The following is a 123,176-nucleotide window of genomic DNA, read 5'->3' as shown; positions in this document are numbered from 1 at the left end:
TTTAAACGTTTTTTCGCCTGCCGTCTGTCTGCAGATATGTCAAAGCATTAATTCATGGTTTTTATTAACCGGTATCAGTATGTAGTTACTTCTGCAACATGTATTACAATTAAATCAAGGTCAAATATGTTCATCTTGTTGTAGTTGTAGCCGCCTTGCCAGCGATTCTCTCTGACCAATCAGCAGTCGAGAGTGTTTACGTCACTAGTTTAGCATATTCAGCCCGGTTGTTGGCCCGGTAAGAACCTCGATTTTGGAGGGCCAGAAAAAAATGTGGAAAAGTAGCCCTGAGCCGGAACTACCCCTGGTGGAAAAGCAAAAGAAAGCGCTGTTAGTTAGTTAGTTTCGTAACGGACGAGATGTAACAGTTGTAGCTTTTCTCAGACGCGGAGGGATACTGACTTGTGAAAAGTAACTACAATTATACCCGTGATATACGCTCATTATATCACGGCTAAGAACCAATCAGATTGCTTGATTTGATTTTAGCATATTTGTATTATTCTCTTTACTACTATGTATTATTTGTTTCTGTTTTGGTTTGAGCATTTATTTATTTACACTATAAAGTGATCTGGAGGATGCGGGCATCGATCCCGCTACTTCTCGCATGCTAAGCGAGCGCTCTACCATTTGAGCTAATCCCCCAAGATGACTTGAAGTCAGTGACGTAACATTAAAAACACACATATTGATCATACTTCCAGTTTAATTGACAGGATAGACCTTATTAGATATGGAAGAAGGAACATGAAATAAGCTGGATAAATACATGTATGAATAAATACAGAAATATATAAAAGAATAAATACATGTGGAAATAAATACAGGAATGATGATCGATCTTTGAGGGATTTATCTGCAGACGGTGAGTTATAGTCCTTTTTCTAACAGTTTAGTGCTGGGTCACAATGTGATACAGTTTAATAAACACACAAGCAATATTCCATTTAACTTGTACTTTTTAGAGTACATGTGTTATATTATAAATCCAAAATCTCAATGTAAACTACTGTATGTTGGCTCCTTATGTGTGTTTTTAAAGTTACGTCACTGACTTCAAGGCATCTTGGGGGATTAGCTCAAATGGTAGAGCGCTCGCTTAGCATGCGAGAAGTAGCGGGATCGATGCCCGCATCCTCCAGATCACTTTTCATTTACAGGATGGACCTTATTAGGTATGGAAGAAGGAACATGACATAAGCTGTTTGAATATCCTAATTCTGACAATTGAAAAGAAAAGAGGTTCAAAGGTCAAAGATGGGTTCAGGTAACAGTAAAACAGGAAACTGTGTTGTCTGGGGATGCAACATGGATGAAAGAGAAGGATGAAAGGAATATCAAAAGGTTAGGAAACTGTCAAAATAACTATCATTTCACGGGGAGACTAGGGGTAGAGGAATGTGAGAATCTGGTTCGGGATATTGTCAAATATCTGGAACAAACTCCCAGAAACCTGCAGGTCCGCTGCAACTCTGACTACTTTTAAATCCAGGCTGAAGACTTTCTTTTTGAAGCTGCTTTGAATTGAACTATTCACATCTCACACTGCACTGTAACTTTTATTCATGAACCTGTGTTATTCATGTTTTATTATCTTTGCTTTCTAATGTTTCTAAAGTGTTTTATGCTCTTAATGTCTCTCATTTTTGTAAAGCACTTTGAATTGCCTTGTGTTGAAAAGTGCTGTATAAATAAATTTGCCTTGCCTAAGCTGGATAAATAAATATATGAATAAATACAGAAATACATGACTAAATACGGGAGTATATAAAAGAATAAATACATGTGGAAATAAATATAGGAACAAATAAATAGAATAATATATAAATAAATGTATGAAATGTATTCATCTGTATTTTATTTGTATTATAGACATTTATTTATGCAGTTAATCAAAGCATATTTGTATTATTTAGTTTCCTCCTATGTTTATTATATTTTACCGTTTCTTTTTAATTTGTTTCTGTTTTGGTTTGAGCATTTATTTATTTACACTATAAAGTGATCTGGAGGATGCGGGCATCGATCCCGCTACTTCTCGCATGCTAAGCGAGCGCTCTACCATTTGAGCTAATCCCCCTGGATGCCTTTAAATAAGTGATGTAACATTAAAAACACACATACGGAGCATACTTCCAGTTTAATTTACAGGATAGACCTTATTAGATATGGAAGAAGGAACATGACATAAGCTGGATAAATACAATTATGAATCTTCAATGCTAAACTCAAAACCAACATCAGCCGTTAGCTGTTAGCCCTCAGAGCTCACAGCTCCTCATATCTGTTCAGAAACTAGACAGAAGTTAAACAAGTACAAACCACAGACTGTCTGTGTCATGGAGAATACAGTCGCTGCTTTATTTATGTCTGTAGGCCGTTGTTGTGAGTGTGGACGGTCGGAGCATATACAACGTTAGCTTAGCTGATCTCCATTCAGAAAACACGCATTTTAAACGGTTTTTCGCCTGCCGTCTGTCTGCAGATATGTCAAAGCATTAATTCATGGTTTTTATTAACCGGTATCAGTATGTAGTTACTTCTGCAACATGTATTACAATTAAATCAAGGTCAAATATGTTCATCTTGTTGTAGTTGTAGCCGCCTTGCCAGCGATTCTCTCTGACCAATCAGCAGTCGAGAGTGTTTACGTCACTAGTTTAGCATATTCAGCCCGGTTGTTGGCCCGGTAAGAACCTCGATTTTGGAGGGCCAGAAAAAAATGTGGAAAAGTAGCCCTGAGCCGGAACTACCCCTGGTGGAAAAGCAAAAGAAAGCGCTGTTAGTTAGTTAGTTTCGTAACGGACGTGATGTAACAGTTGTAGCTTTTCTCAGACGCGGAGGGATACTGACTTGTGAAAAGTAACTACAATTATACCCGTGATATACGCTCATTATATCACGGCTAAGAACCAATCAGATTGCTTGATTTGATTTTAGCATATTTGTATTATTCTCTTACTACTATGTATTATTTGTTTCTGTTTTGGTTTGAGCATTTATTTATTTACACTATAAAGTGATCTGGAGGATGCGGGCATCGATCCCGCTACTTCTCGCATGCTAAGCGAGCGCTCTACCATTTGAGCTAATCCCCCAAGATGACTTGAAGTCAGTGACGTAACATTAAAAACACACATATTGATCATACTTCCAGTTTAATTGACAGGATAGACCTTAATAGATATGGAAGAAGGAACATGAAATAAGCTGGATAAATACATGTATGAATAAATACAGAAATATATAAAAGAATAAATACATGTGGAAATAAATACAGGAATGATGATCGATCTTTGAGGGATTTATCTGCAGACGGTGAGTTATAGTCCTTTTTCTAACAGTTTAGTGCTGGGTCACAATGTGATACAGTTTAATAAACACACAAGCAATATTCCATTTAACTTGTACTTTTTAGAGTACATGTGTTATATTATAAATCCAAAATCTCAATGTAAACTGCTGTATGTTGGCTCCTTATGTGTGTTTTTAAAGTTACGTCACTGACTTCAAGGCATCTTGGGGGATTAGCTCAAATGGTAGAGCGCTCGCTTAGCATGCGAGAAGTAGCGGGATCGATGCCCGCATCCTCCAGATCACTTTTCATTTACAGGATGGACCTTATTAGGTATGGAAGAAGGAACATGACATAAGCTGTTTGAATATCCTAATTCTGACAATTGAAAAGAAAAGAGGTTCAAAGGTCAAAGATGGGTTCAGGTAACAGTAAAACAGGAAACTGTGTTGTCTGGGGATGCAACATGGATGAAAGAGAAGGATGAAAGGAATATCAAAAGGTTAGGAAACTGTCAAAATAACTATCATTTCACGGGGAGACTAGGGGTAGAGGAATGTGAGAATCTGGTTCGGGATATTGTCAAATATCTGGAACAAACTCCCAGAAACCTGCAGGTCCGCTGCAACTCTGACTACTTTTAAATCCAGGCTGAAGACTTTCTTTTTGAAGCTGCTTTTAATTGAACTATTCACATCTCACACTGCACTGTAACTTTTATTCATGAACCTGTGTTATTCATGTTTTATTATCTTTGCTTTCTAATGTTTCTAAAGTGTTTTATGCTCTTAATGTCTCTCATTTTTGTAAAGCACTTTGAATTGCCTTGTGTTGAAAAGTGCTGTATAAATAAATTTGCCTTGCCTAAGCTGGATAAATAAATATATGAATAAATACAGAAATACATGACTAAATACGGGAGTATATAAAAGAATAAATACATGTGGAAATAAATATAGGAACAAATAAATAGAATAATATATAAATAAATGTATGAAATGTATTCATCTGTGTTTTATTTGTATTATAGACATTTATTTATGCAGTTAATCAAAGCATATTTGTATTATTTAGTTTCCTCCTTTGTTTATTTATATTTTACCGTTTCTTTTTAATTTGTTTCTGTTTTGGTTTGAGCATTTATTTATTTACACTATAAAGTGATCTGGAGGATGCGGGCATCGATCCCGCTACTTCTCGCATGCTAAGCGAGCGCTCTACCATTTGAGCTAATCCCCCAAGATGACTTGAAGTCAGTGACGTAACATTAAAAACACACATATTGATCATACTTCCAGTTTAATTGACAGGATAGACCTTATTAGATATGGAAGAAGGAACATGAAATAAGCTGGATAAATACATGTATGAATAAATACAGAAATATATAAAAGAATAAATACATGTGGAAATAAATACAGGAATGATGATCGATCTTTGAGGGATTTATCTGCAGACGGTGAGTTATAGTCCTTTTTCTAACAGTTTAGTGCTGGGTCACAATGTGATACAGTTTAATAAACACACAAGCAATATTCCATTTAACTTGTACTTTTTAGAGTACATGTGTTATATTATAAATCCAAAATCTCAATGTAAACTACTGTATGTTGGCTCCTTATGTGTGTTTTTAAAGTTACGTCACTGACTTCAAGGCATCTTGGGGGATTAGCTCAAATGGTAGAGCGCTCGCTTAGCATGCGAGAAGTAGCGGGATCGATGCCCGCATCCTCCAGATCACTTTTCATTTACAGGATGGACCTTATTAGGTATGGAAGAAGGAACATGACATAAGCTGTTTGAATATCCTAATTCTGACAATTGAAAAGAAAAGAGGTTCAAAGGTCAAAGATGGGTTCAGGTAACAGTAAAACAGGAAACTGTGTTGTCTGGGGATGCAACATGGATGAAAGAGAAGGATGAAAGGAATATCAAAAGGTTAGGAAACTGTCAAAATAACTATCATTTCACGGGGAGACTAGGGGTAGAGGAATGTGAGAATCTGGTTCGGGATATTGTCAAATATCTGGAACAAACTCCCAGAAACCTGCAGGTCCGCTGCAACTCTGACTACTTTTAAATCCAGGCTGAAGACTTTCTGTCTGAAGCTGCTTTGAATTGAACTATTCACATCTCACACTGCACTGTAACTTTTATTCATGAACCTGTGTTATTCATGTTTTATTATCTTTGCTTTCTAATGTTTCTAAAGTGTTTTATGCTCTTAATGTCTCTCATTTTTGTAAAGCACTTTGAATTGCCTTGTGTTGAAAAGTGCTGTATAAATAAATTTGCCTTGCCTAAGCTGGATAAATAAATATATGAATAAATACAGAAATACATGACTAAATACGGGAGTATATAAAAGAATAAATACATGTGGAAATAAATATAGGAACAAATAAATAGAATAATATATAAATAAATGTATGAAATGTATTCATCTGTGTTTTATTTGTATTATAGACATTTATTTATGCAGTTAATGAAAGCATATTTGTATTATTTAGTTTCCTCCTTTGTTTATTTATATTTTACCGTTTCTTTTTAATTTGTTTCTGTTTTGGTTTGAGCATTTATTTATTTACACTATAAAGTGATCTGGAGGATGCGGGCATCGATCCCGCTACTTCTCGCATGCTAAGCGAGCGCTCTACCATTTGAGCTAATCCCCCAAGATGCCTTGAAGTCAGTGACGTAACATTAAAAACACACATATGGAGCATACCTCCAGTTTAATTTACAGGATAGACCTTATTAGATATGGAAGAAGGAACATGACATAAGCTGGATAAATACAATTATGAATCTTCAATGCTAACCACAAAACCAACATCAGCCGTTAGCTGTTAGCCCTCAGAGCTCACAGCTCCTCATATCTGTTCAGAAACTAGACAGAAGTTAAACAAGTACAAACCACAGACTGTCTGTGTCATGGAGAATACAGTCGCTGCTTTATTTATGTCTGTAGGCCGTTGTTGTGAGTGTGGACGGTCGGAGCATATACAACGTTAGCTTAGCCGATCTCCATTCAGAAAACACGCATTTTAAACGGTTTTTCGCCTGCCGTCTGTCTGCAGATATGTCAAAGCATTAATTTGTGGTTTTTACTAACCGGTATCAGTATGTTGTTACTTCTGCAACATGTATTACAATTAAATCACGGTCAAATATGTTCATCTTGTTGTATTTGTAGCCCCCTTGCCAGCGATTCTCTCTGACCAATCAGCAGTCGTGAGTTTTTACGTCACTAGTTTAGCATATTCAGCCCGGTTGTTGGCCCGGTAAGAACCTCGATCTTGGAGGGCCAGAAAAAATGTGGAAAAGTAGCCCTGAGCCGGAACTACCCCTGGTGGAAAAGCAAAAGAAAGCGCTGTTAGTTAGCTAGTTTCGTAACGGACGTAATGTAACAGTTATAACGGTTGTAGTTTTGTCAGACGCGGAGGGATACTGACCTGTGAAAAGTAACTACAATTTTACCCGTGATATACGCTCATTATATCACGGCTAAGAACCAATCACATTGCTTGATTTGACTTGTTCGTTTTACAACCTTTTATTTATGCAGTTAATCAAAGCATATTTGTATTATTCTGTTTACTTCTATGTATATTAATATATTTCGGGTTTTGTCTATTTTTTTCTGTTTTGGCTCGAGCATTTATTTATTAATACCATAAGGCAATCTGGAGGATGCGGGCATCGATCCCGCTACTTCTCGCATGCTAAGCGAGCGCTCTACCATTTGAGCTAATCCCCCAAGATGCCTTTAGAGCAGTGACGTAACATTAAAAACACACATATTGATCATACTTCCAGTTTAATTGACAGGATAGACCTTATTATATATGGAAGAAGGAACATGACATAAGCTGGATAAATACATGTATGAATAAATACAGAAATACATAAAATAATAAATACACGTGGAAATAAATACAGGAATGATGATCGATCTTTGAGGGATTTATCTGCAGACGGTGAGTTATAGTCCTTTTTCTAACAGTTTAGTGCTGGGTCACAATGTGATACAGTTTAATAAACTCACAAGCAATATACCATTTAACTTGTACTTTTTAGAGTACATGTGTTATATTATAAATCCAAAATCTCAATGTAAACTACTGTATGTTGGCTCCTTATGTGTGTTTTTAAAGTTACGTCACTGACTTCAAGGCATCTTGGGGGATTAGCTCAAATGGTAGAGCGCTCGCTTAGCATGCGAGAAGTAGCGGGATCGATGCCCGCATCCTCCAGATCACTTTTCATTTACAGGATGGACCTTATTAGGTATGGAAGAAGGAACATGACATAAGCTGTTTGAATATCCTCATTCTGGGCATTTAAAAGAAAAGAGGTTCAAAGGTCAAAGATGGGTTCAGGTAACAGTAAAACAGGAAACTGTGTTGTCTGGGGATGCAACATGGATGAAAGAGAAGGATGAAAGGAATATCAAAAGGTTAGGAAACTGTGAAAATAACTATAATTTCACGGGAAGACTAGCGGTAGAGGAATGTGAGAATCTGGTTCGGGATATTGCCAAATATCTGGAACAAACTCCCAGAAACCTGCAGGTCCGCTGCAACTCTGACTACTTTTAAATCCAGGCTGAAGACTTTCTTTTTGCCGCTGCTTTGAATTGAACTATTCACATCTCACACTGCACTGTAACTTTTATTCATGAACCTGTGTTATTCATGTTTTATTATCTTTGCTTTCTAATGTTTCTAAAGTGTTTTATGCTCTTAATGTCTCTCATTTTTGTAAAGCACTTTGAATTGCCTTGTGTTGAAAAGTGCTGTATAAATAAATTTGCTGGATAAATAAATATATGAATAAATACAGAAATACATGACTAAATACAGGAGTATTTAAAAGAATAAATTCATGTGGAAATAAATATAGGAACAAATAAATAGAAGAATATATAAATAAATGTATTCATCTGGGTTTTATTTGTATTATAGACATTTATGTATGCAGTTAATCAAAGCATATTTGTATTATTTAGTTTCCTCCTTTGTTTATTAATATTTTACCGTTTCTTTTTAATTTGTTTCCGTATTTGTTCCTGAATTAATTAATTTACACTATAAAGTGATCTGGAGGATGCGGGCATCGATCGCGCTACTTCTCGCATGCTAAGCGAGCGCTCTACCATTTGAGCTAATCCCCCTGGATGCCTTTAGACCAGTGACGTAACATTAAAAACACACATATGGAGCATACTTCCAGTTTAATTGACAGGATAGACCTTATTAGATATGGACAGTGTTGGGACTAACGCGATACAAAGTAACGTGTTACTGTAACGCCGTTATTTTTGGCAGTAACTAGTACTCTAACGCATTACTTTTTAAATTCAGTAACTCAGTTACCGTTACTACATGGTGCGTTACTCCGTTACTGCGTTAGTTTTTTTATATAGTCAACAGCCAGGCGAACAGAGATGAGAACTGTACTTAAGTACTTGAGTAAATGTACTTAGATACTTCCTGTGTCTCATGCGGAGACGGGCTGTGGGCGTGTTTGTGTTGTTTACTAACAAGACTATCATGGCGGCGGCGGAGCTCAAGTCTAGTTTCTCCACCTGGAGATATTCTCACTATTTCACTTTTGTCGAGCACAAAGAAAATAACGTTTTAGTTAAATGTAAGTTGTGTCCTGGCGGGTCAAAAAGCCTATCTACTGCCCAAACCAGTCATTCAAATCTCTTAAAACATCTGCAGAAACAACATGCTGGGACGAAGCTAGTAGCTAAGACCACAGAGACTCAGCCGACGCCACATCCACCTGCACCTGCACCTAAGCAGCAGCGGCTGGATTTTAACCAAGGGACTGCTAGCCAGGGGAAAGTCCATAAAGCCATTGCACGGTATGTTGTAGAACACATGCAGGCTATCGCTACAGTGGAGTCACCCGCTTTCAGGGAGCTAGTTAGCATGATAGCATGTCCGGGCGGCACACGGCATATGGGACGGACAACGTTTTCCAACTACCTGGAGAAAGAATATACAACAATGATATATAAGGGCATTCATATAATGGGAGCCCTTTTTTTAAGTAACTAAAACGTTACTTTTCACAGTAACGCATTACTTTTTGGTGTAAGTAATCAGTAAAGTAACTGAGTTACTTTTGAAATGAAGTAACTAGTAATGGTAACTAGTTACTGGTTTTCAGTAACTAGCACAACACTGGATATGGAAGAAGGAACATGACATAAACTGAATAAATACAAGTATGAATCTTCAATGCGAACCACAAAACCAACATCAGCCGTTAGCTGTTAGCCCTCAGAGCTCACAGCTCCTCATATCTGTTCAGAAACTAGACAAAAGTTAAACAAGTACAAACCACAGACTGCCTGTGTCATGGCGAATACAGTCACTGCTTTATTTATGTCTGTAGGCCGCTGTTGTGAGTGTGGACGGTCGGAGCATATACAACGTTAGCTTAGCCGATCTCCATTCAGAAAACACGCATTTTAAAGGTTTTTCACCTGCCGTCTGTCTGCAGACTTGTCAAAGCATTAATTCGTGGTTTTTACTAACCGGTATCAGTATGTTGTTACTTCTGCATCATTTTGAAACTTGGATTACAATTAAATCACGGTCAAATATGTTCATCTTGTTGTAGTTGTAGCCGCCTTGCCAGCGATTCTCTCTGACCAATCAGCAGTTCAGAGTGTTTACGTCACTAGTTGGGCCTATTCAGCCCGGTTGTTGGCCCGGTAAGAACCTCGATTTTGGAGGGCCAGAAAAAAATGTGGAAAAGTAGCCCTGAGCCGGAACTACCCCTGGTGGAAAAGCAAAAGAAAGAGGGGTGGTGTGCTACGTGCTGCAGTGGGAATGCGTCATTAAGTATGGAAGAAGGAACATGACATAAGCTGGATAAATACATGTATGAATAAATACAGAAATATATAAAAGAATAAATACATGTGGAAATAAATATAGGAATGATGATCGATCTTTGAGGGATTTATCTGCAGACGGTGAGTTATAGTCCTTTTTCTAACAGTTTAGTGCTGGGGTCACAATGTGATACAGTTTAATAAACATACAAGCAATATACCATTTAACTTGTACTTTTTAGAGTACATGTGTTATATCATAAATCCAAAATCTCAATGTAAACTACTGTATGTTGGCTCCTTATGTGTGTTTTTAAAGTTACGTCACTGACTTCAAGGCATCTTGGGGGATTAGCTCAAATGGTAGAGCGCTCGCTTAGCATGCGAGAAGTAGCGGGATCGATGCCCGCATCCTCCAGATCACTTTTCATTTACAGGATGGACCTTATTAGGTATGGAAGAAGGAACATGACATAAGCTGTTTGAATATCCTCATTCTGGGAATTGAAAAGAAAAGAGGTTTAAAGTTCAAAGATGGGTTCAGGTAACAGTAAAACAGGAAACTGTGTTGTCTGGGGATGCAACATGGATGAAAGAGAAGGATGAAAGGAATATCAAAAGGTTAGGAAACTGTCAAAATAACTATCATTTCAAGGGGAGACTAGGGGTAGAGGAATGTGAGAATCTGGTTCGGGATATTGTCAAATATCTGGAAACTCCCAGAAACCTGCAGGTCCACTGCAACTCTGACTACTTTTAAATCCAGGCTGAAGACTTTCTTTTTGAAGCTGCTTTGAATTGAACTATTCACATCTCACACTGCACTGTAACTTTTATTCATGAACCTGTGTTATTCATGTTTTATTATCTTTGCTTTCTAATGTTTCTAAAGTGTTTTATGCTCTTAATGTCTCTCATGTTTATAAAGCACTTTGAATTGCCTTGTGTTGAAAAGTGCTGTATAAATAAACTTGCCTTGCCTAAACTGGATAAATAAATATATGAATAAATACAGAAATACATGACTAAATACAGGAGTATATAAAAGAATAAATACATGTGGAAATAAATATAGGAACAAATAAATAGAAGAATATATAAATAAATGTATGAAATGTATTCATTTGTTTTATTTGTATTATAGACATTTATTTATGCAGTTAATCAAAGCATATTTGTATTATTTAGTTTCCTCCTTTATTTATTAACTATATAACCGTTTATTTTTTAATTTGTTTCTGTTTTTGTTCGAGCATTAATTAATTTACACTATAAAGTGATTTGGAGGATGCGGGCATCGATCCCGCTACTTCTCGCATGCTAAGCGAGCGCTCTACCATTTGAGCTAATCCCCCTGGATGCCTTTAAAGCAGTGACGTAACATTAAAAACACACTATGGAGCATACCTCCAGTTTAATTTACAGGATAGACCTTATTAGATATGGAAGAAGGAACATGACTAAGCTGGATAAATAAAAGTATGAATCTTCAATGCTAACCACAAAACCAACATCAGCCGTTAGCTGTTAGCCCTCAGAGCTCACAGCTCCTCATATCTGTTCAGAAACTAGACAAAAGTTAAACAAGTACAAACCACAGACTGTCTGTGTCATGGAGAATACAGTCGCTGCTTTATTTATGTCTGTAGGCCGTTGTTGTGAGTGTGGACGGTCGGAGCATATACAACGTTAGCCTAGCCGATCTCCATTCAGAAAACACGCATTTTAAACGGTCTTTCGCCTGCGGTCTGTCTGCAGACTTGTCAAAGCATTAATCTGTGGTTTTTACTAACCGGTATCAGTGTGTTGTTACTTCGGCATCATTTTGAAATGTGTATTACAATTAAATCACGGTCAAATATGTTCATCTTGTTGTAGTTGTAGCCCCCTTGCCAGCGATTCTCTCTGACCAATCAGCAGTCGAGAGTGTTTACGTCACTAGTTTAGCATATTCAGCCCGGTTGTTGGCTCGGTAAGAAGCTTGATGTTGGAGGGCTAGAAAAAATGTGAAAAAGTAGCCCTGAGCCGGAACTACCCCTGGTGGAAAAGTAAAAGAAAGGGGGGTGGTGTGCTACGTGCTGCAGTGGGAATGCGCCATTAAATATGGAAGAAGGAACATGACATAAGATTGATAAATAAATGTATGAATAAATACAGAAGTATATAAAAGAATAAATACTAATGCTGTCAAAATTATCGCGCTAACGGCGGTGATTAATTAATTTAATTAATTGCGTTAAAATATTTACATCCCAACAGTGGCAGCGCCAGGGTACGGCTGGGGTAGGCTACACCCATACCAAGAAATGGCTTAGCCCCACCATGAAAAATGATGTTAAAGTAAGCAAAATAAAGTCCGCCAACTCGCGCCGAGAATTGCACAGCCAGCAGTTAGTAAGATTGATTTCAGTCGCCACTTGTCTGGAAATACCATAATATTACAATGTCTTCTGGCCAATCAGAATCAAGATAACAGCGTGGTGTTGTTGCAGGAAGTCCCGACGGAGAATACTTTTGCTGTAGTTCAGGTAACACATAACTGGTACGCAGGTTATGTACGTAATCTGCAATGCGTACCGTCCGTCACTTGTGTCACAAAGCGCATTTGCGTACCGACGTACTTGTGAAGCTTTTCCAGAAGGCGGTTAGATCACCGGACGACAGAGTCAGTCTCCATGTGCACAGACAGGGCTGCTGTTAACGTCGGTCTGTACAACGGACTTGTGCCAAAACTACGCCAACCGGCTGCGGAGGGAGACTCCCCCCTTCACTGGAGAACTGTGCTAAAACAGCTGATCACAACGTTCACACTGACCCCTCCCCCCGTCGACTTTCCTGAAGTACTCCCCCGTTGATAGAAATCAACACGTAATGAATTCAGACCCAACGGTTTGATGATTGATAGGTGCTCTCTTTAATTTTGACACACAGAATAATAAACATGTTAAATGGATATATCCGCCTTCTTTCATTTATCTTTCCATTCCCAACAATATACATAAAGAAATGGCATATTTTGGAAATAGTTCGAATGGTGATTAATCATGATTAATTAATTTTTAAACTGTGATTAATCTGATTAAAAATTGTTTGACAGCCCTATTAAATACATGTGGAAATAAATATAGGAATGATGGTCGATTTTTGAGGGATTTATCTGCAGACGGTGAGTTATAGTCCTTTTTCTAACAGTTTAGTGCTGGGGTCACAATGTGATACAGTTTAATAAACACACAAGCAATATACCATTTAACTTGTACTTTTTAGAGTACATGTGTTACATTATAAATCCAAAATCCCAATGTAAACTACTGTATGTTGGCTCCTTATGTGTGTTTTTAAAGTTACGTCACTGACTTCAAGGCATCTTGGGGGATTAGCTCAAATGGTAGAGCGCTCGCTTAGCATGCGAGAAGTAGCGGGATCGATGCCCGCATCCTCCAGATCATTTTTCATTTACAGGATGGACCTTATTAGGTATGGAAGAAGGAACATGACATAATAGACATAAGCTGGATAAATAAATGTATGAATAAATACAGGAATATATAGAAGAATGTATGAAATGTATTCATGTGTGTTTTATTTGTATTATAATTGTATGTGTAACTTTTATTTATTTAAAACCATTTTAAATAAAGTTAATCAAAGCATATTTGTATTATTCTGTTTACTCCTATGTTTATTAATATATTTCCGGTTTGTTTATTTGTTTCTGTTTTGGTTCAAGCATTTATTTATTTATACTATAAAGTGATCTGGAGGATGCGGGCATCGATCCCGCTACTTCTCGCATGCTAAGCGAGCGCTCTACCATTTGAGCTAATCCCCCAAGATGCCTTGAAGTCAGTGACGTAACATCAAAAACACACATAAGGAGCCAACATACAGTAGTTTACATTGAGCTTTTGGATTTATAATATAACACATGTACTCTAAAAAGTACATGTTAAATGGTATATTGCTTGTGTGTTTCTTAAACTGTATCACATTGTGACCCAGCACTAAACTGTTAGAAAAAGGACTATAACTCACCGTCTGCAGATAAATCCCTCAAAGATCGATCATCATTCCTGTATTTATTCATACATGTATTTATCCAGCTTATGTCATGTTCCTTCTTCCATATATAGTAACGTCTATCCTGTAAATTAGACTAGAAGTATGATCAATATGTGTGTTTTTGATGTTACCTCACTGCTCTAAAGGCATCTTGTGGGATTAGCTCCAATGGTAGAAAGTTGCGAGGCTCGCTGCTGCGAGGAGCGGACAGTGTGAGCTGGATTACTGGTATGGTTTCCTGGTTGCTGCGTGGGCTCGGCGAGACACAGCGAAACCCAGCCCGAAACCAGCCGGAGCACACCCACACCCGCTGCCTGGCTGCATGTGAGTCTGTGTGTGTGCTCACCCTCAATTGGGTATGGTCACGTCACAGTACCCAGGAAGAAAAAGAGAAATGTCCAACGAGGCGTTCTGGGGCAGCATAGACAGGACTTTCTGTGTTAGAGTTTTACTCGCTACAGGGTGTACTTTGATGGTTTGTGACTCTGCAGACCGTTTACATGCAGAAAAAGCTACATAACGGGAAAGCATGACATGGGACCTTTAAAAAGCAAAGATAATAAAACATGAATAGCACAGGTTCATGAATAAAAGTTACAGTGCAGTGTGAGATGTGAATAGTTCAATTCAAAGCAGCTTCAGAAAGAAAGTCTTCAGCCTGGATTTAAAAGTAGTCAGAGTTGCAGCGGACCTGCAGGTTTCTGGGAGTTTGTTCCAGATATTTGACAATATCCCGAACCAGATTCTCACATTCCTCTACTCCTAGTCTTCCCGTGAAATGATAGTTATTTTGACAATTTCCTAACCTTTTGATATTCCTTTCATCCTTCTCTTTCATCCATGTTGCATCCCCAGACAACACAGTTTCCTGTTTTACTGTTACCTGAACCCATCTTTGACCTTTCAACACTTTTCTTTTCAATTCCCAGAATTAGGATATTCAAACAGCTTATGTCATTTTCCTTTTTCCATACCTCATAAGGTCCATCCTGTAAATGAAAAGTGATCTGGAGGATGCGGGCATCGATCCCGCTACTTCTCGCATGCTAAGCGAGCGCTCTACCATTTGAGCTAATCCCCCAAGATGCCTTGAAGTCAGTGACGTAACATCAAAAACACACATAAGGAGCCAACATACTGTAGTTTACATTGAGATTTTGGATTTATAATATAACACATGTACTCTAAAAAGTACAAGTTAAATGGTATATTGCTTGTGTGTTTATTAAACTGTATCACATTGTGACCCCAGCACTAAACTGTTAGAAAAAGGACTATAACTCACCGTCTGCAGATAAATCCCTCAAAGATCGATCATCATGGAGTTTCAGGCTCTGCACTTTCCCTCCTCACCTCATACCTCAAAGACCGCACCTACAGGGTTACTTGGAGAGGGTCGGAGTCTGACCCTTGTCAATTAACTACAGGGGTCCCTCAGGGCTTTGTTCTTGGTCCCCTCCTCTTCTCCTTGTACACAAACTCGCTCGGATCAGTCATTAGCCCGCATGGTTTTTCATACCACTGCTACGCTGACGACACCCAATTAATTCTGTCCTTTCCCCGCTCAGAGACCCAGGTCGTCGCACGCATCTCTGCTTGTTTAGCTGACATCTCTCAGTGGATGTCCGCTCATCATCTCAAGCTCAACCTTGACAAAACTGAACTGCTTTTCCTTCCGGGAAAAGATTGTCCCACTCTTGACCCAACAATCAACATCGGCACCTCTGCTGTCTCCCCGACCCAGACTGCAAGGAATCTGGGTGTGATCCTAGATAACAACCTGTCCTTCACTGAAAACATCGCTGCTACAACCCGCTGCTGCAGATACACGCTTTACAACATCAGGAGGATGCGTCCCCTCCTGACCCAGAAAGCCACGCAGGTTCTGGTCCAGGCTCTCGTCACCTCACGCCTAGACTACTGCAACTCCCTCCTGGCTGGTCTACCTGCATGTGCCATCCGACCTCTGCAGCTCATCCAGAATGCAGCGGCTCGTCTGGTCTTCAACCTTCCTAAATTCTCCCACACCACGCCGCTCCTCCGCTCCCTCCACTGGCTTCCGGTAACTGCTAGAATCCACTTCAAGACACTGGTACTTGCGTACCATGCTGCGAATGGATCTGGCCCTTCCTACATCCAGGACATGGTTAAACCGTACACCCCAGCGCGTGCACTCCGCTCTGCATCAACCAAACGGCTCGCTGCACCCTCGCTGCGAAGGGGACCCAAGTTCCCATCAGCAAAAACATGTGGGTTTGCTATCCTGGCTCCAAGATGGTGGAATGAGCTCCCATTGACATCAGGACAGCAGAAAGCTTACACACCTTCCGGCGCAGACTGAAAACTCATCTCTTTCGACTCCACCTCGAGCGATAGAATGACTAACAAAGAACTGCTAACAGAGCACTTATATACTAATAAAGGACTGGCTTATCTAAAGCCAGTTGAGTAGCACTTGAAATGTTTGACTCTATGAAGCCTGATGTACTTTATGATTCTGTTTTCTTCAAGTTTGTATTTTGTTGGTTGAACGCACTTATTGTAAGTCGCTTTGGATAAAAGCGTCAGCTAAATGTAATGTAATCATTCCTATATTTATTTCCACATGTATTTAGTCTTTTATATATTTCTGTATTTATTCATCCATGTATTTATCGAGCTTCATTCATTCTTCCATATCTAATAAGGTCTATCCTGTAAATTAAACTGGAAGTATGCTCCATATGTGTGGATTTCATGTTACGTCAATGCTCTAAACCAGGGGTGGGGAACATTTTTCCTTTTTTAATTATTTTGAGCTCTAGATTTCTTAAATGTTTTGCGTGTGTTTATAAATGACCTTGAGGGACATATCAAATGGTCTCAGGGGCCGTATACGTTCAGGGGGCAGACCTTCCCCACAACTACTCAAATGGTAGAGCGCTCGCTTAGCATGCGAGAAGTAGCGGGATCGATGCCCGCATCCTCCAGATCAGTTTTTCATTTCCAGGATAGACCTTATTAGGTATGAAAGAAGGAACATGACATAATAGACATAAGCTGGATAAATACAATTATGAATCTTCAATGCGAACCACAAAACTAAAACATCAGCCGTTAGCCGTTAGCACCCAGAGCTCACAGCTCCTCATATCTGTTCAGAAACTAGACAGAAGTTAAACAAGTACACACCACAGACTGCCTGTGTCATGGCGAATACAGTCGCTGCTTTATTTATGTCTGTAGGCCGTTGTTGTGAGTGTGGACGGTCGGAGCATATACAATGTTAGCTTAGCTGATCTCCATTCAGAAAACAAGCATTTTAAAAGGTTTTTCGCCTGCCGTCTGTCTGCAGACTTGTCAAAGCATTAATTCATGGTTTATACTAACCGGTATCAGTATGTTGTTACTTCGGCATCATTTTGAAACGTGTATTACAATTAAATCAAGGTCAAATATGTTCATCTTGTTGTAGTTGTAGCTGCCTTGCCAGCGATTCTCTCAGACCAATCAGCAGTTGAGAGTTTTTACGTCACTAGTTTAGCATATTCAGCCCGGTTGTTGGCCCGGTAAGAACCTCGATTTTGGAGGGCCAGAAAAAATGTGAAAAAGTAGCCCTGAGCCGGAACTACCCCTGGTGGAAAAGCAAAAGAAAGCGCTGTTAGTTAGTTAGTTAGTTTCGTAACGGACGTAATGTAACAGTTGTAACGGTTGTAGCTTTTGTCAGACGCGGAGGGATACTGACTTGTGAAAAGTAACTAGAATTCTACCCGTGATATACGCTCATTATATCACGGCTAAGAACCAATCAGATTGCTTGATTTGATTTTAGCATATTTGTATTATTCTGTTTACTATTATGTTTATTAATATTATATAATAATAAAGAAATAATTGTTTCTGTTTTGGTTCGAGCATTTATTTATTTATACTATAAAGTGATCTGGAGGATGCGGGCATCGATCCCGCTACTTCTCGCATGCTAAGCGAGCGCTCTACCATTTGAGCTAATCCCCCAAGATGCCTTGAAGTCAGTGACGTAACATCAAAAACACACACAAGGAGCCAACATACAGTAGTTTACATTGGGATTTTGGATTTATAATATAACACATGTACTCTAAAAAGTACAAGTTAAATGGTATATTGCTTGTGTGTTTATTAAACTGTATCACATTGTGACCCCAGCACTAAACTGTTAGAAAAAGGACTATAACTCACCGTCTGCAGATAAATCCCTCAAAGATCGATCATCATTCCTATATTTAATTCTTCTTTCATGTATTCCTGTATGTATTCATACATTTATTTATCCAGTTTAGGCAAGGCAAGTTTATTTATACAGCACTTTTCTACACAAGGCAATTCAAAGTGCTTTACAAAAATGAAAGACATTAAGAGCATAAAACACTTTAGAAACATTAAAGGTCCCATGTCATGGCCATTTCTACTGATCATAATTCCATGGTTGAGTTCTTTAGAATAGATTTACATTGTTCAATTCTCCAAACTCACATTGGCTTCTCATACAGCATCTCTGTATAGCATGTGTATTCACTCTCTGTCCTAAACGGCTTGTTGGAGCTCCTGCCCCCCCCCTCCCTGTGAGCCCACTCTGTTCTGATGAACGTTACAGCTGAACATCAGTGATTATGTGTTACAATGGCGTTTGTTAGCAACCAGAAAATGACACCAGTGATGACAAACAGATGAGAATGCTGCGTGGGGTCTGGGTGCCGTGTTGGCGGGACGTTGCGAGGCTCGCTGCTGCGAGGAGCGGACAGTGTGAGTTGGATTACTGGTGTGGTTTCCTGGTTGCTGCGTGGGCTCGGCGAGACACAGCGAAACCCAGCCCGAAACCAGCCCGAGCACACCCACACCCGCTGCCTGGCTGCATGTGAGTCTGTGTGTGTGCTCACCCTCAATTGGGTATGGTCACGTCACAGTACCCAGGAAGAAAAAGAGAAATGTCCAACGAGGCGTTCTGGGGCAGCACAGACAGGTATTCTCTGTGTTAGAGTTTTACTCGCTACAGGGTGTACTTTGATGGTTTGTGACTCTGCAGACCGTTTACATGCAGAAAAAGCTACATAACACACAAGGGGACGGGTGATAACCGGAAAAGCATGACATGGGACCTTTAAAAAGCAAAGATAATAAAACATGAATAACACAGGTTCATGACTAAAAGTTACAGTGCAGTGTGAGATGTGAATAGTTCAATTAAAAGCAGCTTCAAAAAGAAAGTCTTCAGCCTGGATTTAAAAGTAGTCAGAGTTGCAGCGGACCTGCAGGTTTCTGGGAGTTTGTTCCAGATATTTGACAATATCCCGAACCAGATTCTCACATTCCTCTACCCCTAGTCTCCCCGTGAAATGATAGTTATTTTGACAGTTTCCTAACCTTTTCATATTCCTTTCATCCTTCTCTTTCATCCATGTTGCATCCCCAGACAACACAGTTTCCTGTTTTACTGTTACGTGAACCCATCTTTGAACTTTAAACCTCTTTTCTTTTAAATTCCCAGAATTAGGATATTCCAACAGCTTATGTCAATTCCTTCTTCCATACCTAATAAGGTCCATCCTGTAAATGAAAAGTGATCTGGAGGATGCGGGCATCGATCCCGCTACTTCTCGCATGCTAAGCGAGCGCTCTACCATTTGAGCTAATCCCCCAAGATGCCTTGAAGTCAGTGACGTAACTTTAAAAACACACATAAGGAGCCAACATACAGTAGTTTACATTGAGATTTTGGATTTATGATATAACACATGTACTCTAAAAAGTGTGTTTATTAAACTGTATCACATTGTGACCCCAGCACTAAACTGTTAGAAAAAGGACTATAACTCACCGTCTGCAGATAAATCCCTCAAAGATCGATCATCATTCCTATATTTATTTCCACATGTATTTATTATTTTATATATTTCTGTATTTATTCATACATGTATTTATCCAGCTTATGTCATGTTCCTTCTTCCATATTTAATGACGCATTCCCACTGAAGCACGTAGCACACCGCCCCTCTTTCTTTTGCTTTTCCACCAGGGGTAGTTCCGGCTCAGGGCTACTTTTCCACATTTTTTTCTGGCCCTCCAAAATCGAGGTTCTTACCGGGCCAACAACCGGGCTGAATATGCTAAACTAGTGACGTAAACACTCTCGACTGCTGATTGGTCAGAGAGAATCGCTGGCAAGGCGGCTACAACTACAACAAGATGAACATATTTGACCGTGATTTAATTGTAATACATGTTGCAGAAGTAACAACATACTGATACCGGTTAGTAAAAACCACGAATTAATGCTTTGACAAGTCTGCAGACAGACGGCAGGTGAAAAACCTTTAAAATGCGTGTTTTCTGAATGGAGATCGGCTAAGCTAACGTTGTATATGCTCCGACCGTCCACACTCACAACAACGGCCTACAGACATAAATAAAGCAGCGACTGTATTCTCCATGACACAGGCAGTCTGTGGTTTGTACTTGTTTAACTTCTGTCTAGTTTCTGAACAGATATGAGGAGCTGTGAGCTCTGAGGGCTAACAGCTAACGGCTGATGTTGGTTTTGTGTTTAGCATTGAAGATTCATACTTGTATTTATCCAGCTTATGTCATGTTCCTTCTTCCATATCTAATAAGGTCTATCCTGTAAATTAAACTGGAGGTATGCTCCATATGTGTGTTTTTAATGTTACGTCACTGCTCTAAAGGCATCCAGGGGGATTAGCTCAAATGGTAGAGCGCTCGCTTAGCATGCGAGAAGTAGCGGGATCGATGCCCGCATCCTCCAGATCACTTTATAGTGTAGATAAATAAATGCTCGAACCAAAACCCAAATAAATACATAAAACTTGAAACATATTAATAAACATAGTAGTGAACAGAGCAATACAAATATGCTTCGATTAACTGCATAAATAAATGTTTATAATACAAATTAAAAAACAGATGAATACATTTCATACATTTATTTATATATTCTTCTATTTATTTGTTCCTATATTTATTCCCACATGTATTTATTCTTTTACATACTCCTGTTTTAGTCATGTATTTCTGTATTTATTCATACATTTATTTATCCAGTTTAGGCAAGGCAAGTTTATTTATACAGCACTTTTCAACACAAGGCAATTCAACGTGCTTTACAAAAATGAGAGACATTAAGAGCATAAAACACTTTAGAAACATTAGAAAGCAAAGATAATAAAACATGAATAACACAGGTTCATGAATAAAAGTTACAGTGCAGTGTGAGATGTGAATAGTTCAATTCAAAGCAGCTTCAGAAAGAAAGTCTTCAGCCTGGATTTAAAAGTAGTCAGAGTTGCAGTGGACCTGCAGGTTTCTGGGAGTTTGTTCCAGATATTTGACAATATCCCGAACCAGATTCTCACATTCCTCTACCCCTAGTCTCCCCGTGAAATGATAGTTATTTTGACAGTTTCCTAACCTTTTCATATTCCTTTCATCCTTCTCTTTCATCCATGTTGCATCCCCAGACAACACAGTTTCCTGTTTTACTGTTACCTGAACCCATCTTTGACCTTTGAACCTCTTTTCTTTTCAATTCCCAGGCTGCATTCTTGGGCTGAAGTCGAATAGTCCATTTAGCTTAGGAACCTTCCTAAAGGAGTGAAATGACCCGGAAGTCCCTCAGTGGCAGCCATGATAAGTGCCGTTCCAATTCTCTCGAATGATGAGAATGAAAGGAAAGGAGGTTTCAAACTTCCTTTATAACCTCCTTTAGCTTAGGAACCACTGGACCTCCCTAACCGACAGGAGAGGAAAATGCTGCCCCACAATGCATTGCAGCCGCAGCATTTGCCGTCACTCAACAGTCGGCCGTTCACGGAAACAACCGATTATGACGGAGAAATTATATCATGAAAGTTACGGTGCTTATTAAGCTTTTTAAAACATAGGTGGTAAGTTGCAACGTGCTTTGTTTTGAACGTTCATCAGTATTATAATCAAAAAGAGAAATATGAACGTTAGTTTTCACTGAAATTATCAAATAAAGTCAACATTTCAGTCTTTACTGAGCTGTGGGGTTTGTTCAACTTCTAAAAGATGTTTGAATGGTGATATACACAGAGATAGATGTTAAGGACTAACGTTTATAATAAATACATCTGTATTGATTTTAAGATCTTTAGTTCATACAATCATACGTATTGGGATCATTTGTATTAATGTGGACCGGAGGGAGAGGGTGACGAGCAGAAGTTTCACTTTCCTTTTTTATTTCAATTCCAGCTTTGGTCCTGAAGAATATGTTTCTCTGTTGTCCACGTTCATAAAGCAAAGCAGCAGCATCAGAGCACGGTGCAGAGTCTCTAGATGAGTTTACAGCAGTCCCTCGTTCTTATTAAACATCCATGTTGTAGTCCGCTGTATAGAAAACTGTGGTTTCCATGGTTTCCCCACAGCAGCAGACGCACATTCAGGACGTCCGCTGGCGCATCATAACACGTCGGATAGAGAAAGTGCAGTCGATTCTCTAAAGTACCGCAGTCTCTTCTCCTAAGTCCTTTTGAATTCTCCTATCCACTATCCCTTAACCCCTTGACGTTTCACTCAGAGGTCAAGGGATAGACGATAGGGTTAGAACTTAGGAGCTGATTTTTAAACTATCCGACTGCAGCCCAATAGTCCATTTAGCTTAGGAACCTTCCTAACCGAGTGAAATGACCCGGAAGTCCCTCAGTGGCAGCCATGATAAGTGCCGTTCCCAGGCTGCAGTCGGATAGTTTAAAAATCAGCTCCTAAGTTCTAACCCTATCGTCTATCCCTTGACCTCTGAGTGAAAGGTCACGGGGTTAAGGGATAGTGGATAGGAGAATTCAAAAGGACTTAGGAGAAGAGACTGCGGTACTTTAGAGAATCCGAATGCACTTTCACTATCGGACGTGTTTATGATGCGCCAGCGGACGTCCTGAGTGTGCGTCTGCTGCTGTGGGGAAACCATGGAAACCACAGTTTTCTATACAGCGGACTACAACATGGATGTTTAATAAGAACGAGGGACCACTGTAAACTCATCTGGAGACTCTGCACCGGGCTCTGATGCTGCTGCTTTGCTTTATGAACGTGGACAACAGAGAAACATATTCTTCATGACCAAAGTTGGAATTGAAATAAAAAAGGAAAGTGAAACTTCTGCTCGTCACCCTCTCCCTCCGGTCCACATTAATACAAATGATCCCAATACGTATGATTGTATGAACTAAAGATCTTAAAATCAATACAGATGTATTTATTATAAACGTTAGTCCTTAACATCTATCTCTGTGTATATCACCATTCAAACATCTTTTAAAAGTTGAACAAACCACACAGCTCAGTAAAGACTGTGAAATGTTGACTTTATTTGATAATTTCAGTGAAAACTAACGTTCATATTTCTCTTTTTGATTATAATACTGATGAACGTTCAAAACAAAGCACTTTGGCAACTTACCACCTATGTTTTAAAATGCTTAATAAGCACCGTAACTTTCATGATATCATTTCTCCGTCATAATCGGTTGTTTCCGTGAACGGCCGACTGTTGAGTGACGGCAAATGCTGCGGCTGCAATGCATTGTGGGGCAGCATTTTCGCTTCTCCTGTCGGTTAGGGAGGTCCAGTGGTTCCTAAGCTAAAGGAGGTTATAAAGGAAGTTTGAAACCTCCTTTCCTATCATTTTCATCATTCTAGAGAATTCGAACGGCACTTATCATGGCTGCCACTGAGGGACTTCCGGGTCATTTCACTCCTTTAGGAAGGTTCCTAAGCTAAATGGACTATTCGACTTCAGCCCAATTCTCCAAATGAAAGGAAAGGAGGTTTCAAACTTCCTTTATAACCTCCTTTAGCTTAGGAACCACTGGACCTCCCTAACCGACAGGAGAGGAGAAAATGCTGCCCCACAATGCCTTGCAGCCGCAGCATTTGCCGTCACTCAACAGTCGGCCGTTCACGGAAACAACCGATTATGACCGAGAAATGATATCATGAAAGTTACGGTGCTTATTAAGCTTTTTAAAACATAGGTGGTAAGTTGGCAAAGTGCTTTGTTTTGAACGTTCATCAGTATTATAATCAAAAAGAGAAATATGAACGTTAGTTTTTACTGAAATGATCAAATAAAGTCAACATTTCAGTCTTTACTGAGCTGTGTGGGGTTTGTTCAACTTCTAAAAGATGTTTGAATGGTGATATACACAGAGATAGATGTTAAGGACTAACGTTTATAATAAATACATCTGTATTGATTTTAAGATCTTTAGTTCATACAATCATACGTATTGGGATCATTTGTATTAATGTGGACCGGAGGGAGAGGGAGACGAGCATAAGTTTCACTTTCCTTTTTTATTTCAATTCCAACTTTGGTCCTGAAGAATATGTTTCTCTGTTGTCCTCGTTCATAAAGCAAAGCAGCAGCATCAGAGCACGGTGCAGAGTCTCTAGATGAGTTCACAGGAGTCCCTTGTTCTTATTAAACATCCATGTTGTAGTCCGTTGTATAGAAAACTGTGGTTTCCATGGTTTCCCCACAGCAGCAGACGCACACAATGACGTCCGCTGGCGCATCATAACACGTCGGATAGAGAAAGTGCAGTCGATTCTCTAAAGTACCGCAGTCTCTTCTCCTAAGTCCTTTTGAATTCTCCTATCCACTATCCCTTAACCCCGTGACCTTTCACTCAGAGGTCAAGGAATAGACGATAGGGTTAGAATTTAGGAGCTGATTTTTGGATTATCCGAACGCAACCCCAGAATTAGGATATTCAAACAGTTTATGTCATGTTCCTTCTTCCATACCTAATAAGGTCCATCCTGTAAATGAAAAGTGATCTGGAGGATGCGGGCATCGATCCCGCTACTTCTCGCATGCTAAGCGAGCGCTCTACCATTTGAGCTAATCCCCCAAGATGCCTTGAAGTCAGTGACGTAACTTTAAAAACACACATAAGGAGCCAACATACAGTAGTTTACATTGGGATTTTGGATTTATAATATAACACATGTACTCTAAAAAGTACAAGTTAAATGGAATATTGCTTGTGTGTTTATTAAACTGTATCACATTGTGACCCAGCACTAAACTGTTAGAAAAAGGACTATAACTCACCGTCTGCAGATAAATCCCTCAAAGATCGATCATCATTCCTATATTTATTCATACATGTATTTATTATTTTATATACTCCTGTATTTATTCATACATGTATTTATCCAGTTTATGTCATGCTCCTTCTTCCATATATAATAAGGTCTATCCTGTAAATTAAACTGGAAGTATGCTCCATATGTGTGTTTTTGATGTTACGTCACTGACTTCAAGGCATCTTGGGGGATTAGCTCAAATGGTAGAGCGCTCGCTTAGCATGCGAGAAGTAGCGGGATCGATGCCCGCATCCTCCAGATCACTTTATAGTATATATAAATAAATGCTCGAACCAAAACCCAAACAAATACATAAAACTTGAAACATATTAATAAACATAGTAGTGAACAGAGCAATGCTATGCTTTGATTAACTGCATAAATAAATGTTTATAATACAAATAAAATACAGATGAATACATTTCATACATTTATTTATATATTCTTCTATTTATTTGTTCCTATATTTATTTCCACATGTATTTATTCTTTTATATACTCCCGTATTTAGTCATGTATTTCTGTATTTATTCGTACATTTATTTATCCAGTTTAGGCAAGGCAAGTTTATTTATACAGCACTTTTCAACACAAGGCAATTCAAAGTGCTTTACAAAAATGAAAGACATTAAGAGCATAAAACACTTTAGAAACATTAGAAAGCAAAGATGATAAAACATGAATAACACAGGTTCATGAATAAAAGTTACAGTGCAGAGTGAGATGTGAATAGTTCAATTCAAAGCAGCTTCAGAAAGAAAGTCTTCAGCCTGGATTTAAATGTAGTCAGAGTTGCAGCGGACCTGCAGGTTTCTGGGAGTTTGTTCCAGATATTTGACAATATCCCGAACCAGATTCTCACATTCCTCTACCCCTAGTCTCCCCGTGAAATGATAGTTATTTTGACAGTTTCCTAACCTTATGATATTCCTTTCATCCTTCTCTTTCATCCATGTTGTTGCATCCCCAGACAACACAGTTTCCTGTTTTACTGTTACCTGAGCCCATCTTTGACCTTTAAACACTTTTCTTTTAAATTCCCAGAATTAAAATATTTAAACAGATTATTCTTGTTCTTCTTCCATAAAATGTATCCTGTTTGTACTATTGACTGAAGTAAAAGTGATCTGGAGGATGCGGGCATCGATCCCGCTACTTCTCGCATGCTAAGCGAGCGCTCTACCATTTGAGCTAATCCCCCGTGCTGCCCTTAGACCAGTGACGTAACTTTAAAATCACAGATGTTAACATAAAAAACACCCTTAAAGTACAAGTTAAATGGTATATTACTTGTATATTTATTAAACATTATTACCCCAACACTAAAACAGTTATAAATAAGACTAGTTACTCACCGTCTGCAGATAAATCATCATGGCTTTGAACTGAAGAGTCTCCAGAAAACGATGTCAGCTGGGTCATGTGTTTCTGGTTTAAGTTCCGTTTTAATTATCTTTCTATTGACAGTTTTTGCGGCAACCCGTAGTATAAAATGTAGTTAGTCAAGTACATCATTAGAAAAGCTATTTGTAAGTCAGTTGAGAAAAAATGATCTGGAGGATGCGGGCATCGATCCCGCTACTTCTCGCATGCTAAGCGAGCGCTCTACCATTTGAGCTAATCCCCCGTGATGCATTGCTTCAATGATTTCGGTCCATTTTATACTACAGAAATTAATAGAAAAGCAAATGTTATCCTTAAGATTTGTGAAGTAGAATAGTTCATAGAATAGTAAAATAATATACAATACCTCTTCAGTAGCAGAGTCATTCATTAGATGCGGAATATAGGTAGAATATACGATTAAGCTGAAAGGAAAACGTGCTTTGGTTAAAGAGTAAAAAGCATGTTACCTGGCAGGATCGTCAGAATAGTAACTTTAGCTAAACGTGTTTAAAGCACAATTTAAATATAGATGTTATCGTAAATGTAAGCGTCATAAAACACAATAAACGTGGCATCTCTAAAGACACTATTTGTTGTGATTGACACGGGAATCAGGCTAATTTTAAAAGGTGGAGAAGCTAGCTAACAGGTGTTTAGTTAACTTGCTAGCAGTACCGTATTCTGCTTATTTAACTTTCTCGGTGGCGTATTTTTTCAAGTTAACGAAAAATTAAAAAGGTACCTCCTTCGAGCCGGAATTGAACCAGCGACCTAAGGATATCTTGCGATCAACTCTACAGTCCTCCGCTCTACCAACTGAGCTATCGAAGGGGCTGACGTGATGACACCAAAACGACATAATTTTCCTGGTTTCAGAATAAAACTATGGAAGACGGAACAAAACATAAGAATAAATACAGGAATTAATCAATAATACTAAATGTATATCGTCAATGACAAAGTTATTTGATGTAGTTGCTGTCCGCCAGCTTGAACGGATCACTATAGCCTATTTGTGGTGTGTGATGCTAACATTTCCCCCCTGGATTCTCGTTAAATCATTATTTCTTTGCACTCAATATTGCCCATCTTCTTTACTTGATCCTAGCCCAGATTCATGGCCCCTACATGGGAGGGGGGAGGACGGAGTACCAGCCATTGACTTTAGCCAAATAATTCAAAAGTAAAATTAACAAAATGTACTGAAAGACCCGTTTTTATTTTAAGGTGCCTATTCTACTTTTAAATGAAACCTTCATACCATACGTGAGATATTAGGAATACAATATTAATATTGTCAATCTAAAGGAACTCTTAAAAGTTACCCTTTTATTTTCTTATTGTCTGAACGCATTTATTAAACTCATTTTTCCCGTCTCATATTCACAGTGTGGATTAATTGAGACAGCGTGGAGCCCAGAGCTGCAGACTTTACACGCATTCCAGTTTCCTGTGACCTACATCTTGACATTGTGGTGAGAATCTGTAATATGTCAAATGTTTATTATAGTTTTTATTTGAACAAAATGTCATATCTATTCATAATTTTTTTTGTGAGTCAGGGAATGTCCTCTTTTGTTGAAAAGGAACAATAAAAAAAAATGAAATGTAAAGAAATCTTTCTGATTCCTATCATGCTATTTTTAGGCAATAGCATAGGTCTCGGATATATACATTTTTTAAAAATATATAAAAAACATGTCTATGAAGTGTTTTGCTTAAAATACCAAACGGATCACCCATTCCAGCCATAACTCATATCCCTCTATTTCACTTCCTGTTTCAAACGTGCTGATTTTGGGTATAAAGCTTTAAAAGAAAGGAGGGACTCGGCAGCTACCGTCTAAACTAAATGCTGCCGTGATGAAACGCCATATCATGGATTATCAAGGATCTGAAACAGTTTGGAGCTCAAAGGCTTTCTCTTATGCCGGTTATACCACAAGGTGAGTTCCTTTCTACTTCCTGCTTCTTCACACACATGCTCTCTCCAGCACAGGTTAGCTCCGAGTGTTAGCGATGCTAATGTAAACACCGACCATGTTACGTCCAAAACAGTCGGGCATTGTTTCTGATAGCAACGTTTCTGATCGGGCCGTGGGTCCACATTTCAGATATTACATCATATTGGACGCAAATCTGCATCAGCTCCGTTGTAGCCCGTTTTTAGAGATTTAGATACGGAGGAAAAGAGAGGGTTTTATTTTCTGACACTGCGCGAGTTCCCCGCACACATATGTATAAAAGACATCAAAAAGTGCATTTTGCATGATAGGTCCCCTTTAAATAAGAGTATTAGCATTTAAAAGTCACCAAAGGGAAAAATACAGATTATGCAAACTGGTCCATTTTAGAATAATGCTGTATAACATTGAAGGGATACAATCAGAGACTTCGCTTGAGAGAAACCAATAAAACACACAGTGAGGTTGAAGTCTTTATTATAAATCATTTACATTACTAAGTAAGACGTTAGTCATTGCCATATCCATCCAAACATCTTGCTAAGGGTTAGTGAATGAGCTGGTTAGAAATGTTAGGCTTATTCTTAAGTGAGAGCCTGCCGTACGGGGCAGACGTTGGCACGGGTTTTAACATGATCCCGTTATTTAGAACAAGCTTGTTGATCCACACAAACACACACACACATAATATCATCAGCCTTCAAGTATGAGTACACTGCTTTTTGCAGATGGCGAGTGAAACAGCAGAAAGAGGACGAAGCAGCAACGAGAAGATGTGCAGGACAGACAAGACAGCAGGGAGACTTCTTCTTATTCTTCTTGACTTATATGACCTTTACCCAGAACATGTTTTGCGTTACATATTGGACAGACTTTCAGGTTTGTTGAAGGGCTGACTGACCCCAGACTCAGACAATAATATGTGATGAGGCTTGCAGCAGCTTCGAGAAGTCTGGAATATCTTTTTGGGTTCCCTGCTCGTTTCCAAGTTTTTTTACATAATACTTTTTTATATATCTTTAAATAAAAATGGGTTATAAATCATCTACAAACCTACATTTTTTTTCATAAATTACACAATCTGTTTAACCTAAAAGGTTAACGCAACAGCTGAAATTTGCAGTAGAAAACACAGGGAGAGAGAAAGAGACAGAGAAGCAGAGAGAGAGAGATAAGACCTCTGCGTCCAGCAGTGACATAACGATTGGTAGAAAAAAATATTATACAACATCAAACTGATTTAAAAATGTAGTCAAAACAAGATGGAAGAGTCCTTTTGAGTGAGAGTTTGTTTGTCTGACCCCACAGTGTCCAGTCACGGCTTGAGAGGCAGCCTCATTTTGGGTCAGTGTGTGTACATAACTTCATGTGTGTATTTTGTGTCTGGGAAGTCATCACGCTCGCGTCAGCAGCTCATGAGCCCACGCCTTGATGGCCGAGGTGGTGTGTTGCAGCAGCTGCCACGTGGAGTTGGTGAAGGACAGAGCGTGGCCCTGCAGACATGAGACGGAAACCTCGCCGCTGCAGGAGAGAAGAGAACAGGAAGGAATGCTTGAGGGTTAGTCCTTCAACTAACCGACGTGCACTGACAGGGTGTAGCAGGAATCCTGAAGTCAAATGTAATTCCTTTTAAGACCCCTTCCGTACATTTTAAGACCTCATCGCCACTTTCATCTCTTCAATTAAAGAAGTATTGCTCACTTAGACCGCCATTTTAAAGTATTTTCAAAAACATACAGTGGGTGAAGTAAGGCTTGGATTTGGAGATGAAGCTGCCATTTTAATTAAATGTGAAAAGAAGCTCTTAAGTTACTGACTTGCAGGACTCTTGTAGCTTTGTCCACGCTCGCTGTAGCAGTTCAGAAATGAAAGCCAGCGCGGGCAGAATGCACTTCTGATGGAGCGAGAGGAGCAGCTCCTTCAGATACGCCAACGCCGTGAACACGCTGTCGGGAGTGTTGGTGATCACCTGAGGAGCACACAAGTTCAATAAATACGATACAACCGTTTACAACTCTTCGGATTCAAAGAGGTAAATATGGAGGGACAGTTTTCCAGCCTTACCCAATCGATGGCCTGTGGCGTCTTTTCTTTGACCCAGAGAATAAACTGTGTTGTGTTTTCAGAGATAAAGATGGCTGCTGTTTTTGTCTTTTCCATGCCTTGGTCCATCAGCGGCCCCAACACCCGAGCACACTCGGAGTAATAATGAGGAGTGTTGGTCTCCAACCAGCTACAGAACACCAAGTAAAAACATCAAGTCAAATGACGACAATTAGTTTGTGGGAGGGAAGAGTTACAGACATGTTGGTCTAATGCTTGCTTTACTCACACACGTTATGACATAAGCATGTAAGAGCGTGAGGTCGTACCTGAAGCCCTGTGATGAGTACACTTTTATTTTGCTCAAGGCCTGCTGAGATACGGCTGTGACCCCTGAGTTGCGCAGATGCAAGGCTGTGGTGGATTCTGAAACACACAACACGCATCGTAAGACCTCAAAAACAGGAAGGAAATATTAACACTTTACAACATCAGGAGGATGCGTCCCAGCTGAGCCAGAGAGCCACGCAGGTTCTGGTCCAGGCTCTCGTCACCTCACGCCTAGACTACTGCAGCTCCCTCCTGGCTGGTCTACCTGCATGTTGAGTAGCACTTGAAATGTTTGGCTCTATGAAACCTGATGTACTTTATGATTCTGTTTTCTTCTAGTTTGTGTCTTCTTGGTCGAATGCACTTATTGTAAGTCGCTTTGGATAAAAGCGTCAGCTAAATGCAATGTAATGACCTAAAGCATAAATAAAAGCATCAGGTTAGGGTTGATGGGTCCAGTATTTTAGATTAGCTACAAACGGACAGATTCAGGGCCGATGAAAAGACAATGGTTCCATTTGTGCACGCTCCGATATATAAAAATAACCATAAACTCAAGAAGACTGACCTGCGAAGGAGCCATGGGATCTGATGTCGTGTGCGATGAAGCCGGCGGCAAACACGAGCAGAACCATGAACATTTTGGACCAGGGGAACCCACGCCCGCGCATCTTCACCTGCAGGTTCTGGAGACACGAGGAAACAAATATAATCCTCCATTAGTTAGCTACCTTGTATTGTTGTAGCTTAATTCAGGTTACACGGGTCAGTCTGTCTCACCTGGCACAGGTTATTGCAGTCCTGAAGCTCCTGGCATTCAACGGTGTCCTTCATCTCCTCATTGGTCACTCTGAAGGACTGGATCGTTTCTTCAAGGTTGTTCCGGAGCTAAGGATAGTGACGAAAGCACAAAGATATCATAAAGGAGAGTTTTCCAGAAGATGCTTTCTTCATTTCGAGCCGGACTGATAATGTTCTCAAAATGGAAACATGCCATAACGCTCCAATTAAACTATCTCCATGGAGATGTGTGGCAGGAGGAGTCGTACCTTTGGTGGCAGGATTTTCCAGGACTTCCCTAGATGGTTCAACAGAAGACTGGAGAAAAAAGAAAGAAGAACAAACAGTCAGCCTTATCTATCAGTATTTTAAAAGGCTGAAATTCACAAATGTCAATTTCAAAAGGTCTTTTTTATTTGGTACTTTAAAAATCGTATAGGTTAATATGCTTTCGCCACAGAGCGTCTTCATTTTGTGTTTTCTTTCTATTTCTCATTAGGGCTGCAACAAATGACTAATTTGATAATCCATTAATGAAACGGTTAATCGACTATTCGGACTATTACTGTACGCCTTGCACAATTTCTCAAACGCTCTGATTTAGCCATCAACTTGTAGACTTAGCTTGAGGTTGTTTTAGGCATGTGGAAACTAACAATAAAGATGAATACTTGATTCAAAAATACATATATTATTAAATTAACTAAACAAATTGTGAACAAAATTAACATTGATTTTTATTTAAATTAAATAAATATTATTTCACATCAAAAGAAACAACAGTGTTTTATTAAATAATCTGATGACAGAACTGTAAACAGAATAGCTGAAACTTTAACAAACTAAATATCTCAGTTACCTCTAATCATAAACCCATGTTTGTATAATGGAGTTAACTGCGTGTGTTGCTGCTGGCATACATAACGCCTGACGTGGAAACGTTACTCATGGACGGGGCTACAGAGCTACTAGAAAGACATTCCTCCGCCTGGATGTGGAGCACTTTTAATAAATGTTTAGACAAACTGCTCGTGTTACCGCCCTGACATGCTGAACTCTTATTGCGCTTTAGGCAACGAGCATTGGCCACATCGAGACGGGTAAAGTTTAACCACACCTCGGAGCGCTTAGTTCTCTCCGCCATCTACTGTGTGTGTGTTGCATGCATGTTGCAGAGCGTGTGTGTAAACTGCCCCGCCCCTTCGCACACAGACAGGGAGAGAGAGATTAATACATCATAGACGCATTTTGTAGTTTTATTGCGTATTAGAAACAAGTTGGCGACACTAAGACTGCGATATAATGTTTATGTAGCAATAATACATATGACATATTTTAAATGTCTCCTGTACCGATAAAAAGACCGATAACGTTGGAACTTAACGGCATGTAAAACACACGCGATGACGTCACCAACGAATCGACGACTGGATTAGTTGGCAACTAATTTGGTCATCGATTTTAATCGATTAGTTGTTGCACCCCTATTTCTCATGTTCAATGACTCACCTGGACTGGGGTAAGTGTTTGGTGTAGAGCTGCCTCCACACTCCCAGACTCTGGACATCCACACACAAACACTCGGTCATACTGCCGAGCAGCTGCAGAGAAACACAACAGAGACAGAAAGAGAACTTTAACTCTGGAGGATGTGATATTCAACTTCCAGAAAACAGCTCAAGATCACACCCTACTCTAAAATATGTTTTAAGAATCGATATTAGTTTAGACTGATTTTATTCATTGATTTTTTAAACAGAGAGATCAGAGAAACAGAAATCCAAAGAACATTTTAAAAGTGGCTTGGAGTTGCTGACGTGTGGTTACTACTGTCCCGAATACCTTTTTTCGGGCTCCGGATATTCGGTATTAAATCAGCAGCGAATATTCGGATATTTGGCGCGAGCTTCAACACGTGTATTTCGGTTTATTCAAGGCATTCATTTTGTTATTCTACAGTATTGTTGTTTTATAGTTATTTGTTAATGTAAATAACCCAATTTGTGTTCTTTGAAATTGAAAAGAATATTGTGTTTGTTACTTTCGTTGCAGTTATGTCTTAAGTGTAATTTGGCTTGGCTTCCTATTTTGTATGGACATGCTTTTATTTTGAAGGAGAGTTAGCGCTGTTGACAGGAAGTTGTTGTTGCTATGGAAACAACGTGATGGACAAAAGGACCGGAGATTAACGGAGAAAAGTCATATCTAGGCCTACATATAAAGACGGAGAAAGTAAAGGATAACGTTTATGGTTAAGTGTTAGCACCCCCCGAAGAGGCACAAGCTCTTACGTTGATATTGGAGATGCGGCTGCCAAAAAAAAAGAATATCCGAATAACGAAATTGAAAAACGAATAGTGGGCCAACGACCGAATATTCGGATACAGTCCGAGTGGTTACACACATTTTCATTTTTAAAATAATTTTTTCAGAGTAATTACAAGCTGAGCCATTTGCAGATGTTATCTTGACTTTTTTTGACACATGTCACCATAATTATACTATTATACTAACAACATGGATTTATGCTACAGCACTGAACTAAAGCACCCTCAGACTACTGTAGCAGAAGATCTGTGTGTGTGTGTGTGTGTGTGTGTGTGTGTGTGTGAGTGAGTGAGTGAGTGAGTGAGTGAGTGAGTGAGTGAGTGAGTGAGTGAGTGAGTGAGTGAGTGAGTGAGTGAGTGAGTGAGTGAGTGAGTGTGTTACCTCTCTCTTCATATCATCTGGGCAGTGTGGTGTGGCTCTGGACAGAAATGACGGCAGGTATGTGTGTAATGTGCTCTCGGGTTTGGCTCCGAATGCGAGGGCCTTGAGTCGAGGGTACAGACGCCTCAGCTGATCCTGCAGACTGAACACAAACAAAACATGTTACTTTATCACTTTTTAAATCGAAAACAGTCACTGTCAGAAAAACAACAACCAAGCTATTGATGACACATTCAAATGTACCCGTCATTTGAGATGGATGTCACCCGTGTAATGGAGATATGAATGGTAACTATTCAGGTGGAAACTGATGGGATAATGGCCTAATGGGATAAGTAACGAGAGCAATGGCATTTTCTCCAAAGATAGCATTGTGGTTGTTTGATTAAGTATTTGAGGCTAGGCATCAAGGATAATTCACAACCATCTGTAAATGTGAAAATGATGTGACTGGGTTTCATTGCTTGCATTGCGTTACATTTACCCTGATGACAGGGCGTTCTTGGGCATGAAGGCGAAATCCAGTAAAGGAAAGAACTCTTTGGGCCCCATGATGCCAAATCCCTTTGTCAGGTTGGCATGAAGTCTGGGGAGAAAGAGAACAATTAGCACACATTTAGATGTAATGGCATGGATTAATTTAGTCACACATTAAAAGCAAGTATACCTAAACTGTTAAAAGCCTAAAGAATCCGTAGTAAATGCAAAGGGCATTGAAAGTAAAGTCAAACAGTAATTTACATTTTACCCAAGAAAGAATATATTTGGTTGTCGCACTTAACATTTTAATTGTAGCTTAGTGTAATAAAAATAAAAGGTGTTTGTTGTATTTGACATGACCTAGGGGAAAATCTAATAAATTAGCAATATATGTGTGAGGAAGACTTACAGGAGAAGTCTCTCCAGATATGCGATGGCATATGAAGACAAGGACTTCACTCCGAGCACAGGAAGCATGATGCCCAGCCACACTGAAACACACAATAACGAAGTTCATTAATCACAGGGCCTTTAAGTTCCTGCCTTAAACGTGTCAACAGCCTGCCTTTTCGGACTTCGATTTTAAAAAGCCAGGAGCAGGAGAAAAACATGGCACTTTTATCTTATGAAAGGAAAATATATCATCAAGTCACACGTCTGTAACTTTAAATACACTCCGCTGTAATCGATATCTCGTGACATTTACTGTCGCTATTATAAGAGCTAATGTTGCCTACTTTATTGCATATCCCACTGGAAATATTTCAATATCAGGTCCAGAGGTTGCGCTAGACTTTTTCGCTGCCCGTCATTTTGACGGACAGGATCGTAAAAATCCATTATTACCCGTTGGTCTGTACACTGACGGGGGCGGAAGAGCACGCTCGTGAACTGTCAACGGGGGGGGGGGGGGGGGGGGATTTGCGCCGGTTTTATGCTGTGTTGTGCATGCCCACTGCACCTCGCGGGAGTCCAATGATTTGTACGGCATAGTTAGGTCTGGAGCCTCGCTGCGGGGACACTTTGGCGCTGTTCTGAGTTTGTTCTAATCCGTCAAAATGACGGACTGCTTTCAGATTTTTCCATCATTGTCAAAAGAATTCCGTCATAGACGGAATATATTCGGTTAACGCGACCTCTGATCAGTTCAGTGTGGGGCAGAGGTTGCGCTAGACTTTTTCGCTGCCCGTCACTGGCAGGATCGTAAAACTTCCGTCAAAATCCAGAATTACCCGTCGGCCTTCACACAACTCTGACGGGGGGGAAGCATGCTCGTGAACTGTCAACGGGGGGTGGGAAGGACAGTTCACATGCGTCGTGTTATGCATGGCTGCTGCACCTCGCGGGAGCGTGCACAGCGTAAAGCCAAAACTCAGACATTTCAATGATCTGTAGGCTACGGCACAGTTAGGTTTGGAAACGGTATAATTTCCTTTTTGGAGGGCATGCATAACACGGCATAACACCGGAGCCTCGCTGCGGGGAAACTTTGGCGCTGTTCCGAGTTTGTTCTAATCTGTCAAAATGACGGACTGCTTTCAGATTTGTCCGTCATTGTTAAAAAAAATCTGTCATAGACGGAATATATTCGGTTAACGCGACCTCTGGTGTGGGGCTCAGACAGGAACATCTTGGGTTGCTTAAACAAGATTAAAGTGTTGCCGAATATAGTCATCCATCACATTTTAGCCAGGCTATTCAATTAGTTATATAAGATCAAGATAACACGAGGGACATTTTGTACTTGAACCCAAGTAAACTTGAGTCGACAGCGCTTGTCTTTTCTTGCCTCGGGTAAATCGAAATGTACTCAGTCATTTTATTTTGCAGAAGGAGGTTGTTATATAATCTTTAAAGAATATTTGCCCTCCCACTCTCTGCCACCCACATCTTGGAGTCAGTAAAGACCGGGCCCAGAGTTTGAGCTCACAGAGGTCCGTCAGTGGACGTGTTGCTGCTCTAAATGTGCACGGTTGCTTCATTTGGATAAAAGCGTCCAACAAGTGACATGTCATTGGAACACAGAATTGATGTCAGCACATTTAGTTGGGAAAGTGGGAGAAAGGGGAGACACAGGCTGGGACTAATGGAGTGGACATGATGTGGAAACACTATCTAGAATCTAGATATTTAAAGGAGTGTGAATGTGTGTGAGAGAGAGGGAGAGAGAGAGAGGGAGAGTGTGTAAATGTGTGTGAGTTGTGGGTTACCTCTTAGTCCCTGACTGAGGTCGTAAAATCCAGCTTGGCCAAGAGCCCACATGATGGTCAAACACTTCACTGGACGATTCTGAACGGATCGCAGTAACTCCAAATACTAGACAGGGCCGACAAGAACAAGAGAAAGTTCAACATTATATCGCAAAGAAATCCCCAGTACAATCGACGAGTTTCAGAAGGGAAAGCAATTGTTTTATTTGTACTTTTACTTCATTAAAGTTGTTTTAGAGCAATGGACTGAAGGACACACACTCACCTCTGGCAGGTTTTGTGTCGCCATCCTGGGTTTGTCCTGCAGGATCACCTGGATGCAAACTCTGTAGCCATGAAGAGGTTCTCCTGCAGACAAAGAGACAAAGGCGTTTCTTGTCAGTTCTGTAACGGTGACCCTGGTGCTGTATATGTATATATATATATATATATATATATATATATATATATATATATATATATATATATATATATATACACACAAGCATAAACTATGAATCGACCATGTTATTGGCCTTTTTCAACAGTTCTTATTGAATGAAACTACCATAAAGTTTTAACACAGGACTGAGACTAAATATAGAAAAATGTAACCCAATTGATCAAATCAGGATGAAAAACGTAATCAAATTGTGATTATTTAAAGGTCACCAATCATGCTATTTTCAGGCAACAGCATAGGCCTCAGATATATAAAAATATATAAAAAACATGTCTATGAAGTGTTTTGCTCAAAATACCAAGCAGATCACCCGTTCTAGCCATGCCTCATATCCCTCTATTTCACTTCCTGTTTCTAAATTGCTGATTTGGGGAATAAAGCTTTAAAAAAAATTAAAAATTGATAAAAAATTAAAAAGGAAGGGTCTGAGCTCACGAGGGACCCGCCAGCTACTGGTGAGTTCCTTTTTATTTCCTGCTTCTCCACACACATGCTCTCCAGTACAGGCTAGCTCTGAGTGTCAGCTATGCTAATGTTAACATGCACCGACCATATTACGTCCAAAACAGTCGGGCACATTTTTATATATATTTAAATTTCAGCCAAGGTCCGTGTTACTGTTACATATTATACATTTGATCTGCTGTGGTGTCATGTTGCAATTATGTGAGTGAACTAAATAACTATACATGACATCACCGTCCCGTTGTCAGCAGTGACGGCAGAGAGGAGAGACATGTATGTATTTTAAACTGTTATAACGTATGTTTTGATCCACAGCACGAACCACTTCTCTTTGACCCACCTGACTGTCTGTCCATATCCCTGAGCATCGTATAAACGCAGTGGTCCAAGAAATCTGGCAGAATGTCACTGCAGCGCCCGATGAGGGCTTTAATCACAGCCTTCAGCTCTTTTCCTGCAAGGCAGTATGGGTAGTCTGGGGACAGAAACAAAATAAGTTGGACTCATACAAGTATTTCGAATTGTCCTGCAGAAACTGTTTAGTACGAATAAACTCAAGTCAAAATAAGTCCTAAAGGGATATATTGAGTGTGCGGTGTATTTGATCTTTACTACCGTGAGCGTAGCTGCTGAGCGTGGGCTCGCTCTCTGGAGCAGTCAGATTGAGGTTGAGGTATCCTGCCAGGTCTTTGACCCACACTGAAGGGTTTTCTGGGAACAGAGTTTGACTGCGAGCCAACTGCTGCTTGAGGTCCGCAACATCCAACTACAAAGACAACAAGGAAGAGAAACATGTAAGGCTGTACACCTAAATGTTCCCACACCACTCCGCTCCTCCGCTCCCTTCACTGGCTTCCGGTAACTGCTAGAATTCACTTCAAGACACTGGTACTTGCGTACCATGCCGCGAATGGATCTGGCCCTTCCTACATCCAGGACATGGTTAAACCGTACACCCCAGCACGTGCACTCCGCTCTGCATCAACCAAACGGCTCGCTGCACCCTCGCTGCGAGGGGGATCCAAGTTCCCATCAGCAAAAACATGTGGGTTTGCTATCCTGGCTCCAAGATGGTGGAATGAGCTCCCATTGACATCAGGACAGCAGAAAGCTCACACACCTTCCGGCGCAGACTGAAAACTCATCTCTTTCGACTCCACCTCGAGAGATAGGATTACTAACAAAGCACTTATATACTAATAAAAGGGCTGGCTTATCTATCGCCAGTTGAGTAGCACTTGAAATGCTTGGCTCTATGAAACCTGATGTACTTTATGATTCCGTTTACTTCAAGGTTGTGTCTTCCTGGTCGAATGCACTTATTAGAAACAACCGGTCCATTATGCAAAGTGGGTTTCAGCATGTGATGTTCAACTTGGAAGATGCTACAATGCAGCATTGATTGTGCGTGTATGGATGGAGTTATTTATAGCTTTTGCAAAGTCAATAACATCATTTATTCTGTCCAGTCACGAAAAGCTAAATTGTGGCGATGATAAATAATCAGGTTTTTCTAAAAACTCATAGTTTTAAGGCAAAAAGCACACAGAGGGGATTTACAGCTTTTGTAGCCACTAAAATTGTACAAATAAGACCAAAAAACACAAGTGTCTAAGCACCTTCAAAGGATGAAATGCTTTCTATGCAAAAGAGCATTATTGCAAAAACAGTTGCATATACAAAGATGTGTGCTAGAAGCCACAAGCAGTTACAGTGAAATAGTTAGCGTAGTATCATTTATAAGAGGGGACACGATAGCAGTGAATTACGGCATCGTCATGCTTCCCTCTTTTTTGATGGAGGTGGAAAGACAGTTGGTTCATGGAAACACGTGACTAAAGCTCCCGTACATGGCATTTTTAAATAACAGAAACTAATGGTACTTTCCCTGTCCCTACTCCAACACAGCACTCATCTTAGGGCTGCTCGATTAAGGCAAAAATCAGAATCTCGATTATTTGGGTCTATAATTGATATCACGATTATTAAACACGATTATCCATTTACTTTGAAAACATCCATTTATTGGAGAAAAAATGTTTGAACAGTATTTTTTTAACAGTTGATTACCCTGAACTTTAAATATAATTCAACTGAAATTATTTCGGTTACGTTGTTTTCGTAATCGTTGCAAGCCATAATTGCGATTAATTGAGCAGCCCTAACTCATCTGCAAAACTCTACGGGCGGCTATCCGCTGTAACATCGTTAGCACATTATCATTAGAGAGTTGGACCTTTGAGGGTACCAGGTGTTAATGAGGCGTTAATGAGGCACCGTTCACCAGGGAATATTTAGCAGAATCTTTAAAAATAGTTTAATAATTGCTTCCATTTAACTGCAAGAAATACACATTTTCAGCTTTTAAGTTTTTATACAAGCTACACTTCAATGTCTCAAAGGCTGTCAGGATGAGATAGTAAAGAAGTGTGTGTGCATTACTCACGGCTTTGAATGATTCCTCGAGGGTCTTGCGCGTTGCGTGGCTGACTGGGCTGCTGGGCTGGGGTTTCCTGGGTGGCTTACTCGAGGAGGGTTTCTTATTTTCCGTCTCGGCTGGTGGAGGAACCTGCTCCTTGTTCTGTTTCTTTGCCATCTTCTCAAAACTGTCATAAATGGTCTCGGACATCTTCAGGGGAGCTGAAAAGAAACAAGGGAAACTAAGACGCGTGCAGATATGTGCTTCTTTACTTCGATTTGTTTTTTTTAAATGCAGTAAAAGCATTTTTTATGGTCTCCAACAGTTTCTTTATATACGACCGTTGTCCTGATAATGAAGTTAATCCATGAAACCATGGCCATCCCCTGCCTGTGGCTCCCTCCCCTCACATTCAGTGCGTCCTCCCTCCCTCTATGACTTGCATAATACGCTGTTATTATCCAGGACGAAATTCATGCAACACTTATTACAATCCACGAAGGAATAGAGTTAAGCGCCAGCAGCACTTCAAGTATTCCCCTGTGTGTTACTTAGGACCCGATTTGTAAACAACTTCCACTTGAAGTGAGCACATTATGAGAGATTGACCAACACCAATATACCCGTCTAATAAATTGGCAAAGACTAAATATTTTAAGCCTATATTAGACTACTAAGCAAACACAATCCTGGGTATACAAATCGTCTGCAGAACCTTCAGATGAAGCTCCATAACAATGCTACAGTAACTCACGCAGCACAGACATGTACAGTATTTACGGCCACGCGGCTGCACACGGGAGTCCCCGTCAGACCTACCCACACACTCCGGTCGGTGTTGGCAGAGCTCACCAGTTGTTCGCGGATCATTCAGCTGTACAGGCTGCTGACAAACCTAAATCTATATCTGGTCGGTACAACACAGGGCTGTGACGCAGCGTTTCATCACACCCTGGATTCAGTTCCCTATTCAAATGTTGAGGCAGGATCACCTTTCACTTCCCTGAACACTGCAGCCAGTTGTTCGGTCTGGATTGCTTAGTATGCACTACCAGAGTTTAACAGTGAGGGAAGTACTGAAAGACTGAGTAATGAGGTAAGCCGACCAAGGTGTTCACGTCTATTAATACTAAAAACTAATATCCTAGGGATGCAAGATATTGGTTTTTTGAAACCGATACCGATAACTTCCTGCTTCTCAAGACCGATAATAATATAATATATATATTAAATGTACCTGTAGTTTTTGCACACCTGGTGGTAACAAAAAGACTAGTAGTGAGCAAAGGACATGAGCATTACTACTATGAACAAAACTAACCCTGGGGTCGTCTCTGGCAAATTTCTTGCCTTTTTCAAAAGCCTCGTCGATAGGGAAAAGCCCCGGTGCCTTTGCAGCTGGCTTTGGATTCACCGCTAGTTTAGCAGCGCAGGCGTCTTCGTACGCTTTTAACACACCATCGTAGCGATGGCGATGTTTCAGGTGACCAATCAGGTTGGAAGTATTATAGCTCGTTGCCTTCTTCCCTCCTCGTGGAACTTCTGCATTACATTTGTTAATACAAATAGCAAGCGAACTATCTAACTCTGAAACTTTGAAATAGTCCCATACTACCGACGACATGTTTGTTTACTGTCCTGGCTTCACGCCATTTACGTCACAGCCAGGCATGAGTTAGGGAGCGCTGGACCACTAATACCACAGTACTGGCAAAACGGGAGGAGCCGAGTGAAAAACAAGCGCCCCTCATCCCAATCCACCCACACCGCAGTATTTTTTTTCTTTTTTTTACCCAAAAAATATATTGTATATTATCGGGGCTATTAATACTGTTATCGGGTTTATCGGGATGACGTCATAATTCCTAATATCGGACCGATAATTATCGGGCCGATAATTATCGTGCACCACTAATCCATACGCGTGTCAGGAAGTCAATCCTTTCCAGCAGCAGCAGCAGCAGCTCCTGACATGAGGACCTGCTGCATACAGTAACCAAGGGAACACATGAGGCCACTCTACTGAAGACAGGGAAATGGTAAAATATGTAAATGACAGCTTTAGACATGTGTGCTCGGACCCAAGTTAAATTACAAGTCAATTGCAGGGCCAGGACTATAATGATCTCCTTTCAAATGATTCCTTTAGTAGTAACTTTGAGATTCTGCCCTATAAAAGATACTTGAGGCCGCTCTACTGTGAGTACAATCATCTTAATTGGAAGGACACAGTCAACTTGCCTTGCTAATGAACGTCTTTTAGCCAACGGACTGATTTCCCTCAATTGGAAGCCGTACTTGATGAGATGTACACTATGTGATATTATGTATTTAAAAAAGGAAAAAATATATAATGTTCGTTCAAAAATGATAATTTTAGCAGTGTGTTGAAACTGTGAGATTGGTTGTTTGCTATAGAATTTCTTACTCAAAACCAGTCACATGCAAAACCACACACACACACACTCTATAATGTTATTTTTTGCTGACAACTTACTATCGTTCTTTACTTGATTTCCTGTACTTAAAAAAAATGTAAAAACGACCAATCAAAGTTGGGAAAGAAATAAGTGGTTTTGAGATCCTTTGAAAGTACTCAACGGCTTTGTTCTATATGAATGGTTTTGAGCCAGACTAAATAAGAACAGCGTTTAACAACGTTTTGGTGTTGACAATATATTCATCAAATCAATGACCATTTCCATGAAAGCCTCTATGAGCCATAAATCAGAGAAGGTTTCCATTTCTTCAAGCGTCATGTCTACATTGAGTCATCATCAAAGACGGACAGACACATTCACCCCCCCCCCCTCAAGCAACCTTTAAAAAAACGATTAGGATATTTGATATTTGCGCTTGAGTGAACCGAGTGAACGAGGGGCGGATTTTGGTGGCAGCTTTGGTGTCTGTAAGCAGACGGTCTTCGTGGTCTGCTGGGGTGTAATCTGAGTAGATGCACCCAACATGGCCCTCTCACAGGGTGGGTGGACTGGGAATGGATTTTCACACCAGCAGAAGAATAGCTGACAGGATTCTTCACATATAGACACCGAGCAAACCCCTTTCAGATATTTCTCAACAGCAAGGCTTGTGTCGTTTGTTTTTACTTGCAGATTGCATGTTTAATTAGGTGTTCAAAGTCAACTTTATTGTCAATCTTTCAGTTTGTGTGTACAGACGGAGAGATCGAAATACCCTTTCCCACAATCCCGATTACAGAAATATTTATAAAAATATGTATATTCTATATATATATATATATACACACAAACACATTTAGACATAAATAAAAGCAAAAACAATCGATATACCAAATAACAGTCACTTCAATATCTTGGGGATATGTTGGTGAGACTTTCATGCCAACAAATGCTTCTATGTAACGGTTATGCATAACATGAATTGAACTAAACATAACATTTAATAAACCAATAATAACGGTTTGAATGACGTCTGTTTTTGTCATCTTCTCAAGTTAGGGTCCCCTCAAAGTATGTGGCTTGTAAACCTACGTGTTGGACTGCACTTAATCTCTTCGGTTGAAACTAGAGCTGTGGTCAGACATCCTAGAACTTGTCTGGACATGATGTGACAAGCTCAATCTAAGTTTCAAATCACCTGTCGTAAATATGACCTTCTCAAGGGGAAGTTTGATGCATTGCAATAAATCCGGTAGATTTAGAGAGATAAAGAATATTAAGAGGGAAGATGGAGTAAATAATCAAGGTTCCTAGACTGCCTTATCTGAGTGATGTTCCTAGTCTTGGTTACGTCATCTCACTTTTATTTTATATTTGTTAACCGTTGCAATATTTAGGTATTTGGTCTGTGAATATTTTACTTTCTCTATATTACCCATGCCTCATGTAAGTGTTGTAGGCATTTAAGTTAATGAATCTTAATAACTAATATTTAGCTATTTCTTTCTGGTAAAGCTCGTGGTTAGTTTCTGAGAAAAGTATTAGCTTGATTACACTAAGTCAATACTAGACATTATAGGATAGTTCACGATAAGAACTATAGTCGTTGAAGAATTTAAAAGCCAAAAAGAGAAATGTATTTGTTTGAAATAAAACCGTGAAATCACCTTTAAACTGACCCGGTCACGGTCACTGTGATCAGACCGACTTTGGACCGGCTGATTCTCTGATAAAACTGGTGCGTAAACAAATAGCGGTGGAAAAAAAGATTAAAATGTGCTGCAAAGAGAGGGTGTGGTAAATACAGACAGTTTGCCAGGTTTACTGAATGTAATGAATAAAAAACTATCAATCCATCAAAGGTTTTTCATTTGAATTAGGCCATACTGAATCATCACACGGTAAAGTGTCTCAGTGAAGGCTTTGATTGTCATTCGTACATAGCTACAGTGTAGTTATAGAGAGGCGAAGTCCCGCCCATCTACTTCCGACCCATGGGACCTTATTTTGGAAAAAGTATGTATTGAAGTCAATGGGAGAGAAAACATATATTTCGAACCCGTTTGAATTGTGCCACAAATTACACATGATGTTTTTCAATCTTAAAAAATAATTTCCATGTCAAAAAAGTCACAGTTTGTCGTAAAACTGTTGAAATATAAGACGATGAAAAATATGCAACTAGAAAGACTAGAAATCCCAGAATCCCAGTCCCGCATGCTGGCTCTTAGGAACCGACTAACTCCCCTTGTGTGTATGTACAGCTCTCAACGTGCCCAGACTTGGAGTGATTTTCACCTCTTTTAATACTTTCCGCCTCATTCTGAGAGAAAGAAGTGAAATGTTTCAACGTGACGGCCGTCTTGGTGTGTGGTGCGAGACGGGAGATGTAGTTCATTGAGTGCTTTCACACAAAACAAAGTGTTACGACACATTTTTTTTTTTGACTTGCAAAATTATCTTTTAAATTGACAAACATCATATGTGTAATTCGTGGCACAATTCAAACGGGATCGAAAGATAATCTTTCTCTCCGTCTCCATTGACTTCAATACATACTTTTTCCGAAATAAGGTCCCATGGAGGTCCCCCGGAAAGGGAGGGACTTCGGCGCTCTATAAGTGTAGAAATAAGTTGATTAGCTCTTTTCAACCACCCCATTCCTTCCCACTCTCTGAACATGTGTGTCCTGGCTCCAGGTCTACTGTGTGCTCATTTATAATACACATTCATTTACAGATTTGCAATGTTTTAAGCACAAAATGGATTCGATTATATCAAGACAGGGCTTCAGGTAATCACCCATGACTCCTCTTTCAACTGATCATCATGCCGACCATCAGCTGATGTTGTGCTTTGTTTGTGGTGGTCTCAAACTGATTTACATACGTAAGGCTGGGCTTTTGGGGCCCCTGGATCTCTGGGACTGAGGGTCAGTTCCCCAATTTACCAAATTGTTAATCCAGTCTTGATCCCTGCTCTAGACCTGTGGCAAGTGTTTTAGTTTCATTTTGATTAACAGGTAAACTTGTAATGATAAATAAGAAATGGATTATATCAGGCTGTGTTTACACAAGTTACATATTATCATGATTAATCAAATATTTTCTTTGTTAAAAAAAAACTGAATATTGCCATCCAAATCCTTTAAAAAAGGGGGATACAAGGGATTTGATGCTTTAGCTAAGTGTATTCAAGCCTATAATTCAGAAATTATGTAATAATAAAGTAAAAAACCCTCTGATTTCTCTTATCAGGCTGTCATGTATATCTTTATTACAACACCACACCTTATTAATCACAGATTATTATGATATGTTTGTTGTTTGTCTTAAAAACCAAATAAACTGTCAATCATGTAGTTATTTTTGAGTGAACCCCAAGGAAAAGCAGCTGTAGTTCTGCATCAGCTAATGGGTATCCTGAAAAATCCTAAAATACATTGATGATTCAGCACTGACAGCTGTTCCTTAAGGCTAAGTGGAAAAAAGGGGATGCCCAAGTCATTAGCCTGACATTACACTGTTGAATTACGACGCAACAACAGCACCTTTTACAAAAATGTAACAGCAGCAAAAAGACCAAAAGGTCCCACATATGCTACCACAAGCAGCTCCTCAGTGATGACGTTGCTCCTGTTGACACACTGCTAGCAAGCTAACTGCAACACTTTTGATCCCTTCTGGTTCTATGTGAAAGAACGACATTGCCCAGAAAGGCCAGTAAGCTTTTATTTTTAAAATGATTATGTCAGCAGAGAAGTTATAAATACAGCCACTCACATTAAATGGTAGAATTACACAACACACAATTGTGCACGCAGGAAGTAGCTTTACTGCGTGATGCTAATGCTAAAGCTAGCAGGTCAAATCAGTTGACAGCTATGAAAATCCCTTTAATTCTCCCCCGCTTCCATGACTATCATAACCGTTAAGACACCGTTTATATGACTATCATATCCGATAAGAGACTGTTTCTACTAATATCATAACCGTTAAGACGTCGTTTCCATGACTATCGTAACCGTTAAGAGACCGTTTCAATGAATATCATAACCGTTAAGACCCCGTTTCCATGACTATCATAACCTTTAAGGCACGGATATGAAAGAGATTATTGAGTTCCATTAGTATCACATTTTGTGTCTTATTTGAAATACTTCTGTGGGGTAAATGGGTCAGCTATTGAGGCCACTTACGTCTGGATGCCAGGATGTTAGATTCTCCCAGGGCTTTCCGTCCACCGGCTACGGGTTTCTTGTCGCTCGGGTTCTTGCCTCCTCCTCCGGTTGCGCTTGTATTTTTCTTCCCTTTCTTCACCACCTCCCATTTACCAGCTGAGCCATTGTTCGAAGCCATGTTTTTAGTCCTAATACTGAGTCGTTTTTCTGAAGTTATGCGACTCCTTCCTCCTGCTGAATGAAACAGGACGACTCAAACAGCTCGGACAATTTAACCTTCCGCCTGCCACGTCTCTTTGGTCGGCGTGACGTCAGAGTGATGCGTTCAAAAACCGGTTTAAACCGTTGCATTCACATTCAAACACGTCTGCGTTTATATCGGAAAAAAAAAAATCGACATTTCATTAAAGGGTTCTCATCTCACAACATTTTACCTCCCCACAAAACTAATACACACATAACCACAACGAATAAACGATTCATTGTATTTTAAGATTACCCTATGTTGGCATCCTGAGTCCTACATTTTAAGACCTTTTATTGTATTGTTTCTATTGTGTTTTTTTTGTATTTTAGATATTTTACTCTCTGTCTGTCTTGTAATTGTATTAATGTTTTAGCACTTTCATTCCTGTTAATCTATGAAGCCCACTGAGATAAACGTGTTTTGTGATATTGGGCTATATACATAAACTTTGATTTATTTACTGTTCTCATCAAGGTGTGGGATCCGAACAGAGTCCTAACAAACCCTTATATTGACACATCATGCAAGCAAACCTTTTTTATACTGTGAACCCTGCACAATCCTCTATTTTGCACATTTCTGCTCAACACTACCTCTTTTAAAAGCTGCATAGCTCTCCACTTGTGTCTGCGCATATTGTGAATTATATTCAAGTGTAGCCTATAAGTTCTTTAAGTCAAGCAAGATACAAACAATAGCAATTGTGTTTATACAAATCATATGCTACAGAAGAGCTGTAGCCAGCCCGACCTTTAGCTGAAGTTATTGATGATTTGCCGATTGATTACCAATTTTCTTTAATGAATAACTAGAAATGTATTCATGTCGTCCTTGTGTGCTCTCTGTTGTTGGCTCCATCTAGTGCCACGTCCATTGAAACCATAAAGGATGGCTGGGATCTGGGGAGCAGACGGTGATTTTGGCTGCAGTTTCTCAGTGTTTGGCGCGGACATCATGGATCTCTTTCAAAACCTCCTCTATGAGTTGAAGCTTAACCAATGACCACAATGGACATCTCACTGTGTCAATATGTATCTTATGTACTTTTGTTTACTTGACAATACACCTCTCTCTTGGTCCCAAAACAGGTTTCAAGTACAAATCATTTCTCTCTAGACTCAACATCCTGTTGTTGCACTACAAGGGTTGGACAATATATACATTTTATATATTTTGGGATATGAGACAAGATATTTTCTTCGATTCTGAATATCGGAATATCAAGATATAGCATAATTGTTGTCTTTTCCAAGTTTTTAAATTGTGTATTATGTGTCTTTACCCACTTAGTCATTATATTCACATTACTGATGATTATTATAATTGTTTTATCTCATTGTGTAAGTATGTTTGGAAATTAGAAACCCTACAATATTATAGCAATATCCAAGTATTTGATCAACAAATTCATATTTGTATGATATATAAGTGTGTGTTTGTGATGTTATTGGCACGGTGATACAAAACTGCTCCTGATTAAGGAGAAATACAGCAGTAACATGTCAGAAAGCAAACACAACAATAAGATGTGTTTCTTTTGTTGAACACAAGAGTTTTATTTTATTGCAGCAGTGACTGCAAACGATGCAAGTTTATCACAAGCTGCCATGAGATACACTTTTAAGTATTTTCTCTCAGACAGGTTTAACCACTGTCGATCACAATAAACCACACCAATAGTTCCTTGGCTGCCCCTGTGGTCGCGGTTGAACGCTTTGCAAAATAACTCAATTAAATACGGCAACAGAAAGATGATAGCAGCTAAAATGATTAACTCATTCAACACAGCCAAACATTAGTACTTATTAGTGTCTGTCTGTACATGTTATGCTCTCAAAGAATTGAAAGCCTGGCATTTGTCTTGTCATTTACTCTGACGCCTTTAACTTGGCCATTTCACATTTCAATGCAAATCGAAAAAAACAAACCTCTTTAAAATAAATCTACAAAATATATAAAATTGCATCTTTCTGTATATTCACTGCATGTTGGCATTTTAGTCAATTTGTTTTGCTACATTTAGTGCAATATCTTCAATATCCCCAAATCCAGAAACTGTAGCAAAGAAAAACCATAAATAAATAATTAATACAACATACTGTCTCATAAACAAATCGTCAATACAATCATAAGCAAACCGTATGAATGAATTCGGGAGTGATGACTTCTTTATGCATTATGAGCAGTTCAAAGTCGGTGATATGTCCGGGGGGGGAGAAAGGGGGTTAATGTATGTTCACGTGTCATCATAAGAAAAATCTTAAAAATATATGTGCATGCCTCTTTCTTAAAGTGTCTTAAATCGATTAATAATGTCTCCTAGTGAAGTTTATAGCCCAAATATGTTTAAACTGGTCACATTGTGTGGAAATCGCTGTGGTTTCATATGTAAACTCTACAGAGGACCCTGATGCTTGTGTGTGGCCACCGATGAAAGTGCATGGTGAGAGAAAGTGACCTGTGAGTGCTGGATTCCTGTAATCTCATTGCTATTAACCTTTTCTCTTGCAGGCTATCTCAGCCCTGCAGTGCAGCTGTCTCCTCTGTGAGAAAAACGTCATGTTGAGTCCAGCTACTTTAAAGCAAAAGTCAACATGGATATGGACAGCCGCGGAAAAGATGGGGGGAGGAAGGGGAAGTTGTAAAAAGGAAATAATAAAAGGGGTAAAAACAGGAGGACGATAATAGGATGGAGGATGATGAAGAGATCAGAACTCTTCCTCGTCTCCTTGTGCCCCGTCGTCGATGTCTTCATCCTCTGGTGGTGCAAAGCCCTCCTGTGGAAGCAGGCTGAGGTCAGTGTACGTCAGGATGAGAAACAAAACATGGTTCACCAGAGCCGGGGGAGGGTGGATTATAATCAGAGAAAAAAAAAGAATGACCTTGTGAATTTACTAGAAAATTGAATAGTGAATAGTCACAGAGAATGTACCAAATTCTTTTGTAAATTTACAACAATACTCAAATGTTTTTTTCTTACATTATACCCCCTCCCCCCGGCTCCGAAGGTTATTTATTTTTTAATCTACAATGTCCCTAATATGCCGAGGTGTAAATCTCTACTGGTTGGTGTTACTGCAGATCAGATCCTTGTGACTACCTTTGTTTTTCACCTTGACATGAAACTTTAATTTGGTTTCCATCAGACCTCTGAGTCAGCTTAAAGATACTGCAGTTGGCTTTCTGCAGCACCCTGATATTTTTAAAACTCATGTAAATGGTAAAACAGGTTTCAAAGAAAGCAGATTCAGAGGTTTACTCGCTACTTGCTAAACTATTAATGCATAATTCTGTACACCTTAACTAACTCATGACTATCCAGGAACTTTTATAAGTCTTCCTAAGACATTCTCACAAGAAACTCTAAGGTAATTTGTCTCCTGTATTGTTGCACCTTCTAAACCAGTGATTCTCAAATGGGGGTACGCGGACCCCTAGAGGTATGTCGGGGGTACTGCAGGGGGTACATGAGGTTAAAAATAAAATAAAAAGGTTAATTAAAAAAAATCCCATGCATGATTACAAAAATAATCTTAGTACAATAAGTTAAATAGAAAACAAAATTGTATATAAAATATTCCTAGAACCACTCCTATAAACATATTACATTTGTGTATTGTATTTCTAGTTTTTCATAATATATTATTTTGTTCACTGGTTTGTTAAACATATATTACTTCAATTGAAAAACTGTTTTAATTTGTTTTCGATGGAACATCACTATATTGTAATTATTTATATAGGCTTTTTCTGTCAAAAATGTCCGGGGTCGGTCAGGGGGTACTTGGCTGAGAAAACGTTTCAAAGGGGGTACATTACTGAAAAAAGTTTGAGAAGCACTACACTAAACAATATTAATAGAAAACTGAGAACCATCTCTCTTCCATCATTCAGCTTAAAAAGTATTATTAATTTGGCATGTAAGCAAATATTATTAACGTGTTAAATCTTGTGTCCTGTGATTTGAATGTGTTTACCTCTGTACTGTAAAGCACATCCATGATTTTGTTGAAGATTGGGTTTTCACTTTCGCTGTCCTGGCAGAGGACCTCAATGTCTCTCAGCTTTCCGAAGTAGAAGTCTCTCTCCTTCTCCAGTCCGTCTATAGTCAGCTTCAGGTCCGACAGCTGTGTGCAGAGAGAGGAGGGGTTTGGGTGCTCTCAATGTGAAACAGGGCTTTCAGAGAAACTTCATAAACATAATTAGGTACCATCAATCATGCAATTTAATTATAAACCTGCACTGTTGGGTAACTACTACTTCTATGTATAGAAGACTGTTACGTGCCAGGCAGGCTGTACTTGTGTGGTTTCCTTCCCTCCTGTGTATCTCTCTTCTCCCTGGCCCTTTCTCATTTCTCTAACTCCCCTCCTCGACTCCTATCCTCGATACTTAGTCCCGCACACAGGAGATGCGAGCGGAGGAGCCGAGGAGGGGAACCGAGGAGAGAGGAGGGGAAGCAGCAGGCGGTTAGAGAAATGAGAACTCCTCTCCTCTGAGCGGTCATTTTAAAGAGACGTCCAGTAATGATGACAGGAGGCACAGCAGCACTCTGTCTGATGGACAGATGTGTTCATGATGACTTATATATTTACTTTGATTCATTCACAGTGCTGTATAATGAGACAATAACAGGCTACAGATGCGGACACACACACACACACACACACACACACACACACACACACACACACACACACACACACACACACACACACACACACACACACACACACACACACACACACACACACACACACACACACACACACACACATATATTTATATAAATATATACAATTTCAGAATCAAACAGAGCACTCTCATAATAACGTAACACTATCGGAGACTGGATATATCCCCCCCCCCCTCTCTCTGGTCGCTACAATGAGGAAAATAAATTACGGGCCAAACGTTTTATTTACAAGTATTAAAAGTAAGCAGAGGACACCAAACCAACTGAGACCTGTCTGTCCGCTGCATCCACGCACTGTACAACACACACACCGACACACTGTACCACACACACACACCTACACGCTGTACCACACACACCTACACACTGACTGTACCACACACACCTACACACTGTACCACACACACACCACACACACACACGCACATACAGTTTCTAAAACAGGCTACAGCCGTTGTGTATTTTATTGTGTGAAGCACTAAATGGTTTTAGAATTTTTTTAAATATCGACTCTTTGTAGATATCTACTAAACTAAAGCAAAAAGAGTAGGCCTGTTCTACTGAGTGATATATATTATACACACGGCTCTGCTTTCTGCACGGACCTCACAGCTGTTCTCTCTGTAACATCGCGTCGCGATGAAAGCAGTTAATAAAATAATATCCAGGGGATGCATGCAGAGCTGTCATTGGCTGAGATAAGTTCGGCCGTGCGTCACGCCTCTGTTCCCGGAAATGCATCCACGAAGGAGCCGTGGAGGACCCATCAGTGTATCCTCGGTTATAGCTCCTCCGATCCTCGGTCCTCGAAGTGCATTTAGAGAAATGAGATGTCCTTCAACATGGCGCGCTGAAATTCATTTCCGGGTCACTACCAGAGGACAGAGGAATCGAGGAGTCGAGGAGGGGGATTTGATGAAATGAGAAAGGGCCCCAGTCTTCTGCACAGCTTAGCAGCAGCTGATCGGTATCTGCCTGTGCACCTGAGTCTGATGGCTGATTGGATCCTCTCACCCTCAGCTGGCCTATCAGCAGCCAGGGCCGACCATAAAGGAGGCACCCAGGAAGTCTTCTCTCTCTCACTCTGGGCCTGTTGCTGATTGAGGAGCCTGCAGTGTTTAGCAACTCATTCTCTTTGTATTGTCTGACCTTTTAGAAAGTGTGTGTGTTGAGAGGTGGAGGAGTTAGGTAAGTCTGGGGTACCCTGTACATTTCTCACCACGTAGCTAACTAATGTTTAGACACACTAGGTTAGCGGATTGTTGCCACCCCTGTATTTTGTTTTGTCAACTTCTTCGTAGTTTAGTTAGCGAGGGTCTTTTTGTTTTGGTTTCGAAGGGTAGATGTAGAGATAGGCCTGGTTTTGTTATGCTTGTTTCTTTTGTTTGGCACAATCCTTTGACTCCTCCTCCTCCTCCTCACCAACAGAGTGTTTCTATTATATGTCCGTTCGGTTCGGGGTTTACACAAAATAAACCTTTTGTCAACTGTTATGCTGACTCCCTCATTTTTATTGGTTGTCTGTCATTGTCTCCAGGTCCCCTAGGCCTTAGTGGGGACGTAACAAAGACATTTCTGAACAAAATGGATGAATATCACTATCAAACACTGATAACAAAATAATAATAATGCTGCTTATAATAATAATAATAACTATCTCTAAATATAGAAACAAGTTATTCTTTCATACAAATTTTTTGTATTATTGTTTCACATTCTTTACTTTATCTGATTGTATTAACATTTCAATCTGCGAGGTCTCCCTGAATGTTCGATGAGGGGGGAGGGGAGTGTTATTTCCCCATGTGTTAATGTATGTGTGACTGTATGTTCTTTCTATGTGAATAAAACCCGATAAAAATCATGTTAAAAAATTAAATAAATGTCTGAACAGGTGCATCTGTCGGTACCTGCTGGTGGAGCTCCACGAGTTCAGAGTCCCCCCCGTTACGGGACGTGTTATTGGGTTTGCGGGGCGCTGCTACAATGATCTGCTTCTGTGGCGGGGGGGCAGGTTTTGGTACTGTAGGGGAAGTCCTCACCGGGCCTGGAAGACAGACACATACACACACATGTTTATATATCTGCACTGTGTTGTTTTTAGTCTGCTGTCAGATTCACTTCATTTTACCCAATGCAGCTGCAACCAGTCAATTGTATGAGAATACATGTGACCCACAATTATTTGTATGTTTTAAGTGTCTCACGGTTCAATAAGGTCAGACTGAAGCACTCGATGTGCATCAGTCAATCCTCACGGTAAACACAGAGGAATCCCAGATCAAATGCACGCTCAAGGGTCATGAAAATACTGATTGTGCTGTAATGTTCGTTATTTGTGTTTCATGTACTGTGTCTGGATATGTGTTGGTGTTGGTGTTGGACATGGAGCTGCTGTGATGCAAGTCAAATGTCAGACTTGATCTGACCAATAAAGTATTATCGTAAGTCATTCTTACTCTCTGTACTAAAGGGTTGTGTTGGGAGAAAAACAATGAAAAGTGGCGAAGAAGGAACATGTTTGCAGAGATTTGAATATCTTTTTTCAGCCTATTCATATATTAATGAAACCTTTAAAACTTCTGACTGTTGAAAATACATTTAATGAGATATCAAGAGTTTAAACTCTGGGTTCAACCTTTTTTTCTACAACTTAGAACAAAGCAAATAAGATATCATACTCATCGCATACAAAAACAACTCAACACTTACCCTAACCTAAACCGACTTCCTACCTTACAACGTTAAAGCCAAGTCATTCCTGTCAACAAGTCCCTTCAAGAGATAAGGAGAGGCCTGTAACTGTTTCTAACGAGATAAAAGTACAAAAGGAAACCCACACACATGCACGAACACTCACAGATTATTGATAAATGTCTTTGCGATTTGCTTTGATGTTACCTTGAAAAACAATTCCCGTGTCACTACTGGAATACTTCACCGCTAACATTGTTTGATCTGACGCACACGTACTTGTTCTCTAATATACCGTAACTTTGGTTGGACGTCTTCTTCCTGCCTTGCTCTTCTTCCTGCCTTGCTCTTTTTCCTGCCTTGGAACTTATTTACATGCAGCACATTAAAATATTGATTGGCAGACAGACCAACAACTTGTGAGTCATAGCAGGGAATCTTGTGAAGGCTGCTTTTGTAGAGACAATGTCCAAAAGACTTGTGAGACTGTATGAAACAATTAAAATGTACCTTAAATCAATAAACAGTTTGAACGAAGAAAAAGTCACTACACACACACACACACACACACACACACACACACACACACACACACACACACACACACACACACACACACACACACACACACACACACACACACACACACACACACACACACACACACACACACACACTGCAGAAGATGTTACCTGAGCGAGAGGGGGGTCTTTTAGGTTTGCTGGGACTGTGTGCACCTGGGTTAGAGGTGGGGATGTTTTTCCATGAAGACGTGAAACCAATGAAATGAAGCCTTTGAGTTCGCTCGCACACGCACGCACGCGTGCACACACACACACACACAGATAGATAGTGAAGTGTGTGTTGTACCTGGGTTTGGTGGAGGCGGCGTTCCCTCCTGGCCCTGCCGTGACATTAGAGGGTCGTATTCTTTGCCGTCGAAGTTGGCATCGAAAAACTTCTTAAACCACTGAAGGAACTCAAAGTTGTCCTGAAACTTTCCTTTAACCAGACGCTCCACTGGGATGATCTGAGGGGAAAACAGAGAGAGAGAGAGGGATGAGTTTTCTTTAAGGTTTGGCTATGAAATTTCACAAAATAGTGATAAACTTTTGTCCTAGTTTTTCAAATTCCGAGGCTAAGTCTTTATATGTCTCGTTTTGTCAGACCAAAACCAGAAGCTAAATCTTAATTTAGCAAATTTCTGCATGAAAAGTAGTTGGTTGTAGTAATATATTTTCTGTCTATCAACTAACCTATTAGTCGAAAAATTGCTCCAGCTCTAATGGTCTATAACATATGTTCTAAACAGCAGATAAGACAACCCCTGGATACAGATATAAAGAAAATGCTACAGCAATGAAAACAGTTTGCGATCAAGGGACACTACTATATGAAATTACAATAACAACAACATTACAATATCCAAATACAAAATCTGGGGATAACATGATACTTGGCCACACACAGAAGGCTATATTTAAAGGAGACCTATCATGCAAAAGGCACTTTTCTATGTCTTTTAAACATAAATATGTGTCCCACGGGGCTACAACGGAGCTGATCCAGATTTGCGTCCGATATGACGTAATATCTGAAATGTGGACCCACGGGCCAATCAGAAACGTTGCTATCAGAAACAATGCCGACTGTTTTGGACGTAACATGGTCTTTGTTTACATTAGCATCGCTAACACTCAGAGCTAACCTGTACTGGAGAGCATGTGTGTGAAGAAGCAGGAAGTAGAAAGGAACTCACCTTGTGGTATAACCGGCAAGAGAGAAAGCCTTTGAGCTCCATACTGTTTCAGAGAGAATCCTTGATAATCCATGATATGGCGTTTCATCACGGCAGCATTTAGTTTAGACGGTAGCTGCCGGGTCCCGCATGAGCTCAGACCCCTCCTTTTTTTTAATCAATTTTTTTTTTTTTTAAAGCTTTATACCCAAATCAGCAGTTTTGAAACCGGAAGTGAAAGAGAGTGACATGAGGCATGGCTAGAATGGGTGATCTGTTTGGTATTTTGAGCAAAACACTAAATACACATGTTTTTTACATATTTGTATATATCTGAGACCGATGCTATTGCCTACAAATAGCATGATAGGTGACCTTTACGATACGATACCTTTACGATACTGATTCACAACGTTTCCTGTTTAATTGATCATGTTTGCACATCACCCCTTCTATCACTCCTCTTATTTCTGTCGAACTAGAGTCAGAAATACCTTTACCCTTCTTTTTTTAACTGTAACTCAATAATGATCCTTTCTTGTGTGTGTGTGTGTGTGTGTGTGTGTGTGTGTGTGTGTGTGTGTGTGTGTGTGTGTGTGTGTGTGTGTGTGTGTGTGTGTGTGTGTGTGTGTGTGTTCGTTCTCACCTTGTCCACATTCATTCTCTTGAATGAACCTTGTAAGACTTTGAAATTGTGGATGTATTCATGTTCCAGTTTAGCGTTAAACTTCACTTTCTTCATTAATATGCACCCAGGAAACAGCATGTCCATCAACTGACAGTAAGCAGCACCTTGAGGGACAAACACACATTTAGTTTAAGAGCTTCATGTACATTTGGAATTTAATTTCAAGACCTTTATTTATTATACTGGTTTTTTTTATAGCGCATGGTGGAAAGGAGCAGGGAGAAGAAATTCTTATTTTACCGGCCCCTTCTTACAAAACAAAAAAATTAAATAACCATTAAAAAGTAAAATAAAAGCAATATTCTTTCAGTCATTTACAAATACTGAAACATAAAACCCGAACACAATCAAAAGTCACCTTCATACTGTCTAATTACACTTTCTTTATACATTTTCTTAAACATAAAAATGTTCTTACAGCCCTTTAAATCAGTCTCCAAAGAATTCCACTTCTTTACGCCGACGAGAGACACACATCTGCTTTAAAGTAGTGCGTGCAAACTGATGCTTAAAATGTAATTTAAACCTTTAACCCCAAGAAGTGGTTGTGTGTGTGCTCACCTGAACAGAGATGCTCGATCTTCGTGAGAGTGAGCTGCAGAGAGTCGTTGACCCACGCTAACATGTCATGACGACTCAGGTTCTCTATAGTCATAGAGGTGGAGACGACATTCACCGCCATCCTCCTGAGGCACACACACACACACACACACACACACACACACACACACACACACACACACACACACACACACACACACACACACACACACACACACAAAAAGACATAGCATTGTACAATACAAATTAAAAGACTGGAAATACACATTCCAAAATGTAAACTTCTCAATAGAAATAACATTTCCGTTTACAGTAATGAAATATAAAGCAGGATTTGATATATACATAAGTATGTGAGGAATATGAAATATTAGATTGCATATAAATGTAAAATGTACAGTGTGATTTAAAGTCCAGTTGTCCAAGAAGCTATGGAGCAACTGTGTTTGTATATAACATATAGAGGGCTGTATGGAAATACATTTGTTGTATTCAAAGCTTCTATTAATGGTGTTACCGAGTGAAAAGAGCTGTCTCTTACAGACAGAACGACTGCAATAAAAAAAAAGACTACCATAAATAAAGAGTTTCCAACTGTGCTGGATCATTATAGTACAGCAGATATGTGAATGAATCGTGCTTTTGATGATAAAAACATGACATTTGACACACTGTTAGAGGAAGGAAGATGTTTGGCTATAGGGCCATCGCATATTTGTCCAATGGCGCCAAATGGCTGCCATTGCTAGAATGTAGCTAACTACATGTATCTGGTATTCAGGGAACAAAATACACAGTCAAACCATTAACATATGTATTATGGTGAAGTAATACATGTTACCAGGGATGCTCCGATCGGGAATCTTGGGGCCAATCGCCGGAATAAGTATCGGCCGATACCAATCGCCGATCCGATCATAGGGTGGGTGGGGCTATGGGGATCTTCCATTCAAAGGGATGTTTAAAACTCGGGGCTCATTTTTATATTGCTTCAGTTAATAATCGTAACGTCTCGAAAAGTGAATTTTTCAATAAATGATGCGCTTCCACAAACAACAACCAACATAATTATTACATTCAAATTAAGTACATTATTCAAGTTTACATTAACTTTGGATAATTAATCAAACGAGCGGAAGCGCTCTCTCTCCCTCTCCCCCTCTCCCTCTCCCTCTCTGCCTCTCCCTCTCCTGACAGCCTGTCAGTATCTCATGCAGCTCACTGATCCAGTAATGAGTGACCCGACAGTTAGGGCTGCATGATTTTGGGAAAAAATCTAATTGCGATTCGATTTGTGAGAAGGCACTCAAAGCCATTTGGATCAATCTGTCTATCGCCTTCTATCATGGGCCACTTCTGGTTGGTTAACAATGGCTGGTACATGTGGAGCACAGCACTTCTGATTGGTGTGGATGACTGACACACAAGAAGAACAAAAAAGAAAATTGAATAAAAAAAAAATTAAAAAAAGGTTTTAAAAAATGTGCGATTTTTTTAATTGCATCATTTAAAATCGCGATTTCGATTTAAAATCGATGAATTGTTCAGCCCTACCGATAGTGAAAAATAAAAATATTTATAACTAGTTTAGCTAGTTCCAGAGGTAGATAAAATAGCTAAGTGCCGATCGATCGGAGCATCCCTACATGTTACGTAATATATATGTAATACTACAGGTTTTCAACTAAATGCAGACTTAGTTCTGAAAACACAGTCCACCACAGTGGCAAAGGGCAATGCACTGAATTGCTGCCTTGACACATTTGCATTGTCCACTGACTCCACTGCACCCCCAACTCATCCATAGTGGATGAGTTGGGGGTGGGAGTTCAGGAGCTGCAAACATCATCTGTCCCCAGCAGGCTCCATCCAGTTGTGTACGGAGTCTGGGGTGGCAGCCAGGCTCTGGTGACATCATCAAACGTCATCCATGTATCCCACGCCGTCTTCTTGCCCCTGCCACCAAAAGATGACACAGTGTCACATCCAGTTAATGCATGGAACATTGGTAAGGCTATGCATCGATCTGGACCTAGTGACCTCGCCATCTCATGAGCTGCTAAATGCCGAAAACTCGTCCCAGCTCCAAAGGTGACCCACAGCTCAGTGATGTTGAGGGATTGGGCTGCTGTGACTGCCAGTACGACCACATCCGTGTCAACTGTGCGTATTGACACCTTGCTATACCCTTCCTTCGCAGCATCTCCTAGGTGCAGTAGGATGCGGGTATCAGCCTCCTCATGTGTGCATGGTGGAGCAGCACCGTCTCTCGATCGCAGAGCTGCAGGGTTCTCTGTCGGGCCCACAGCACCGCCATCACCTTTCACAGAGGCATTGTTCTGCTCGTGGGCCTGGTCAATGACAATAGCAGAGAAGCTGCGTGTCGGCTTCTTCACAGCAAAGTTTCCTTTCAGAAACTGTCCATGGACATCAGGAGGATGGTTATCTTTTAGCACAATCATGTCACGCAAGTGGACTGGTGTCCATCCAGCATGGTGGGTGTGTCCCAGAGAAAGGAACCAAGGCACAATCTTGGTCAGGGCATTTATGAAGAGTAGGAAGTCGGCCTCTCTTATTGATCGCACAGAGAGCATCAACTCTATTTCCAGCTGCAGGATGATAGACCCGAAGTGGAACTGGGGACATGACACTGCTCTTGTCCACCCGCTACCAGAATCTCCAATGCCTGCCTTGCCACATCCATGGAATGACGAATCATGGCCACAGATTTGGCCTGATCGTAGAAGAGGGAAAGTAGAGAAGTGAGTGTGACACTGCTCTCTGGTATTGTATGACCGCACTAGCATCCAGGAGTCAGTCAATCAGGCACGCAGCTCTTCACCCAGAAAGGTAGAACAATGGAAGGACTCCCCCCAACACAAGCACCATTGATTCAGCACACAAAGAGAGCTGCCTTCCAAGCTGGTCACTGCTGGGGACAGATGATGTTTGCAGCCGCTGAAGAGGAAGGCCACAGGTGGAAAAGGAAGGCCACAGGTGGATGGGAAGTTTACTGGACCACATTACCAGTCGTGAACTCCTCCACTGTGGATGCAAAAAGACACACACGCACACACACACACACACACACACACACACACACACACACACACACACACACACACTCTCTCTCTCTCTCTTTACTCACCTACGCTGGCTGTGTGTTTGGTGTGAACTCTTTAAATGGGGTTGTGGTAGACCACCTCACAGAAAGACCTGGAGACAGAAACCAGTATCATGTTATACATCTGTGGTAACACAAATGAAACTGCAATATAAAAGATAATAATACTTCTAATTAGTTTTACTGCCAACTCCTAAAACCTATCATTATTTAAAAATGATGCATCACAAGATACATTTTTGGATTTTAAATGTTTCAAAAATGTTGGCTGTGTTAATGCACATGACATACGCACTGGCAAGGGAGTTGAGTCTGTCTGTTATTTACGTCTTTAAATAAAATAAACTGTGTAGCCAAAATGCATACATCTAGACGAAAGGAAGGACGAAAAAAAGTCCCCATTTCAACCCATTGAAAACACACAATTCTTGACCTTTTACAGCAACACATAATGCACTCTATTATTCCAGCCCCTCCATCTAGACCCCTGGCGTCTTAGTTGTATTTTTAACGTTTGTTTTTTAAGCCATCTCCTCATGTTTGCCCATGAGGCAAAAACAAGCTATTGTCCTAGTTTCCTGCACAACTGTATCACACTCAATGTTGTTGGTTATTATTGACTGTGATATTATAGTCTGTGAATATAAAACGAATTATAAATAACATGCAGGAAATTATTAACTAAGTTTGTGTTTTCTAATTAAAAAATATGGTTAGATTTCTGAAAATGAAGGGATTTTTCGAGGTAGGTATGATCAGGACATAGTGCCTTTGAAGTCATTCTGTCCTGTACATCAAAGCGACCTGTTATTAAAGTGGAACACAACTTCCTGTCCGCTTGTGAGTCGACTGAATGGTCAGTACAGTTTAGTGTCCTGTTCAGGAGCTCCCATCAGGTTAACAAGGAGAAACAGCAGATAAACTAGCAGTCATTCACTGGTCACTAATCTCCGCCTCAGTTTAATCCCTTTAGCCCGGGCTGAGCGTGTTGAAACCGGTCATGTTGCACAGAGGCAGCTGTGATCACCAGATATAAAATCTAGCAGGCATTAAACAAACACAGCTACCATTTATCACACTGACTGCTCGGATAAGGAAACATCCAACAATAGCAAAGCATTTCCTGTGAACGGACTGCATGAAAATAACCCTGGTCCACTACGGCCATTCTTAGCATGATGATGTTTGGACCAGGACACCTCTGCAACATAAGTATAAATAAATGGTTCACACGTGAAAAATGTCATATATCAGATATCTAAAATCCACCGAGTTGAGACACATTCAATTACATTTTGTAACGAGGTTGGCAGTAACATTAAACAGTGTGCTGTTTAACACAATGCCAAAACACATAAACAAGTTAAGTTTAGGATCATTATTTGCTCCTATGAGCTGAAAAAAAATATATATACAAAACTAAATCTTAAAGGTCCCATGTCATGCTTTTCCGGTTATCACTCGTCCCCTTGTGCTATGAAGGTTTTTCTGCATGTAAACGGTCTGCAGTCACAAACCCTCAAAGTACACCCTGTAGCGAGTACAACTCTAACACAGAAAATACCTGTCTGTGCTGCCCCAGAACGCCTCGTTGGACATTTCTCTTTTTCTTCCTGAATACAGTGACGTGCCCATACCCAAATGGACCCATTGGTCCAAATGAACCAATCCGTGGAGCCGTTACGCTACGTCCGTGGAGCTGTTACATCCGTGGAGCTGTTACGTCAGTGGAGCTGTTACGTTAAGACTTCCTCACACACACACACACAATCTTTTCTCAGCTGCAGCTCCACCAATTTCTCCTCCCTGAGACGGCGAGACGCTGCGAGGCTGTGAGTCGGTGTGTGAGCACACACACAAACTCCCAGCCAGGCTGCGGGTGTGTGTGTGTGTGTGTGTGTGTGTGTGTGTGTGTGTGTGTGTGTGTGTGTGTGTGTGTGTGTGTGTGTGTGTGTGTGTGTGTGTGTGTGTGTGTGTGTGTGTGTGTGTGTGTGTGTGTGTGTGTGTGTGTGTGTGTGTGTGTGTGTTCGGGATGGCTGGGTTTCGCTGTGTCTCGCTGTCTCGCAGACGGACACTGGGCTCACAGGGAGGGGGGGGGGGGCAGGAGCTCCAGCAAGCCGTGTAGGACAGAGAGTGAATACACATACTACACAGAGATGCTGTATGAGAAACCAATGTGAGTTTGGAAAATTGCACAATGTAAATCTATTTTAGTAGACCTCAACAATGGAATTAAGATCAGTAGAAATGGCCATGACATGGGACCTTTAAGTACAGGTTAAGGGTTATAAATAATATTGCAAATACTATCGACATTATTGCACATACATTTGAGAACATTGTAAGGATGTATTCCAAGATGACACATGGTAACAATTGTTCAGCATTAGGAACCATGCTCACTTGATCTGAGATACCTGAGGGAAACGTATTATAACTCCATAATAACTGATGAAAGTCATGCAATATTTTGAGATGATTCTTATTTGATTTATCTTACCAAATATGTTTTTATTATTAAAATAGTGACATTTGACCACAAGAAAACAGCCTCAGGTGGACAGTTATTACACGTTGTGATGTTTATTCTCATATTCAGCAGATATAATAACCGTTAGAGTAGGTTATAACGACAGACGTTATAGTTATAAGTGATACTATTTTAATGTATCTTGCCAAACATGTTTATATTATCCAATAAACGACATTTGACCACAAGTAAACAGCTTCAGGTGGACAGTTGTATTGTAGGCTACTTGGTGATGTTTATTCTCAGGAGATGTAATAAGGTCTGGCAGTTAAAGTAGGTTACAGACTATGTAGTAATTACACATGTAAACTATCCTGTGTGTTTGTAAATAACTCCTCATCCCGGTGACGTACCGTTAACGAGTGTAGTGACAGTTGACGTTACAACCGCTGTGTGACTGTCAAGCTGCTAGCTGTTAGCTAACACTGCTAACCTGTTCTGCGACTGACTGTTTATTTTTGAATGTACACACTTTCAATGAAATGTAATTTCACCATAATGACAGTAGAGAACTCAAAGTATTTCCAACTATAACTGACTTGTGTGTGTTTCCATCCGGACGTTACGCCCCTCTGAAGGCCCCTTTTCTGCCCCATAACACACGCACATTATCAATGACGGTATACTGTCAGCCAACAAGACGAGACATGTATGTGACATGTAAATGAAACAAGCCTTTAAATAAACTGATGTTGAACGTAAGGAAGCAGATTTTAAGTAAAGTTGAGTTAATGTTACTCACTGAAGTGCGACAGCGTCTCTCGGCTCACAGCAGTCCTGTTGTGTCTAATGACGATGGGCTTTTCTGTTGCTATAACACCGCTGACTGCTGCGCACCCACCTAAGCCGCTTGGGCAGTGCGCATGCGCAGGGCAGTTGCAGCATTTTGTCGTTTTAAAGGGAGAAACTGGTGTCCCCGTGAGCAGCCATGATGGAGATATTGCATCCCATGTTCGGTGCCATTGTGGTGGGAGAAGTATATTTTTGGGTATACAAACATCGGTATAAACATACTAGCACCAGAAAGTCCCGCATTCAAAATGTTTCTTTAGTAAAGTAGTAATTATTAAGTAAGTCAGCAGTTTTGTATAAACAGTTGGGTTAATGTACCTATCATATTTATAAGCTTTTTGTAAGCAAAATTGTTAATCAGTCAAATAAATGTAGGCTACTGTAGTAAAATGTAGAATATTAATCTCTTAGACTTAGTTGTATTGGAGTAGAAGTGTGATTAAAAGACAATACTAAAGTAGGCTTAAATGCCCAGTCCAATTTATACATATTTATCTATACTTTTCTAGCTTTCTTATTTATTTAATTTATTATATATATATATATTTTGGTATGCATATTATAGCATGCATGCATAGGCCCAGGGGTCTCCAACACGTCGATCGCGAGCTACCGGTAGCTCGCGGGCAGCTTTTCAGTAGCTCGCCGCTCGATTATCGATTATAGCGTTGGAACCCCCCCCCCCCCCCCCCAAATGCAGACACTCACTATGATTCGCAGGTGCATGGTTGTGGCATGACCACAAAAACAAAGATATTGACACAAGATGTGCGCAACTGTATTTAGTTTCCTATCCATTTGAACATGATTTAAGTGGCAGGGGGGGGGGGGGGGGCTCCTCTAGGGGGGTCCGGGGGCATGCAAATAAAAAACATATATATATTTTTTTTTTCTAATTTTTTTTTTTTTTCAATTTTCGGCGCCCCCTATGGGTTGATGCGCCCTTAGCATTCGCCTATATTGCCTATGCCGAGGGCCGGCCCTGGACACCACACACGGAGCAGTCTGCTTCTCCAGCAACACCAGTCAGAACCAACGGCAGAATGACCCGCTCTGAATCAGTCCGTGTCGCTGCGGCTCAGAGACACACAGGGAGGGATTTGTGTTTTTGAAAAACACTCGTTATCGTCATGTCAGGTTTTTGGTGGATTCAATCAAGTCTTGGATTGCAGAGTATGAAAGTCCTCTTGCTATGTTCAGTTGTTAAATACGTGTGTAAAGTTTGTGAAGGCAGTAGGAAAGCTTCCGCGATCACCGTCTCCTCTCCGTTCCTCCAAACCCCGCCCCCTCCCCTAATGGCTGACAGTGACCCGATAGAAACTTTATTATTCACTTATTGATTGAGATATGATGAAGCTAACTTAGTCTCATACATTCATGGGATGAATGCAACAGTAAGACAGAGAATGCACCCACATGCACTATTTTTGTTTTTATAATGCTGTTGTAAATACTCCTGTTGTCTGCTGTGTTCAGACTTAAGTCATGTGTGTGATGCCACATTCAGGACATTCAGTGTCCTTTTTTTAACAGAAGACCGTTGCTAGAAGCTGCAGCTAGACTGCAGAAGTATTAAGTCTCAGCAAAACTCACAACATTTCTGGAGGCTTGTAGACCCAGAAAACTCTAAGAACATTCACCAAGCAGCACTGAACATGTCTGCTTTATTTGGTTCTGTTCTACAGACCTTTGTGAAGCAGCTTTTTCTGACATGAATGAAATCTAAATACAGAACAAGACTGACTGATGAACATGTAAATGACTCTATTAGAGTGAACCTGAGTGGGTACACTCCAGCATACACCTCTATGGTAGACTCCATGCAGCGCCATTCATCTCACTGACTGTAACAAAGAGTGAATGCACTTATTTTACACATGTGCCATAAGATGCTTGTAAGGTGGCGATTAAGGTGAAGTACTTACTATGAGGGCCATATTAATATGTGAGAAATTGTCATTTTCTTGGACCTTGATGTGAAGTTAAGATGTTTGATAAGCTTTAGGTATTGCAATTTCACACATGTACAAAAGTAGCTTAATTAAACTGATGAGTGCTATGTGAATAAATGTAAGCGATGTAGCTCTTGGCCACTTTCATTTTTTCAAAGTAGCTCTCAGGTGGAGAAAGGTTGGAGACCCCTCATGTATGTCACTATGCAGTGTATCTCAGACACATGTCCACTTTTGTATGAAATATATATATATTAATATATTTTACAAAAAAAAAAGTTGACACAAAGGAATCAAGATGTTATTTTTTTTCTCTTTATTCGTGTGGTAAGAAACAAGCAGCCACTTACAGATTCAACAGTTTCACTGTCCGACACGACAACAACCTACAAACACACACAGCCACCAACCAGTCACAGTGCCTTCAAAGCAACAAATCCATCCAACAGTAAAATAATGTAGTTGTATACAGCAGTAGGTTATAGTAAAAAAAAAACAGCACCAGTTGTTGTGAGCCTGCAAGAGATGTACTGCTCCGTCTCCGCGTGGTGCTCTTCATGCATGGGTGTGGGTGTCGCACGAGTGATTCACATTGGCACATGTATTCTTTCAACTAAAAAATAAAACAAACAAACATCCTAAGTATATAGTTCACAGACAAGAGGTGATCATGTATAAATATAACACTGGTAGGCAGGAATGAGAAGAGGATGTTTCTTCAGGCTGTGCAGCTCAATCTTCCTGCTCTGTGAACAAGAAACCCCTTTTTTATTTACCTAAAAACAGGAAGTTTACTCTCAAAATCCTCTAGATACTACTGAAATTCAACAACATAACATCCCTTCTTGTTGTTCCTTTCGGGGCCCTCTACGTGCGACCTCGAGGGTATCATCATCCTCATTTATTAGCTGTGCAATCAGATTAGTGTGTTCATAAACGGTGCAAACGGTAATTACTAACCGACTCAGATTGAAGGAAACTTTCCAACTAAATCTTTAATTTTCTTCCCTTTTTTCCATTCCTGTTCATGCTCCTTTTCATTTACTATATTCTTCCTTATTATTTCCTTAACTGGCAATAACACAGACGTTTACACTTGCACATTTTGATGGCCCCTGGTGTTTGTAGCAGCTCCTACTTTCCCTCAGACAGTAATCTCTCTGGTGAATGAGATTCTAATTTATTTAAATCATTTCAAGCCCTAATGTTATGTTCTGTACTATCAGCAGAAAAATAACAGAGCACTGTCCTTCTTGTTTACCCCTTTAAATCACTTCCTTCTCCCCAGTCTTTCCAAAGTCCATACATACAGAAAAGACTACACTACTTCTGTAACTCAGTCTATAAAGTCCCGCTAGGTTGCAGGTGAGGCAGGATGTTTCTGGGATACGTGAGTGTTGTCTCAGTCAGAGGTAATGGAAATAAACGGATGGATATTATTAGATAGTGTAGCTGTAAAATCAGTGTTTTTGAAGCAGTTGGATTTCATCACCACACAGCACAGATCACCCGTTGGAAATAAAAACAGTGTTAGAGGAGCCCGCGGTGCAGCAGGAAGCCGAGCACAGTGGGTGTTCAATCACAAACAGAATCCATACACGTCTTCATGTGAGTCGAAAGCTATGGTGCCTACAGTGTATGTGGGTGATAGATATTTCACTGAATCCAGTTAATACTTTTAAATAATTCAGTCGACATCACTTCCAACCTTCAAAAACTGTACTGGTTTTGGTCTCTCACAGTTTGTTTAGTTTGCGTTTCTCCGCGGGATACGAGCAGGGTGATAATGAGCTCACTTTAACGTTAGTACGATCAGCTTGAATTTGGCAACACATTTTAAATTCATATATAGCCCTTCACTCTCGTGTAAATAATCAGGTCAGTCACTCCAATTAAGACACAAATTAGATTTGTAAAAGTCACTTTGGCGCACCGTCAGTTAGTTCGTCACCAATCACAGACGTGTGCTTTATTTGTTTGCCCCTCTTAACTTTGATCCTGTGATTGAAAATCAGTGCAGTTTTCCTAGTTGCGCAGAATAATACAAAACAAGGAGACTCGGACGGGTGAAGCTCCGGCTGCAGTGATTACCAGATACCACTGGAGCGCCCGCCGGGGGGGGCCAGGATCCGAGCCGAGGACCTCTTCGGGACGTGGTCGTCAACCTGAGACCCTGAGAGAAAACATGACAACACACAAATCAACAAAAACTACAGACATGAAGGTTTTTAGGTTCTTAAGTATAGGTTAGCCAAAAAAAATAAGAAGGGTAAATTGTTCTTATTGTTTTGCTTTATATTCTAGAGGTTAAAAAATAGATACCAAATTACTTAAATCAATCAATTTATTATCAATATGCCTGGCGTTCAATTTGGTCCATTGACTTAAAGAGGACCTATCATGCAAAAGGCGCTTTTTTATGTCTTTTATACATAAAAATGTGTCCCCGGTGTGTCGGGGAACTCACGCAGCGTCAGAAAATAAAACCCTCTCTCTTTTCCTCCGTACCCAAATCTCTAAAAACGGGGAACAACGGAGCTGATCCAGATTTGCGTCCGATATGACGTAATATCTGAAATGTGGACCCACGGCCCAATCAGAAACGTTGCTATCAGAAACAATGCCTGACTGTTTTGGACGTAATATGGTCGGTGTTTACATTAGCATCGCTAACACTCAGAGCTAACCTGTACTGGAGAGAGCATGTGTGAAGAAGCTGGAAGTAAAAAGGAACTCACCTTGTGGTATAACCGGCAAGAGAGAAAGCCTTTGAGCTCCATACTGTTTCAGAGATAATCCTTGATAATCCATGATATGGCGTTTCATCACGGCAGCATTTAGTTTAGACAGTAGCTGCCGGGTCCCACATGAGCTCAGACCCCTCCTTTTTGATTTTTTATCAATTCTTTTTTTTTTTTTAAAGCTTTATACCAAAATCAGCACTTTAGAAACAGGAAGTGAAATAGAGGGATATGAGGCATGGCTAGAATGGGTGATCTGTTTGGTATTTTGAGCAAAACACTTCATAGACATGTTTTTTATATATTTGTATATATCTGAGACCTATGCTATTGCTTAAAAATATCATTTCACTTTCCTTAAATTTTTTTTTAAAAAAAAGTCCCTGAGTGCAATATCACAGTCTTTGATGTGTGTTGTATCGCACAAGTGGTCTTCCTGTTGACAGTTACTGAAAAATATAGCCCCCTCAAATGTTATTATGTTTCTTCCAGCTACCTGAGAGGCTGAAGGAGGACTCGTGGAGGTCTCGGACCCCCTGGTGGGCGCGGGGCACGCCTTTGGGGTCTCCATCCATGGGACCCAGACCGAGCTCCTTCTTCATGGTGTTTGTCAACTTGGCTACATCACCAGAGTAAGGGTCCCTGTCCACCCCTTTAATCGCCTGAGTCTGAAACGCAAACACACATATATACAAGTTTGTGATTTTATACCCTTTTTTCTGCTAGTCATCATCAAATAAATTAGTACATTTTAACTGTTCTCTTTATGAAGAAATGTAAACACAAACTTTGTCATATGGTGAGGCGTTCCTGGATATAATATAATAGTAATAGCAATAATAGAAGCTCTGTTAAAGGTGGGGTAGGTAATTTTGGAGAAACCAGCTCGAGTGCGCTAGAATTTGAAAATACACAGCCGGAAAAAATCTGCCACTTCCTCACAGAGCCCCTCCCCCAACACACACGAACGCAAACATGACCAATGAGGGCACGAGATAAGTTTGTGCCCAGATGGAAGGCTGACAGGCAGATAGGCCATCCAGTTACTTTAGCCACGGCTAAAATGATTGGTCGTGCTTTTTACAGCGCCACGGCTTCCACAGATGAAATGTTTTTATGGATTTTTTGTCAAAGCACTTCAGATATTCATTGCTATCGGGATGTTAAGAGCATTACATGGAATATAACAAAAAGTGTATCTCGAGCCGGTTTCTCAAACTTACCTACCCCATCTTTAATAGACTCATCATGCAAATAAAAACATGTTTAAATGACCTGGCACTTAACGTTTCAATCAAAATGAGCATTCACGAAAAAATGACTAAACCTAATCGTTTTTGCTTTTATAGTTACAGTAGATAAACTAGAGTATAGATACACTTTTAAGGAGCAGAGCAGTTAAGATATATGACACAGATTATCTGTCCTCATGCTCCCGCATCTTTAATTCTGGGATTTATAGCCACTTGATACAAATGAATATTGAAAGCATTGCACAGTAAATCCCATGGGTTAGCAGCATAATCTATTCGTGTAAATTAAACAGAACAGCATCCTTGCAGAGGCTGGCTGTAATAGGGGTTGGCAGACGGCAGAAAAACCTGTGTCAGCGAACAGAGGAGCATTAAATCCTTTTTATCGACTGCCAACCCAGTGCAGGATGGGTGTGTCTGCAGCAATGCCGAACGTATTTTCTTCACAAAGTCATCAGATTCATTTAAAGTAAACACACCTTTTCCCTCTGCACCATCTTTTTGTAGAGGTAGTCAGGGAAGGTGCGCTGAGGGTAGAACTTTCCGGATCCCTCGGCACACATGAACACACCGTTCTCACACACCAGGCGTCCTCGGCTGATTGTGACCAGGGGGACGCCGTGGCAGCGCAGACCCTCGTACACGTTGAAGTCTCCGCCCTGCACCTGAGTGCTCACAGAGATCGTCCTGCACACACACAGTAGACATTAAAGGTCACCTATTATGCAAAATCCTCTTCTTCATGTCTCTTCTACATCAACATGTGTCCCCTCTTCTTCATGTCTCTTCTACATCAACATGTGTCCCCTCTTCTCCATGTCTCTTCTACATCAACATGTGTCCCCTCTTCTTCATGTCTCTTCTACATCAACATGTGTCCCCTCTTCTTCATGTCTCTTCTACATCAACATGTGTCCCCTCTTCTTCATGTCTCTTCTACATCAACATGTGTCCCCTCTTCTCCATGTCTCTTCTACATCAACATGTGTCCCCTCTTCTTCATGTCTCTTCTACATCAACATATGTCCCCTCTTCTCCATGTCTCTTCTCCATCAACATGTGTCCCCTCTTCTTCATGTCTCTTCTACATCAACATGTGTCCCCTCTTCTTCATGTCTCTTCTCAACATGTGTCCCCTCTGTGGAAAGAGACTCTGAAAGTTTCAGGAACAAAGATTCTCTCTTTTTTTGATCCATTTCTATAAAAACCTGTCTGAAAATGAGCTGATCAGATTTTCGCCACTTTATGATGTCATAAGGATGTTTTGTCTTGTGTAACCATTAGCCAATCAGCAACCAAGGTAACCCCCCCCCCCCCTTATCACCTGAATCTCCTCTAGAGCACCATTGAGTTCTTTGTAACCAAATCTCTCTCAGAGGGGCGTGGGGAGGGGCTCCTTATTTTCATCTAAAGTAACAGACAGAGAATCAGCACTTTGGAAACAGGGCTGAAACAGAGGGGATTATGGGTAATGCTGCTAATCTGTTGGTGTTTGGAGCCAAACACTTCAGAGACAGGTTTTGTATATATCTGAGAGCTATAATATATTGATGAAAAACAGTATAATAGGGGACCTTTAATATCAATACAAGTTTAACTAAATTAAGCATTAGCAGCCAGTATTTTGTTTCTTCCTGTTTGAATATAACTGTGTACCTCGCTGCATCTGGGTCCCAGACCACCAGATCAGCGTCAGCTCCGGGGATGATACGACCCTTGCGTGGGTACAGGTTGTAGATCTTTGCAGCGTTAGAGCTCGTCACTGCCACGAAACGATTCTCATCCATCTTTCCTGTAACCTGCAGGTAATAATGCATTTCAAACATGTAAGAAAAATGCAACCAGGACATTTAGTTAATAATCTGTGAATTGTTGTTATTGTCAGAGGATTCTACGGCATATTATTTAGTTTGCGTTGGTTTTGCGGCACAGTTAGTTAAGGCGATGCTGATGTGGGCACTTTGATACTTGAGGTAATTATGAGAGTAAAGAATTGAATGTAATCAAAATAGACGTTAATATACAGTTTTTCTTTGGCTGAGAAAAACCCAGAAATGTATTCTAACTAAAAATGAAGTTGACAAAACACGACACAAACTAACAAAGGAAATTTGACACAAACAAAACACAAGTTTGTGTGTGTGTGTGATGTGATTGTGTGTATCATACGTACCACTCCCCTCTCCCACATGACACTCATCCTGTCCTGGACTCCAGCCAACCCATGAGGGATCTTTGTGAAGTCCTCCTTACCCAGAGCTCTCTGCTTGGTGCTGAATGGACGGTGCTCCGATGCCACCACACTCAGAGAGTCACTGGAAACAGGTTATGCAGTTTAACAATCTGAATCGTCTAAAATCATTTACCAGTATGACAACAAAAATATTGTTGGGAGCACATACTTGGCCAGCAGGCCCATGAGGTAGCTGGGTGTGTTGGGGTCGATGCGCAGAGGAGGGACGGTGACGTGGGCGGCAGCATGAATCCAGTCCTGGTGGTAGTAGTGCATCCCGTTCAGAACAGCATGAGCTACTGTGGTCTCTGCGTGGACCACTTTACCTGCAGACAGAAAAGCACAGAGGTTAGTTCAAAGAATCTTTTTGATCATCTTCTTTATCAACACCACTGTCTCTCACCTTGCATCTTAGCAACAGCAATCATGTCTCCGGCAGACACACTGGACACATTCACCAGGTAGATCGGGCAGTGCGCCTGCAAGCACAAGAGCAGTCATTCATTTATCAAAGACAGACAGACACATACACGCAGACACGATAATATTTGTTTCATCTGTTTACCCTGTTGGCGATGGTGATAGCCCTGTGAGTAGCCTCAGACTCAAGCTGTAGAAAATAAGACAGAGGAGTTCAAACAAGTACTCCATATCAATGATGAGCAGAAAACCAACTTCTTTTTATTCACATAAATGTAGAAGCACAACATCTAAAGAAATAAAAACTGGGTTGATAGGAAATGACCTCAGATGTGAATTTACCTCCTCTGGTCGACTGATCTCAATCCCCTCCGGTCCATTGATGCCCAGCTCCAGAGCCTCTTTGGCACCCTAATAACACGCATATAACATAACTTGAATCAAAACACAATCATTGTTGTTGACTTTTCATAAAAACATTCACTATTATATATAAATAACTGCCGTCTTGATTTGTATTTTTACATTATCATAGCACCAGATGCAATAGAGTGCCGAAGTCCCTCCCTTTCCGGGGGACCTCCATGGGACCTTATTTTGGAAAAAGTATTGAAGTCAATGGAGAGAGAAAGATTATCTTTCGATCCCGTTTGAATTGTGCCACGAATTACACACATGATGTTTGTCAATTTAAAAGATAATTTTGCAAGTCAATTTTTTTTAAATGTGTCGTGAAACTGTGAAGTAACACTTTGTTTTGTGTGAAACCGCTCAATGAACTACAACTCCCATCTCGCACCACACACCAAGACGGCCGTCACGTTGAAACATTTCACTTCTTTCTCTCAGAATGAGGCGGAAAGTATTAAAAGAGGTGAAAATCACTGCAAGTCTGGGCATGTTGAGAGCTGTGCATACACACAAGGGGAGTTAGTCGGTTCCGTAAGAGCCAGCATGCGGGACCGGGATTCTGGGATTTGTAGTCTTTCTAGTTGCGTATTTTTCATAGTCTTATATTTCAACATCATATGTGTAATTCGTGGCACGATTCAAACGGGATCGAAATATAATCTTTCTCTCCCATTGACTTCAATACATACTTTTTCCAAAATAAGGTCCCATGGGGCGGAAGTAGATGGGCGGGACTTCGCCTCTCTATAGAGGGACTTATTGCAGGAGTCTGTCTGTGTTCTAAACTGCACAAGGTTACAGGACTTTCTTGTTGTCAGAACATTGTTTGTACCTCCACGGCTTATTTTGGGCTTGCAGGTGTTATAAACCGTAAGCATTATGTGTTTTTTACTCACACTTAAGATCTTCTACTCCAAAGACATAATGTGCATGTTTTGTCTGTGCTGATCTGTGCGTTCATTTTTCAAAATCCATCATGTGGATTGGTGGATTTTCACGGTGCTGACCATCTCTCATTAGAAGGAGAACATGGAGGGATATGTGTGGGATTGGATGACGTTCACCTCTGCCACCAGCTCTCCGTTCTCGGCGTGGACGCGAGCGATGGCCCCGATGTCCTTACAGGTCTGCAGCGACTGGTACAGCTCCGAGTCCCTCAGCATCATCGTGTCTTTGTAGGCCATGTACATCTGGAAGGAGTTCACTCCATGCTCCCTCACCAAGGTCTCCATCTCATTGTGCACCTGAGCACAGGACAAAGGTCAGAGGTCAAGAACAAAGTCTGCAGCAGGGGAGAGCATATGTCAGTGTATGTGAATGAGGGCATAGAGCTGTGTGTGTGTGTGTGTGTGTGTGTGTGTGTGTGTGTGTGTGTGTGTGTGTGTGTGTGTGTGTGTGTGTGTGTGTGTGTGTGTGTGTGTGTGTGTGTGTGTGTGTGTGTGTGTGTGTGTGTGTGTTATATGGGGCATGAAATGAGCTTGGAAAGCAGCCAGAGAAAGATCACATTGCTGCATGTCAGGAATCCAACACAGACATTCACTGCAAGAACATTTTTAATTCACTCAAAATGCAATAAAAGTAAACTATATAGTGTTTAGAGATAAATACTAATAAAACATCGATACTGCATTAAAAGGGGGTCATCACAATTCAAATAAGTGAGAAAATGTCATCAATGAAAGGGTATGAAAGAAGTACTGCATACAGTATTTAGGATCTTCCTTAATTTAAAAAGCTAAGATGTCATACGGCACAACAAGATAAACTTTAATCGACATATTTGAGCACATGTGGCAGCCCTTTAGTGACCACACTGAACCTAAAATGTAAATGTAATTGCAGACTTACAGTAATTGTTATACTGAGGGTGCATTATACACACACATCATCAAATCCGTATAAACTGAATATCTGTTGGTTTCAGTTGAAGTAAAACATATAATGTTGGGCTCTGGGAATTCAAAGACGGCATTTTAAAATATTTTTAATACACCAAAAATGTATCAGTAAATAAGAATAACTTCGTTTTTGAAAATGCTTAGTATACATTTAGCCAAGTATGCGGTTGAACATTGCACTATATGTAATAGTATGTGGCGCATGCCGAAGGCTCGGTGAGGCACGTTGACTCATACAATCTGCCTAACGTGCCCAGTGGGCATGTGTGTTAACCTACATCGTGTGGGGTTTAATCTAGGTCATTACACACTTCACCCACATGTGAAAAGGCTTTGTCTGCTTTATTATTCATTTAGCAAAGATAAAAGCACGAGGAAGACAACTGCAAAGACTCAAATGTGTTTATTGAAGACAAAGAAGAGTTTCCATGCTCTGTTTTTGGGTCTTACCTTCGGCCCCCACCAGGTGACCCCGACGTGCAGGGCGTAGTCGCAGCAGGCCTTGGCGTCGGCCAGAGCTCGGCAGTTCTCGTAGGCGTCCACCAGAGAGCAATGCTGTTCAGGCAGGGCCAGAGCCATCACCATGGTGGTACCACCCATCAGAGCCGCCTGGGGGGGGGGGGGGGGGAGGGAGAGGAAGGGACGAGTGGAGGGAGAGGAAGAGAAACAAGAAAGATTGATTAGAAGTGAGAACGATGACTCCACTATAAAGCACAGACACTGTTTGTGCTGGTGACAATGAGCCATAGTCTTTCCTTATGAACTGCTGTCTCATCATCATAAAGTGTACTTGTTACTAGTTGTTACTAGTTGTGTTTCAAAATCAAAACAAATGGATAACGTGAAAAGGTTTGGTTTCTTGGAACAATCTTAGAAATTGGTTTCCATATACGATTCAAAAGAAGAGATCAGGAGAAAAAAAGAGCCCCCGAGAAGAGCCTTGGTAAGAATTTCCAAACTTTACTGCTTCTAACAAAATCTTTTCTGAACCTGGTGCCTGTTTTTCACACACAGTAAGCTGAAGCAGACAAATATGAGACATGAAAAGGAGAAGAAGAGGATGTGAATGTGCCAATGAAGAAAGTCAGGGAGGTAGAATAAACGATGAGATGAAAGATGGCGGAGTGATGGAGAGAAGGGAGCGGTCTGCAGTGACTCGTTTCGCTCGGCTGATTGGTAAATGCACTTTGCTGTAGCCATGACAACAGATAGTGCTCAGTCATGCCTGGAGCATGTCCCCACCCTCCTCTTCCTCCTCATCTCCCTGCTTTCTCCTCATACTCCTTTCTCCATTCAAAATGTGCACTGGCCATACAGAGTCTAACAGGGATAGTGCACTTAGGAGTCATGGGCAGTAATCATTTATGAAATAGGAAATGAACGTGTGCTGCCTATCCCTGCAGACTTTCTTTCATTTATTTTCACCTCATAAAAAGAAAAAGCATCCAGAATTCAAGCATCACCTCTCTATCATTCCTACAACCAGCCTGAATGAAATGCTACTTGATTTAAACACAACGCTGGTTAATGTCTCAGCGTTGAGTCACTCCAGACATGTGGCAGACAGGGGCGGGGCATCGGGTTTCGAGTGACATTTCCACCAGCCAACGAACTATCAAGTTTCCCATTACCATAGTAACCAGTCCGAATCATCTGCAGCGTCAGCATCGAAGGTCTCTGGATATATGTGTGTGTGTTAAGAGTGATCACTGTCAGTGCGTATGTGTGTGTGTGTGCGTGTGCGTGTGTGTGTGACGGAGAGAGATCAGAGGACATGGACACAGCTGGGGAATGTGGGATGTGTGTCGGCCTTAATTAAGATTTACTGCCAGTGCATTTCACGGAAGAAGAAGGATAGTGGAATAAAAAGGAACAATAGCGAGAGAGAAGAGAGAAAATATGTCGGAAAGCTACGTGTATTTATATTATGAGCGTTTCAGAAGCCAGAACCAAAGACAATTCCAACAGAAAGGAAAAAAAGAAACTGTCTGCAGGAAAATATGTCTTTCTTCCTGCTGACAGTTTCCTCTTTTTAAGCTGCATCCAAAATTAGATGTCCTACATTCAACACCTGCTGACGATTTAAAATAAATTGCAGCAAATGATCAGTCAGTGTTGTGTTCTGATGAAACGGGTTGTAACTGGTGTTGCTGAGCAGAACAAAGCTGACGGACACGGCGTACAAACCAGCCTCGAAGACACATGCTGTTTTTTATAGCCATTTCCATAGTAACAACCTCATTTATTATTGTCATACAATTCATTATAAAAGGTTTGTGATTACGAGCAGACAAAGCCTTTTCCTTCCCACTGAATTTATTTTGATACTAGTCAAGATTTACAAATTGACAAAAAACACCAAATGACTGCCAGATTAATTATTTGAGCTAGTACTCATTCCATTTGGATTGTTCTTGTTTTGTTATCCTGTAGTACGACATGAGCATACATGGTTTGAATCTAATAGCTCCCTTGCAAAGCCACAGTAAACCTGACCAAATGTATTCCCCCTTAAACATATTACTGATCATTGCCAGCACAGCTTAAGTGAATGGTTACACATAAACCCCAACCAAACAGTGTTCTATCATGAATCCCCTGCTCTATTACAGACCCCTGACACCTACTGTGAAGACAATCCCCTGAGAAGAAAGTGAAGCAGAATGGGGGGGGGAGAGAGGGGGAGACATGTCTGATCTGAGAGGATGAGACGATTTTTGTATGTTGAACTCTGGGAAAGGCTATCAGTGTGTCGGACAGATTACACTGCAGCTCTGTGATCAGCCCTCTCAGTGCCGAGTAGAATATTCATTCTTTGTTAACATAACAGATTAGACCCATGGCGCATGCTATACTACACCTGCGCTCTATTCCCCAACTCTCTTTCCCTACATTTCGTGTCTTTCCCCGCTTTGTCTGTGGTAGGCAGATCATTTTTTGGTTTTCAAAACTATATAACATATATATTTGTTAGTTTTTTATCCGAGATCAATTCATTTAAAGTGTACATACAGTATAGCTAAATATCTGGTCACACAACTTTAACGCTAGATGCATAAACGCTGCGCTGACAGGTTTCTACATTGCATGTTCTCTGCCCTCCTGCTGGGGGGGACACGGGACACGGGGGGGGAGATGCAGAGGAAACAGTAGGGGGGAGGGAAGAGGGGAGGAAGGAAGGAAAGCGTGAGAGGGGGAGAGCACTGTAACAAAACGACGGGAGGGAGGGAGGGAGGATGCTGAGAGAAATAGTTTTGGGGTCCATTCACAATTTGCACATGAGCCGTTGCCACAGTAACGCAGTCGCCATAGAGATCAGACAATTCTGCCATGTTCCTGCGTGCACACATTTGTAGCCTAAGAGTGGGTTAGTTGCTATGCAGCAGGGTCAGTTAAGGGGGAGTAAAAGCTGGCATACGGATGATTCAATCCCCCCCAAATTCCTCTCACCCCATTTCAGCTGGCATTCCATCAGACTCTGACCTCATTTCACTGCAACGCCCTGCAGGTAATAACGTTTCAAACCTGCTCTCGAAGATGTTAACCACACAACAGTCTGAACAATTTGACCTCATGTAGGAACTGTCATGTAGGAACTGTCTTAAGAAGGATTGTTGGTCCTTAATGTGAAATAGCCAATAATTGACTTTTTGAGACAAGGCTGCAAAATGGATTTCTTTTGGACCTTTGTTCCTAGCTTACATTATGTAGCCTCTGCCACACCATGATACACTGAGTTTACGCCTTTGACTTCAATCAACCAGGGAAAAGAAACCCCAACAAAAAAACAGCCCACAAAAACCTCCAGAATGCACTGCTGCAGGCAACAACTACACTCCCTCTTTTGAATGTTTAAGTCTCCTAATTATGAAATCCTCCTCTGTTCTGAGCCTCAGTGGAAAACACGCCGAGCATCCATTCGAAAATAAACGAATTAACCCTGTGTGCATTAAAAGATTGAACAGCTGTGACGGAAGTCTTTGCATCCACACCCAAAAACGTGTGACAGCTGTTTGTGTTTGCATCACATGTGGTCATTAGTGTTGACGATCGAATGAAGCAGGGTGGAGATCTGCATGTAGACACGGCAGAGAGAGAGAGAAAGTATGTCTGTGTGTGACAGCTGTCTCTGGTTTCTAAATGTGTTCAATTACAGGCATGCTGGAGAGCTTTGTCAGTGTGTGTGTGTGTGTGTGTGTGTGTGTGTGTGTGTGTGTGTGTGTGTGTGTGTGTGTGTGTGTGTGTGTGTGTGTGTGTGTGTGTGTGTGTGTGTGTGTGTGTGTGTGTGTTTATACCTTGGTCCCGCTGTAGAAGTCATCCTGAATGCTGGCGTTCATGAAGGTCTGCTGCAGATGCACGCTGGTGTCTATTCCGCCCGGCAACACCAGCTTTCCAGAGGCGTCAATCACCTTCGCCCCGCCCGGTATCATCAGCTCCTTTCCAACCTGCCACAGAGAGCACGAGCACCACATTTAACATTAACTTTATCCATGAGTGTTTCTTTTTCATACAGTATAATGTGAACCACAGACTAGAACCAGGAGGACCTATACAGGACAATTGGTGTTTGAGTCTCTGTGCTTTTAATCTAGTCCATTAAACTGTGAATAGAGTGGTCATAGTAAAGAGGGCCAATCAAAGACAGGAGTTAATACTGAATGGTTCATTCTATAACATATAGGTGTGAGCAAGCTCTCTGATTGGTCAATAGGCGTGTTTGATTCCACGATCAAACAACGGTCAAATAGAACGTGCCTAATCACAACATATCCAGTGGCCTACACACGCCACTAGCCTACCGAAACTACTTCCATGAGCCTACATCGTGTGGTTTCCATAGCGACGTTTAGCGACACACAGCCGTTACACTGTTATACATTGTCTCTCGTCCAGTACAGGCGTACGGACCTCGGCGCAAGCGCCTCGGTCCTGCCGCAGTACTGTCGTACCAATAATGACGTTCAAGAACAGCCTCTCGTGTATGATTGCTTAATTACACCACAGCCACAGTAAGTGCTTGATTGGGATTAAATGTTCACTAATCATGTGGAACATCTCAACATTTACTGGATGTATTTCGAGGAGTTTCATAAAGACATTAATGATTCCCAGAGCATCATTCCTAATGTTTTTATCTAGCGCTGAGAATAAACTGTCTTTTCATACTGAAATATTAAGAGATATTATAATTAGGAATTTTTAGTACAATGTCATAACAATTACTGATTGAACTGCGATAAAATGTAGTACACATATTGACACCTCCTTCAGATTCATTGTAAAAACTGTGGTGATCAATTATATTGAATCTATCGCGAACATGAGGTCAACATTTAGATTTGTCAGATACCTAAATGACATTGAGCCATGACATTCGTACTAACATGCTAAACCAAGATGGTTACATGATAAACATTATAGCTGCAAACATAGGCAAATTAGTGAGCATGTTGTTGCGTTTAGCTGAAAAGTGCTTATAGGTGATAGCATGATAGCATCAAGGATATACAGAAACATCTTAAAACTATTCTTATAACCTTTTAAAAGTGACTTATCGATCTAAAGTACTATTATCATTTGTGTAACCCTTAACGTGTTTCATAAAGTACAATCGAGTTTCCAGGTCTGAATCATCCTCTTCACATGAACCGATTCTTATTGCCATGACAACATTCTGCGAGCTAATTATAGTGTTTACTATCATCATGTACAGCCACAGGGTTCATTCTCCTCATACTGTATTATTGTGAAGTGAGTCACACTAACAGCTGGGGATTCACTGGGCAGAGAGTGTGTGGGTCAAAGAGGGTGTGTGTGTGTGTGTGTGTGTGTGTGTGTGTGTGTGTGTGTGTGTGTGTGTGTGTGTGTGTGTGTGTGTGTGTGTGTGTGTGTGTGTGTGTGTGTGTGTGTGTGTGTGTGTGTGTGTGTGTGTGTGTGTGTGTGTGTGTGCTTAAAGAAATAAGGGTGTAGTATATTTGAAAGTGTGGTCTTGAGTAAGAATGCATGTGAACGTGGTGTACCTGCTGAATGATGCCGTTCTCAATGTAGACGTCTGCTTCCTGGGTGAAGTCATCGTTGACCACCTTCCCTCCCTTGATGAGAATACGCATCGAACCCATGTTGGCCATCCTACTGGAGGAAAAAAAGGAATGCATTTAAATCAATATTAGTGAGACATAAATCACGATCACAATTCCTGTATTTCATTCAACTAACTGATTTGATCTGTTTTATTGTGTTGCACTGTTGGAGGAGCCTGGGACTTTGCGCGCTATCAAGCAGTGAGCGTGCGCTGTCCTGTTCAGATGACGTCAAATCCAACGGGATACCATAAATAAACTCCACAGAATCACACTACACACCTACGCAATGATTACATTCAGGCAAACTGTAGAATACAACCTCTTTGGACAATTTATATACTTATTGAAAACAAGCTACAAAATGTGATACCTTGGAAAATGCTGTTTAATAATTTTGAATATCCTTAACTTTTGCTAAATTGTTTTGATCAACTTTTAAGACTTTTTAAGACCCCGCGGACACCCTGTTAATAAACCTGGCGTTGCGCCCCTCTTGGCAGGAACCGACTTGCTAAAGATCTTTTCATAGTCCTGCCTCAACCAATCCAAAGCCTCTGCTAACAAGAGTGAATGCAAAGGCTTCTGTGTGGTGAGGAGAACAGGAAAGCACAAAGTGTCATAGTGACAAAGAGTGGGAATGTGCTTCACAGCTTCTGTTGCAGTTATCTGAATGTAAGAAAAAGCTTTCAATCAAAAACCTGCACAAGGGGACAACTATCCATTGTTGCACACATCTTGTATTATGAGCTAGAGTTTCTAATATATTCCTTTTGTCTTGTAAGAAATAAAACTTCCTTTAGCTTTCTCTATGAAATATTAAGGCAAGCAGAGGATATATAATTTACAAATCTATTACAGCATCTGCGGGAATATAACAGAGTTTCTACTGGAGGTAGACCGCTGGTTATGTGAACCATATTCAAACCATTTTAAAATGTCCATACTAAGGATTGATGACAAGAAATCAATAAATAAAAATTCTTGAGAAAGCAGTCTCAAAACAGTTGTGTGATTACTTAAAAAACAATGATTCATTTGAAGATTTTCAGTCTGGCTTTAGAACACATCATAGCACAGAGACAGCTCTGGTTAAAGTCACAAATGATCTTCTAATAGCCTCAGACAAAGGACTTGTCTCTATTCTTGTTTTGCTCGATCTCAGTGCTGCATTTGATACTATCGACCATGATATCCTATTGCACTTAGTTGGCATACAGGGAACTGCTTTAGGCTGGTTTAGGTCCTATCTATCTGAACGCTCTCAGTTTGTACGTGTTAACGATGAATCTTCCACGCAAACCAAAGTTAGCCATGGAGTGCCACAGGGCTCAGTGCTCGGACCTATTTTGTTCACATTATATATGCTTCCGTTAGGCAATATTATAAGGAATCATTCTGTAAACTTTCATTGTTATGCGGATGATACTCAACTATATTTATCAATCAAGCCTGATGAAATTAATCATCTAAATAAAATTCAAGACTGCCTCAAGGACTTAAAAACGTGGATGACCTTAAAGTTATTGTACTTGGCCGAAAACTGACCTTAAAGTTATTGTACTTGGCCGAAGAACCTACGAAACAAATTATCTAAAGATATACTAACTATGGATGGCATTAATTTGGCCTCCAGTGAGACTGTAAGGAATCTTGGTGTTATATTTGATCAGGATTTATCCTTTAACGCCCACATAAAATAAATTTCAAGGACCGCCGACTTCCATCTACGTAACATTACAAAAATCAGGCATATCTTGCCTCAAAATGATGCAGAGAAACTAGTCCATGTATTTGTTACTTCAAGGCTGGATTATTGTAACTCTTTATTATCAGGGAGTACCAAGAAGTCAGTTAAGTCGCTTCAGCTGATTCAAAATGCTGCGGCTCGTGTACTAACCAGAGTTAGGAAAAGGGACCACATTACTCCTGTTCTGGCTGCCTTACACTGGCTCCCTATAGAACACAGGATATCATTTAAAATTCTTCTTCTCGCCTACAAAGCCCTTAATGGGCAGGCGCCATCGTACCTTAAAGAACTCATTATACCCTACTGTCCTACTAGGGCATTGCGTTCCAAGAATGCAGGGTTGTTGGTTGTTCCTAGAGTCTCTAAAAGTACAATGGGAGCCAGAGCCTTTTCTTATCAAGCTCCACATTTGTGGAATCAGCTTCCAGTTTCTGTTAGGGCGGCAGACACCCTATCTGTTTTTAAGAGTGCGCTTAAGACCTTCCTTTTTGATAAAGCTTATAGTTAGGGCTGATTAGATTCAGCCCCTAGTTTTGCTGATATAGGCTTAGTTTGTCGGGGGACATCTTACTTCTTCCTTCTCTCTGTCTATACCTGTGTACTCTCATGATCCGATTAACCCAGCTTCCCCAAATTTCTTTCTTTTTGGTGTCTATATACGCCGGGATCCGGAGTCGTGGATGATCCTGTTGCTGTGGTCCTGGATCATAAGTCCTGGATGGATATCCTCGTGGATTCATCTTCCTATTATACACACATGCATTTCCAAACATTTGGACTACCTATGTTGCAAATGTATTATCTTTTCAATTTACACACGGCATCTATTGCACGAGGGATCCCTCCTCTGTTGCTCTCCCTGAAGTTTCTCCCATTTTTCCCTGTGGGTTTTCTTCGGAAGTTTTTCCTTGTACAATGTGAGGGTCTAAGGACAGAGGGTGTTGTATTGTCATACTGATATTCTGTACAAACTGTGAAGTCCACTGAGAAAAATGTAACATTGGTGATATTGGGCTATATAAATAAACATTGATTGATTGATTGATCAATATAACTTTAGTTTTTAGTGGGCAGGTTACGCTAGGAAGGATGAAACGATTCGCTTCCTCAAAGTAATAATCAGCAGATGGAATGATAGTAAGTAAAAATATTGAAAGCAAGTATAGTGTTGAAGGTCCTACAGGGCTTTTGCCTCATTAACCTAATTTCAGCCAGATCTGTATTTTGCAGAATTAGCACTTTTCAAAAGTAATTGGTGTGTGTCTCGGCCCCATCCTTTACAAAAATAATAACTCCTGGCGATGGTAATTTTAGGTTGTTATGTTGCACTGGTTAGGACATTTACATACACTCCTTTTCTTGTTCTTTTATTATTTAAAAGGTTACATATTTTATAAATCAAGTCGTGAAGCTGAGTGTTGTTATTCAAAATATTGTCTGCTTATACTGAGTCTCTACATGGGATTTAATTCATTTTAACACCAATGATGTGTCTGGCTAAATGCTAGACTTTTAAATTCTACACACAATCAAATCAATTGTCAATGACTTGTATGATTTGTTCCCCTCTTTTTTGTATTTCTATTGGTATCTACATATTTCAAAGTACAATGTACATGAAAAAGTGTTTATATTTGCCTTATCATTTGGTCCCTATGTGATACTTCCAGATAATAATTGAAAAAAGCAGCATGAGGAAGTCTAATGGGATCAACAAACATCCCTCTGTGTGCATGTGTGTATTCTGCATGGATGGCTGTATGCAATGTGTTTGATGACAGGACACAATGGCCTCCCAGTCACACAGAATCACACTCAAAGAGATGGAGGAGAATAGAGAGAGGAAGGAGAGGAGGGGAGGAGAGAGAACAGTGAACAGAATAATGAGAGAGAGAGAAAATTGTACCCCCAAACAGAGGACAGAATAGAGGTGTAGGAATGTTGGTCAGAGATCTCTAAAATAGGGAAATATGCATTGAACAACATCAATTCTACTGCCTCAGCATTACATAGAAGTATTTGGCACCTGGGTCGAACTTCTGTTGATCTCAGATCTGATTTAGAGGCAAAGAAGGACTGCCAAAGAGATGGAGAACTTAACAAGAGAGAGGCAGAGGAAAGAGATGAGTCCACTGATAGAGGAAGAGTAGACGGGGGTTGATGATTGGGGATGAAGTGATGGTAGTAAACATGGTGGTGGTGATGGGGGGCGTGCGGTATGGGAAACAGTGCCCTAAAGGCCTGGCATGCGGAATTAAAGATTGGTTTCCCGGGAGATGAGAACTGAAGAGCTTTCAGTAGAAAAGCCTAAGGACACACACACACACACACACACACACACACACACACACACACACACACACACACACACACACACACACACACACACACACACACACACACACACACACACACACACACACACACACACACACACACACACACACACACACACACACACACACACACACACACACACACACACACACACACACACACACACACACACACACGGTGAAGCATACTAAAACACTGATTTGCAAGTTGAAGCTCTTGTCGGGAAAACACCAACACAAATTAGATGGACATTTTAAAACAGTTTTCTTTCCCCAATTTGGATCATTTCAGATAAAATGGCAATCTTGTTCGACCTTTTGACCTTTCATTGTAGTGCCCCCATCAGCCCATCAGAATCTAAAACAGCTGTGAAGAATTCTTCTCAGTTGAATCAAGATGTATTAATGTCATTGGTCTTTCAAAAGCTGCAGAAAATGGAAAGTAGTTGTTTTTTCACCAAGCAGTTTTGGAACAATGACCCACATATGATCTGTTTGGATGAAGGGAATACTGATGCAGATAGACCTCGGTCCCAAGTACAGAAAGTGAATCACCACTGTCTAATACAACTCACAAAAAATCCAATAGGATCCGACACTAGTGGAAACATATTGGGAACACATTGGAAACACCACAGGGTTACAGTTCCAACAGGCTTGATGCTAAACTAAGGGAATGCCAAATGTCTGGTATATTATACTGACATCTAATCCTGCACATATATGTTTTACAAACGGTCTCTTTTATTCAATACCTGAAGCTCGCTGGTTTGGTTTCATTCATTTCTTTTTCTGCCATTAAATCCCGATAAAAAAAAAACCACATAACAGAATCAAACCAGTGGTTCCCAACCTTTTTCAGTCAGGCCCCCCTTGTGTAATTGGAAAGCCCCCCCTAATCCGGTTCCTATAGAGATTGGTAGAATTAATTGCATATACTGTAGTTGTACAAACATTCAATTTTCTCTGTTAATAATAACAAGACAAAAAGATCCAACTATAATTTTATATTTTATTATGGATTGGACATGAACAAAATAGCTTGTATTGTGCCACTGTGAAATAATGAGGTCTAATTGAAACAATTACAAATACTGCTTATCGATCTGGTTCTTTAACAGTATTTTTATTTTGTATAGGTTATTTTTGTTGTTTTTTAGGGAAAAAACTAAACAAATTAGAAACAAAATTCATATTGATTAATTGTATGTATAGTGTGGATTATGGGCTGCTAGCACATAAAATACCTGCAGTGGTGGTAGTAAGTAGATTTACTCAAGTACTGTACTTATTTTGAGGTACTTAAGTATTTCCACTTGTGCTACTTTGTACTTCACTTCAATTCAGAGGTGAATGGTGTACTTTTACTCCACTACATGTATTTAATACCTTTAGTTACTTTACAGATCTGGAGTAAATTCACAAGCTACCCTGCAGTATACTACTTTTACTTAAGTACTTGATCTGAGTACTTCTCCCACCAAGTTACATGAATATGATGACAGATTGCTCGTGTTTCCGCTAGTGGATCGCCGGAGCTGTTAGATTAACAATAACATGCTTATTGTAGTTGTAAGTGCACTGCCTTGCGGCCTGAAGCACCATCCTTGATGGAGCATATGTGGGCTGGACCTGTATTTTACAGGAGAGGAGTGAGCAGAGGGTGGAGTTGTCCATTCTTGTTCTGTTTTCAGTGACTATCTTCCGTACGTCCACACAGCAGCTTTACAGCCCGTCCACACAGCGGCGTGCGTTGAAGCTTCCAACGCTTCTGCCCATTCACTTTGAATGGGGTGACGTCACTTTTAGCCGAACTGCATCGTGGGAAGCGACGTGGAGCGTAGCTGGCGTGGCTCGCTGCAAAAGTTGAGCAATGTTCAACTTTTGACGCCTCGGCAGAAGCGTCAGCCAATCGAATCATATGCCAGTACAAGCTCTAGCCAATCAAACCGCTGCTTGTGTGTCAGGGGCGGGAGATTCATGTGATTGGTTGTTGGTCGAGTGTCAGACACGCCCGCCAGCAAGCGTCAACGCACGCCGCTGTGTGGACGGGCCGTTAGACCAATCTTCCACCGCTTCCAACGCTTCTCTGCCCATTGACTTTGAATGGGGATGACGTCACTTTTCGCCGAACTGCATTGTGGGGGAGCGAAGCGAAGATTTCTAGGATGTCGAGGATCTCCAGGATTCAAAAGTTGAGCAATGTTCAACTTTTGAAGCTGAGCTGGAAGCGCCAGCCAATCAAACACGTTTATGCAAATCTGACAGTAGAAGCGCTAGCCAATCAAACCGCGTGTAAGCAGGGAGAACCAGACCGCAGTTCATTTCCTCATATTCCAAACGAGAAATTACGGTAGCAAATCACCCGGTTCTTTACGACCAGAACTATTAACGGGATACAAACCGGAGGAACCAGGCATGGAGGGAGGTGGCTGAGACAGTGGGTGGAACTGGTAGGTTTTCGCCTGTTTGGGGAGTTTATATATATATATATATTGCTCGCATAAAATCCCCGGGGTTTTTTGCTTTGTATGTCGGGGGCGGGAGATTCATGCGATTGGTTGTTGGTCGCATTGCTCGCAAGAAATCCCCAAGCTGTCAGACACGCCCAGCTCCAAGATTTTCAAGATTTTTGAAAAGCTGCTGTGTGGACGTACCGTGCGCGCGCTACTAAAGAGACGCGCTACCATGGAAACCAAACAATGGTGTAGCTGTATTAAAGTCCGAGTGGAAACAGTCGTGAGTCTCAATCTGATTTTGTCAGAAATCGGGAGAAATGCGGGAGAAATATGATCCCGGGTGGAAACCGGGAGAGGGCTATGAAATCGGCAGTCTCCCCCGAAAATCGGGAGGGTTGGCACGTATGTTTCCGAGCAAACTATGTTTGTTTACAACTTCTTCCCAAGCTTCACGCCCCCCCCCCCCCCCCCCCCTGCAATATCGCGCCCCCCGGGTTGGGAACCACTGTGTTATACAGTGTTAATGTCCAGTCATGCTAAAAGAGTAAAGTCGTGTGCAACGGATTTCATATTGTGCTCAATTAATTCAACAAGGGTAATTGAGTAACAGTTAAATAGGGGTTTTGACAGGGAGAAAATGTCTCCCTGTAATTCTTTATAACTGATATTTAAAGGCCGGAGCATTTGCCGTCACTTGTTTCAGGTCAGGTGTGTCTGAACCCAGACAGCTGACTGTGTGAGTGGGACACGGAGAGCTTTGTGTGTCTGTGAGGAGGACTGTAAGCCAAAGAAATTACAGTCAACTTATATAATTGACACTCTTGACAGCGACACCTTTAATGCTCGCAAACACACAGTAAGCCCTGAAGGGGATCGAAGGAAAGGAGGTTAACGATCAGGTGCACATAGGGGCAGCTGTAACTGTCATTTTGGTGTGTGTGTGTGTGTGTGTGTGTGTGTGTGTGTGTGTGTGTGTGTGTGTGTGTGTGTGTGTGTGTGTGTGTGTGTGTGTGTGTGTGTGTGTGTGTGTGTGTTTGCTTTCTGCTGTGTCACAGAAGGTATGACAGACTAACACACAGACAGTGACATACCAGTCTGCATTTCACACTCACAGTGACCTTCAACACACACACACCCACCCCCACACACACACCCACACACACACACACACACACACACACACACACGCGCGCGCCGAGACACACCCTGACTTCTCTCCATGCAGGCAGTTTTTTTAATGGTGGCGTTAATTAATAATGAATGGGGAGCAGCAGAGGCAGAAAGTCCTCGCCAAAATGTCACACATGTTTTTATAACCACACAGACGGTCATACCAGAAGCTTCTTATGATGGTATGAGCTTTTTGTGCATCATGAACAATACTGAATTACTTAAAATAAAATAAATTCAAATGAGCTTCCTTTAAAGCAACTTCGCTGTGTTTTGTATTCGGTGTTGCTTCACATGAATTGGCCAGGTTGTACTTTAAGGCTTAACTTTTGTATAAGATGCATTTAAACTCACATTTTGAGGTTCAATTTCAATGTTTTCTTAGAAATCCTTAACACGCCTTTGCTCATAGAAATCTAGTAATAGGTCTTTCACTATAAATAATATGTCCATCTTATTGGCTGAGGCTAAGCTGCAGTAAGAGACTAAACAAAAGGCTGGATGAAAAAGACTCCGTGTTTAGAATCAGTGTAAATGTGATATAGTGACTGCTGACATCCTCAGCAGTTTCCGAGCAAGTGCAGGCTGCGTGTGTGGCACAAATGTGTGTGTGTTGGGTGGGGCGGGGTGTGTGTGTGTGTGTGTGTGTGTGTGTGTGTGTGTGTGTGTGTGTGTGTGTGTGTGTGTGTGTGTGTGTGTGTGTGTGTGTTGATGCATGTTGTAAGTGAGAAGAAAGGAGTAGACAGCTGCTGACTCCTTCTTGATCTGCACAGGGAGGGACTGTGTACAGTGTGTGTGCAAGAGTTAATATGTGTGTGTGTGTGTGTGTGTGTGTGTGTGTGTGTGTGTTTCATTACCTTGACGTGTGAGCTTGTGTATTGTAGGTGTGCGTGTGTGTGTGTGTGTGTGTGTGTGTGTGTGTGTGTGTGTGTGTGTGTGTGTGTGTGTGTGTGTGTGTGTGTGTGTGTGTGTGTGTGTGTTTTAATAGTAGAGCTATTTAAAAATCCAGGACAAATGAGAATCAGACAACTTCTCAACACACTGCAGGTAAGAATAGACATCAGACACACAGGAGGATGAGGTTTGCAGAGGTGTGTGTGCTTCTGGGGGGTCATGGATGAATAAGCCATTAGTGAATCACACACACACACACACACACACACACACACACACACACACACACACACACACACACACACACACACACACACACACACACACACACACACACAGATAAACAGAAAATAACAACAGCGGTCGCGTAACTAAGTAGGCCAAAGCTCCGAGGATTAGGGCCGTCTCTCTCACACACACTCTCCTTCTCTGTGTAGTCTACATGCTCTCTTTTGTCACATTGTAATTTAATAGTTTTGGGAAAGACAGGCATCATCTTTTATTCATCTATCTTGGTCTCAGTTCACTCCCCGTCTGACACAATGAAAGAGTTGTGAAAGAGCTTCTGTCTGACCTTCCAAACTGTGCCACAGATAAATATCAACGTCAGAATAAACTAATATTATTATTTTATTACTATCTACTAAAAGGTGCAATGTGTAATGCTCCAAAGAAATAGGGGCAGCATTTCACCTCTTACTATCAGGATTATATAATCTAAATGGATATTCTGGCCATTTTTCCAAAAAATGCACATTCATGCTCCTCAGAAGATGACACCTTTAGATTTGACATCAGCCCAGATGTTTCCTCTAGCAACAAAAACACCTTTTCAGTCAGAGGTGGCATTACAAACAGTTTTGAGTGGGTTTGTAAGCATTTGTCTTGTGTTGTGCTTAATAATGCTGCACATTCCTGAGGAACATTTACACAATAAATGCAACCCTAATGTAATACAGTATGGTTACGTCATCTGATTCAGATGGTGTCTAATATATTCAATTCATTGTGCTGCACTGTGGACCCCTGGAGCCAACTAAAGCACCCTCGAGGATCCTTAAACCAAATGATTTTAAAAGCTCAAATCCACCAACCAAATCAGGTCTGCAGAAAAACCTGCATGCAGAAAAAAAACTGACACAAAAAGTGGTGAAACAGTCAATCAAATCACATTATGTTCACACACACACACACACACACACACACACACACACACACACACACACACACACACACACACACACACACACACACACACACACACACACACACACACACACACACACACACACACACACACACACACACGTTTGTATGGATGACGATTCTCATCATCGATCGCTACCCTGACTGAATATCTGGTAGTCCAGGGAAAAGCCTAAAAACGAATATCACTTACATAACGACTAACACACACACACATATACTGCACTGATGGCACGCCACACACACACACACACACACACACACACACACACACACACACACACACACACACACACACACACACACACACACACACACACACACACACACACACACACACACACACACACACACACACACACACACACACACACACACACATATGTCGTCGCCCAAAGGTAAATGATGCTTACGACATACGACCAATCTTCGTAAATGTTTCTCCTGATTTAGCATCACTTGACTTGACACACACACAATGTCATTTTAAATATCATTCAATAAAGACTTGGCTTGGATTAATTAATGTCCATTCACATGCAGAGGGAGGGATGAATCATAAAATGACTGAAAAGGTAAATTAAGACCAAAATATTTGAAAACACTTGATATTAACATGAATGTACCACGTACAAAATAAACGGTTATTAACGTTAGTACCATGCCGTTATTACCGTTAGAAGAGACATTATCAACCATTTTAAGATTCTACATTGTAATATCGATGATACATCATGTTGTATTCTTGTCAAACACTACTGTATTTACAGAAATAGTCCATGACAGGTTCATTTTTACATATTCTTTGGCTTCTTACCCTATTTCTTCAGATTCTCAGATCCTCCTGACTTAGCTTCTCACGGTTGCCCAGCACCAGCCGAGTGAGCGAGGACAGCTGGCACAGCGCGAGCCGCAGATGCTTCAGTGCCAGCAGCCAATCAGGAGCCTCTTCTACCTGAGTAACGGAAAAACCGACCAATAGGAAGCGAGAATTTTCTACCGAAGGGGTCTCCTCTGCTTAGAAGACAGGGGCGTGTCCCTGCCTCCTGAGACTCATGCTGCCTTCAAATGCTGTCGGACATACTGCGTTTAGTGTGATAGCGAATCATGTATATTCTCAATGACTAAAGGTATTAACTACAATTAAAAGGTAAAAGCAACACGAACAGAGGATTGTTACAGGTGTCAACTGATTTATAATTGACTACCAATGTACCAGATGAAAAATATAACAGGTTCACACACAGTATTTTGATTACTTATTTTAAATTATTTAATTGTAAACCTAGTAAGATAAATAATCAACCTTACATTTTGAAAAACAGACAGGTGTACCAGCACGTGAACAGCAATATACATCTTTGGAAGGGGTGCAGCTGCAAAACATATTATAGTCACCTAAAGAAATTAACATCAGTTTATTTGTATGCTATAGAACAGGGATGGGCAACTTTGATGGTGGTGGGGGCCACATAATTCATGTACTGGCCACCAGGGGGCCGCAGATTCACTTGGAACACACACACAAAAATTCCATGTGTTGTATGTAATTATTAACAAATATACTAAGTCTGACATCTTCATTGACATTTTACAATCAAAGGGAACATCCCCAAAAAATGGGAACATCCTCTAATAAGCTCACTAAACAAATATCAGTTCACAGAAATGTTATTTCATTTGTACAAGTGGCATGTTTGTATTGAACAGGTTATTAAACAGTGGAATAAAGTTATTTTAAACTATTGGAAAGCACGGAAATTGTGTGTGTATTGAGATTAACCATTAAGATGACATAAACATGAAGTCATGAACCCTAACCCAGACATTAGTTGTCTAACTTGAACCTAAAACACTTGTAGCCAGTCTCTGCATTCTCCTTATTCCACACTAAGGGGAATGTCAACACGCCCACACTTTGCTGTTCCTCAGCGCCACTCCCCCTCCCTCCCGCTGAAATTATGAATGAAAAGCGTAGTAATAATCATAGATAACACGGCAGGGTCCATGACCGTTTGTTTTCATCTGATTTCAAATAAACAAAGTCTTTTTAAGAATATTAATCAGAAACCCGTTTCTGATTCTGATGGAAAGATAAAACGATGAAAATATTCCAAATATAGCTACACTTGGACTGATATTGAAAACAATAGCAAAATCAAATGGAAATCTAACCCTTAATTGACAGAAAGGTAGAAAACACGTTATCACAAGAAACAGTCCTTTTTTTATTCACGGTTCATTTCTTACATTGTTCAAGTACAAAGTTAAAATGCCTTTTTAATTAGTTCATATTCATACAAGAGTAAAATAATAATAGTGCCTTTTCATTACTACGACAAACTTAAATACAGTTATTGTAAAGACAAACTTGATTTATACTCCTAACAATATATTTTTCTTATTTTCAGATAAAATTTTAGCACCTTTGAAACACCACCATGTCCTCCTTTTTCCTAAAAGCTCATCTTTCCTTAAGTCCATGAGATGAGTGTCTGCATGCGCCACAGCCTTGTATGTGTGTCCATGTTGTGCGTGTATCTCTGCGTTTGTGTTTGTTAATAACAGTGTTTTGTGAGTTTTGTGTCTGTAAGTGTATCAGTGTTGAAAACGGCGCATCACTCAACACCATCACCGAGTCACCCATCGCTTGAAAATATCGCCTCCATTCCTCTTGCTTTAATCCATCTGCACTCTCAAACAGATGTGTTGAAATCACACAAAATGAGCTGAAGTCTGCTTGTCAAAATGTGTATATGTTTATATTATTATTTCAGGAAACTCAACTTATTACAATGATATTTATGTTTTCCAAATAAAAACGTTATGTTTCTATCCTGTTGGCAAACTTTGTATTTACTTAAATGCTGAGTATTTTTCTATATTTTGTCTTCCACACAACTCCATTCTGTGTCATTTCAACCCGCTGTTGTTTGAGAGTTTGCTTCGACAACGTCTTTCGGCATCCTTGGGTACAATAGAACAAGTCACTATACTAACTGTAATATATGCTTTCTCGAGCCTCTCCTTCCCCTCTAGGCTGAGACTGAACTGAGCACCAAGCTGGAACAGTACACACACGATAACAGATTATTATTATTGTAATTATTATTATTACTCCCTAATCTAACATGGATTCAGAGATTACACTGACTGACTGACATGCAGCACCTGGGGGGGGGGGGGGGGAGTCTGGAGCACCAAGCCTGATGGCAACAGGCGGCCGGCAAAAACAGTGTGTATGCATGTGTGTGTGTTTTGATGTTTTGTAGTGGAAGGAGAAAGCTTTAAGACGGCACTGTGTTTCCAGCACGTGTGTGTGTGTGTGTGTGTGTGTGTGTGTGTGTGTGTGTGTGTGTGTGTGTATGTGTGTACCCTGCAAGAACGATGTTAAAAAAGAGTTTACAGAGTTTTAAAAAGCACCTGAAGGTTGGTTGTATAAACGCAGAGTAAACATGATGGAAAAAAGGTTGAACCTGCTGGTTTATTGTTAGTTATTGTAAATGTCTGTGTGTGTGTGTGTGTGTGTGTGTGTGTGTGTGTGTGTGTGTGTGTGTGTGTGTGTGTGTGTGTGTGTGTGTGTGTGTGTGTGTGTGTGTGTGTGTGTGTGTGTGTGTGTGTGTGTGTGTGTTAGTTTTAGCATTGACTGCATGTGTGTAGTTGTCAGCTGGTATCTGAGGAAGTTGTCGCCTGAGGACTAGAAGCACCAGACTGAAGAGATGGTTTCTCTAAAAGACAGCCCTGTGTAAATAAAATGTTGGTGTTTTGGGAGTCGTTTAACGTTAAATTACTGGGACACTCTTTCAATATTCACTACATTCAGGAACAATTCCATTTTGCGCCCAATCACACACGCTGGAATAAAAGTGTCTGGATGTTCATGCACACGGTGGAAGACGTCTTCCATTATTTTCAGGAACATAGTAGGTGAGAATTTTAACATTAATTCACACATGACCCCATGTAGGAAATGTTCCTGAGCATTATAGGGATAGCCTGCATGTGTACAAGAGTCTCTTGAAGTTATCTTTACTTGTTTTCTATTGTACCAAGTCCCAGATTGTATCCTAACATTTGGGGAAAAGGAAGAAGAAACCCCCCAAAAGAGGTGGGGCATTCAAATCTGTGTCCGTTATTTCATGACACAGGGCTGTCTGTTTCAGTCGTAGGAAGTAGAAATCCAGCATAGTGTCTACAGAGTGAAGGTCTGCCTCTGGTTTTAGTGAACGTCGCTGCGATAACAGGAGGACGGTTTGGATCCCTATGAAGCAAAGTAGGAGCGTAACTGCTAGAGAAGCTGATTAGTAACCAGAAGGGTTCAGGTTTGACTTACTTCCTTTTCATTGAAATGCTTCTGTGAGCACAAGACTGAGCTATTTAAAAAGTATTTTCTTTTGTCTAATATTTCTCAGAGGCAATTGGATTCTGGAGGCAGAAACAATCTCATCTGGATTCATTCATTTAAGATGTTCGGGTCAGAAAATGTTGTAGTACAAGGGAATAAACACATTCTTAAAATACGACTAGTGTAAAGAATATGATCGTATATTACCCAAAGCATTTTCTAATCTTATTTACAATCACTGCCTAAAGTATTGCAAAACCAAATTTAGTATAAGGTCTAAAATCTGACTTTATTCTTCCTCTATTTTTTTATTTGTTTGACAGCTAACACATAAGGTATTTTTTTTTATCAGATTCATGAAACGTTTTTTCTGCCCACTGGAAGGCACTGCAAACACTAAAGAGGCAGACAGTTAGGGTTAGTAGTCAAGTATTTACTTGAGGAAACATGCAAATTCACCAATTTGTATTTCAAATTGCAGACATTTTTAATGATCTGTTCCAGTGCAGCTTTCCAAAACTAATATTTAAGAATTTAGAATTTAAAACTAATTCAATTCTAATTTAGTAGAAGTTACGTAAAAAAAAAAGGCTTCTTACAAATCCTCCTGTCCATAATTGAATTTTTCTTTCGGACTCTTTTTTGCCACATACATATATCTTAAAATGTCAGCACTCTTGCTTAGTGTTGCTCCCACCTGCTTGCAATAGATAGTTCATCTAAGTTAGGGAAGAAAAACTGCAGCGACTGAAACAACCAGAGAGCATTCGGTCACCTCCAGCACCAACATCTTGTATTTAAAAGTGTATGAAAGCGGCACCATTGGAACTCTAACACTGCCTGACCAGCACCATGATGGTTAACTGATGTGTGTGTTTTCGTATATTTGTCAGCAGCACTATCACTACGCATGGAAACAGTTACAGTTTGATTCTCTGGTGTGTAGATGTATTCAGAGAGAAGTCAGAAACAGAAAGTCAGGCGTCTTTGTCAGCGTTCAACTCCCCGGAGGTTTGACCTCACACAGCAAAGCCAGAAGAAGACACCAGTTTGAAGGTCGGAAGGGAAGAGTGTGTGTTAAGAAGACAGGACATTAAACCCTGCACCAGTTGTGTGTGTGTGTGTGTGTGTGTGTGTGTGGAATCAGAAAGGTAGCACCAGGGGACTAAGGTCAGCCAGTGGTCTACATGGGATCCAGTCCTTTATTGTGTGTGTGTATGTATGTATGTATGTATGTATGTATGTATGTATGTATGTATGTATGTATGTATGTATGTATGTATGTATGTATGTGTGTGTGTGTGTGTGTGTGTGTGTGTGTGTGTGTGTGTGTGTGTGTGTGTGTGTGTGTGTGTGTAGTAGGCCTGTCACAATAATACATTATTGACTATCGTATGATTTATGAACATGACCTCCAAAAATGTTTTGATGACGGCCATAGAGGCTGTGTTTCTATACGCGTTTATTAATTGCATAAATAAATAATGTCAACAACATTTCAGCGTACATGATGCCAGAATAACAGCAGGGTTTTGTGGTGTGAATTCATTAATCTTATATTAGAAGTCAACTTATTCCTTGAAATATTGTTTATAATAAAAATGGTTACCTCTTTGGAACGGCGTAGTTGCATGGTTATTATTCATTTATATTATCAGTATATCTGTGGCTTGAAATAGTCCTAAAATAACATTAATATGGTTTATAGCCATTATTTCTGGGACATTATATTATGTAGTTATTGTGACAGGCCTGCATGTGAGTATGTCCGGTCATCTGTGTCATCCTGCGTCAGCCAACCCTCATGTACTAGCTGTATGCTGTGTGCTGTATGTTATATGTGTGTGTGTGTGTGTGTGTGTGTGTGTGTGTGTGTGTGTGTGTGTGTGTGTGTGTGTGTGTGTGTGTGTGTGTGTGTGTGTGTGTGTGAGAGTTGGTGCGTGACTAGTTGCAGGCGAAGTACTCTTTGAGCGGGGCGAAGAGGTGCCGGATGACGGGGACGCTCCAGGACCGTCCCAGCAGCCTCTGACGCGCCAGACGACTCATGTTGGACACGTCGGTGTAGTGGACGGGGAAACCAAACACCCTGCAGACACACACACACACACACACACACAGGATTTTAAATTAAAATGGGGCTCGTTTCTAAACAATACTTCGCCTTCTAAAACGGCATAGCTCTCTCATTCTCATATTTTCCCCTTTTCTTTTCAATTTGTATTTATCCTTGTTTTCATGTATGCACCAAAACACAACATTTAATTCCTTGCATGTGAAAAGCTACTTGGAATAAAAACAAATTCTGATTCTGATTGAATTGGATTTTAAACATATTTCGTTGTTGTAGATTGGATTATTTTGAAGACATCTTTTTGGGGAATAGGATAATGAGAAGGCCACTTTGTTCTGATATTTCAGAGAGCACTTTAGTCAAAATCTAATCTGGTTGTCGATACAAACAAATATGCTTTGGTCAAAATCAGCAATCCATTTAGCGTGTAATATATGTTTTTTTACTCAGAAACTCTAAATGTTGCACAAAAGTAATAGTTCACTACATTGAAATCCAAACAATGCAGATCAGAAACACATTTAGACATTTAACAAACACACACACACACTGTACCTTTCCATCTCGGTGCACCACAGGATGTCCTCCTTGCTTTCCATGAAGACGGGGAAATGCTCGTCTTTCCCCTGCTTCACAGAGTTGGAGCGTGTCGTTATCGTACGCAACTTCTCAAACTGGAATTAGCATTCAGAACCAAACACACGCAAACAACACAAACAGACACACACACAGCCTTTTTAATCCTACAGCTATCGGTGATTTGTAAAGCAGAGTTATTTGATGCGTTGCGATGTATAAATAAATATAAAGTCAACATCTTGTTAGCGAGAAACCTGACTGACAATTCCTCATGCTGGAAGAGCAAGAAACGTTGAGACAGAATCCTTTAGAATGGACATCAATGGATTTCCTATTTCACAATTTCCATATAACCAAGACATAAACTCTTGAATACTGCAGGCATACAAGTTCATTGTTTGACAACACTGTGTAGAGGCCCATTTCCACCCATGTGATGAATTAAAGATCTGTATGTAAAGATACAGATGGATTTACTTTTCTTAATAAACTTGTTATTTTTAGATAGTATGTACTTAAAGGTGGGGTAGGTAAGAATGGAGAAACCAGCTCGAGTGCGCTAGAATTTGAAAATACACTACAAAATACAAATTGCTTCAGACTTCCTCACAGAGCCCCTCCTCCAACACACACGAACGCGCACATGACCAATGAGGGCACGAGATAAGTTTGTGCCCCGATGGAAGGCTGACAGGCAGGTAGGCCATCCAGTTACTTTAGCCGGCTCAGATGATTGGTCGTGCTTTTTACAGCGCCACGGCTTCCACAGATGACATGTTTTTATGGATTTATTGTCAAAGCATTTAATGTATTCATTGCTATCGGGATGTTAAGAGCATCCCGTGGAATATAACAAAGTGTTTCTGAAGTGAATTACCGACCCCACCTTTAACGTTGCAATACTGAGTTATTCTTTTGTGATAGTAAGTCATCATAAGTTGTTATTATGATATACTGGATCTTTTTATTTTTCATTACAAGGCTTAGTTTTCATATTGTTTTTTTCTTTAAGTGGTGGAAATGTGCTTCCAACCACCAGCATGGGTGGTGGGCAAAAAGGTTCAAACCTCAAACAGTTTTTCTGCCGATCAAAAAGAAAGTAACATTCAATACCCAAACCGGTTAGGTACCATTCAATAAAAAGCACAGACACACTTACACACACACACGTACACACACACACTTACACACACACACACACACACACACACACACACACACACACACACACACACACACACACACACACACACACTGACACACACACACTTACACACACACACACACACACACACACACACACACACACACACACACACACACACTTACACACACACACACACACACACACACACACACACACACACACACACACACACACACACACACACACACACACACACACACACACACACACACACACACACACACACACACACACACACACACACACACACACACACACACACACACACACACACACACACACACACACACACACACACACACACACACACACACACACACACACACACACACACACACACACACATTCGCAGAGGAGGCTAACCTTGGCTGTGCGTCCGTGCTCGAGGCACTCCTGTAGGTCCAACCTGTCATTCGACATGGCTGACAGAGGTCTGTACGGTGGGGAAACAAAGGAGAACAAATTAAACTAAATTCTTTATTGGGGATAAACATTTAGTTTTTGAAGGGTGTTTCTCAATGACAGTAATAAGCACAATTAGACTACATAATAAACCAAAAAAAAAGCTTTTTAGACGATATCAAAAAACAAATAAACCAAAAGAACAAACAAATATAAAATGACAATACACACAAAACCAGGAGCTCACACTCAAAGCACAGCATGCAAAATGTAATCATTAATAGATTATAGGATTTTTTTATCGACAGTTATAGCATTAAGTAATAACGTTCAAATTCAGCTTTTTAATATTCAAGAAAATGTAAAGTGTGTGTGTGTGTGTGTTTTCACCTGGACATGCCGGGCAGGTTTCCCCAGAAGTAGCGAGCGCGGTGGGCGGCAGAGACCTCCTTGGCATCGATCATCACCGGGTTACACTGGAGAGGAGAGGCAGGGTTACTTCCTGTTTCATTACATCTGTACTTATATGCATTTACTTTACAGGTCCCCTATTATACTGGAACACAGGAAGACACAAAATACTGGCTGCTTTATTGAGTTAAACATGTATTGGTATTAAAGGTCCCCTATTATACTGTTTTTCATCAATATATTATAGCTCTCAGATATATACAGAGCCTGTCTCTGATTGGCTGAAACACCAAACAGATCGTTGCAGCATTACCCATAATCCCCTCTGTTTCAGCCCTGTTTCCAAAGTGCTGATTCTCTGTCTGTTACTTTAGATGAAAACAAGGAGCCCCTCCCCACGCCCCTCTGAGAGAGATTTGGTTACAAAGAACTCAATGGTGCTCTAGGAGGAGATGCAGGTGATAAGGGGGGGGGGGGGGGGGTTACCTTGGTTGCTGATTGGCTAATGGTTACACAAGCCAAAATAATCGTTATGACATCATAAAGTGGCCAAAATCTGATCAGCTCATTTTCAGACAGGTTTTTATAGAAATGGATCAGGACAAAAAGAGAGAGAATCTTTCTTCCTGAGTCTCTTTACACAGAGGGGACACATGTGTATGTATAAAAGACATTAACAAGTGGATTTTTCATAATAGGTGACCTTTAAATCTGATTGTAGTCGCTGTGTTCATGCCACTGTACCTCTAAGAAGCGGGAGATGTCCCGTTTGTCGCTGACTCCCATGGCGACTACATTCTCAAACAGCCAGTAGAAAGGACGGACGTCGCCTGTTTTTGGTCGAGCCTCGTGCAGCAGGCGGTAAAACTCAAAAAACAACCGACCTGTCCCCTCTGCAGGGAGGAGAGAGAAAGTTCAGCCCCAAATTGAATTTGACACAAAGAGCTTTAGGGACCCTGAGCATGTGTAAATGCACAATCATTGTAAACTGTAATGTAATGAACTGTAATGAATTATGACTTCTTGCAGTGGGACATATTTCGAGACATGACACTGGAGTTCAAATCTAATCCGGTTGTTTAGAAAGCTAGTAACATTTCTTACTGTTGGGAAAATACTGAATGTCCTCTTCCAATACCAGAGTCACATGATATCAAAGGTATCCCAACTGTAGCTGTGAACATGACAGGATGTGTGATTACCTAGAAGAGCATCAGGACTGTTTGAGGCATATGATAGCTATGTGATTAACATGATGATTCAGCCTCTATGGAGAGAGACATCAAGCATGCTCATTTCTGACGTGGAGCTAATCTGAAGTAAACATTGAATACTGCTTTCTATCCCTCCATCTTGTGACTGTGTGACTCCCTCTCTTGGATATCAGCATGTGAAGGACACTGCTCAGGAACTAGTTGATGCTCTGTATGTGATGACTACTTCCATTCTGGAGAGGATCAGAAGTACATGGATCCTGATAGTGAAGATCAAGCCGGTGACGAGTGATTATTGACATTTTTAAGTATTTAGAAAAAGATTTTTTGGAAAAAGTCAGAATTTTACGATTTTGAGAAAAACTAATTTTTTTTATAGAAAAAGTCAGAATTTTTAGAAAAAGTCAGAAATTGTGAGATTTTCAGAAAAAATACAACATTTCCCGGAAAAACTCAGTATTGTGTACATGACAGGATGTATGATTACCTACAATAACTTGTATTCCTCCATCTTGTGACTGTAACTCCCTCTCTTGGATATCAGCATGTGAAGGACACTGCTCAGGAACTAGTTGATATGTGAAGACTACTTCCATTCTGGAGAGGATCAGAAGTACATGGATCCTGATAGTGAAGCTCAAGCCGGTGACCAGTGATATTTTCCTAACACTTACCAAAAAGGCCTTTCCTTGCAGGGTTGACTATCGAGAGGTCGTTGCAGGGGCTTCCTCCGATCACCAGGTCAAATGGTCCCCACTCCTCGATCTATAAGCATAGGTTGACATCAGCCATAAAGAAAGGGTAACAATAAACAAACATGTAAGAAGAAATAAGTGTTTCCCTCTCATGCTGCATCTACCACTAAATGCATGTGTGTGGTCTGATATGTCCTCACAAGGTTGAACAGTTATTGACTCACATGTCTGCGTGTTACGTTGCGGACGTCTCCCACGTACATGATGCGGCCATGGTGTCGGACCATGCCCACAGTAATGGAGTCCTCACACACCTCGGACGCAACATATTTGTCCACCTGCATCCCCAGATCCCTCAGCACCAGCAGACCTGAAATTGCACACACACATAAAAATACAGATTCTTGAGAAAGTCTTTACTCGAAAAACAAGCCCTATTTTCGTAAATAAATACATATTTCTGCAGTATGAAGAGGGATAATTCATTTCTGTTACAGCCTCACACACATCTATGGTATCATGCGTACATGCTCATAATGACAATGATGACATGCTGATATTTAGTAGATATAATTTACCATGTTTACCATCGTGGTATAGCTTGCTAACTTTGGCCAATAAGCACTGAACAGCACTGGTGCTTTGGAAAGTACACCAGAGGAAGTTGGGAATTTGGTCATAAAGCAAAGTATTGGACGAAATAAGGTGATGATTAAGTAAGTAAATTAAAAGTCAATACAATAATTGTTGATGAATTAGAGTCTGGGAAATGGTGGAGCAGCTGAAATCTTCTATTATTAAATAGATTCAACAACAATCAATATAATCGTTAGTTTCTGCTCGTGTACCTGTGGCAATGCCGTCAAAGAGGGAGAGAACTCTGATTGGTTTCCTCTTCTCTGCCGAAACTGGAGGATACAACTTGGCTGGCTCCTAACAGACAACATTAAAAGGAAGAAAATACATTTATTTGAACAGGATTATATTAATATTAACAATTCAGCTTCATTCAAGATGACTATCTGATCTTATGGCAAACAGTCTGGCTGCAGATCATCAATAATTGATTGTGAACACGTCGGTCTGTTTGGATGTTTTAGCCTTCGTGGATAATTTATGGCTGACGAGCGCTGGAGCAGAAGCTTCTCTGATCCCAAAATATTAATATTTCCACTTCAACTGAGAAGTGTTTCATCTGATTAGGATAGCGGATATATTAACTTTACAACACCAAAGTGACTTATGGGTGTAATATTGTAGAAAACTAGAGATAATAAAAAATAAGTCTGAAGTGACAGACGAGTAACTATTTCTTGTTACTAGTTAATTTGCAGATTTATGTTTCACATTAATGCATCAATAAATAAAATCCCTTCAATGTTATACAGCATTATTCTAAAATGGACCAGTTTGCATAATCTGTATTTTTTCCTTTGGTGACTTTTAAATGTTAATACTCTTATTTAAAGGGGACCTATCATGCAAAAGGCACTTTGTGATGTCTTTTATACATAAATATGTGTCCCCGGTGCGTCAGGGAACTCACGCAGCGTCAGAAAATAAAACCCTCTCTCTTTTCCTCCGTACCCAAATCTCTAAAAACGGGGCTACAACGGAGCTGATCCAGATTTGCGTCCGATATGACGTAATATCAGAAATGTGGACCCACGGCCCAATCAGAAAGTTGCTATCAGAAACAATGCACGACTATTTTGGACGTAATCTGGTCGGTGTTCACATTAGCATCGCTATCACTCAGAGCTAACCTGTACTGGAGAGCATGTGTGTGAAGAAGCAGGAAGTAGAAAGGAACTCACCTTGTGGTATAACCGGCAAGAGAGAAAGCCTTTGAGCTCCAGACTGTTTCAGAGAGAATCCTTGATAATCCATGATATGGCGTTTCATCACGGCAGCATTTAGTTTAGACAGTAGCTGCCGGGTCCCGCGTGAGCTCAGACCCCTCTTTTTTTTTTAATCAACAAGTTTTAAGTGAGATATTGTACGCAATATATTGCTAAAACATCTAAATAGATTGTCACAACTCATCTTTACCCCTCTCTCTATGACAAAGATGATATGTATACATTATTATAATCGAAGTTGTTGTAAACTGGGCGACTCACAAAGTCCTGTTCGTGGTTGTTGGCGAAGAAGATCTGCAGTCTGGAGGGCCAGTCGTCCCGTCGCCGTAGCAACCCGTAGGCGCCTTTCGATCCGCACATATAGCAGTTCCAGGGATCTTCTTTAATGGCGACCGCCGCAGAGCCCGTCCCCACCAACAGATCCACACACTCCACGCAGAAACACCTGCACACACACACAACATGAGACTGGGTTTTCATGCATGAATTGTACCTTTAGCAACAAAAAAAAGCTTTTGAAAAGTAGCTAGTTCGGTCACATGTGTTAGCCTGGCACATGGACATCTTGGACATGTTGTCATGGGAACACAAAATCACATGACCTGGCCCATGACCCAGCAGACTGTTCACGTTGTGTCACTGAGGGACTCCATGAGATCAAATTAAGGCTAAAGCTGTATAAGGAACTTTCCAGAACATTTAAATGTCATGTGACACCCGTGTGATGGTGGGTCCTTATGGTCACTGTGGCTACCAAATTATGGTTTGATAATGTTTTCAAAGTAGTTGAACTATTTTATGCATTAAACGTATGCATAAAAAGTACGTTTATAGTCCAAGATTGCACGCTACTTGTACTTTACTTGAGTATTTCCAATGTAGGCTACTTTATACAGGTTATTACATTAATATGAAGTATTTATCTACCCGGCAGTATATGAAGTAGTTTAAATCACACCAACCTTTACCAGCTGTAAAAATGGTGACGCTTACAGATTATTACATCACTAATTATCCTACGATGACATTTATACATTTATAGATATATGTTATGATGTAATTGGCCATTCTGCATAATGTTTACTTTTACTTTTGGTACTTCAAGTGTATTTTCTTCCACCACAGCATGGCTAAATATCTGCTGTGTCGAGCTGATGAGGTCACAGCCTGGATGCCAAAATACACTTTATATTCCCGAAAATAAATCTGCTCCACATGTGTTGTCTGATTTAATTACAGATTAAACAAGGGGCCATTTATCATCTTTGACATTTATGGGTAAATTGTTTCCGTCGATGTGAAATAAACACCTGAACTTTTGAAAGAACATCCATAACATTAATCTGTTTGCAACTTATATATATCAATATTCCAATTACTTGTATATAGACTATTCTGCACTATTTCTATTATATTCTATTTCTATTCGAATCTGGGTGTGACCCTACATAACAACCTGTCCTTCACTGCAAACATCGCTGCTACAACCCGCTGCTGCAGATACACGCTTTACAACATCAGGAGGATGCGTCCCCAGCTGACCCAGAAAGCGACGCAGGTTCTGGTCCAGGCTCTCGTCACCTCACGCCTAGACTACTGCAACTCCCTCCTGGCTGGTCTACCTGCATGAGCCATCCGACCTCTGCAGCTCATCCAGAATGCAGCGGCTCGCCTGGTCTTCAGCCTTCCTAAATGTTCCCACACCACGCCGCTCCTCCGCTCCCTCCACTGGCTTCCGGTAACTGCTAGAATCCACTTCAAGACACTGGTACTTGCGTACCATGCTGCGAATGGATCTGGCCCTTCCTACATCCAGGACATGGTTAAACCGTACACCCCAGCGCGTGCTCTACGCTCTGCATCGGCCAAACGACTTGCTGCACCCTCGCTGCGAGGGGGACCCAAGTTCCCATCAGCAGAAACACGTGGATTTGCTATCCTGGCTCCTAAATGGTGGAATGAGCTCCCATTGAAATCAGACACCTTCCGGCGCAGACTGAAAACTCATCTCTTTCGACTCCACCTCGAGCGATAGAACTATTAACAAAGCACTTATATACTAACAAAGGCTTATCTAAAGCCAGTTGAGTAGCACTTGAAATGTTTGGCTCTATGAAACCTGATGTACTTAGAGTATATGATTCTGTTTTCTTCTAGTTTGTATCTTCCTGGTCGAATGCACTTATTGTAAGTCGCTTTGGATAAAAGCGTCAGCTAAATGCAATGTAATGTAATGTAATTTAATTTACTTGCACTATTATCTGTTTTATTGTGTTGCACTGTTTTCATTGTCATAACAACACTGGAGCTAGCTATGCACACATCATGACAATAAAAGCCTTGAACCTTGAATGTTCTCCTGGATGTATGAATACACACACAGTGTGTACTGACCTGCAGCAGTTGTTGTTTCCACACATGAGCACCTCTCTTCCTGCGCAGCAGATGGTGCAGTAGGACTGATAGCCGTCGTCGTCGTACTGGTACGCGCACTCCAGGAACGAGTTCTGCCCGGCAACAACACAGGGTCAGGAGAGAGGGAGAGAAAGGGAGAGAAAGGGAGTCAGCCATTATGACGTCTTGGATTTCCACTGTTTCCATGTGTCTGTGTAACATCTCAACACATTCACTCACACAAAGTCTAAATGTCCCAATTGAAACAAATCACAATTATTGATTTCCCGGCCATTACAGCATTACATCACACATTATGTTACATCAGACTTTAAATCAAGAAATCTCCCTTGATCATTTCAGTTTTATAACTTTTTCCACACGATTAACCCCTTCTCTTTGCCCTATGGGACTTATAAATACTATATTTCGGGTTTTCTGCACAATTCTTATAAAGCATCTAAATCAGGGATGGGCAAATGGCGGCTGTCCACTAGACTCCTGTTGACATTCCCCTTATTGTGCCTCAGCAGAGACGGGCTACAAGTGTTCAAGTTAGACAACTAATGTCTGGGTTAGTGTTCATGACTTCATCTTTATGTCATCTTAATGGTTAATCTCAATACACACACATTTTCCGTGCTTTTCCAATAGTTTAAAATAGTTGTTATTCCACTGTTTAATAACCTGTTCAATACAAACATGCCACTATATATGTATTTGTTTAGTGAGCTTATTAGAGGATGTTCCCTGAAAGGTTGTAAAATGTCAATGAAGATGTCAGACTTAGTATATTTGTTAATAATTACATACAATACATGGAATGTGTGTGTGTGTGTGTGTGTGTGTGTGTGTGTGTGTGTGTGTGTGTGTGTGTGTGTGTGTGTGTGTGTGTGTGTGTGTGTGTGTGTGTGTGTGTGTGTGTGTGTGTGTGTGTGTGTGTGTTCCAAGTGAATCTGCAGCCCCCTGGTGGCCAGTACATCAATTATGTGGCCCCCACCACCATCCAAGTTGCCCATCCCTGATCTAAATTAATCTTGTTTCTAAGAATGAATATGTCGTAGTTGGGGTGGAGACGGATGTTGGTTGAATACATTTAACTAAAGAAAAGTACAATGAAATAATATATCTTTTTTTCTTACTTTGCAGCCCTGACACATGGCTCCTCCGAACAGAGGATGCTCGATGCTGACGTTGAGGCTTCCACAGGAGATGCACATATCTGAACACAGACAACATCACATTGTTATACTCAACTTTTTGTTTTGCCTTTTGGTCACATTAATGTAAGTATGTAACAAGTATGAGAACAATCTGAAACCTTACCGTCTATGTTCCTGGTTTTCTGTTTGACCTCACATATGAGTCTCTCTGGAACAACATAAGAAAACATCCATTTTGAATAAGAAAACATGCAGACAGTTCATAAATAAGGCATTCATTTCTATACAGAATATCATATATTAATAAAAACATAATTACATTTTGAGTTCAATTATGTATTTTTGTCAAAACAGAACAATTCTGATATATTATTCAGGATGTTTTTCTGTAGGAAAACTATGAAAAAAAAAAAATGTATAACCACCGGCATTTCTTAAAGATGTTCTCTGAGTTAACTCTAAAATAACCACACAGAGAGGTTGTGAATTCATTTAAGCTTACCTCTGGTCCCTTCGTCGATCACCTCTCTGATCTTTAGTTTTTCCGCAGCGTTTTTGCGAGGTTTCTTGGTGGGCGGAGGCGTGTACGCGGCCTCCGGCTCCGTCCACATCTCTGGGAAGACGGGGACTTCCTTACATGGATTCTGTTCCTCTGCGGGGGATTCAGGAACACAATGAACATCGCATTAAAGGTCACCTATTGTGCAAAATCCACTTCTGCATGTCTCTTCTACATCACCATGTGTCCCCTCTTCTCCATGTCTCTTCTACATCACCATGTGTCCCCTCTTCTCCATGTCTCTTCTACATCAACATGTGTCCCCTCTTCTCCATGTCTCTTCTACATCACCATGTGTCCCCTCTTCTCCATGTCTCTTCTACATCAACATGTGTCCCCTCTTCTTCATGTCTCTTCTACATCAACATTTGTCCCCTCTTCTCCATGTCTCTTCGACATCAACATGTGTCCCCTCTTCTTCATGTCTCTTCTACATCAACATGTGTCCCCTCTTCTTCATGTCTCTTCTACATCAACATGTGTCCCCTCTTCTCCATGTCTCTTCTACATCAACATGTGTCCCCTCTTCTTCATGTCTCTTCTACATCAACATGTGTCCCCTCTTCTCCATGTCTCTTCTACATCACCATGTGTCCCCTCTTCTCCATGTCTCTTCTACATCAACATGTGTCCCCTCTTCTTCATGTCTCTTCTACATCAACATTTGTCCCCTCTTCTCCATGTCTCTTCGACATCAACATGTGTCCCCTCTTCTTCATGTCTCTTCTACATCAACATGTGTCCCCTCTTCTTCATGTCTCTTCTACATCAACATGTGTCCCCTCTTCTTCATGTCTCTTCTACATCAACATGTGTCCCCTCTTCTTCATGTCTCTTCTACATCAACATGTGTCCCCTCTTCTCCATGTCTCTTCTACATCAACATGTGTCCCCTCTTCTTCATGTCTCTTCTACATCAACATGTGTCCCCTCTTCTCCATGTCTCTTCTACATCAACATGTGTCCCCTCTTCTCCATGTCTCTTCTACATCAACACGTGTCCCCTCTTCTCCATGTCTCTTCTACATCAACATGTGTCCCCTCTTCTCCATGTCTCTTCTACATCAACATGTGTCCCCTCTTCTTCATGTCTCTTCTACATCAACATGTGTCCCCTCTGTGTAAAGAGACTCTGAAAGTTTCAGGAACAAAGATTCTCTCTCTTTTTGATCCATTTCTATAAAAACCTGTCTGAAAATGAGCTGATCAGATTTTGGCCACTTTATGATGTCATAACGATGTTTTGGCTTGGTAACCATTAGCCAATCAGCAACCAAGGTAACCCCCCCCACCTTATCACCTGAATCTCCTCCTAGAGCACCATTGTGTTCTTTTTAACTAAATCTCTCAGCATCAACCTTTGTCTCCCCCCTCTGGCAGCGAGAGTGATAACACAATGGGAGAGACGATGGTGACGTAACAGCAGCTCAGGGTATGGAGGAAACTACCTAAAATAACATTTTAGCAATCATAGGAACACTTTAAGCTAAAAGACTTGCACGGGAAGATTTGAAATGAGGCATCTATCCTTGATGTTGTATTAGTGGCTGTGTGTTATTGCGTAAAAAACGTATATTTGTATATAGCACTTTACAAGACCAATCCTATGTGAGGGTTTAATATTTAAATTAAAAATAATTCAGTGTATATTTTGGAAAAGATAACATATGGAATTAGAAACCAAAGACACATAGCTGATAATAGAAGGAGAAAATTGATTGATTATCGCAAAAACAAAACCTAAAATACAATCATCAATGCTACCTTTTTACTCGGGCCAAAACACTTCACTTTACTGCATACCTGCTGACTATACGTCAAGTATGTATGTTTATGTATATGAGTATGTGTCTATCTATATAAGAACATGAGAATAGGTATATATTTTTTAAATCATTCCCCTGTTTCCGACCCTTAACGAATTATGAATTGAAGCAAGGGGAAGTGCCTGGAAACACTTATAAGGACATTTCCTTTGCCTAAAACACATGAAAGACCACTGTGTCAAAAAATGATCCGTATGAATGATATATCAAAGGAGAAGTGTGTGTTTACCCTCTGGAGGCTCCAGTGATGACGGGCCGTTGGGCAGGAAGCCGGTCATGGCCCACTCTATCATCTGTCGGGTCTGAGTCTCCAACCCCTCCGCATCTTCGCTCGTATCACAGGAGGGAACGGGCCGCCCCGCACGCACACTTCCCACCTACACACACAATACACACAGAGAGGGAAAGACATGGGATAAGAAGAAGGACAAATATGGAAATGATGAATGAACTTGAAGTATCAAAGGCAAGGCAAGTTTATTTATATAGCACCTTTCAACACAAGGCAATTCAAAGTGCTTTTACAGAAATGAAAGACATTGAAAACATGAATAACAAAGGTACATGAATTAAAGTGAGATACACACATCTGAAATGTTGAGGTCTGACTCTCAATCGTTGCTAACTTTTTAGCACAAAAGCGTTCTTTCTACTTTATTTTTTCTTACTCAAAGTACAAAATCTTTCACCGCTTGTTTATAATGTTAAAAAGGTTTGAGTGAATAACGACTCCGTACGACTCCGTAGAGAGGACAATGACCATGTGTTCTGAATCCATCCATCCATCCATCTTCTCCCGCTTATCCGTGGTCGGGTCTCGGGGGTAGCAGTTCCAGCAGAGAGCCCCAAACTTCCTTTCCCCTCATCAACCAGCTCTGACTGGGGGGTCCCAAGGCGCTCCCAGGCCAGCGAAGAGATATAATCCCTCCACCTGGTCCTAGGTCTACCTCTCGGTCTCTTCCCAGCTGGACGTGCCTGGAACACCTCCCTAGGGAGGCGCCCAGGTGGCATCCTAACTAGGTGCCCGAACCTTTCGACGCGAAGGAGGAGCGGCTCAACTCCGAGTCCCTCCCTGATGACCGAACTTCTCACCTTATCCCTAAGGGAGACGCCAGCCACCCGGCGGAGAAAACCCATCTCGGCCGCTTGTGTTCTGAATGACTTAGAAAAACAAAACTAAGCACTGCTGGATCGAAGTGTATCCCACAGAAATATGAGATGTACATGTACACACATGTTCCCACTTAAAAACATCGGGCAGAGCTACAAGAAAACAACACCTCCAAAAATGCAGAGCTTGTTACATAAAAAGGAAGTAGGAGCAGTCAAATGTGAACTTTCACCCTGCACATTTCTATTTTGGTCTTTGAGATGTTCATTTGATCTATGAAGGAAACACATAAGTATAGCTACATGATTTATCTCAAACCTGACCCTGACATGCACTAAAAATGTCGTGTTTTTTACCTGCAGAGCCTCGAAAATGGCTTTCCGGTACATGGACTGTTTGTTGTAGGAGGGTTGGTGGAAGGCAGATGAGAAGGAGCTCAGAAGCATGAGCTTCTCCACACACACCTGCAAAACAAACACATCATGAGGCCCTGCAAATCCTTCACTAAGGTCATTTTGTTTGCATCGGTAACAATATGTATTTTAAGGAAAGATGTCTCATCAAGGCACGGGACTTTAGGTAAGTAAGAGGAATTAAAATAAGATTTAAAATAGGAGAAAATATGGAACTAGTATAAACTATTACTAAATAAAAAGCAGATAAATGTTAACCAGTATCATAACAAATTATTTAGGAGTATCTGACTTATGGTTTCTAATTAAGCAATAGTTCACGACAGGCCGTGGTATATGGTCATTATATCACAGTTAAGGGGCGTGATTCGGCCCGACGCGAAGCGGAGAAGTAACGGGGAAGAAACCCCGTTACTTCTCCGCTGTTTTCTTGTCCCAGTTTGCTTTTCAGCCCAACTGTATACGGTTAAATCGACCGGACTTCTTTCTGCAGATGTGAGCGTCCTTTAACAACGTTCAATAAGTCCTTGCTGCACATTATCCCTTACATGTTTCCATCTTAAGCTTTGTTAGTTAGTTAGTTTCGTAACGGACGTAATGTAACAGTTGTAACGTTGTAGCTTTTATATGACGCAGAGGGATACTGACTTGTTGTGAAAAGTAACTACAATTCTACATGGTATATGCTCATTATATCATGGCTAAGAACCAATCAGATTGCTTGATTTGACTTGTCGTTTTATAAAATCACATTATAAATAAATAAATTAGATATTAGAATAAATCACACGAAAGCTTTGACTGAAAGTGTTTTCTGGTGTCTATAAAAGCATTAAATTAGAAAAGTGGAGCTCAGGGTGTTGAAGACATTAAGCTTTGGCATTTGGCATTTTAGCTATGACAAACATATTCTCTTTTTCTCTCCATGGAAGAACTTGAACCGTGATTCTACTGGGGATTAAACCCCAATATGTAATCAAATCATTGTATTCCAAGGGTTTCCTCACCACAGAGAACTTTCCGTCTCCGAACCACATGACCCAGCGAGTGCCGTCTGCAGCTCTGCTCCGGCCGCTCATCCACCAGGACACGATCCTGCCGGGCCACCAGGAGAAACCCCGCAGCTTCCCGAACACCAAGACACCGATTCCAAAACCCCGGCCGTCCTGTCAGCGCAGAACACAAGACCAGTTAAAACCAGAACTCATGATATAAGATATTATAGCTAGCATTCTCTAGTATACATAATTATAGACTCAAATCTAAAGTATGGTTTCAAAAGTAAGCCAGTGGAGACAGTGTCAACACTGCTACATACGAAAACTCTTTATCTCAATATCAATCTTTATTTAAAACAACCTCAGTTGACCAAAGTGCTGTACAGGGAATAAATACAATATCAAATAACACAATGGGAGTAAAATAATAAAACAATAATTAAAATCTTATTAAAAAGCACAATAACTAACGTATAAAAACACATACAAATGTAAAGATGTTATGTTCAACTAGTATTAAAATGTACACTGAATGTTAGAGTCTGTTTAATAAAATAAAGGAAAGGTTTATTTCAAAGCTTGTTTGGAAAATGCATTATAAAAGCCTGACATGTTATTAAAGAACCCAGACTAAAAGGTTTTGCCATTTTCGACATTGTTAAAAATATTTATTTAGTATTTGTTTCAGAACAAACACAAAGTGGATATTTATTTATTTATTTATAGAAGGACCATGCATACAAAAACATTCATCTCAGCAAAGAGAAGAGATGCAATATGCCAGATTATAGCTAATAGCTCATTTCCATCTGTGGTCCTCATTAACCCATAAGAACCCGGACCCATTTCAACATTTGGGAAAATTAAGGGGAACATAACTTAGACTAAATAGACCACCTAGAACACATTTCAGACAAGAACCCCCCCTCGTGTCAAATATCTGAAATGTGACTTATATGTCAAATTGGGCTTTAATGGTAAAATAACTCTTATTTATAACTTAATTAATGAGGATGATTTTTTGGTTTAAATTTGTTTGAACATTCTTTGAATTGAAGAATAAAGAATATATGAACTCAATATAATTGAATGATAAATTAACTGAGCAGATCACAATCATATTTCTGATTGTGCATGTGTCACTGTGAAAGTTTAGGGTTAAAGTCCCGATGTGACACAGCGATATTTATCTCATTTGTTTCATATCAATTTGATCAAGAAATGTTTCCACAAGAGGTTAAATGTAATAAAGGACATGTTATGTAAGCATTTTAATTCTTAAATGGCTTGAATTGTACCTTTAGCAACAAAAGAAAGCTTTTGAAAAGTAGCAAGTTCGGTCACATATGTTAGCCTGGCACATCTTGGACATGTTGTCATGGGAACACAAAATCACATGACCTGGCCCAGGACCCAGCAGACTGTTCAGGTTGTGTCACTGAGAGACTTCATGAGATAAAATAAAGGCAAAAGCTGTATAAGGAACTTTCCAGAACATTTAAATGTCACGCGACACCCGTGTCACGGTGGGTCCTTATGGGTTAAGCACGATCTCATACAAAGTGTTGAATCTACCATTTCTCAGTCTTGAACGTTTTCAATGTCTTCACAGTTGATTTGAGCACACCTTAAAAGCAATGTTATAAAAAGGGTTTTATGTGAATCACTCTTATTTTAATCTTTGTTTATCGTGTGTTAAGTTGCACATGTTTTCCTTCTGATGACCTCGTGTATTGTTGCTGCCTCTGGGTTTTATTGTGTTTAAACCACTTTGTTAATATTGTTTTAAAGAAGTGATATACAATTTCAAGATGTATAATTATGCTGTTATCAATTAAAGTCAAGCAGTGAAAAAAATGTATTTCTATGAAACGATTTATTTTTCTTCTTGTGTGCACATGATAACAACTTGACGGCACTAATTCATACATTTTATTTTAAATTAAATATTGTGGGACACGAAGGTTTAGACATTTTTATTTTGTATCCAGCTAACTCTTATGAATTTATATTATTGTAACATGTTCATATGCATCTTATATTATTGTAACATGTTCATATGCATCTTATATTATTGTAACATGTTCATATGCATCTTATATTGTTGTAATAGGTTCATATGTTCCATGTCCTAATTGGGGACGTACAGTATTTAGTTTAAAAAGTCCTGTATGAATATTTCTCAATATTAATCTCTCACCTGGTACTCCATCTCTCGAGGTGTGGCCCGCTCCACCCTGTTGCCGGGCTCTGGCGTCACGGCAACTGTTGGCGAGGCGGGGGCGGTGTGTTGTTGTGAAGGGGGCGGGCCGGGATTGATGGCCCCTCCTCTTTCTGAAAGATGGCTTCTGATTGGGCGTCCATTATGTTCATCTCTGCCTCTATGTATGCCCGACGCTCCGCCTGTAACGGAAGATCAGACACATCTTATTTCATTTTTGAATTTTACAAAGTGTATATTTATCGTAGTCACATATACACTCATTTAGATTGCAAAATATATATATATAAATTAAGGATCTGTTATGGCCACATTTACTAACAAATATTAACATAAGCTTAAAATGTGTGAAGATTTGGAAATCAATCAATTCATTGATTTCCAAAGACACATTTGGTAAAAGTTAACTGCTCTACCAAAAAAACGATATGCTATGTTTATTGTTGTAACTTTTAGTCTTGCATAATGTTATTTATTACTTTATCTTGAAGCACTTTGGGAATGCATGTTTGAATGCAATGTGCTATTTGAATAAATAAACATTTGGTATGTTTTTATATACGGGGTATATGCAGGAATCCTGAAGTCAAATGTAATACCTTTCCATACATTTTAAGACCTCATCGCCACTTGGAGTTTTAAACCGGTTACCTTGGCGACACACTTTAACCTCACATTGACTATACACAGTATTGATTGTCCTTCCTCTTATCTTCCAACCATTTGGACGCAACTTGCATTTCCCCATAACGATGTTGTTTAACAACCGGCGTAAACGGGCCTTCACGCTATCAAGCAGTGAGCGTGCGATGTCCTGTTCAGATGACGTCAAACCCAACGGGATGCCATCATAAACTCCACAGAATCACACTACACCCTACGCCATGATTACATTCAGGCAGACTGTAGAACACAACCTCTTTGGACAATTTATATACTTATTGAAAACAAGCTACTAAATGTAATACCTTGGAAAATGCCGTTTTCCAATAGCCTTAATTTTCTCTAAATTGATTTATCAACTTTTAATACTTTTTAAGACCCCGCGGACACCCTGTATAAGAGGCAATTTAGCAAAACGTTATCATCCAATATATATGTGTTAAAGATAAGTTACATGCAAAGTTTCAACACTCAACACTTCAAGGTTCAAGGCTTGTACTGGTCATACGAACATAGCTACAGATGATGAAAATCTTAGGTCACAGGCTCCTCCAACACACAATAAAACCAGAAAAAACTGTTGTTTGTTAAACCTATATACCAGCTTCAATGTGTCATAAAGGCATTGTCTCCTCATGTGTGTTTCCTTAAAGTCTCTCATCTCTCATAAGCGTTTTGCTTTATTCATGTTGGTATGCATGCCACAGACACAGTTTTTTGAGGTCCTGTATAATTGTAGTTTTCTGTGGCTGCTTCCAGCTGATGGTAGCTGCTCTACATCAAGGCCTCGTTGCCACCGGCTGCAGGAACAATCCTCTAAGTGTTCTTCTAAACAGGAAGTGAGTGGGGAGAAAGGGTGCGGCGGGAGGCAGTTCAACAAGTTCAGGAGAGGCAGAAAAGAGAGAGGGAGGGATTATATTATAAAACTGAGGAATAAAATACAGAGGGAATTAAAAGTGGAGCGTGTTTACAGAGAGAGAGCCAGAAACAATAGTGCCACGCTACAAAAGCTGAGTATGTAAAAAGAGAGAGAAGTATTTTACTCAAGAAGAAGCAAAGTTACTCTATAAAAATACTCCATTACAAGCAAAAGTCCTGCTTTAAGTACAAAAGTATTAAAAAAACGGAATGTAATGTGGGGAATAGTTTGGAATAAATAAACTACACAGAATCACACTACACACCTACGCAATGATTACATTCAGGCAGACTGTAGAATACAACCTCTTTGGACAATTTATACACTTATTGAAAACAAGTTACAAATGTAAAACCTTGGAAAATGCCGTTTAATACTTTTAATATCCTTAAAGGCGGGGTAGGTAAGTTTCAGAAACCGGCTCGAGATACCACTTTTTGTTATATTCAATGGAATGCTCTTAACATCCCGATAGCAATGAATATCTGAAGTGCTTTGACAAAAAATCCATAAAAAAATGTCATCTGTAGAAGCTGTGATACTGTAAAAAGTACAACCTGGCCTACCTGCCTGTCAGCCTTCCATCGGGGCACAAACTTATCTCGTGCCCTCATTGGTCATGTGCGCGTTCAGTGTGTGTTGGAGGAGGGGCTCTGTGAGGAAGTGGCAGATTTTCTCCGGTTGTGTATTTTCAAATTCTAGCGATCTCGAGCCGGTTTCTCAAACCTACCTACCCCACCTTTAATTTCGGCTAAATTGATTGATCAACTTGTAATACTGTTTAAGACCCCCTGTATAGCCACCAGGAAATCAAAGCTGAAAGTCACTTAACTATTATTATTTGTTTGATTGATAAGAAATATCTGGAGAGTCTATGAAGAAAGAAAACGCAGCTGTGTTCGCTCGTTTCAGATGAGACAACTTTTTAAAAAAAAATCACACACCTCATTCCTTAGAAAAGCAAGAATCTCATGTGGCCCAGGTTTAAAAAAATTCCCACGACTCCTGCACAGCATTTCCATGACCTAAACACATTCTTCTCCTTTTAACTGCAGGAAACAACTTGGTTTCCACTCCACAAAACCCAAATATAATCTACACCAATGTGTGAAACAATTCCCAAACATCACAGAAAGGAGGAGGAGGAGGGAGGAGGAGGAGGAGGAGGAGGAGGAGGACATCACATTCAAGTGGAAGTGAGACAGTAAACGTGAGAGTGACAGTTTCTCCTCTGTTTGACACCGAGGTCACAAGTTCACTCTTCCTCCCGCTCCTGTTGACCTCTAACCTCATAAACCCTAATCAGCCTGTTACACGGATCGTAGACCAGACCTTACACTCAAACACACTGACCTACACACACACTCAAACACACTGACCTACACACACACACACACACACACACAACACCACACACACACACACACTGACCTACACACACACACACACACACACACCACACACACACACACACAACACACCAACACACACACACACTCAAAACACACTGACCCACCACACAACACACACACCCACACCCACACCCACACACACACCACAACACAACACACACACACACACACCACACACCACACACACACACACACACACACACACACACACACACACACACACACTGTAAGGGAAAACTCCACATGTCGTCACTAGTTCTAAAACATCTGGGATGCCTGATGAGAAGTCCAGGACTTTTTTCCCACAACTTAAATAGTATATATGAACTCAATACTTCACACAATGAGCATGTTGTGAGTATGCAGTGTATTCACAACATGACAATATGAAGTATTCTTGACATAATGCATAGTGAATATTAAAATACACATGTACACAGCCTTGTCTGACACAATGCAGGCGGAGCTGCAGCTTGAGAAATATCTGGCAAAACAAAAGATGAATTCAATCAAGAATTTGTTGTTTTCTTCGTTTAAAACTCTTTTGTTTCGATGGTTTGAACTATATTTAGTTTATCATTTAGATCCCCCATCTAGAATCCCAGCTCCAATACTTTTCAGTTTTGTTTAAATAGTTATTGTTATTGAATAATATATTGACCATTTCAAATATGGATTTAAATCAAATACCCTTTGAATTATTAGCTGTGGTTCTTTCTAATTTGTGTTTTTGTTGACCTTGACGCTGCTGAATGCAAGGCCTTCGCAGGGCTTATTTAAAGGTCACCAACATGCTTATTTTTAAGCAATAGCATGGGTCTCAGATATATACAAATATATAAAAAACATGTCTATGAAGTGTTTTGCTCAAAATACCAACAGATCACACCCATTCTAGCCATGCCTCATATCCCTCCATTTCACTTCCTGTTTCTAAAGTGCTGATTTGGGGAATAAAGCTTTAAAAAAAACGTTTTTGATAAAAAATAAAAAGGGAGCGGTCTGAGCTCATGAGGGACCCGGCAGCTACCGTCTAAACTAAATGCTGCCGTGATGAAACGCCATATCATGGATTATCAAGGATTATGTCTGAAACAGTTTGGAGCTCAAAGGCTTTCTCTCTTGCCGGTTATACCACAAGGTGAGTTCCTTTTTACTTCCTGCTTCTTCACACACATGCTCTCCAGTACAGGTTAGCTCTGAGTGTTAGCGATGCTAATGTAAACACCGACCATATTACGTCCAAAACAGTCGGGCATTGTTTTTGATAGCAACTTTCTGATTGGGCCGGGGGTCCACATTTCAGATATGACGGCATATCGGACTCAAATCTGGATCAGCTCCGTTGTTCCCCGTTTTTAGAGATTTAGATACGGAGGAAAAGAGAGAGGGTTTTATTTTCTGACGCTGCGCGAGTTCGCCGACACACCGGGACACATATTTATGTATAAAAGACATCAAAAAGTGCATTCTGCATGATAGGTCCCCTTTAAGTTGTATCACGTTATTGCATTGATTACTATATTGCTGTAACTATTCCTTATTGCAACCATAAGTAGTTCAATATTTTCCTGCAGAAATCATTTAAGCTTTACTTTATCTCACCCACACTTTTGTTCTTTGTGAAGGAAATGGGATAATTTCTGCCAGCATCTGGACCGGATCATGTCATTAAGACTTGGACTTGTGTTGCAACCAGATATCTGCCACAAAGCCCTGCCAACAGGATGAAACTGTGTTTGTTGCCTGGCAACATCAGCTGATTGAAACACACCAGGAAGCTTTGCTGCATTCAGGGCTGCAGATGATTCACCGATGACAGACAAATCTGTATTTATACGCTCAGGTTTCTGTGAAAGCAACTCTCTGTGTCCCCTCTTCTCCATGTCTCTTCTACATCAACATGTGTCCCTCTTCTTCATGTCTCTTCTACATCAACATGTGTCCCCTCTTCTCCATGTCTCTTCTACATCAACATGTGTCCCCTCTTCTCCATGTCTCTTCTACATCAACACGTGTCCCCTCTTCTCCATGTCTCTTCTACATCAACATGTGTCCCCTCTTCTCCATGTCTCTTCTACATCAACATGTGTCCCCTCTTCTTCATGTCTCTTCTACATCAACATGTGTCCCCTCTGTGTAAAGAGACTCTGAAAGTTTCAGGAACAAAGATTCTCTCTCTTTTTGATCCATTTCTATAAAAACCTGTCTGAAAATGAGCTGATCAGATTTTGGCCACTTTATGATGTCATAACGATGTTTTGGCTTGGTAACCATTAGCCAATCAGCAACCAAGGTAACCCCCCCCACCTTATCACCTGAATCTCCTCCTAGAGCACCATTGTGTTCTTTTTAACTAAATCTCTCAGCATCAACCTTTGTCTCCCCCCTCTGGCAGCGAGAGTGATAACACAATGGGAGAGACGATGGTGACGTAACAGCAGCTCAGGGTATGGAGGAAACTACCTAAAATAACATTTTAGCAATCATAGGAACACTTTAAGCTAAAAGACTTGCACGGGAAGATTTGAAATGAGGCATCTATCCTTGATGTTGTATTAGTGGCTGTGTGTTATTGCGTAAAAAACGTATATTTGTATATAGCACTTTACAAGACCAATCCTATGTGAGGGTTTAATATTTAAATTAAAAATAATTCATTCATATTTTGGAAAATAACATATGGAATTAGAAACCAAAGACACATAGCTGATAATAGAAGGAGAAAATTGATTGATTATCGCAAAAACAAAACCTAAAATACAATCATCAATGCTACCTTTTACTCGGGCCAAAACACTTCACTTTACTGCATACCTGCTGACTATACGTCAAGTATGTATGTTTATGTATATGAGTATGTGTCTATCTATATAAGAACATGAGAATAGGTATATTTTTTTAAATCATTCCCCTGTTTCCGACCCTTAACGAATTATGAATTGAAGCAAGGGGAAGTGCCTGGAAACACTTATAAGGACATTTCCTTTGCCTAAAACACATGAAAGACCACTGTGTCAAAAAATGATCCGTATGAATGATATATCAAAGGAGAAGTGTGTGTTTACCCTCTGGAGGCTCCAGTGATGACGGGCCGTTGGGCAGGAAGCCGGTCATGGCCCACTCTATCATCTGTCGGGTCTGAGTCTCCAACCCCTCCGCATCTTCGCTCGTATCACAGGAGGGAACGGGCCGCCCCGCACGCACACTTCCCACCTACACACACAATACACACAGAGAGGGAAAGACATGGGATAAGAAGAAGGACAAATATGGAAATGATGAATGAACTTGAAGTATCAAAGGCAAGGCAAGTTTATTTATATAGCACCTTTCAACACAAGGCAATTCAAAGTGCTTTACAGAATGAAAGACATTGAAAACATGAATAACAAAGGTACATGAATTAAAGTGAGATACACACATCTGAAATGTTGAGGTCTGACTCTCAATCGTTGCTAACTTTTTAGCACAAAAGCGTTCTTTCTACTTTATTTTTTCTTACTCAAAGTACAAAATCTTTCACCGCTTGTTTATAATGTTAAAAAGGTTTGAGTGAATAACGACTCCGTACGACTCCGTAGAGAGGACAATGACCATGTGTTCTGAATCCATCCATCCATCCATCTTCTCCCGCTTATCCGTGGTCGGGTCTCGGGGGTAGCAGTTCCAGCAGAGAGCCCAAACTTCCTTTCCCCTCATCAACCAGCTCTGACTGGGGGGTCCCAAGGCGCTCCCAGGCCAGCGAAAGAGATATAATCCCTCCACCTGGTCCTAGGTCTACCTCTCGGTCTCTTCCCAGCTGGACGTGCCTGGAACACCTCCCTAGGGAGGCGCCCAGGTGGCATCCTAACTAGGTGCCCGAACCTTTCGACGCGAAGGAGGAGCGGCTCAACTCCGAGTCCCTCCCTGATGACCGAACTTCTCACCTTATCCCTAAGGGAGACGCCAGCCACCCGGCGGAGAAAACCCATCTCGGCCGCTTGTGTTCTGAATGACTTAGAAAAACAAAACTAAGCACTGCTGGATCGAGTGTATCCCACAGAAATATGAGATGTACATGTACACACATGTTCCCACTTAAAAACATCGGGCAGAGCTACAAGAAAACAACACCTCCAAAAATGCAGAGCTTGTTACATAAAAAGGAAGTAGGAGCAGTCAAATGTGAACTTTCACCCTGCACATTTCTATTTTGGTCTTTGAGATGTTCATTTGATCTATGAAGGAAACACATAAGTATAGCTACATGATTTATCTCAAACCTGACCCTGACATGCACTAAAAATGTCGTGTTTTTTACCTGCAGAGCCTCGAAAATGGCTTTCCGGTACATGGACTGTTTGTTGTAGGAGGGTTGGTGGAAGGCAGATGAGAAGGAGCTCAGAAGCATGAGCTTCTCCACACACACCTGCAAAACAAACACATCATGAGGCCCTGCAAATCCTTCACTAAGGTCATTTTGTTTGCATCGGTAACAATATGTATTTTAAGGAAAGATGTCTCATCAAGGCACGGGACTTTAGGTAAGTAAGAGGAATTAAAATAAGATTTAAAATAGGAGAAAATATGGAACTAGTATAAACTATTACTAAATAAAAAGCAGATAAATGTTAACCAGTATCATAACAAATTATTTAGGAGTATCTGACTTATGGTTTCTAATTAAGCAATAGTTCACGACAGGCCGTGGTATATGGTCATTATATCACAGTTAAGGGGCGTGATTCGGCCCGACGCGAAGCGGAGAAGTAACGGGGAAGAAACCCCGTTACTTCTCCGCTGTTTTCTTGTCCCAGTTTGCTTTTCAGCCCAACTGTATACGGTTAAATCGACCGGACTTCTTTCTGCAGATGTGAGCGTCCTTAACAACGTTCAATACGTCCTTGCTGCACATTATCCCTTACATGTTTCCATCTTAAGCTTTGTTAGTTAGTTAGTTTCGTAACGGACGTAATGTAACAGTTGTAACGGTTGTAGCTTTTCTCAGACGCGGAGGGATACTGACTTGTTGTGAAAAGTAACTACAATTCTACCCGTGATATACGCTCATTATATCACGGCTAAGAACCAATCAGATTGCTTGATTTGACTTGTCGTTTTATAAAATCACATTATAAATAAATAAATTAGATATTAGAATAAATCACACGAAAGCTTTGACTGAAAGTGTTTTCTGGTGTCTATAAAAGCATTAAATTAGAAAAGTGGAGCTCAGGGTGTTGAAGACATTAAGCTTTGGCATTTGGCATTTTAGCTATGACAAACATATTCTCTTTTTCTCTCCATGGAAGAACTTGAACCGTGATTCTACTGGGGATTAAACCCCAATATGTAATCAAATCATTGTATTCCAAGGGTTTCCTCACCACAGAGAACTTTCCGTCTCCGAACCACATGACCCAGCGAGTGCCGTCTGCAGCTCTGCTCCGGCCGCTCATCCACCAGGACACGATCCTGCCGGGCCACCAGGAGAAACCCCGCAGCTTCCCGAACACCAAGACACCGATTCCAAAACCCCGGCCGTCCTGTCAGCGCAGAACACAAGACCAGTTAAAACCAGAACTCATGATATAAGATATTATAGCTAGCATTCTCTAGTATACATAATTATAGACTCAAATCTAAAGTATGGTTTCAAAAGTA

At 40.6% G+C, this 123,176-nt stretch overlaps 5 protein-coding genes and 1 non-coding gene across 9 annotated transcripts in view; all 6 read right to left on the bottom strand.

The window, feature by feature from the left end:
- Positions 1 to 27,493: 27,493 nt before the first annotated feature.
- Positions 27,494 to 27,581, bottom strand: trnay-gua (transfer RNA tyrosine (anticodon GUA)). Its single transcript is given in 2 exon segments — positions 27,494 to 27,529; positions 27,545 to 27,581. It is a non-coding gene; the product is annotated as a tRNA-Tyr (tRNA).
- A 1,593-nt stretch (positions 27,582 to 29,174) lies between these two features.
- Positions 29,175 to 47,516, bottom strand: tmem214 (transmembrane protein 214). Its single transcript, XM_034075454.2, has 17 exons — positions 47,211 to 47,516; positions 40,620 to 40,813; positions 38,789 to 38,939; positions 38,514 to 38,648; positions 37,532 to 37,614; positions 37,267 to 37,372; positions 35,466 to 35,547; positions 35,061 to 35,162; positions 34,577 to 34,718; positions 33,377 to 33,468; positions 32,137 to 32,185; positions 31,868 to 31,975; positions 31,656 to 31,773; positions 31,087 to 31,183; positions 30,779 to 30,947; positions 30,532 to 30,683; positions 29,175 to 30,235 (listed from the first exon to the last, which is right to left on the bottom strand). The coding sequence occupies exons 1-17, from the start codon at positions 47,368 to 47,370 to the stop codon at positions 30,109 to 30,111; spliced, it is 2,067 nt and encodes a 688-aa protein (XP_033931345.1). The 5' UTR covers positions 47,371 to 47,516; the 3' UTR covers positions 29,175 to 30,108.
- A 1,452-nt stretch (positions 47,517 to 48,968) lies between these two features.
- LOC117439532 (microtubule-associated protein RP/EB family member 3-like) lies at positions 48,969 to 64,304 on the bottom strand. Of its 3 annotated transcripts, none has more exons than XM_034075456.2 (9): positions 64,213 to 64,304; positions 60,965 to 61,032; positions 57,817 to 57,941; positions 57,214 to 57,359; positions 55,700 to 55,859; positions 55,522 to 55,566; positions 54,046 to 54,182; positions 51,417 to 51,566; positions 48,969 to 50,229 (listed from the first exon to the last, which is right to left on the bottom strand). In XM_034075456.2, the coding sequence occupies exons 3-9, from the start codon at positions 57,935 to 57,937 to the stop codon at positions 50,191 to 50,193; spliced, it is 798 nt and encodes a 265-aa protein (XP_033931347.1). In that variant the 5' UTR covers positions 57,938 to 57,941; positions 60,965 to 61,032; positions 64,213 to 64,304; the 3' UTR covers positions 48,969 to 50,190. The 3 variants fall into 3 exon arrangements, with proteins under 3 accessions (XP_033931347.1, XP_033931346.1, XP_033931348.1); XM_034075455.2 differs by having other exon boundaries at positions 48,969 to 50,216; XM_034075457.2 differs by lacking the exon at positions 55,522 to 55,566 and having other exon boundaries at positions 48,969 to 50,216.
- A 2,211-nt stretch (positions 64,305 to 66,515) lies between these two features.
- On the bottom strand, positions 66,516 to 91,955 carry LOC117440299 (dihydropyrimidinase-related protein 5-like). 2 transcript variants are annotated; one of them, XM_034076603.1, is made up of 15 exons: positions 91,883 to 91,955; positions 81,191 to 81,302; positions 79,466 to 79,615; positions 75,621 to 75,779; positions 74,337 to 74,516; positions 73,204 to 73,272; positions 73,007 to 73,051; positions 72,845 to 72,920; positions 72,611 to 72,767; positions 72,382 to 72,523; positions 71,865 to 72,007; positions 70,688 to 70,895; positions 69,452 to 69,623; positions 68,306 to 68,387; positions 66,516 to 66,827 (listed from the first exon to the last, which is right to left on the bottom strand). In XM_034076603.1, exons 2-15 carry the CDS (start codon positions 81,296 to 81,298, stop codon positions 66,824 to 66,826), a joined length of 1,695 nt encoding a protein of 564 aa, XP_033932494.1. In that variant the 5' UTR covers positions 81,299 to 81,302; positions 91,883 to 91,955; the 3' UTR covers positions 66,516 to 66,823. The 2 variants fall into 2 exon arrangements, with proteins under 2 accessions (XP_033932494.1, XP_033932493.1); XM_034076602.2 differs by having other exon boundaries at positions 66,516 to 68,387; positions 81,191 to 81,299; positions 91,883 to 91,951.
- Positions 91,956 to 94,613: 2,658 nt separating this feature from the next.
- On the bottom strand, positions 94,614 to 114,679 carry LOC117440196 (DNA (cytosine-5)-methyltransferase 3A-like). The gene is given in 18 exon segments (XM_071202035.1): positions 94,614 to 97,496; positions 98,037 to 98,155; positions 99,631 to 99,700; positions 100,060 to 100,145; positions 100,825 to 100,973; positions 101,969 to 102,059; positions 102,214 to 102,359; positions 102,838 to 102,922; positions 104,113 to 104,296; positions 106,246 to 106,358; positions 107,388 to 107,467; positions 107,572 to 107,616; positions 107,911 to 108,060; positions 110,023 to 110,170; positions 111,261 to 111,368; positions 112,325 to 112,483; positions 114,516 to 114,620; positions 114,623 to 114,679. Coding segments are annotated over 18 exon segments (2,037 nt in total). The 3' UTR covers positions 94,614 to 97,354.
- Positions 114,680 to 120,457: 5,778 nt separating this feature from the next.
- LOC139433052 (DNA (cytosine-5)-methyltransferase 3A-like) overlaps positions 120,458 to 123,176 on the bottom strand; it is a 37,363-nt gene continuing 34,644 nt past the window's right edge. The window contains exons 8-11 of the mRNA XM_071201926.1: positions 122,900 to 123,058; positions 121,834 to 121,941; positions 120,599 to 120,746; positions 120,458 to 120,522 (exon numbers count right to left, since the gene is read on the bottom strand). Of these exons, the coding sequence (XP_071058027.1) occupies positions 120,458 to 120,522; positions 120,599 to 120,746; positions 121,834 to 121,941; positions 122,900 to 123,058 (480 nt within the window). The remainder of the gene's footprint in view (positions 120,523 to 120,598; positions 120,747 to 121,833; positions 121,942 to 122,899; positions 123,059 to 123,176) is intronic.

This window comes from Pseudochaenichthys georgianus, chromosome 24 (genome assembly GCF_902827115.2).
Source record: "Pseudochaenichthys georgianus chromosome 24, fPseGeo1.2, whole genome shotgun sequence".
Classification (NCBI taxonomy): domain Eukaryota; kingdom Metazoa; phylum Chordata; class Actinopteri; order Perciformes; family Channichthyidae; genus Pseudochaenichthys; species Pseudochaenichthys georgianus.
The sequence above is the reverse complement of the archived record's forward strand: the minus strand, read 5'-3'. Positions and strand labels throughout refer to the sequence as shown.

Coding starts and splice junctions, on each gene's coding strand:
- tmem214 (XM_034075454.2), bottom strand. CDS start 47,370: ATGGCTTCGAACAATGGCTCAGCTGGTAAATGGGAGGTGGTGAAGAAA. Junction 35,548..37,266: donor CCTCAGTCAGGGACTAAGAG/GTAACCCACAAC, acceptor TGTGTGTTTCAG/TGTGGCTGGGCATCATGCTT. Junction 30,684..30,778: donor CGCCACAGGCCATCGATTGG/GTAAGGCTGGAA, acceptor TGTGCTCCTCAG/GTGATCACCAACACTCCCGA.
- LOC117439532 (XM_034075455.2), bottom strand. CDS start 57,937: ATGGCGGTGAATGTCGTCTCCACCTCTATGACTATAGAGAACCTGAGT. Junction 57,360..57,816: donor GATCGAGCATCTCTGTTCAG/GTGAGCACACAC, acceptor TTGTCCCTCAAG/GTGCTGCTTACTGTCAGTTG. Junction 51,567..54,045: donor TCGTGGAGCTCCACCAGCAG/GTACCGACAGAT, acceptor CTCTGCACACAG/CTGTCGGACCTGAAGCTGAC.
- LOC117440299 (XM_034076603.1), bottom strand. CDS start 81,298: ATGGCCAACATGGGTTCGATGCGTATTCTCATCAAGGGAGGGAAGGTG. Junction 72,768..72,844: donor TGCTGTTGCTAAGATGCAAG/GTGAGAGACAGT, acceptor TTCTGTCTGCAG/GTAAAGTGGTCCACGCAGAG. Junction 72,008..72,381: donor TCATGTGGGAGAGGGGAGTG/GTACGTATGATA, acceptor TATTACCTGCAG/GTTACAGGAAAGATGGATGA.